Source organism: Cryptomeria japonica, chromosome 3 (assembly GCF_030272615.1).
Source record: "Cryptomeria japonica chromosome 3, Sugi_1.0, whole genome shotgun sequence".
In the NCBI taxonomy this organism is placed as follows: Eukaryota; Viridiplantae; Streptophyta; class Pinopsida; order Cupressales; family Cupressaceae; genus Cryptomeria; species Cryptomeria japonica.
Genome location: NC_081407.1, coordinates 1006024723 through 1006167931, shown reverse-complemented (window position 1 = coordinate 1006167931; position 143209 = coordinate 1006024723). Strand labels below are relative to the sequence as shown.

The window sequence follows — 143209 nt, the reverse complement described above, 5'->3', positions numbered from 1 at the left end:
TCTAGGAAGCCTATAAATACAAGGCTATTTGTAATGTAGGGGGGAGACTTTTTAGAGAGGGAAAAACTCTGTCTAGAGAGGGAAAAACTCTGTCGAAATTCTAGGAGAATCTTGTAATGACATTTTGATTTGCACTATGTATAGAAAGGATTTTGGACTTGTATATTTCCAAAAGGATAATGAAGGATACATCTTAGTTCGTGTGTTCTAAATGTATTCATGTGTTATCATTGCCGATTTCTCGTATGTCAAATTGGTAGTCTTTTTATGCATATGTGATTTGTATAATTGATGTGTTAATGCACAAGCAACCTTTGGTATCTCAGTTTGAATGTGTCGAAGTATCTTATCTCTGCATATGTTGATATTTGTCATTCTTCTTTATCGTCATCTCATGGCTAAGCATATTACTTTATAAACTCCCCTTTGTAATTTGTTGCAGTGTTGAGAAATCTCAGTTGATGGTCATATGTCTATTGTTGGGGTTTCTATCTTTATTTCTCGTTTAAGTTCTATGTTTTATCCTTTATGTATTTTCAAGTTAAAAGTACACGAAAATCCTAAACACCCCTATCATACGAGGGAGTTGCCCCTCTCAAACATAGAGGAAGATCGTGTTTCATAGAATTATCTCTCCAACTGTTGGAACGTTTGTCACTGCTCATAGGGCAAACGGGGTCAGTTTCAGATAAACGACCGCAATGAAAAATTTGTTTACCAACATATACATACATACACATATATACATACATATATATACAGACATACATACATATACATACATATACATACATATATACATATATATACATTTATATATCAAAACCATATACATACACACACACATATTTATATATGTCAATAATTAAACTCCAAAATGAAAGAATATAAGCATGTTATTCCATTTTTTTTCTCATGTAGAAATATATACATCATCTGCACATACAATGCATATAAAACAATCATGAAAATTACATATAATCATTTAAAAGCATTTGAATCATTCTTTCTTTAAATCAATAACATCAATTATGATCAATCAATACGAAATTCATCATTTAAATTTAAACAAACACTCTAATTAAAGTCATTTAAACCATCCATCTTTGCAAGATGCAATCTATGGATTCTAATGTGGTGTGTAAGATTCCATCTCCACACAGAATTTGAAAAGATAAAACAACTCTACCTGAACCACGTTCTCGCCTTCATACTTGTTCACCTATTCCTGCATTAACTTGCACTTGATTGTTCATTAGCAATGACAATCCCAATTTTTTCACAATAAAATAATTTAAATCATTCATTCACATTTAAATTTCTACTTCAATTCAATTCAATTTCAAATTCATTTCAATTTTATTTCAATTTCATTTTCATTTTCCATTTCATCTATATAACATAAAATATAAATAATTTTCCTAATTTAATAATTACAATTAAATATAAATAAAAATGGTACGTGACAAGATCCGGTAAGGGATCTCTCCAACCTTTCCACAACTGCCTGCAATAGATCCGGTAAAATATTACTGCAACACTATGACTGCACTCTACTAAACCAATTGCTTGCAGTAGATCTGATAAAGGATTACTACAACACTATATTTACTCCAACTCTTCTTCATCATCCACACCTTCACTCATGTATCATATTCCACTGCTCACACTCTATACTACTCTTTAACTATGACTGCTCTTCTATCCACAATTCTATCATCCACACACTTCATACCCTGCTACACATACTATACTATTCATTCCATACTACATACACACATCCTCACATCTTCTATGTGTGTGTGTGTGTCTATATATATATATATATATATATATATCAGTAAGCACATACACCAAGATAATATGTTGGTCGAGCACAAGTGATTTACACAATAATACATTGCTCGGATCAACACGTTATCCAAAACATGCCTTGACCAAAAATAGGATAATCAAGTCGTCCTTCTCATATTTTTCCACATGCTTCAATTACTGAAACATACACCTTAATTGCCTAAACAAAACAAGGGTCTACCTAACCCATAAACTTGGACCCACAAGCACAAATTCCAAGAACAACAACTCCAAAACTCCAAGATATAGATACCATAGATTTCAAAACATATCATTATGGAATATAATTATTTAGATAGCAATACAACTGATACAATTGATATAACTGATACCACTGATATCGAAACTAGATATAACTGATACCACTGATACCAGAACTGGATATAACCATGATAAGTAAAATATAAGATTCCAGAGAAGAGGATCTTCCAGAAGTAACTCCAGTAGATCATATGTACCTTATTGCTTCATATCACATACATACATATCTTCCACTGCTGTTGAACTTGCAATGCCAAAATTGCTTTTGGTGCCTTAACAACACACTACATACGGTCCTAACTGGATCACCGGGTCGAACATCAATGACAACATTCACATAAATTTAAACATCTCCCCCTTTGTCATTGATGACAAAACATCTCAAAAGAATAATCCCAAAAACATATCTACATATAACTCCCCCTTATATATATATATACAAGGACAAAGGGTACCTTTGACGAAAAAGAAAGAAAGAAAAATAAATGCGTTCAATAACAAAAAGAGTGTCAAAATTGTATGCCAACCAAAAAGATTCTTAACTGCTTTTCTTTTGAAATATCTTCTTGTATTTCTCATTAAGCTCCCGAAAATGAGAACTTGATGAGAGCCAATTGTGTTCCATTCTATGCTATATTTTGGCCTATTTCATATGCCTTCATAACCATTCCTACATTCAACTTTTGTTCCATTTTCATATAATCTTACCATTTTACGTTGCATATGATTAATTTATATATAAGTGATAATTAATATAGTTTTGGGATAAACATATGAAAATTAATTATTGATTATCTTCACTAATATGCATTGCTATTTTAAGCCTTGGAAAACATAGCTTGCAACATACAAAACTTCCTATCACCTGCAGAAACTTCTTGTCACTTTTTGGTCAGGAACTGCAGTGTATTACTTTGTGACAACAAATTATTTCTATCATCTTTACAACAAATGACATTCGCTTCCAAGTCAAATCATGGAGGATGCATTGCTATCTGCTTGAAGAAATCTGCATTATTGTTGGCTTTCAATCTATTGCCACGTGAGCAGAGAACCAAAACTCTGCGTGTTTTCCATTTGTTTTAGCTATTGTTATAATAGATTAATTTGTTGTTGTAGAGCTTGGCCACCTCAACATTATCATTAGTGCTAGTTGTTGAGGAGGCAACCACTGGGAAATAAATATGTGGTGTATACAAACTCGTGGTGGAGATGCATTTCCAAAACCATGTGGAGAAACCTACCAATCTGTCATTTCTTATTTTTAGTTGTTGTTGCAACAATAACATTACCTGGCCCTCAATCAAGGTCTCACAAAGGCCATTATGTTTTGTAGTTTATTGGCCATGGGCCAACACATTAACTATTTTATATTATATTGTTATTACCAGTTGTACACATGACCTCTATATATATGGTCAACTATAACAACAACAAGGCATATTTTAATATAGATATTGGTGTGAGCAGCGTAGATGATTTATATAGGCAGATTTATGTATGCATACTTAGTAATAGTTTTAGATGAATAACATTATATTATTCTGATCAAAGAAGTTTAGAAAGTTATTCGTGTTCCCTCACTAAGCGTATTAAGGAGGCAGGATCCACTTATCGGGATGTCTGGTGATTTCTATTAGATTAGATGTGTGTTTACTCATGTTCTCTATTAAATATCATTTCTATTTTGTTTGCAAGCATGGTTTATTGTTTATTTCACATGAGATTATTTTCTAGATAAAATGTTCATGCTTTTTATCGCTTTACAATTTCTAGATTAGTTGCTTGGAGCTGTCAGTTTAATTTTTGTTACTACCACAAGAAGTGACAGTTCCTGGTGGCAGAATTATTTTGATTCATTGCAAGTTTTTTCTTTGTAGGTTGCATTTCATCCCCACTCACCTCACTACCTGCAACCCTTGTGCAAATAGTCACGACATCTTTCACAAGCTTACAATCCTCGGATTGACATTTAGACCAAGTTGAACCTATTTTATCTTGAACCCCAGTGTTGGCCTATCAGAACCTTCCAGGACTAAAAAACAAATTTAATGCTAACAAACAAACTTCTTCATTCCACCAACATATCAACAACATGGGAAAAACTACTAGGAAAAGACAGATTCTACTCATTATCAACAACATCACCAAGCAAAACTAAAAAGTGTTCCAGTTTACCTTCAACAATCTCCTTGAATTTCTAGAAAACACTCATATAATCTTGGTTTTGCCTCTATAAAAAATAATAACTTAGACTACAGGGAATTTACCCTTTTCCTTATCTCTCCATCTTTGTCACTTAGAAAACTAAACGTCTTATCGATAGAACTCAATTCTTCTTCAGCTGAATCAAATTTCTCTTTGTTCTTCACCATAACAGTCGACCATTGTAAACAATATCTACAAATTCAGATGACACTATTGGTACAATCTCTCATCTCATTTATACATTTTGATAAAGTTCTTTTAGCATCTTCACATTTCTCCAACATATTTTGCATATCAACTTAAGCTTCTGAATCATCTTTCAGCAATCTCTCATTCTTCCTTGACCATAGGGGATTCTGGATCATCCAACTCAATAACTTCTTTATGTTTCTACTCTTTCTACTTCTTCTTAGGTTTCGGAGAACCAAAGGACACAATTTCCTTTCGCTTCCTCTTTCTGGAGGTTGGACCCTCCTTAGCCAAACCAGTAGTAGGGAATATCAAACTAATACTCAAAATATCCAGAAATTATTTGAAGTAAACATCACAAGCTTATTATTTCTTATCCAAGCCATTAAGATATTGAAAGACCCGTCTAGCAACTGGGACTCGAGATTCCCACAACACACTTTCCTTTGTCAATAAAGATCCCAGACAAAACATAGACAAACATACAAGCAAGATCTGAACCGAAAAGGGTAACCTTGATCTTTAGTCATTCTGATATTCTCTAATATCTGGTTCTTTAATAATTCACACAAATCAAACACAATATCTTCCATAGAATCTTATCCGCAACATACACAACAATAGATGATGTATAACCTTCCCTATTTCTGAAATAGATCTTATATGATATACCATATGCAACATACCTCACAATGAGATTGATGATTTTTTTGATCAATAATGCCCTCTGATCTCCCATCACACTAGTTAGGTTTTCAACCTCCTTATTCTTTATTGTCTTTTTTACTGGTATATTTCCACTGGCACACAGACCGATAACAGTCAAAATAATGTCCTTCGTGATCAGATAGGGTTTATCCAATACGATACAATCATTTTGCACACGACTCAAGATTGACCTGATCAAATCTTCATTATCGAACCACGATAACTCACTCCAAAAATCCATTCCTTTATTACTTTACTCCTTGACCTTCTGCAAAAAATTGCTTCACTCAAACTCCTTTCCATTTTTCTGATCTTTCTGGTGTCAAACTCATCTAGTTGTACCTTTTCAAGAGTCAGAAAAACTTTTCTTTCTTGATTCTTCGACAAGCATCTTTGATTCCATGATTTAAACTTTTGCTCTTCTCTTCAATCTTTAATAGCCGCTCTACTCCTTAAACCCTTTTCTTCGCACAATGATGAAAATGATCTCAAATTCCCAAAGCTAACATACCAATTCTTTCTAGGGTTTTGTTGCCAAAAAATGTCTTGTCGATGATGTCAACACAAACATTGAATTACTGGATTGTATCTCAAACATAATCATGCCGAACCAATAAAATGAACTACCTCATAAGGGGGGATCAATAGATTTTTCTTGAAAACCCCCCTGAGCTAAAGCAGTAAGCTCAATTACTAGAGGAAGAGGTATCAGTACCGAATTCTGGTACACCAGGCTTTCTCTGATTTTTCACCTCCTTCTTTCTTCATGCCATGACTTCCTTCTTCTTTGATTCACTAGCCTTCGTCACATTCTTCTCTATAAACTTTTCCATACCAACTTCATTTATGCATTGATTAGCATAATGTCCAAATTGTTTGCACTTTTAACAATTGATGTTTCTCAGCATTGAATTTGTTGAATTTGTTATAGATATGTACTGATTAGCTTTATGACCATAACCATTGCATATATGACAATGTCCGTGAAAGTTATTATTCATCTTATTCACTCCAACCGGATCATGATTCAGACTCACCACATGATTTCTCTAGAAATTTGCCTTGTGACCAAACTTCTTGCAATTGTAACATCGAATGCTTATTTGCAATCTTATGACCAAATTTATTGCATTGAAAATAATAACCATTAAATGATGGGTACCTTTGTGCATTCGGTTGATGAACCGGTAGTCTTCTTGCAGTAGATCTCTGATTCTTGATTTTGCTTGCATCTTCCGGTTTCTTCTATGCTTCAACTTTGACTTCCTTGCCTTTGTCTTTATCATTCTGATTTGAACATTCACCGGATTGAAATCCTAGTCCTGTCTTGTCTAAATGAGCTTTATGCATGTTAATGAGATCTTCCAACAATTTGCTACTTTCAAGAACTTTACTTTCTACCTTTAGCTTCTTCACTTCTTGTTCCAACCTCTCACATTCTTCGGTCTTCAGGTTAATTGAATCTTTTAGGGATTCTTCTATCTTCTTCATCTCCTCAATCTTTAGCATCAAATATAAAATTTAATTTCATTCGCCCGCTTCAACTAATTATTAACTCTTTATGTCTCAACTTGAATTTATGGATTTGTTCTCTCAGCTTCTACACACATTCATTCGCTACCTTCACATTCTCACATTCCACACTTTCTAGATCTTCAAGAGTTGTCTTCAATTCCTCATCTAGATGATATTCTTTGGTCATACTCACCGGAGCCATGATTCAACCAACAAGGATCTCCCTCAAGAAGTTAAGCTTTCAAGCAAGGGACCAAGCTCTAATACCAATTGTTGAATGGACCAAAATACTAAGAGGGGGGTGAATCAATATTCCTAGACTTATAAAACTTTTACTGCAATATAAACCTTAGCAATTTATCTCATCAACATGAAATAGAAAATGCAAAATAAATAAATAACGTGACCACAAATTAAACAATGGATTTTATATGTTGAAAACCCAAATGGGAAAAACCACAGAGAGGGTTAACTCTCAAGATAATATAACTAGTTATATGGTGTTTACAAAATGGGTGGCTCATTGCTAGATTACAAAGCGATTCACTGTCGGAATGCTCACTGCAATAGAAAGTAAATGAACTGAAGAAAATTCCATCTCCTAATGCATGAGGTCGGTTCCAAGTTGAGCTCGGGTAAAAACTTGCAAAACTCACAACAACTCACAACAGATCCGGTAAGGGATCTCTCCAACCTGTCCACAACTACCTGCAACAGGTCTAGTAATGGATTACTGCAACACTGTGACTGCACTCTGCTAAACCAACTACTTGTAACAGATCCAGTAAAGTATTACTGCAATAGTATCTTCCCTCTAACTCTTCTTCTTCATACACACCTTCGCTCACGTATCGTATTACACTGCTCACACTCTATACTGCTCTTTAACTGCAACTGTTCTTGTGTGCACAATTATGTCATTGACACACTTCATACTTTGCTACACATAATATACTCTTCATTCCATACTACATACACACATCCTCACATCTTCTATATATATATATATATATATATATATATATTCAGTAAGCACATACACCAAGATAATATGTTGGCCAAGCACAAGTGATTTACACATTAATGCATTGCTTGGATCAACACGTTATCCAAAACATGCCTTGACCAAAAATAAGATAATCAAGTCGGCCTTCTCAAATTTTCCACATGTTTCCATCACATTCTTCAATTACTGAAACATACACCTTAATTACCAGAACAAAACAAGGGTCTACCAGACCCATAGACTTGGACCCATAAGCACAAATTCTAAGAACAACAACTCCCAAAATCTAAGATACAGATACCACATATTCTAAAACAAATAATTATGCAATATAATCATTCAAATAGAAATACAACTGATACAAGTGATATAACTGATACCATTGATACCAAAACTAGATATAACCATGATAAGCAAAACATAAGATTTTGGAGAAGATGATCTTCCAGAAGTAACTCCAGTAGATTGTATGTACCTTACTTCTTCATATCACATACATACCTATATTCCACTTGTAGATAGGAAATGTGGAAATCATCAAAGCAATGTAAACATTAGCCTAGTTCAATCACGAAAACTCAATTGCAATGACCAATCCTAATTACATTCAATGAAAACATGAAAACAAGACATTCAAGATTGAAAACTAAGCAAACCAAATGCAGATGTCTCCTTCATGTGGCTCCATTGTCCTTCTTTCTCCTTCAAATAGCTTTGTTTGTGGATCTCACCTACTAGTGCATAAGCATGATGTGAAAGCAAGTAGACAAGACGAGACGACAGGATAAGGGTACTAGAAGCGTGATTGATTCGACCAGGGTCTTTGATTGAAGAAATTCATCCAATTTATAGATAAATTGGAGAAAGGACAAGATTAGAATGAAGATATTTGAAAGGAAATTTCAAATCAAGAATGACAATTATGACAAATTATGACAAATTGACACTTTCTATGCAAGATTGATTGATTGTCAATTATGACAAATTACTATGTCAAAATTGATTGATTGTCAATTATGACAAATTATGACAAAATTGCTATGTCATTCCCATGAAATTAGGAGAAATATAGGAGAAAATTGAAATTAGATGAATTAGAAATTAGGAAATTAGAAATGAGGAAATTAGGAATTAAGTGAATTAATTAACATTTTTTCATTTATTAATTAATTCACAAAGAGGGAGGAATTAATTAACCAATTAAATAAATATTTAATTGTGACAAGAAGACTTAGGATAAATAAATAAATTATTTAACCTAGAGGGGGAAATGACAAACAAGGTTAAATGACTAAATCATGAAACCCTGGAAGATGAATTAGAAATGAAAGGATGACAATTAGGTCTTGTCAAAAGATAATTGATATCGATTTGATCATGATTCTGATTAACAAAGGACCAATACTGATAAGTGATTTGATTGATAAATTCGCCAATTGATGAGAAACAATGACTAATTGATCCAAATTGACATGATTGAGAAGGACGACGATCAATGACAAATTGATCGCAAGACGACAAGATTGAAAATGACAACGATCTATGACAAATCGATCGCAAGACGACAAGATTGATGACAATTTGATCAAAGGACAAGGATCGATGACGAATCGATCACAAGATGACAAGATTGAAAAGAGGACAAAACCCTAATTAGGATTGACGATGTCCAAAATGATGACAAATTAACACGCACATTGATGCGACAGGATAAGATCGATCAAAATCATGACTGAAGATTGTTATCGACAAGACCAAATTTGAAAGCGAGACAAATAAAGAATGCAGAAGAAGGACTCGATGCTCGCAAATGATAAAGACCAAGTGCACGACATAGGAGAAATGTTAATGCAACGCAAAAACCCTAAAATAAGGCAATGCGCCAATGTCAAAATACGACTCTGCAAGCGTTGACCAGTTTTAGACGTCTACACCACTATTGCTCAACTTGCAATACCAAAACTGCTTCTGGTGCCTTAACAACATACCACATCTTGTCCTAACCGGATCACCCAATTTGACATCAATGACAACATTCACACAATCTAACAAAGTTTACTTAGGTTATAAGTTAGTTAGCCTAGGTGTCATTCTAGAAGTTCCTTTTAATGGGGCGATGTCTCATTATTTACCTTTGGTTACTTAGCATTTAATATTTGCATCATGCATTTAATGTTTGTATCAAGGGTAGTTGTCATCCTACCTCATCACCTTTCTTTTATAAGCAAGGTTTCCCATAAACATTTTGTATGTCTATTATAAATATTCAATCAATCTTGCATTGATGAAGCAATCTTTCTTGCCATTATCTCATGTGGAAGTTGTTTCGGTCTTTCAAGGATCTAGGGGGTGTTGTGGAGTCACCTAGTTACTCTAACATGGTGTCAAAGCTCTAGATTTGAATGCTCCTTTGAAGAGAGTTATTTTTTTGTCTTTATACAATGTGTAGTTTGAGACAAAATGACCATCACCATTGTGTTCAAAAGGGTCAAAAACCTCTATTTCATATATGGCACTTTGATTTTGGAGTTCTAAAATATTTTTGTCTATTTTTTAGGGTTTGCAAATTCTACCTGGCTATTTGATCTGTTTGATGTACAAATATGTATGATGTATGGATCCATATGATTGGGTTTGTAGGAAAATGATCCCTTCTCTTACCAAATCCTACTCTCTTTATTGGTTAACCCACTTGTTTTTTGGAATGTGGATATTTTTTTGTTAGCCCAATTCTCTATGTGATCAACCTACAAATATTGTCACTGGCATCTTCATATTAGCCCAAATGTTAAGTGAGGCATATAAAAGAATAGCTTCACTCAATCATTTTTTCCTAGCACTTTTGAGCACCTATATTATATAGTCAAATCATCACTTTCATGAGTATTTCATTATCAAGAGCTAGCAACTACCAAGCATCTACTATCCTTCATACTATCATGATTTTATCAAAGTTAATGTTACAAAATTTGAAAGCAAATCTATTTGAAGCATTCAAGCAAGAATCCCAAGTAACAATGAATCAATCTAAGGTATTCGCGATGGCATTATTGTTTGTCATTTGATATTATGCAAATATCTTAGGCTTCATTTCATGATTTTGCAGATTGAGTTTGGATGTTGCATTGCATTGTTCTTATCTTGTTTGATTCATATTTTCACACATTTTTCTCTTTGTCCATTAATGTCTTGTTCATCCTCTCTATGGTGCCATTTTATTGTTATCCTCTACCTCACAATACCTTCATGTCTACAAAATTCATCAAAAAATATCTATTCTACTCTATTATTTGACCTTAATACTTCTATTTTTATGCATCTATTTTTCAACAAAAAATTAAAATATTTGAATTCGCTAAAAGATTTAGATAAATGCTTTAGAAAATAAATTTAAATAGAACACATGAGTAGATGAAACACAATAATGACTTTGTCAAATTGAAACAACATCCATAAGACCAAAAATACCATTGCGAATAACCTTTAATAATCTCTTTGCTCTAGTCCTACCAAAATTAAAATTTACTTTGTTTTACAAACATAATGCTCACAAAAATCTTAAATCCATATTTTTATCAATTAGCATAGATTGAGCTCTCATCCTATGGTGTAACAGTATCTATCAATCTATTTTTTTAATTGCATATATTGAGTTAGTATAAGTAGATGCATCAAACTTAGACAAAATCCAACATCAAAATCCCTTAGCTATCACCAAATTCCCTGTAGCCCACATGTACCACTTTTGACAAATCTGGTACTCTAACATTATTCATTTTAGAAACTAAAACTAAAATTCATGCTAAATCTAAAGAATGTGCAACACATCTATGAGATATTTTACTCTCCCAATAGTAAATACAAGTTTTGCTTTCCCTTTACTAAAAATCTAATGCACATTATTGTTTCCAAGGATCATCTCACCACCATCATATGCTATGCATGAAGAGACCTGCTTTCTATGAGGATTGATGTAATACACAACACCTATATATATTATCAATGAACCATCTCTAGAAATTTTGGCTAAAATAAATAAAATGTCATTTGTATGATCAAATAATTTATCATTAGAAGATTCATCAAAAACACTTTTTATTTCTACATTCCTTCTTTGCACAACCCTTCTTCCCATAATTTTAACATTTTAGTATAGTCTTACTAGGGGTTTTAGACCTTCCTTCTAAATTAGACTTCTTTATATTCCTGGTGTTCTTACCACAATATCCCTTGGGTGTACCCATACATGTAGCCCATCCTTGGAATCCTAATCCATAGAATTCTACCTCATTTTCTTACTAAGAAAATTAGAAACAAGGGAATCCATTTTAAAATCTATAGTGGAACCACTCAATGCAACAATAAGATTCCCATGATACTCAAGTAAATCATGAAGTAACAAAAAAGTATCCTCCTCTTCTAGTTGAGCATAAATATTACTAGCTAACTCAAAATAAGATTAAAAGCTTTCAAATGCTTGACTACATAGTCTCCATTTTTAAGGAATATAATTTTCTATTTAATTAATTTTTGTTTACCAGAGTCTTTTTTTGATTGATCTCTCTAATTCTTTTCCACAAAAATGCAATAACCTCTTTTGAGACATTTGTATAACAAAATGTGCAAGGCACAACCATATGATTTCCCTTGCATTTTTATCCATCATTATCTAATACCCATTTAAATCATCTGCAAGCTTAGACTGTAATAATATAATTATCCATTCATCTATCTCCTCTAAGGGATCCTTTATTTTTAGCTTTGATAGCTCACACCCAAAGCCATTAAACTTATCAAATTCTAAACATGATGTTATTTCCATGGATTTTCTAACAATACTTAGGTATATAAAGATATTAAAACAATACTCTTGCTACAACCACACAAAATGTGCAATGCTACAAGAAAGGCATCCCCTTTTAAAATTAAATTTCTCTAATAACAAATATTGAAATACAAGGTAAACAACACAACAAGAGTTCTAACAATATAGTGTTTGAATCTAATTAATATGTGATTGAGTCCATAAAATTATAGCAATAACACAATTGAGAAGCAAGTAGAAATTAACAAAATCCTAAAATTATAATAATAAGAATGGAAGAATGTGGACAAAATTTTACAAGAAAAACTCCACCACCAAAGAAACTCAAACTTGTACTAATCCTCAAGTAAATAAGCATATCAATACAATTTGTCCATCCCTCTAGTATGTCATTAACATAACAACATAAATGTGTCTGCAAAGGACCATATGATTCTAATATCACAAGCATTCAATAAATAGGAAAATAGAATCTAGAAACCATAAATGGAAGATGGATCATAGAAAAAATCCAATAACCCTATATTCATGGTCAAGCCTCTATGAGTAGTATGCAACTCATATTACAACCTTCTTATTTGTCATCGATTCTATCATAAAAATGAAATTGGTGAAGATCATAATCCCAAGTTCTCCATGAGGGCATTGATTACCTTTTCATAACACGAAATCTAGACGATCTTCATAGAAATCCCATTTTTGATTATTTCTATGTAATCTCCCCATATAATGTCATAAATTGTAACCCCTTTGAAATTTCACACTAATTTCTAGGCCCTTTCTTTAGTGTGCCTCCTCCTAGCTCTTTCCTAGGCTATTTTTGGCCCTTTCGTTGCCAACTTGTCATCATATGTTCATGAGGTGCTCAAATCATGTGCCTTGAACTTGTGCATTCCACACCTGACTCTGTTCAACCCCTTTCTGGGTAGACTATGACACTAAGCACCATAGTCCTAGTGGACTAGGGTACTAAGCGCCTTATTCCTAGTGGACTAGGACAATAGGTGCCATAGTTTCCCTTAGACAAACCCAACTTTAAACATGTTGGTGTGTCGATTCTTGCACCAATTGTTATCTGGTCCAAATATTTGAAAATGACCATTGGAAGTCAACCTAATTTATGAAATACCTTAGAAACCCTATATAAGAGCATATTTCCTAGTTCATTTTCATCCTACAACTTTGAGAATTATAGAGATCATTCTTAGAGAAAGTATATGAGTGAATATATTTAGATTTAAGCATTATGGAACAAGTTACATAAATCTTCACGCAAGTGTGTCGTTGTGATTGATCTTGTCTTTTTATATCATGTTATTGCATCAATACTTGAGGGTCTTATCCAAAGAGTGTTGCATCGCCAACATTATCAAGTTAGAGGTATAATCTTGTCAATTTAGAATTTTGCTTCAAATTCAACCTTTTCCCTGCAAGGGTAAGCTCTCTTTTTAATCATCATTGTTGTAGTAAAGCTTAACACCTATCCAACTCTTGACTTATGAAAACCTCTATATAGCTCAATACTTCTCTTCTCTTTTCTGTGTGTAGATGATAGATTCAATGAGAGAAGGTAGAAAATCTGAAAAGGACAAATAGAGATACAAAGTTTGGAGATTCAGAATAGGCAAAAAACTCTAGTCATTGTTGATTAGCCATAGTGATTGACACTTTAACTGAAATTTTGGGAAGATGATCTACAGATTATCTTGATCCATATTTTGTGCATCTAAGATGACAAAAACATCCCCTGGACAATGGCACCTATCTATAGTGACTGACACTTTCAACCCCAAATTGCAAACACAAGTTCCTCTTTGTATCACCTCTTTTCAGAACTGGGTTTCTATCTTGCTTTACAGTTTTGTATCTACCTGTTTATTATTATTTTTAATTCAAAATCTCTTTCTTGCATCATTTCTCATTCTATCTTATCTAATCATATCAAACCACAAAAGTGTTGGAACAGGTTTGTCCTTGTGCCAAAAGATCAATCTGTTAACACCCAATACAAATGCCAGAGATAAACGGATCCACAAGAGGCGGTTAGTCCACGTCCCAGACCTAAAGGGGGACGTTGGCAACCTCAACATCACCCTAGGGGATTTGAAAGCACGACCCGAATCCTATACCAATTGTTGGAACATGTTTGTTGTTGTTCCAAAAGATCGACCTATTAACGCTCGATAAAAATTCTAGAGATAAACGAATCCATGGGAGGCGGTTAGTCCATGTCACGAATCCGAAGAGTGACACTTGCCATTAGTCCAACAAAAAGAAGAATAACCAAATCATAGTGCCCAACTCTCTCAGGGGTTTCAAGTTGAGCCTATTGATTATTCTTTGATAAATGTTGGTGTGAATGGGTTTGATTTCTATTTTGCATGTTTAGATTAGTGAGCCCCATTTCCTCTACATTACAACCTCACATGGGTGTCCATCTTTTCTCATTATGTTATGTTTGGATAATATACATTATTTATAATTATACAATAAAATATAATTTGCAAGACTTAAGATTTGTAAGGTGAATGACATACCTAATCCTAACGATAGTAGCAATGATAGTAATATATGGTTGTATACACATATAGTACACATGTATGTCTCAAATTAGTCCACACATTAAAGATATTATAAAAAATACATAAAAGATAATTCAAACTTCCATAATTATTCACTTGTAAGCAATTTGGATGAAAAAAAAGATTAAAGTACCCCAAATATGATGGTGTTGTCAAATGTTATTTATAGTCCCTCTACAAGGAAGTAGTAGATAGAAGCATGAGAAAAGCTAATTTATGGATTGGAAGTTTGTTATGATACCAACCAATAAGGAAACAAGCAAAGTAGTAGTCATAGATCTACATAGAGATTGGTAACAAAAGTCTCTACAAAATTACACTCAAACTTTGATTAACTATGAATGAAAAACTTAAGTACATATAGGCTAAAAGTAGCAAATTTGCAAGATTGAGATTATCCGCAAAAAATCAATGCTCACCAAAATGGTAGAACGTTGAACTACTAGTTAACTTACACTAACCTCGTAACAACCAAAATTCTACCTTTTTACATGAATGCATAAGATGAAATATAAAAATTGTAAATAAGGTAATATGTACTTATTCTAAATTCCTAACATTTTATGTTGTACCATATGAATCCTCATTAACATAGCATTGTAGTAAACAATATTGCAAGAAAGACAAACATCATCATAGGCATGATATATCCAATTAGAGTACAAGACCAACAAACTTGTTTACTTTAAATTTATTCCTTCAAGTCTAAGATTAATTGTTAAGGAGAAGTCTTAGGCCCCATCTATAGTTTGAATCAATCCAAGCTAACATTATCGTCATAAAAGAGCTAAGAAATCCCTAACCTACTTGAATCAACCATGCATACTATCATTGCTATTAAAGAGCAAATCATTCCATAAACTCTCCTTTAATTTATTATTTACTTGCCATATTTCTTATGCAACTCAATTATATTTATATGGATCTTATTAGTGTGCTAATTAATATTCTCCACCCTAGATTCATATAATTTTAGAAGGGTTTGATTTATTTCCCTTAAAAAATATTTTATCAAATAGGAGGTAGGGCTTGCACTCTAAAATGACATCCATTCAAATTTAGGATTTTTGTTTTATACCAACCCATCTCAATTCTAAAGGAAGTTAATCTCAATATTAATTTAAATACGTTTTGGTGAATTGGAAAAGACATTGTCACTTACACCTAAACATTCATAGTAATTGTTAGTATCATATTTAAGACATTCTTAATTTTCAGTACAATTAATACCCAAACCAACTCAACCCAAATCTAATTTTCATGACAAACAACTTTAATTTTCTAAATTCAATTTATTATTTTCTCCAAGATATTTTTAATATGAAAAAAAAAAATTATTTTCCCATATTTATTTCACTACTTATATATTTATTTGGCACTTTTAAAGAAAACAAAACAAACTCTATTAGAAACACATTTTAATCTTAAGATAACTATAGTCCAAAATTTAAATAGCTAAGACTCAATATTGCTTTGTTTGTGCAGCTTCGTATTCTATCACTTTACTAGAATTTCTTAATTTTTATAAAGATGATAATTTTACATCTTTAATTCATCCAACCATAGATGCTAACCATGCATGCAAATGTGTCACAACCTTGCACGTCATCTTGATTTAGCAAAGAAAGCATTAAATACACTTCCATCAATGTACATGAATAGTGCCAGCTAATAGCCTTTATGTGTTGAGTGTAGCATATGCAACCAATGGCATGAAAATGAGGCGCATTGGTCCCCTCCTTCTAAATGAAGTTCAAAGGGCATCAAACAAAAATACTAGCATAATTCTCTACGGAGTCATTAATCTTTAATAATAAGGCTTTATTCTAGAGATCAATTAAGATTAGTAAGCAAACAAAATTTTAAATTAAACCCATTTTAGCTAAGTAAATAGCTAGATATTTGCATTTCAACTATACGTTTTTAAGTTATTTCATTACATTCTTAGTGCTTTCTATGATGATGGGTCAAATGGTGAAGTCTAAAACCTAAAACCAATTGATATATATCATTGGTCCCAATAAGAATATAGTCATTTTTCTTTGTGCTCAAAAAACCTTAAAATTTTAAAATTATTATACTTCTTTTATCCGAGACTACTTTTTCCTATTAAAAATAACAGACTACTTTCCCTTATCCGAGACTCTTGTTTACTCATGCTTCATAAATCAACATTGACACAAAAACTAAAGAATCAACAACTGCATAAATCAGCATGCTACAACTTTTACAAGTTTTCTCCATCCAAACAATCGGTCTCAATTATAACCTAACACTTTAATAAGACAACCATTACATGATTCATATATCAAGTTCTAATCATTTCGTTATCCATCCACAACTGCTCCAACCACCAACCTTGTTTAAAGCGTAAATGTTATCATAGCGTGCCCCATAGTTAAATTATATTATTTAATATACAAATAAAAAATTATTTGTAACAAATTTCATCAAATTAATATTTTATCATTAATGCATCATAGCTTTTTTTAAATAATATTTTATTGTATTTATGATGTACTATGGATATATAAAAAAAAAATCAATATAATTTATACTAAATAATTATCATACAAATTTTAATTTGTAATTAAATGGTTTTTAACAAATTAAGTAGAAAAACAAGGGTTCCAACCTCTTACAGAAGAGTTCATAAGACAAGTCAAAAATGTTGAACAAATCGGAATATTGAGAGAGGGGGGTGAATCATTATTCTACTCAAATTCTAAATCTAAAATAGATAAATATGTTGATCTTACTCTAATCTTAATTATCCTTGAAAACACATAAATGAATTGCATAACACAGCCACGAAAAAGACACCAAAGATTTTTATACGTGGAAAAACCAAGGGAAAAACCATAGAGAGGGTTAACTCTCAAGATAATATAACTAGTAACATAAGGTTACAAAAACAAGTCCACTGTCGAAGGGATCACTATTCAGAGAGCTTATTGCTCAAATAAGATCGATTTACTGTCAGAAAGGCTTACTGCCAAAAGGAGTGAACTGTGAAAGTTGCATCTACACATGCATGAAATCAATTTCAATTAAAGCTCTTACAATAAACTAATTACTTGCAGCAGATCCGGTTAAGAACCTCTGCAAAACGCTTCACCTACTCACTGCAATATACTAACTGTTTGTAGCAGATTTGCTTAAGATCCTCTTCAAAATATTTCACCAAGTCACTGCACCAATCTGCTCATACTGAACCAACACTTCACCTTGATAGACTTATAAAGCATTAAGAGGGGGGAGGGGGGGGGTGAATCAGTGACACCAAAAACAATACTACTTTAAACATTGACCGATAGATATACTTAACAAGTTTACTCACCACTATGCATGCAATCCAAAATGATATTAAAGCATCCACACAGAGTAAAACATCCACCATAACTCAAGTGTTTATACGTGGAAAAAACACGGTGAGATGGGACTCACAAGTTAACTATCTGCAGTAATATGTAGCTGACTGGTTAAGGTCTACAAAAATGCTCTGCTAGGAGCGAATCCTATTAAAGATCCCAAAGCTCTATTAGGAGCTATACCCTGTTAGGAGTAACCTCGGTAGAGGATTTCTAAGTCCAAACTAATGGATCACCTTGTTAAAGGATTTGCACAATGAAGCTTGTTAGAGCTTACCCGGTTAGGGTATTTGACTGTTGTAGTGATGAGAAAACAACAGGTGGTGTGATCTAGAAGTAGCACAACTTGCTTGAATAGATCCTCTTATGCGCACTCAAAACTGCATTACCAACATATTCTACAACTTAACACTTTTGTCTTCGCATCAGATCATCTCATACCATATCTCATCATTTATATAAAATAGTTCTTCTTAATGTCATTAAATAGACATTTAGATTTCATGTCGGCCTTAGAAATTATATCACAATTTCTTAGGTGCAGTGTATCTGGACAATCAAACATAGCCCATTACAAATTACCGCCAAAATTTGTCGGTTAGGATAACTCATCACGACCAGTGATAACTCATCACACAATCAATGAATACCGGTTAGATTTAACCTCTGTCAACATATAAACCGATTGTCCTTCATTGTTCCTTTGATAATCTCCGCTAGATCTTCAAGTTGGTCTCAAGTTATTTCCTGCATATACCGGTTGTCACTATGTACCAGTTTGACACCATCATAAGCAAAACTTCTAATACCCGTAGCAATATAATACAAATAACTTTGAAGTAAGACCGGTAGACAAACATATGTGTGTGTACATGTTCCATCAATGACAACATATGAAGTCATTCATTACAATCATCATCAAGCCAGCACATCTTTGTCACATACCACTTCTCTTCTTCGCTCATGCTCACTTTCTCTTTTGGAATATGTTCAATTACATCCTTCCGCTTTCACACACTTTCACACACTTTCACACCTTTTTTTTTTATATTGATTATAGTAAATAAACGAGAGCACATAGCTTGTGTGTAAAATTGACTGTTACATAAAAAAAGTCATATAAAAAAATAGACTTTTTGGATGTTGTTCATACTACCAGCCTATCAAAGTATAGTTGTCTAGTTACATGTATATATATGACTGACGAGTTACATGTATATATGACTGGTAACATAATTGTTCACAAAGTAAACATAATGCCTCAAAAATATGTAAGGCCAAATTTATATCCACGCAACCCAACCCAGTGGGCCTTCCATCCATACTACTCTCCGGTCATCCCTCAATTTGGCAGAGTATACCATTTTCTCGCGTACCAAGTCACCATTGCCCATTATTTCTTCCATGAGAGTGTCCAAGGCATTGACAAAGGGAGTTCTTTCAGTGTTCATTCTTCCCCAGGTGTAACCATTAGAAAGCTCATAGATGAAGATCCTAGTGTGGCCATCACTCAAGAACCTTCAGAATTTCTCCTTGTTCAGTCTGATCACCATAGTCACCTGTGAGGAGAAAGAGTATTGTGCGAGTCTACGAAAAGACTCGGTAAGGATCCTCTCTCTACCTTGAAACCTTTCTTCATTCCTGATTTTCCATATATACCACTTAATTTCACAAGATAACAGGTTCCAAAAAGAATTACAGTATATTTTAATACCTTTAATATAACCAATAACAATATCAAAAGTGCTAATATGCAATAAAATTGATAAACCATACATTAGCCAGATTTCCTTGACAATGATACAATCAAAGAAAATATGTCTAGTGGTTTTTTTAACTTTGCATATATTACAAGTAACATCTCTATTATGATCAGGTCTGATAGGAAGTTTATCAAGCATTAGCAACCATTTGAATGTCTTCTTTTTGGGAGCCAGTGGACTACTCCAAAGAGTTTTAAACAACTTACCCCATTGCGTGAATGTTAACTCAGAATACCAGCATGAATTAATATGTTTTAGAATACTATCATCGTGCATCAAATATTTATAGACAAAGATTGATTTCAACTTACAAAGCATTGTACCATCAGAACAAGAAAAGGATACAAACTTGTCTTCAATAGTATCACGTCTTTTGGGAAGTTGTAAGGCAACACAAGCATTATACATAATGTTTAAGTCCTCCTATTAGAGGCAGGGAGTTGATACTTACTTGAAAGATCATCCCATGAGATGAGATCACCATTAGAAATTATATCTTTAAAGCAGCAGATGCCTTTGCTGGCCCATCTTTTGGTCGAGCAACCTTGAGTAAGAGCTAGGGGTTTGCCATTGTGGAACAAGTTCCACCAAATTGACCTTTCCCCACACATGAGATCATCCCAACTGATCCCGCAGTTAGTTACACTATGCCTAACACTCTCCCATGCCCTCCATATTGATTTGAACACTGATGAGCCCGCAGTAGAGACAAGGAAATTTCCATCTAAAAGGTCACTAAGTGGAAGAGATTTTCAGGATTTAGCAGACTTAGGAACTCCCAACCTCATGTTGTTCCTAACTAATATCTTCCATGGCTCATTACCATCCAATGTATGGAATATCCACTTTGCAGCAAGTGCAATTCCTTGAACTTCAAGGTCTTTCAGTCCCAGGCCTCCAATCTCCTTATCCATACAACACCATTGCCAATTAACCGAATGTGCCTTTCTATTCCCCTTTCCATTAGACCATAGGAAATTTCTAATGTCTTTTGTAGCACATTGATTTGGTAATTACTGAACATCCACACCGAGACGTAGTAGATATTGTATGAAGAGAGAATTTTTTGACAAACTTGTACTCTCCCTGCTAGTGAGAGGTAGTGGTTGTTCCACTTGGTGAGTTTTCCCTCAATCTTACTTTTAATCCAATTCCACATATCTTTGAGACAGGGAGAGACTGAGAAGGGTATCCCTAGATATCTGACAATCTTGCTAGGTCCTCCCCATTGATACCCATATGGAGAAAGCCAGTTCGAGGGGTGCTCAGACCAACTGAGCAAAGTGGACTTAGTCTAAGAGATTCTTGCCCCAGATGCATCACAAAACATCTTGAGTTTGAAGAATAAGGAGTCCATGTTACTCTCATAGAGCTCAAGAAATAGTATGGTATCATCTGCAAATTGTATGTTAAGCAGATCTGACTTATCAGGCAGAGTAATCCCTTTAACCTTAGGAGAGAGGATGTCATCTCTTAACAAGTAGTAAAGTGCATCTGAGGCAATAACAAAGAGGGTAGTGGAAAGATGGCAACCTTGCTTAATAGACCTATTCAACTGAAAGGCTTGTGAGATGGATCCATTGATTTCAATCTGGGTATGGGCATCCCTGAGGAGGACCTGGACAGATTGGCAAAATGCCTCGAGAAATCCAAATGCTTCAAGCATGATGGTGATGAAGTTCCATTCAACCCTGTCATATGCTTTTTCAAAGTCTAAAAGAAACATGGCTACCTTTTGATCCAAGATTTTGGACCAATCCATAGCCTCCCAACTAGTGATAAGGTTTTCAAGTATGTATATGCCTTTAATGAAACCTGTCTGAGTAGCACAAATGAATCTAGGAAGAATACTTACCAATATGATAGCAAGCATCTTTGCTAGAATGTTATAAGATACATCGAGGAGGGTGATGGGACGCCAGTTTTTTATCAGAGCCCGGTCCCTCTCTTTAGGAAGAAGATTTATAAGGCCTTTGTTGATGTTAGCCCCAAGTGAACCTTGTTTGTAGGCTTCCCTATAGACTTCCAACAAGTCATCTACTATCCATTTAATGTTTGCCTTGTAGAATTCAATGGTGAGCCCATCAGGACCAGGGGCCTTATCATTATGTAGTGAGTTGATGGCTCTCTTAATCTCCTCCACCGTAAAAGGCAGACTGAGGCGCTAGCCTTCTTCGGGAGAAAGGAGCTTGGGAATGAGAGAACGACATTTCTCTCTGGCTAAAAGGGAGGCAAGTGAGTCTTCTCGACGAGTGGTCAATCCTTATCACTTTGCCGATGGGTTCCAAAATCTGAGGAATAAAACTCTAGAGAATGGGAGGCAAGTTTTTAACTTGAATCCAACGCGGACATGAGAGCGCCAAAATTGCCTCATTTATCGCATCAAAAGACCATTTGAGAGCCCTAAAAGTGGTTTTCCCCATGGCCCTGAATTGCTTCTTGAAGACTTCCACCCGAGACTTATTATCATTAAAGAAAATCATAAAAAGACCTTTCTGCATCATTCTGCAGAAAGAAAATTTAAACCCTAATTTATTTATCCAAACATTTTTCATCCAATCATCCAAATTTTTTCTAGTCGGATATTTATCTATGTCAGTAGCCGCAAAAATAATAACAATATCATGTAGTCTAGCTTTTTCCAAATCGATAGCATTGGCCATCGATTTGTTAGGCGAAATGGACAAGGTTGGCAAAGGTGAGGGAGGGTCCTTACCTCATCTTCCTCCTCCGCCATCGTCAATAGACTCGATCACACTTACTGGAATGAATCTCGCCTCATGCGGAACCTGCACAGTCGAGTCGATAATGGCATCACGAAAGGATTTGCCATAAAATCCCTCGACTACGACTTTCGAATCTGACGGCTGGGTCGAATTAATACCCGGACCGCTCAATTCATCACCCATAGGGCCGTATGAACGGAACCTCGACTAGCAAATCTGCCAAAACCAGGCGAAGCAAAGCGCAATAAATGTTGAAAAGAAAGACTAGCATGGAGAGAAAGAAGCCCTTACCACCGTGGAGGAGTCCTTACCACCTCCTCCACACATAGGGGGTAAACCCCATCGTCGAACCTGAACTTGCAGTCCACGTCAGAAACCCTAGGTTGCAGAGCGCCCGTCCCTGTTCCAGCCTTTCACACCTTTTTTTACCTAAACATTGTGTGTGTGTGTGTGTGTGTGTGTGTGTGTGTGTGTGTGTGTGTGTGTGTGTGTATCAAGTCGAAAATATATATCAAGTCGACCTCGGAGATACTTCTCAAAAGAATATTTTAATGATTAGGATACACGCTACAATCACCAAAGCAGAATACCAATACCAGTCTTCAAAGTCAGCCAATCCAAAAATGAACACATCGTCAAAGTACCAAAACAACACGCTACCAGAATGCCGCAATTACCAGAGCACAAAAATGGAACAATCGACCAATCCAAAATACCAGTACAAATTAACTATTCAAATATAAAACATTACTAAACTATTTGTAACACCTATGGTAAAAAGCGTTACTAAACACAATTTCATTGTTCAATCTTATTTAAAATTTTATAGGAAAAGTTTGTAAGAGATACATAGAAATAAATTTCAAATAGAAAATTTGTATTGAATTATGAAGCCTACAACCCAATCAGACGAAAGAATTTCTTCTTCCTTATGTGGCTTCTACGAGTTAAGAAATCGACGTGCAACAGATGGTTTGCTAACTATCTAGAAGTTGAGAATATCGAAGTGGTTCCGGACGATGTGGCAATTCCTCCTTCCCCTGCTTTCCCCCCTACCAATTTGCCAGCTAGCTCTGGAGAAAAGGCTCCACAAGAGCTGGTTAGGAGAGGTCCGGTTGGCTAGAGGGGCTCATCATGGTTTCAAGCTTCCCGCTTCCTTAAGTCTCTCAAGTGTTTATAGTTTGCTTTCGACCTGGACTAGTTAATACTTTTTTAAACATATGACTGTTAAGGAAGTTATTTTGCTCTAAACTATAGTTTTGCTTCTTTTTCCTTTAGCTGGGTCGTTCCTTCGTAAGTCAGACTTAGTATTTTGAACATGTTTATGATTAAGTTTATCATTTTTACTCTGGCAGTATTTACTTATCCTGGATAAATTGTTGGCCTTTGATGTCTGATAGCTTGTTTTAGCTCGTTTCAGTATTTCTGGAGATGGGTTTGTATAAGTAAAATTTCTTATATAAATGTATAGAGGTTTCTGTCTGGTTTTGTCTAAGAAGTGCTTGGCCTTTGCTTTCTTTTAAAAGTTATCGAATGATTCAGTAAGGTGATTGTCCTTATCTGCTTTTGTAAGCTTTTATGGTGATTATGTGAGCTTCTTCCTATAACTCGGCTCTTGGTCTTTAGCTTTTTATGACAAGAGCTTTTATTCTTAACATTTCCTATAGTCTCTGAGGATGTTGCAGATTTATTGTGAAGGTTTGGCACCACTAGTTGTGTGGTTTTTCTAGGCTAACTTCTCGTTAAGTGCTTGTTGTAGGATTAGTCTGGTGGTTTTTATGCAGGTTTGGTCACAATAAGCCTTGCAGGACCTTCCCCTTGAGGTTTATGGTGCTTCATTACTCCTTCGGGGAGTTTCTTGACATTGCTCTCTTATTTAAGCTCTGTAGCGTTTTCTCTGACACTGATCTTGGTCGAAAGATCTTTTGCAGATCATTTGTAACCTGCTTTTGAGGATTTGATTCAGGGTTTCATGGGTGAAGCAATTATCATTTTTTTAGGCTGGAGCAGCTCTTCCAGAACTTCTAAATTTCTAGAATGATATCTCTCTGTCATATAGCTCTGTCGGATGGGATTTTCCCAAGGGCTATTGTATCGGGTTCTCTTTCTTGTTTTTGGGTATTAGTAGATTTTGATCCTCTAAAGGATTTGGGCGAGACCGAAGGTTTTCTTCCTCCATTCTTTCCTATCAGTGCCCACATTGAATGGAGTTTGTAATCATTTTCTTTAATTAATTAAAAAAATTCAGGTTTCGGCCTTTTACCGATCAAAAAATAAATAAAAAAATTGTATTGAATTATTATGTGTTAAATGATATTAGATCAATATTTCATCATTCATTACTTAACTTGGACAATCTAATAAACCTATATTTAATTACATCAAATTTTTATTTCCTTTGTCAACATATAATTTTTATGTTTTACAACTTAACTAAAAAATAGTGCACACATGTTTCTATTCCACAAAAATAGAATATCTTTTATATGAGCATCTATGCTATTTCAATTTAGATACATTACAAAATCGTTGCAATTTTTAAATGATACTAGGTCAATATTTTATCATTGTTACTTAACTTGGACAATCTAATAAACCTATATTTAATTATGATTTTTTTTTCCCTTTGTCTAACATATAATTTTTATTTTTCACAGCTTAACCAAAATATAATGTATACTTATTTGTATCCACCAAAATAAAATATCTTTTATATGAGTGCTTAGATGCTATTACAACTTAAGTAAATTACAAAACTTAAGATTTGTTGCAACGATTATATCTTCATAATATGTAAAAACCCTAAGTCAAAAAAACTTTACTACAATAAATTTCACAAAAATATTATTTTCTTTTCTTTTTTAATAAATAATTGTATAAATACTTTTTATACTTTGTTTTTGAATAAACAAGTTTAGGTGAAAAGACTTAATAGTTATCCAACCTAACTTCACATATCTTAAGTTTCTAAACAGTACATCAAATTTTTACAATTTTTTTGGGTTTCTCTTTATGTGAGTTGGGAACTTAAAGCTATTCTTTTAATTTTTGGGTCATTACAATATTATTTTTTCTTTTTTGAATAAACAATTCTATAAATACTTTGTTTTTGAATAAACAAGCTTAGGTGAAAAGACTTAATAGTCATTTAACCTAACTTCGCATACCCTAAGCTTTCAAACGGTACATCAAATTTTTACAATTTTTAGGAGTTTCTTCATATGAGTTACAAACTTCAAACTATTGTTTCAGTTTTTAGACCATTACAATAACCACATGACAAGTCGTTATGTGCACAAAAGTCCAAAAGTGATCATTTGGAGGTATCACCCAATACCTATTCATAGACACCCCATAACCATGTGCTACAACCACCAAAAATATTGCACTACTTTAATAGATATTCATCTAATAAATACTTTGACCAATATTTATTAACCAATGTTCCAATAACTGTGCTAGAGTCACCAAAAATGTTGCATAACTAATCTAATTAAATATTCAATGGCTAACTACACATACACAAGTGGACGACAATTGGTACAAGTGGACTAATTTATTGGGCTTTCAATTATCAAGTACTAGTAATTGAAGGGTTAGGTATGCACAAGGTCACGAGTTATTGATACGTGGGCAGTTCCTGGATCCTTTCCAAGGTCCGACCTCACAGAAAGGACAAATCAAAACGCTAGAAAGAACAAACAAGTGTTCCCCTTCAAATTAATAAATTAGCTTGAGATAACTTACTATCAAATAAACAACAAAGAAATACGCTTTAAGTATATTATTTACTCAACTTTTTGATTCACTACTACAAAACGTACCAATCTAGAAGATTTAAAAAAGAGCAATTACTAGAGAAGCGACATCCAATTGTCATATAATTTCAGCAAGCATTTAGCTACTCTTAACACGCAATCATTTATTGCATTCGCTGAATAAGTTAATTTCAGGCATTGCTGGTGTGTGGGTGTCCTACACCTGAAGTAAATCTCCAGATGATAATTCCACACATTCCCTAGCTTCAATTTTGGTTAATCAAATTTCTTCGAGTTTGTACATAAACTGTATAAATATTTTCATGAAACCAGTAGTTCAACTCAAAGGGAACGATCCATTACTACTATACTCATGGTTCACACCAGTAACCAGCTGATGGATTTACTTACATCATTTTATCAATTTTTCGCACATCAAATCCCTTTGACTAAAATGTAGATCGAACATATAATATATAAGCATCCAATTTCCTGATTCCTTTGATGATATGGTCTCAGTCATAAACAATCCAGAAGTTCAATAAACAAGTCACCATCTTAGAGGCATGACCCACATCTCCAATATGCTGTGTTTCTTCTTATGGATGCACAAAATGAAACAAGAAGATGTTCACTTGATCCTGTGATTTCCTAAGACTTAAAAAACAACTGTATCAAGCATGGTGCCTAGGGTTTGAACTATATTTGAAGACATCAAATTTGCAACGTGCTCCTCTAGATGTTTTTTGGCATCTTGTCTGCCAACATTCGCAATAGCAAGTTTTTCAGGAGGCAGCTGGTCCTCTTCTTGTACGGCTTTGTTATACTTGACTGCGAGGTCAAGCATTTCCTGCATATATTGTTCACAATATTTAGAATGAGATAGTAAAGGTACATATATAGATGAGAACATACTTATGGAACGAAAGAAATTTTCTGTACACATGATTCCACACCTGAACTGTTTGTTCATTTGTTTTGGCATGACAATCAAAGCGTTGGAGGGTCAGACCATCAGTCCATTTCTTCTTGTGTAAGTTGAGAAGCATCTTTTCTTCAAGTTCATTTTTCCGATAATTAATAGCAATAGAATAATAATGTCGGTTCAAACCATGGATCAGTGCCTGTACAGACATAACGAGGAAGAAGAGCAAATTTCAAAACTGATGCAATAACTTAAGTCCAGATTATCTCTTACAACATAGAACTGGCCACTAGACTCTTACCTGGATGGATGGCTTATTCAAATGCCCTAGATTGGAAGTTGTTTGCCGAGGCTCCTGGCCAAGCATCATAGTTTGAGGATTGATCAGGCGGAACGCATCAATTACAACTTTCCCCTTAACACTTTGAATAGGATCGACCACCACAGCAACTGCCCGCTGGTTAAGTGCCTCAAAACTCTACAAGAGTGCCTTACAATGTTCAGTACCTCCCACAAAAAGTGCAGCGGGAGAAATTTGCAAATCTATAGAACATAAATCTTTGAACAGGTTTCTCATAATCTCAAGCATATCTTAACTGAGATAACCTTCACATATCTAACTAAAGATGTGTAACCTATGGTTTGTTTTGTGCACCTTAAAATGTTGAAGACAATATATTTAATCTCAATTCTGAGCTACAAATTTGCAAATGCTCGACTCAACTTGAGAGGCTGCAGTTAACATCTAAATCTTAGCAGTGAGATACATCATTTTCAGTGAATGGTTGCAATATGGCAAGTGCCATATGTTTCATGCTCATTGAAAAATATGATGTACTATCATAACTACCTAAAAGAAGAAGAACACGCAAAGGGTGGAATTCAATAATGAAATGAAACAGAAGAGCAATGGTAATAACCTGTTGTGTATTGATATCAACGCCTGAAAGCCAGCATCCAAAACCAGGATGAGAGTGGTACCATCCTACAACCATCTCTGGCCTACAATCACAAATAGACCAGATCAAACTTTCATCTAATAGAATTCAAATGTCCAAAAAGAAGCTTTCGGCATAGGAAAAACATATGAGATGCATAAAACAACATGACCTAAAACATGAATGTTACATCACTCCAGACTTCATCAAACCATAAAATCAAGACCACATTTGCAATGTTGTCAGCATCAGTCACAAAAGTCGCCATTGCCCATGCAAACTTTCTATTGAGTATGAATTGTACAAGCATTCTAATCAATCAAAACCAAGCAATGATACACCTAGTTTACATTGGTTTCAACTTTCAATCTCTGAAAAAAAGATAAACCTAGCTTCCATAACCTGAAATATAAAAACTGTATGATTTCATACATATAAAGCATACTGTAAAAAATGGCAAATTTAAATAACAAATTCAGATATTAATATGAAACTCAGTTCCCAATATTAAGAATCTACTCCAACATAAATTACTGCAAGTCGATTCCATAATTCAGACAACACACAAACAAGTGCGTGCCATAATTCAGACGACATACATAACATCATTGGATGGGACTTGTATATACACTGAAAAAACCCTTCCGAGATGTCAAAATATATCACCTAAATTCTACAAGTTATGTAAAAGAGAAAAAATCAAAGAACAGGAAGTTTTCATATCTCAAAAATGTGAAAACTCTCGTGTCTCAAGTAGACAACAGCACTCCACACCTGTTGGCACCAGCACCTTCCCCTCCCCCTCCTATCTCCAAAGTATATACAACAAGTACCAGAAGGCAGGCAATCCAAAGGATGGAGTAGAGATTACTTGTTGAAGGATCGAGTGAAGGCTTAATAAAAAATTTGACAAAAATTTGTGAACTTCGTATGGGTGTGTGAAGAGTTGTTAGCAGCAAATTAGGATTCGGAAATGGCAGGTAGTGATACAGAAAATAGGCTCCTTGGCTTTGGCTTTAGCTTTGGTTAACCAGTGCTTAAAAATGGTAGCTTGGGAATTTCAATGGCTCCAAATGTTGCAGAAATAATTCAGATGATCTAACTGGTTTTGCAGCATCAAAACCAAGAGCCAATACTATGTAAGTTTGATACTGCTATCTGCAGGGAGGATGATAGTGAACTGCCTTCTAAGTTGCTGTAAAGAGTAAGAGCTCTAATGCACAATCCACAACTAGTTCCTGGCAGATTTCTATACCTCCCTGCTCGGTTAACAGGATACAAGCATGGTACACAGGTTCACAGATATTTTTTGGCAACCCCTTATTCATTTAGCTTGGGTACATCTGTATATAAAATAAAATAAAAGAGTAAACAAATTTTAAAAAATCAACCATAAAATCAATTGTTATATGAATAAAATAAAATAAAAAATGGAAAAACACTACCAATAACTGATACTTCAAAATATTAATTGATTCTTGATGTATGATAATCACACAGGTTTAAAAATTCTATTAAAGATAGCAAAAAAGTTGATAGTCATTCTCAAATTGAGAACAATGTGAATAAATCATCAAATTGCTGGTCATTGATAGCCTCCAAGCAGCAATTGATTCTTCAGAACCAGATGCAGTAGGACTAGCAACAATTTTATTACTTGTGTGATTTTTATTTGTTATTTTATTTTTTTAAATCATCTTTTTTGTGCTTTTATTATCTCTGTCCTACCTGGACCAATACCCTGTTTCGATCATGACAATCAAGTACCTTGGATGATAGAAGTGCCCAGCAAGTAACTAACGACTGCCAGTACCAAAAACATACCAATTTGCTCATACAATCCACCCAAGAACAAATACCTTAAAAGTTAAAACCAATTATCATAAACTAGTTGCTCAAAGAAATAGAGACACATACTCAAGTAGCCAATGAACAACATAAATGATAAATGTCTATTCCTTCATTATGAGTTTCCTAATACGAACTAGGAGTCCTCTGAAATTAGCCTGACAGAGCTCCACAGGTCTCACACTGAAACTGAAAAACACTGTAAGCTGTAGGAGTGAGCTAGGAAGGCCTGTGTGAACATGCCTAAGCCTCCATAGGAATAGCATCTGACGTGTTATATGCACAAATCAGCCTCAACTGAATAGTGGTGTGTACCCCCTCTTCCACCCCTTCAAAATGACTAAGAGCACACCTAAAATAAGCATGTGCTCACTTGCAAGTGGATGTGTTCACACGTGCAAGTTGATATGTACATACTCAAATTAAGGTTGGGCAACACAATTAAAAGTTTACAACTAAGAGCACGCCCAAAATAAGCATGTGCTCACTTGCAAGTGGATGTGTTCAAACGTGCAAGTTGATATGTGCGTACTCAAACTAAGGTTGGGTGACCCAAGCTAACGCTAACAATTACAATGGTTAAGCTTCCTAATTAAATATAACATGGTTTTGACCCAACATCTCCTCTTAAGATTAACTTGGGGAATGTGAATCCCCCAAAAGAATGAGAGAGGTAGTCACCCCAACAAAGAAAAGAGAGAAAGGGTTGGATTAGGTAGCTCCGCCCAGGGAACAACCTCTAGAACTCCTAATAATCTACCCCAGAACTAGATGAAGATAGACAATACTGGATGATGATGAAGGTCCACTTGAATAGAACATTTCTTCACTTACGAAAAGATATAGATGAAGGTGCACATAGAAAGTCTTCCCACTCCACAAAAAGATACAAAGGGAAGAAACAGAAAAGCATCTAGAACTGGTTCAAGTTTCTTTGAATATGTTGGCAAAGATTTCTTGAACACAAGCTCTCGAAAAGCTGCCATCAAGGAGGAACTAGCAAATGGAGGCAGGCAATCCACAAAAGGAACGTCCATCACAATATAAGAGTCTGTGCCCTCAATGTATCCAGTGAAAGAGAAGAACCCACAAAGCAAGGTGGATCACACAGAGAAGTAATTGATAAAAGAACCCCAAAATCATTCACATGGAAACTCTAATCAAACAAAAGAACAATGTCCTCCCAAAAGGAAGGACAATCACCAAGACAGGCACAAATGTTGAAAAGGTGGTTTTCTAGACATGTATGAACTCGCTAAGAAGAGTCATCAGAAACATTTGAAGAAGCCATGATCATTGTATAAGGAGGAGAATCACAATAGTTGTTATATCAATTGGTACAATATCAACCACAAGAACATCACCAATAGATGGAGATTCAAGTGGATCTCCAAACAAATGCCTAATTATGGTCGAAGCATTCTAAGGGCACTCGGTGTGCTCTATGCAATGTAATATGTCCTTGGAAATAGTACAGCATATTAATCTGTAAACTACATCATTGTTGTGGTACCATGCAACTTTCTGCAGTGAAACATTTGGCCTAAGAACAAGTTCTAGAAGATAGGGTAGGAGATCAATCCTACTCTGCAATAATTGTTCTTAATCCCTCCTTTCCCCACTCACAGTTTGGTGATTCAAAATGTGATAATAAAGTGTTGGAGTTGCAACTGAGAAATATAATGAAAATTTCCCGACCCCTCCACACCAAAAGAAACACATGGAACTTTATGTTAATTCATTAATACACAAACCACATGAAATATTTTAGCACTTTATAGAATAGCATGTTCTCAAATCAGCTGCTTATAAAAATATAATAGTTTTAATCTTGGATTTTGCAGTTTGAAAATAAGAGGAATCTGTAAGTACATTTCTCAGGTACAATGAGAACGAAACAAGAGCACCACAGCAAAGTACACAAAGCATCATGTACTTTCAAACAAAACAACACTTAAAAAGGAGTTTGTATCTACAAGTATGGAGCTCTCAACGTTCTTGAAACACAAGAACAACTCAATAACTGAATGATAAAACAACAATTTCCAGTAACATGAAGCACAACTACCAAAAACCAAATTTGCCACTGTGTAGCCTTCCAAAAATAGCTTGAAAAAAAATTTGTTGAACCTTAATTGGAGTCTGATTGAGGGAAGGCCTTTCAAAGTTCAAGTGTCAAAACAGACTATGAAACCCCACATGCAAGGATCCTCAAGTAGGCAATGTCATCATGTTGATGTAAGCTTGTGACTACGCAATGTGGTGCTGACATGGAAGATGACTAGGCAGATGAATGGGTGTTATCATGTGGCAACAGGTGATGTGGAATAGGAAACAGAAAATGCCAATGCGTTTGCCTATGAATGATAGATGTTGAGTGATAGTGTGGTAGGCATGGCAAATGATCAGGGCTAAATAAATTAAGTCAACACTGAACATTGCTTTCTATTATTATTTTTTCATTTCCACCCTATTGCCTCAAATTGTGTCATACAACTCTGCTTGGAAAGAAAAGTAGGGCATCTAAGAAAGATATACAAGCAAAAGATCTGATAGACACTCTTGGGGTTTTTGGCTACTCCATACATAATGGTAAGCTCAGATTTGCTCAAAGAAGCTTTGAAATGAAGTTACCTATAAACAAGTCGCAAATGACTTTGGATGTTCAATTTGAATAAACTAGAAGCCAAAAGCAACTTTCTCAAGTCCTTTATACAATTAAAGTTGCTCTAACATTCACCTAGAAAAACATACATGCAAGAAGTCACTTTCAAACAACCAATATCATGTCCCGTCTAAATTAGGTCGGCCTCCAATGCTTCATCAATAAAGATGTTTTTAACACCACAATAATATTTATATATTTTAATGAGTATTTAAGTACAAAACATAATTAATAAAATATAATAGTGTTTAAATTCAAATTTGAATTTGGACGCGCAAATTAAGACCCTGGGGTATTATTTTCCATCCAACTATAGAACCAGATCTGGGCACTGTTGTGACCTTTCACACATCACCCGGTGGGATCAAGTCAGGAGGTCCTATTTCAAGTCCGAGTCCATGATCAGGTGTCAAGACTTGAGATTAAAGGGTGAATTGTAGAAGACTCGCATAAACTTGTCAAAATTGTTAAAATGTTGTCATTATTGTCATCAAAGTTGTCAAAATGCAAGATGATGTAAAGATTATTGTGAATATGTAGTGGAGGAGTAGAAGGTGTATTGATCATTTTGAGGGTGGAATTGCAAAGTCCCCTTGCGATTTTGCCCAAATAATACAAAATGTATCCCCAATGTTGCCTTGCAAAGATTGCTAAGTGTGTGAACTGATGAATTCATGCGCGAGCCCTTGAAAGTTCCACTTTTATGCGTGAGCCCTTGAGAGTTCCACTTTTATACATGGATACGTGAAAAGTCTTAAATCTTACATGGAGGTAGGAAAATTCTGAAATCTTACATGATCAATGCAAAATCCCGATTTCATGCTTGACGCCTTAAACCCTCCAAAACCCCTTGGGCTAATGCCTTGTATGCTTTTAAGAAATCATTTGAGTTAAGGGTCAAAATCTTCAAAGCAAGACAATGAAATGATTAAGCTTAGCATTTAATGATCTATACATGAACACTGCTCAAATCTGCTCTTGGTAGTTTATACACAAGAACTTGAGATATCTGCTCTTCATGATCTACATAGTCACTCTCAAAATCCACTCTTTAATGCTTAAGGTATTCACTAGTGCTTTGTCTATACACGGGCAATGCTAATTTCCGCCCTTGGAAACCTCTACAGGAGCACTTTCAGATTTCACCTTTGGCAATTCATACACAACCATGTGCTATCTCTGCAAAAATACATGATCAATGGTTATCAAATCAAGAAGAGATAGAATGGTAATTGATATATAGTTTAAGTCGACTGCCTGATAGTGAAATGTTGTGAATTGCAAAGATCTTTGTGTAAGGCTTTACAACTTGCAAGACAAAACTAAGAAGTAGGCTAAGTATAGCATTTGAATTTTTACATGAATATGCCCAGACTCCAAAATCTTACATAGAAGCTTGGCAGAACCGAAATCTTACATGACCCCTTGTAATCTCCGCAATGTTACATGACATAGCAAGAGACCCACAATCTTACACGGCCAATTGAAACTTCTGCAATCATACACGTCCATGTGCAATAAAGAAATTGTGCATGATGTGGTGAAATTTCCGAAATGGGAGGAGATGTATGCTTGTTTATTCAAATCGGCTAAGGGGAAGAGGAGATAAAGGTGTAAGAGTTAAAATCCAAATGTATCCATTCCCTATTGGGCCGACTTGCCTTATTTCCCATCAAAACGTGAAAAATCCAAAGAAAAAAAAATATAAAAAATCCAAACAAGATAAGGCCGACCTCCTTGTAAGTTGATGACAAAATATATAAAGGAAATATGAAAAGTATCCAATAAATCATTCTTTCAAATAAAAAACAAATCAATTTAATTCAAGGAGCAGAGCAGACCTAGTGAAAAGCAGAGGTGAAGGCAGAAATCTCACATAGGCATATGAAATGTCAGATTTTATACATGATGATGCCCAAATCCCGAATTCAAACATGGTCAACCTAAAAACCCGAAATAATACATGAATGTCCTTAAATCCCGAATTTGTGCAAGGAGGCCCTTAAATTCTGCCCAGCATTGCATAACAAAGTCTGATTTCGCACAGCAGAGCAGAGCAGATTGCAAATATTACCTACAGCAATAAAAGAAGGGTCAGATCTGAGTAGGGTGATTTCAAGGCATACGTTTCAAGCAAGGGATGCAAATTAAAGGGTGAAATCGGATTGCAAAGGAAGCAGGGATATGAAGAGAAAATAAATATTGCAACCTGAATACGAGAAATCGGATTTTAGCATCGGACCTGAAACTTCATTTTTCCAAATGAAAGATGACACTTCCAGTTTGAAATAAAGTTCATTCCAAAGGGTTTTGAGAAATTTTGATGATATTTTGCAAAGATTATCACGAAACCTTAAGTTCTTCAAAATGAAATTAGAATAATGATCTTCTTGTATTTCATCCTAGAGGATTCTATAACTAACTTGGGAATTTATTTATAATTGTAATTCAGCGAACCTTTTCTTCTTGCAGGTGGTGATTGTATGATGTAACAACATGCAATGGAGAAGGATTTCATAACAGAGCAAGCTCAAGATAGCAAGGATTACTTTACATGAAGAAGAATACTACAACATGAAGGAAGCAAATGCAGATGTTACAGCAAGAAGAAGGCCGCGTGGGTGAGAAACAAGTAAAATCTATACATAAGCATGTGAGAAACCCGAAAATCAATACCCGACAAGGTGAAAATTTTAGAAATGAACAGTGGAGAAGGGTGACTTTAAGGCAGATTAGAATGGAAAATTAAAAGCACACAGAGCAGGCCACCTAAAAGAAGCAATCAAATCACAGCAGAAACCAAGTGCAATCAGGTTGCAAAGAGAATCGAATGCAGTAGGGGAAGAATGCGGATGGTTGTGAAGCGGATTTACAAGTCATTGGTAATGCTGTTAAAATCTTCATTCAAGAAGTCAAGTCATAGCAAGGAGGAACATCATAACATGATGCAAGAATCAACAATGCACTGAGGAGGTCGAGATTCACAAGCACGAATGAAGAATGAAAGATGGAGAAGAAAGAAACAATGTGAAGACAAGATTAAGCTCAAGACATGAAGAAGACCTCACAATGATGATGAGGGAATTTTACAACAATCTTGAATTTCCAAAGTTCAGAAATTCAAGATCAAGGTCAATACAACAAGAGAAGGACATTGTAAATGTGGATGCAAGGAGTGCACTTGCAACAACCACATATGTAGATCATGCATCAACATCATGAAGACAAGACAAGAAGAAGATGAATAGTAAGGAATGCATTGCTCAAGTAGATAGTTTCAGAAGAGTTACTCAAAGTTAGAAGATGATACAATTTGGGAATATGACCCATCACAATCAATCAAAAGCCGCATGATGATGTTGAGTATCAAGAGATATTGCTTGTGACGAGATACCAAGTCTACATGACATGCATGTAGCTAAGGTGGCGACAACTCAACTTCATCCACCAATCAAGTCAAAGCATCCAAATGCATTGAACCTGACTCATCAACAAACTACACATGTGGATGACACTGAATTCAATGTACCTAACCTTATTTCCTATTGGTCCTTCACCTAGAAAGACATGTAATCAAAGCAATGTAATGATCTTATTGGTCAGGAGGGAGTTAATTGTAACTAACCCTAATCAGGGTTTTATTGTTAAATCTTGGCTGTTGACATCAAATCAATTAGAGCCATTCATTTGTAATTGAAGAGCTCTAAAAGGGCACAACCTTCTCATTTGTAAAAGTTGAGTTAATAATCGAAGAATAGTTAATTAAGTAGTAGGGTAATAGGAGAAAACAAAAATTGTTGCCAAGGTTTGATGGAATAAACATGCTATTTTCATTGAAGATATGGTGAATTTTTGTGTGTTATTTCAGCATGTAGCATGTTTTCCTACTTCTCAAGTTTCAGTTAAAGTTCATTGATCTTAATGGAGAAATGCAATGACATTTGATAATTTCCTTGGTTCATACTTTTTGTGGTTTGCAGAATATAAGCTATAGTGCAAAGTTAGCCTGAACCTCATTATTGCAATAGTTCAATTGTGAATGTTTCATTTGGATTGCACCAGCATTGGGTATTTGAATGAATGGTTTGCAATATGAAAATCCTTCATTTCCTTGGGAGATTGCACCAGCGTTGTGTAGTTGTTGTTATCATAGCGAAACAAAGCTCGAATTGAAGGAGTTTGTCTATCAAAACATTATCTATTATTATCATTGTCCTTAGGTGTTAGCATAGATTAGTCTCTCTAAACCATTTCCCTTTTGCCTTTTGTTTGAAATTGAGTTAATGCAGGAAGAAAGCATCACTAAATTGCTACATCAGATGATCACATTCTAGCTGCGATTCATAAACGTAAGTCCCTTTGTAATACCAGCATATCACATCATTTCAACTAAGTTTATCCATGCGCAAAGTCAAGACCTGACTAAAGAAACCTTGGAGTCACCTCGTTTGATTACATAGTCTAGCATTTGAGGAGTCCTTGTTCAAGAGAGGATAGAATACTTAGTATTTTATTCTATGATCGAAGTGCATAAAAAACATATCAACAGGCACCATTTGAGAATATGTTTCTTTTATAACCTAAGTTACTGGTAAGGTTTGGGTTTGAGAATTCGATTCACCAGTTTGAATTATGAATTTATAAAAAACAGCAAAACCTAAAATACTAATAATGCATCAAAATATATCAATGAATTATGAATTTATTAAAAAACTTTTAAGTTTAAAATTAATAAATGGAATGCTCACGTTAATTATTATCAATAAACTTTAAAACATATGTTATTGTTTCACACGCATGTGCGAAACTCCCCCTTTGACCTATGCAAAACTCCTCATGTGCGATTTGGAACCCAAAAGCTTTGCTGACACACGATTGCAAATGCCTTGACTGCCACCGTATTGATGACTGCTCACTCGAACCTGCAGTGAACCCAGATGCAGACCCAGCTTGAACCTGGACCCGCATCCAGGCTGCAGGTGTGCTGGCATAGTCTGATCACCACCCTTATTTATATTTTGTCATCCAGTCACAGGTCTTCATTGACAGCTGTAAAGAGCACTCACTTGGAAATCAGACACAGAGCTCAAAAAATCGAGCGAAATAGATGAATGAAGAGATGCGACAAGGTAAGGAATCATGAGCAAGAAGAGATTCACACTCATCGCAGGTGATATGAAATCTCCTGAAGCTACAAACATTAACACTGCAAATGATGTGTGTATGGCTTGCGGCTTAGGGGGAGAATCGTGTGTGCTGGCAGCGGTTTATTTCCTACCTGTTTTTCATCCGTTGTGAAGTTCAGTTGTTTCATTGTATTTGCAACTCCTCTTGATGTCGGTAGTGTAACTGTCGATTATTCTTTAGCGCGTGGCTTTCTATCTTCCACCGTTGAGAGCTATGTTGTGTCGTGCTTCTTTTATTCAAGGATCAGCTATGTGTCTCGGGAGTGTGAAGTTTAAAGTTTTCAATATATATTTACGTGATCATTTTTGAGGTAGAAGGTTTTGGTTTTTGTTGCTGGTTGATATCTTCATCTGCGACCTTGCATCTTCATCAGATATTCTGGTTCTTCTCCTTGTATTCGATTGGTGTTTTATCAGTTCATATTGCAGAAAGGATATGTGTCGGATGTATGGTAGAAGCCTTCACTCATTCTGAGATGTTATTGGCTTATGTGTTCATTGTTAAAGTGTTAACAATCTTATTTAGTTCATTGCTTGTTAAGCTTGAAAGCATTGTATCAGATTTGTGCCTATAATAAAGTTCGATATTGGTGTGGCTGGGGTTTTCACCCTCAGGTGGAGGGTTTTCCCAGGATAAATTTTGTGTATTTTGTTCCTTTGAGAATTTTTTGTCTTTGATTTCTGAGTTTTAATCATTCTAGTTCTAATTTTCAAATGGTATCAAAGCGGGTCCAAAGAAAAGATCCAGAACCAGATCGGTTAGTCTTGAAATATCCGTTGCTTAGCTTGTTTATTTCGGGTTCCTACAATGGTCAATGGACTCAAAGTTGAAGACAGGTTGGATGGTGCATCTAATTATACCTCATGGAAATTCAGAGTCCTTATTGTGCTTGAAGAGAATGATCTTCTCAACTTCATGAAGTCTATTGTGTTGACGTGGCTAAAATCGTATTGCTACAAGTCTATCCGACCAACGCAGAATAGACTGTTTTCGTTGAGTATTATGTCCTCTCTTGTGTAAGGAATCCCTAATGTTGTTTTAGTTGATCAAAGGAGACAACCTCAAGGTTCCAAATATCAAGTCATAACTGCGGCATAGCTCAACGGTTGATGTGTTTTGCTGGGAGCACAAGGGGCCTTACGTTTACAACAAGTTGGTCAGCATCTGATTCTCGAATTGGGAAATAAAAGCAAAAGAGAAGGGTTTTGGGATCCTAAGGACAACGATAAGAATGACTAGTGTAGCAGGTAGACAGATTTCCATAAACAGATTCTTGTTTTGCCAAAGACACCCTCACAACTAGACAAGAACAACGCAATCTCCAAGGGATGAAGGATTTTCAGACCAGAGACACTAATTTAGGCACCCAATTCTGGCGCAGCCTAAGACGAACACCTGCAGTTGAACTAAGCACAGTTTGGATTCAAACTAACCATGCACGATGACCTACAATCAGCAAGCCCCCAATGGTATGAACCTGAAATGCATCAAATACCCTCCACATTTTGCCATTGAAATCAATGAACTCTAATTCTAACTAGCTGAAACAAACCATGCAAACAGAAAAAAACCAAGATGATAAACACCAAATCAATGTCCGTGTATTGATTTCAGCTGCCATTACAACAATTTCTGCAGCATTTCTATGCTACTCCTAATCTGAAAACTGCTGAAACCTATCTAACTTCTAATTCCTAGAAATCTAATTATCTAAAAAAAAACTTCTAACTATCTAACCCTTTATAATGAGAGGCATCCTGCCTTTTATAGGTTTTACAAATTGAACTAGAGGTCGGGATTGACTACATCCAACAATCTTGATCTGCCTTCTAGACCTTGGCAGCTTTAACCCATGCCCATTTAATCCTCAGTTATCCCCCAACCACATTCTCAATTGCCGACCACTATTTGACATCAATTCAGGTCTATCCGGTAGTAGGAAATGACTAACCTATGTCCCCTCACTCTGAATTCATTAGACGGGGCCCACAGGCAGTTCTTTACATTAAACAAATTCAGTTTTTTAACCTGATTTCCTGGAATTACTTCCAGCTGTGTATTTCTGACTTTGCACGTTTTGAGTGTTCTTTTATCTTCAGTCTTGCTGGGACTTCAACTTACGGTTTAGGTGGTGGCGTGTTTTCCCGTGCTTCGCCACTTCGACCTTGCGCCCTACAGAACGTTCCTCATTCTTGCTTCTTGGCGTTGCTCGCAATCGTGTCTCCAATTTGCGCTTCAAGTTGACGCTCTAGCTTTTCTCAATGTCGTCCTGCAAACAATGAATTCCACTTTTAATAGTCCTTTTGAAAAATTAAATAAATTAATTTAACAATCATATTAAACTTTATCTTTAAATGCCCCTCTTCTCCAATATGAAGTTCGGTCCTTTCTCTTGATTCGCTCTCTCAGATGAAATTCGAGCCTTATACATGTTTTGAGCGATTTTGGCTTTCCATTTTAACACCACCTTTTACTTCTGAAATTAGCACCCTTGGATCAAAACGCGCGATTTAACCTTTTAATCACCCGAGTCTTGGAATTTCGGGTATAGTGGAGGTTTTGAGAGATTTACCTTTTCAAGTTATAATCCTTTGTTTGGCAAATTCGGACTTTCTCACCAAAATGTGAGACGTTTACTTCTAGTTAGAAAGCCTTTGTTTCAATTTTCAAGCTTGAGAGGCCTTTTGTGAGACTTTCCTTTTCACCTTTTGGACGCCTTGCTTTGATTTTCGGGTTGTTTAGATGAAATGGGAGATGATCTTTTTAGTCTCAATGCCTTTGTTTGCCAAATTTGAGAGATTTAGTTTTAAGTTTAAATGTCCTCCTTTCATCACTTCAGGTGAAATAGGTGAAATTCAAGATTTATTTTAAATTACAATGCTTGCTCATTGCGAATTTCGAGCTGTAGAGGCCTTTTGCAAGATTTCAACTTTCAAGTTAAAGGCTCTCCTTTTGAATTTTGGGCCTAAGGGGCCTTTTGAGAGATTTTAATTTAAATGTTTATGACTCTTTGTTTGCTAATTTTGGGTATTTCGTTCTAAACGTGAGATTTTGTCTTTAAGTGAAATGTCTTCCTTTGAAATATCGGGCGCCTAGAGTGAAACGATAGATTTAGACATGTTATTTAAAATGCCCCTCCTTAGATTTCGGGTATTCCAACCCATTTGCGCAATTTTTATTCTCTCTTTTAACGGACCCCCCTTAAAACTCGGACATTACATTAATGAATTTAGGACTCTTAAACAAAAAAGAGCTAACTTTTTAATATTGACTTATGCGATTTTCCCTTTAGTGACTTTCGGGCCAATTGAGGAAGATGTGCGATTTTTTCGTTTTATGCAAACTTAAATATCCTCCATGAAATCGCGCGATTTTGTTTTATTGAGGGAATTCGGCCGTTCGGGTTGAAATGTGCAATTTCACCCTTGTTCCCTTGGTTTGAAACTCGGTATTTTAAAAACACACGACATGCCTTATGAAATTCAGGATTTTTGCCCCAAAGATGCGATTTTTAGATCTTACAAATTCAGTTTCTTGTCTTGAAATGCGTAACTTGGGGTTTTGCAAGTGACCTCAGGTTCTTGCTTGCCTTTTCTACTAAACATGAATTTCAAGCTTTGCAATAAGAATGTGTGATTTTCATCGTTTGCCCTCTCTACTTACCAAACTCGGACCCTTGGGAAAGAATGCGAGTTCGGGGTTTATCGAGATTTTATGGGTTAAATGAGCAAATTTCCAAGGCAAATGCTCAATCTTGTTCATTATGTGCTCTCCAAAATTTTCAAATTTGGTTTGCTACTCTCCCTTTTTATTGCCTATTACACAAAAACGGGGGGCCCTGACTAATACAGGGTGTGTTGTGCAGAGCACAACAAATGGCAACTCGACTGGGAAATGTTCCTGAACATTTCAAGGATGACTATCCGGATTGAACCTCAAAATCTTTGGTATATACCCCACAAAACAACCCAAATGACAAAAGACGGGTTCAAAGCAAAAATGAGGTCGCAAACTGAATCGAGTCACCAACTTTGAAAATCAAGTGTGCACAGTGAAGTTCATTCCAGCTTAAAGAAAGTTGGGATATCATCATTCAGTCAAGACAAGCTACGTGGGGTGAATCTAACTTCGAAAGCAACCTGGATATTGCCTCGCTGCCAGCAAGCATCTATAGCCCCGACGAGGTTATCGCCTGTAAGCTCACAAAGATTGCTCTGTTTTCGATAGATTTCGTTTTCAATACCGGCAGAGGTGTTTGCATTCCCAAAGCCAAGCAATTTGATATTTCTTTGCTTTTCAATTTCTTTTCTTTTGATTTTTCTTTTATTTTCACTTTCACTTTTTCACATTGGCTAGTAAGCAATGAAACCTACGCGGGATTGAGCGTTACAGTGGTCGCTGAAGCAGATCTTCAGATTTTCACTTGCAAAGACTTCCCATTGACAAAACAACAAACAAGTGATATTAAGTGTTAAACGTGTGGTGATCGCAGTTTTGGTGACAAAACGTAGTAAGCAACTAGACTTTTAGAATGACCAAGCCTTAAACCAAATGAACTGACTATGGGGGCAACCATCAATTAGGTGCTCTACTAAAGTCGGCATCCAAGAAATAAGCCGGAAAAACTTCCTGATTTCACACACCAAAGTTAAGCAAAGCGAACATACCCCTACAAAAATGATAGGGAGACAACCCCTTCCAAAAGGACACCTACACTATGACAAAGCAAACTAACTATAGCAGAAAACAAGAAATCGTAGCTAAAAACATAAAGAAAACTACCCTAAAACGGAAAACAAAAACCTAAACTAACTATGTACATGAAGAACCGACTGTACAAAATATGGATTGTACGCATGCATTCCTGACCCAAGATGATTCTTTAGCACGTGCAGCAGTAACAGGATAGCAGGAACAGTTCTCAATTTAGCTAGTTTGTCTTTGTATTCTGAAAAGAAAATTTTTAGTTGGCCACTCTCGGGTTTAACCAGGACATCGGGCAGTATTATCAGTTGGGGAAGTTCATTAGGTCCGTGGTTAATCCATTTACAGGTTGCTTTCCCAAAATATTCAAAAATAAATTGAAAATTTTCAAATTAACAACAAAAAGGGAAGAAACAACCTGGTGGGATTCTGAGTCATGCGGGGTGTCGTGCAATAGATCTTCAACAGCTTTAGGAGGTCGCAATTGGAGGTGCAGCATCCCGCTTGCGTCCGGCGTGTGCAAATCAATATCAAATTCTACATCAGGTTGCACGGGTTGAAAAGCAGTCTCGAATTTGGACTCAAGAAAGTGGAATGTATCATCCATCGATGCATCTTCAGGTTGCATGAACCATGCAGTCTTATGTGTTTCTGTCAGCATATCCTCAAATAGCAGGGACTCTTCGATAGCTTGGTCCTCAAAAATGTCTTCAACTGGCTCCTCGACTGCATCCTCCATTGGTGGGGGTGCTACAAACTGCTTTTTAGCATTGGGTTGATCTACGAAGTGCACTTAATTGTCATCTTCAGCCCTAGCTTCATCAGGCACAAGGACAACAAAATCATTCGCTGCCATAATCTGATTGGCAGGTTCATCTTGGTCAGCACTTGACAACTCCATCTTAACATCGTCGAAAGGTGTGGTGCTGCATTGATTTTGTCTCCTTTTGTACTCGTCTACAGCAAGGTAGGCACTCCACACTTTGTTGGTGATGGATTCCTCTGATGCTTCGAGCAGTCCGTACTGGGCTTTGACTTGATTGACTACTTCCATGCATAGCGAGCAGGTGAGTTCTGAATGTGGGGTGCGATGAATTCTGCACCACCAAGGTGACAGCACACTCTCCAAGCACAACTCTTCATTGAGACCAAACTAGTTCTCAATCCAGTCCTTAAATCGTGTAAACTCCTCGATGCTTGACAAAGGACTAGGGATATCCGGTTGTATGAACTCCTCTGACTTGGGCATATCCCAAAAGAATATCTACCCTTGCAATGCTAACTTGACTCTTGACAGAAATGTCAAGCAGCTCAACTCTTCGTGCTCCGTTGTGCCATGAATTCTACAGTGGCCCGCAAATGCAAACTCGGATAGCTGCCTGGGATATAGCTGTAGACTCGGCCTTTGCTAGAATTGGAAAATGTCGAACTGCGGACAATCTTGATGAAGTGGCTGATACGACATTTTGACTCATAAATCTTTATGGTATTTTCAGATTTTCTATTTTTGGGGGGTTTTCTAGTTTAACAGGGATCTTGCATATCCCGAATATGACATTCAAAGGGTACAATAGACTAACTTGTTGCAAGGAAGTTGACAAGGCCCTCCTTCAAGCGCCAATTTTGTTGACGTGGCTAAAATCGTGTTGCTACAACTCTATCCGGCCAATGCAGAATAGAATGTTCTCATTGAGTATTTTGTCCTCTCTTGTGTAAGGAATAACTAATGCTGTTTTAGTTGATCAAAGGGGACAACCTCAAGGTTCCAAATGTCAGGTCATGACTTTAGGATAGCTCAACAGTTGATGTGTTTTGTTGGGAGCACAAGGGGCCTTATGTTTACAACAAGTTGGTCAGCATCTGATTCTCGAACTGGGAAATAAAAGCAAAAGGGAAGGGTTTTGGGATCCTAACGACAGCGATAAGAATGACTAGAGTAGCGGGTAGACAGATTTCCATAAACAGATTCTTGTTTCACCAGAGACACCCTCACAACTAGACAAGAACAGTGCAATCTCCAAGGGATGAAGGATTTTCAGACCAGAGACACTCATTTAAGCACCCAATTCTGGTGCAGCCTAAGACAAACACCTACAATTGAACTAAGCACAGTTTGGGTTCAGACTAACCATGCACGGTGACCAACAATAAGTAGGCCCCCAATGGTATGAACTTGAAATGCATCAAATACCCTCTAAATTTTGCCATTGAAATCATTGAACTCTAATTCTAACTAGCTAAAAGAAACCATGCAAACAAAATAAAACCAAGATGATAAACACCAAATCAATGTCCATATATTGATTTCAAGTGCCATTACAACAATTTCTGCAGCATTTCTATGCTACTCCTAATCTGAAAACTGTTGAAACCTATCTAGCTTCTAACTCCTAGAAATCTAATTATTTAAAAAAAAACTTCTAACTATCTAACCCTTAACTATGAGAGGCATCCTGCCTTTTATAGATTTTACAAAGTGAACCAGAGGTCAGGATTGACTACATCCAACAGTCCTGATCTGCCTTCTAGAACTTGGCAACTTTAACCCATGCCCATTTAATCCCAAGTTATCCCCCCAACCACATTCTCAACTGCAGACCACTATTTGACATCAATTCAGGTCTATCCAATAGTTGAAAATAACTGACCTGTGTCCCCACTTTGAATTCATTAGATGGGGCCCACAAGCAGTTCTTTACATTAAACAAATTCAGTTTTTAAACTAGTTTTCTGGAATTACTTCCACCTGTGTATTTCTGACTTTGCACATTTTGAGTGTTCTTTTATCTTCAGTCTTGTTGGGACTTCAACTTACAGTTCAAGTGGTGGCACGTTTCCTTGTGCTTCGCCACTTCGACCTTGCGCCCTGCAGCACGTTCCTCATTCTTGCTTCCTAGCGTCCCTTGCGATCGCGTCTCCAATTTGAGCTTCAGGTTGACGCTCTAGCTTTTCTCGATGTTGTCTTGCAAACAATGAATTCCACTTTTAATAATCCTTTTGAAAAATTAAATAAATTAATTTAACAATCATATTAAATTTTATCTTTAAATGCCCCTCTTCTCCAATATGAAGTTCGGTCCTTGCTCTTGATTCGCTCTCCCAAACGAAATTCAAGCCTTCTACATGTTTTGAGCGATTTTGGCTTTCCATTTTAACACCACCTTTTACTTATGAAATTCGCACCCTTGGATCAAAACGCGCGATTTAACCTTTTAATCACCCGAGTCTTGGAATTTCGGGTATAGTGGAGGTTTTGAGAGATTTACCTTTTCAAGTTATAATCCTTTGTTTGGCAAATTCGGACTTTCTCACCAAAATGTGAGATGTTTGCTCTAGTTAGAAAGCCTCTGTTTCAATTTTCAGGCATGAGAGGCCTTTTGTGAGACTTTCCTTTTCACCTTTTGGACGCCTTGCTTTGATTTTCGGGCTGTTTAGGTGAAATGGGAGATGATCTTTTTAGTCTCAATGCCTCCGTTTGCCAAATTTGGACCTTTTTGCAAATTTGAGAGATTTAGTTTTAAGTTTAAATGTCCTCCTTTCATTACTTCGGGCGAAATAGGTGAAATTCAAGATTTATTTTAAATTACAATGTTTGCTCATTGCGAATTTCGAGCCATAGAGGCCTTTTGCAAGATTCCGACTTTCAAGTTAAAGGCTCTCCTTTTGACTTTCAGGCCTAAGGGGCCTTTTGAGAGATTTTAATTTAAATGTTTAGGACTCTTTGTTTGCTAATTTCGGGTATTTCATTCTAAACGTGAGATTTTGTCTTTAAGTGAAATGTCTTCCTTTGAAATATTGAGCGCCTAGAGTGAAACGAGAGATTTAGACATGTTATTTAAAATGCCCCTCATTAGATTTCAGGTATTCCAACCCATTTGCACAATTTTTATTCTGTCTTTTAATGGACCCCCCTTAAAACTCGAACATTACATTAATGAATTTCAGACTCTTAAATAAAAAACAGTGAACTTTTTAATATTTTGACTTATGCGATTTTCCCTTTGGTGACTTTCGGGCCAATTGAGGAAGATGTGCGATTTATTCGTTTTATGCAAACTTCGGCATCCTCCATGAAATCGCGCGATTTTGTTTTGCTGAGGGAATTCGGTCGTTCGGTTTGACATGCGCGATTTCACCCTTGTTCCCTTGGTCTGAAACTCGGCATTTTAAAAACATGCAACCTGCCTTATGAAATTTGGGATTTTTGCCCCAAAGATGCGATTTTTAGATCTTACAAATTCAGTTTCTTGTCTTGAAATGAGCGACTTAGGGTTTTGCAGGCGACTTTGGGTTCTTGCTTGCCTTTTCTACTAAAAATGAATTTCAGGCTTTGCAATAAGAATGTGTGATTTTCATTGTTTGCCCTCTCTGCTTACCAAACTCGGACCCTTGGGAAAGAATGCGAGTCGGGGTTAATTGGGATTTTTGGGGTTAAATGAGCGAATTTCCAAGGCAAATGCTCGATCTTGTTCATTATGTGCTCTCCAAAAATTTTGAATTTGGTTTGCTACTCTCCCTTTTTATTGCTTATTACATAAAAACGAGGGCCCCTATCTAATACGGGGTGTGTTGTGCAGCGCACAACATGTTGTAGATGAACCTTCTGATGACTCTGAGAAAGCACAATGGAGAAAGAATAATTTCATGCCAAGAAAGATACTAATTGATTCTATTAAGGATCATCTAGTACCTGTCATATCCAAGTTGAATTCAGCCAAAGAGATGTTTAAGTGCCTTCAAAGTTTGTATGAATTCAACAGCACGAGTACAGCTCTAGCCTTGAGACGTCAACTCCTTCATATTAAAATGGCTAGAGGTGAATCTATTGTTTCCTTCTTTATGAAGATTACAAAATTGAAGGATCAGCTCAATGCTATTGGAGATTCTATTGAGGATAAAGTCCTGGTTATGCTGGCCATGAATGGCCTTCCTCACTCTTGGGATTCTATTCAGAGGGTTTCTTATTTATTTCTGCTCTTTCAAGTAATGTTCCCTCTGATAGTACTACTTGGCTGATTGACAGTGGAGCTTCTCGCCATATTACTAGATATCATGAACATCTCTCTAATCTGATTGAAAAGGATTCTCATTTGCATGTTATCATTGGTGATGATGCTTGTTATTCTATAAAAGGAGCTGGAACCACATCCTTTCATTTAGATTCAAGAATTCCTCTTCATCTAAGTGATGTGCTATTTGTTCCTGGAATCAAGAGAAATCTGATTTATATTTCTGCATTGGAAGATAAAGGATATCAAGTTGCATTTGTTGAAGGCAAAGTTCTTGTATGGAAGAAGAACACTAGAAATAAGACAGCTCGTGAAATTGGTGTTCGTCATGAGAGTCTAATATAGACTTTCAACTCGTCCTATTCATGCCTTAGCACATGATTCCATGACTTCTAATGAGTTGTGGCATAAAAGATTTGCTCATCTAAATTTCAGAACTCTTTCCTCCATGGAGAAGATGTTCATTGGTCTTCCTAAGCTCAATCAAGATCATGATGGTGTCTGCAAAAGATGTGCTCTAGGTAAGAACATTAAAAGTCCTTTTCACTCTAGTGAAAGTAGAGCAAAGAAATTCTAGAGCTGATTCATCCTGACTTGTTTGGTCCTATGTTTGTTGCTTCTTTAAGTGGTTTTTGGTACTATGTTACTTTCATTGATGACTTCTCTCGTAAGACATGGATTTATTATCTGAAATCTAAAGAATTTGATGAAGTGTTGTCTAGATTCAAAAAGTTCAAAGCTCAAGTAGAGAATTTGTCTGATAAGAGGATCAAAGTTTTAAGATCTGACAATGGGGGTGAATATACTTCTGGTTTGTTTCAAAATTTCTGTATTGAAGCTGGGATTAAGAGGGAGTTTTGTGTCCCTTATAATCTTCAACAAAATGGTATTGCTGAAAGAAAAAACAGGTCTATTGTTGAGGCAGTGAAAGCCATGATCCATGATCAAGGCCTTCAAATCTTTCTTTGGGCAGAAGCTTGCAGGACAGTTGTTTATGTTCAGAATCGTAGTCCACATCAAATTCTAGACAATATGACTCCTGAAGAAGCATTCATAAGTACTAAACCAAAAGTTAGTCATCTCAGAATTTTTGGGTATCCAATTTACATTCATGTACCTAAAGATAAAAGATCTAAGTTAGAACCTTCAGGTAAGAAGGGATTTTTTGTTGGTTACAGTGAATCCTCCAAAGCTTACAGAGTCAACAGTCCAGGACAAAAACAGATTGAAATCAACAGAGATGTTTCATTTGAAGAAGATGTAGCTTGCAAAAGATCTAAAGGGACTTCTACAGAAATTGATAGAGAAGATCATGAGATTTCTCAAGATATGGATATTGCTGCCCCTGATTCCCCTTCTGAGATTCAGAGGGAGACTCTTGAATTAGAAGATCCTATTGATCCTATTGAACCTATAGATACCTCTGCTGAACCAAGTAATGTTTCATGTGACAAGAAGAGACCCTTGTGGGCCAGGCATACTATGCAAGAGGCTGAAAAATATTCAGCCCCTCGTGTTACTTTCAGAGAAAGTAAGAAACCTCATAAGTTTGCAGGATATGTTGCTTTAATGAGTCATATTATTGAATCTGAGTCTTCAAGTTTTGAAGTGGCTTCAAAACAGCAATTATGGAGAGATGCAATGTTGGAAGAATATCAATCTATCATCAAGAATGACGTTTGAGATATAGTTCCTAGACCTCAAGGTAAATCTGTTGTTTCTTGTAAGTGGTCGTTCAAAATTAAACATGCAGCTGATGGAAGTGTTGAAAAACATAAAGCAAGATTCGTAGCTAGAGAGTTTTCTCAAAAGGAAGGTATAGACTATGAGGAGACTTTTGCTCCTGTAGCTCGGTACACTTCAATCAGAACTAACATTGCTATTGCAGCAACTAAAGGATGGAAACTTCATCAGATGGATGTAAAGACAACATTCTTGAATGGTGTAATTGAAGAAAAGGTATTTATTGGGCAGCCAGATGGTTTTGTGATTCATGAGAAAGAATCACATGTATGTAGATTGAAAAGGGCTTAGTATGGCCTTAAGCAAGCTCCATGTGCATGGTTTGAAAGAATTGATCATTATTTACTGAGCTTGGGTTTCCTCAAAAATGGTGCAAATCCAAATATCTACTTCAAGGTAATTGATGATAAAGCATTAATTTTAGTTCTTTATGTTGATGATTTATTTCTTACTGGAGAGGATGATCTTATTTCTAAATGTAAGGAAGAGTTAGCTTCGGAATTTGAGATGAAAGATCTTGGTCTTATGCATTACTTTCTTCGTTTAGAAGTGTGGCAAAGATCAAATGAGGTTAACCTGAGTCAAGGGAAATATGCCATTGACATTTTTAAAAGATTTGGTATGTTAGATTGCAAGTCTATGGCAACTCCCATGGAAGCAAATCTAAAAAAGTTAAATGAGGTTGCAGCTAGTTCAGATTTAATTGATCGCACTATGTATAGACAATTGATTGGATCATTGATGTATTTAGTCAATACAAGGCCTGATATATGTTATGCTGTTAACACTCTCAGTCAGTTCATGTGTGAGCCTAAACAGATTCATTCTGTTGCAGCTAAAAATATATTGAGATACGTATGTGGTACAGTGGGATATGGTCTGAAATATACCTCTTGTGAAGGTCTGAACTTGCAAGGTTTTTCTGATTCAGATTGGGCAGGGTGTGTGCCTGACAGGAAGAGCACTTCCAGTTGTTGTTTCAGCTTAGGTTCAGCTATGATTTCCTGGTGCAGTAGGAAGCAATCATTTGTGGCTCAAAGTACAGCAGAAGCTGAATATGATGCAGCTTGTGTAGCAGCACGAGAAGCAATGTGGCTTCGAAAGCTTCTTGCAGGTGGGCAGCCTTTGGAACCAATTGTGATTCTTTGTGACAATCAAAGTTGTGTAAAGCTTTCGGTTAATCCTGTCTTTCATGATAGATCCAAGCATGTGGAGATCAAGTATCATTATTTAAGAGATATGCTTTCAAAGCAATTGAGCTCAAGTACATTTGCACAAATGAGTAGACAGCTAACATTCTCACCAAGCCACTTCCTAGAGTGAAGTTTTCTTATTTTAGAGATAAGCTTGGCATTGTGGATAATGATGCTCTTGTTGAGAGGGAGTCTCAGCTTCAATGATTCTCATTTTATGTTGTAATGCATTTTTCTCTCTGATGGAGAAATTTGAGTTGAAAGCCCTTGTAATGCATTTTTCTCTGTGACGGAGAAGTTTGAGGTGAAAGCCCTTGTTGCTCTTTCCACTCATGGGAGCAGCCATAGTGCATGTCATGTTGAGAGACTCCATGACAACATCACGTTGAGTGACTATGTGATGAGAGCTTGTGTTTATTTCACTCATGGGAGTAGCCATGGTCAACATCATGTTGAGTGAATCCATGATGCTATCACGTTGAGAGAATCCGTGATTAAATTTTGCTATTTACACATATGGGCGTAGCCATTGTGTTTGTCATGTTGAGAGACTCCATGACTTGAAAATCAGTAAATGATATCTCCTTTGCTAAGAGGGAGTGTTAATGTTTGTAGCTTCAGGAGACTTCATATCACCTGCGATGAGTGCGAATCTCTCCTTTGCTAAGAGGGAGTGTTAATGTTTGTAGCTTCAGGAGACTTCATATCACCTGCGATGAGTGCGAATCTCTTTTTGTTGATGATTCCTTACCTTGTTGCATCTCTTCATTTGTCTATTTCACTCGATTTTTTGAGGTCTCTGTTCGTTGTAATTTATTTCTTCACTTCAAGGAATGTTGTAGGTGTATCGGTTTTTTATGATAACCGTCACCGCTCGTGTGTATGGCTTGCCGCTTCGTGGGAGCATCGTGTGTGCTGGCAGCAGTTTATTTCCTACCTGTTTTTCATCCGTTGTGAAGTTCAGCTGTTTCATCGTAATTGCAACTCCTCTTGATGTCGGTAGTGTAACTGCCGATTATTCTTTAGCGTGTGGCTTTCCGTCTTCCACCGTTGAGAGTTATGTTGTGTCGTGCTTCTTCTATTCGAGGATCAGCTATGTGTCTCGGGAGTGTGAAGTTTAAGGTTTTCAATATATATTTACATGATCATTTTTTAGGTAGGAGTTTTTGTTTTTGTTGCTGGTCGATATCTTCATCTGCGACCTTGCATCTTCATCAGATATTCTGGTTCTTCTCCTTGTATTCGATTGGTGTTTTATCAGTTCATATTGCAGAAAGGATATGTGCCGGATGTATGGTAGAAGCATTCACTCATTCTGAGATGTTATTGGCTTATGTGTTGATTGTTAAAGTGTTAACAATCTTATTTAGTTCATTGCTTGTTAAGCATGAAAGCATTGTATCAGATTTGTGCCTATAATAAAGTTTGATTTTGGTGTGGCTGGGTTTTTCACCCTCAGGTGGAGGGTTTTCCTAGGATAAATTTTGTGTATTTTGTTCCTTTGAGAATTTTTTGTCTCTGATTTCTGAGTTTTAATCTTAACATGCAGGTCATCCAACTGCCTCCCAAGAGCACCTAAAAGCAACTACCACCTACAGTGAATCAGTAACCCTTCAATCAAGTTCCCAGACTTAAGGATTATCACTAAATCAGATCGAGGATGATGGACAACTTCAATCAGGCATCAAGCACTTACAAATCAGGAACCACCATCAGCTGGGATCTTAGGGCTTGAGAGACGCCTCATACCACAAGGTCTAAGTTTTGACAGTAATTTCCAGACTTGGTGGAGATAGCTCCTGTGGTCATCCAACCAATCAGCAGTCAGACAAGGATCTTCCAGTCAGCCAGCATTAGGCAAGTCACAGACGTAACTGCAGGTACCAGTTGCTCACATCAACAAGCTGGATCATTATTACGACTTTCCAATTGAGGAGACTATTCAAAAACCATTTTGTAAGATTGTTTCTGATTCAGCTCTCATACTATTCAACAGCCATTTTGTAAAATTTGCATTTGATTTGGATTTCATAATCTTATCAGAAAATTAATCAACCATCCTCTGAAAATACTGCAGTGTATGGTCTGTGGATTTCTGTTTAACTTGTTCTACAGTTTCTGAAGCAAACTAAGTGTTCTGTTACTTAAGCTAAGCACTGGTGTTATAAAGTTTTATCTTGAACTGGTGAGACAGACAAAAAAAACCCTAGGAACACTACACCCAAATACCCAAAAAAAAACTTCTATGGAATGGAATGAAACTAACCTAAGTGCAAACTTGCTCTAATACCATGTTGGATTTGCTCTTTGTAAATTCTACCCTGAAAGAAATGCCTTTGAACTAATTACATTGAACCATGGGGACACGTCCCACCCCCACAGACTGCCACCTCCGTCGGTAGGCTGGGGACATCGATGTCCCCGAAACTCCCAAGAGTCCCCTAACCATCTTGAGGACACCTAGGAATCTACCATGGCCCCCAATTAGAAACTCCAACTGAAAACAAAAAAAGGTGATAAATTTGTGAAAATGACATTCGTAATGGATGTTTGTGAGGTTTTGGAGGCCTTATTTGTGCTTGCTGGTGGGGGCTCCACCCCTTGACCCCACCATGTATTGCGACAAGGAGCCGGCCAAGGGCACTGCCACCGGAACCCACAAGGAGCGCTGCCCCTCAACCATGCTAGGGGCTCCACCCCAAGACCCCGGCAAGCGATCCTTCCCCTTGACCCCATTGGGGGATCTACCCAAAACCCCCACAAGGGGCATTGTTCCTTGACCCTGAACCTCCACCCACCATTGTTATTGTTAATGCAATCATTGTCTTGTTTTTATGTTTATTAGTTTAAACTTCACTTAGTATGCCAAAGTTTCATTTGCAATTCTTATACTTATTCTTTGTTTGCTCCCAAAGTTCCAAAACTCTACCCACCATTGTCAATGTCCAAATTTCAATATAATCATTGTCATGTTTTTAATGTTTATTAGTTTAAACTTTACATAGAATGCCAAAGTTTCATTTGCAATTCTTATACTTGGTCATATTTTTATAGCCAAGTTTTCAAGTACTATATGCATTTGCACCGCCAACCTCCCCTCCCCCACCCCGTTGTACCCAAACTTAAGCCATTGGTCCTCAAAACCCATCCCCCCATTAAGAAACTCCATGGAACTATGACTTATTATCATTATCTAGTTGCCCATAGAAAGAACGGCATAAACTCAAATATACAATGAACAAGATATTGGCTATTTAACTCATTGTGTTTCTCATATAAACTAGAAGGAGCCTCAAATTATGTTAAGCAAAGTTCTACAAGGCTTAGACTAAAACTCAAATAAATTGCCCCTATTTATAACAATAGAGACAAGCTTGGAAAGGGCAATATGAACACACTTAAGCTTCCACAAGAATAGTATCTGAAATGTGCCAAATGCACACATCGGTGTCCATCTGAATAGTGGTGCGACCCATAGATGGCACACTCGCAGAGTACTCGGCGAGTTTCAAAAACTCGCCGAGTTTTTGAGCTCTGCGAGTTTTTCCGACTTTAACTCGCAGCAAAAACTCGCCAAGTAATCGCCGAGTTTTTTGCAAAAACTCGGCGAGTTTCTTTAAAAAACTCAGCTAGACTAAAAAAAGAGGCCCAAACATGTCAAAAAATTATCAATTTTTGTTTTTTCAGGTCAGTTTCATTCTCTTCATCAGAATATACACATGAAATATAACATTTAAGTATAAGTGGCATTTCAATATGTCTTTTTCCTTTCTTATACTTTATAACACCCGACGCCTTTATAAAATAATAAAAGTATTTTTGGCCTCGCGGGGTGCTGCCCCTCGACCCCACCCTGTATCGCGACAGGGAGCGCGCAAGGGGCGCTGCCCCCAAACCCCCATCAAAAAAAATAGGGGGAAACTGCACTAATGGAAGTAGGGAAAATTTAACCTCAGAGTCTGATTAGGCTCCATATAACAACATAATTAGCATTGAAGAAATCTTGGTATTATACATTTTAGAGTTGAAAGTTTGAAACTATCAATATGAATGATGAAATTTCAAATATTGGGCATTTGTAGATCTCCACCAAGATCTAGACCTATCTCTCTACCCCTCTTTTTCTCACCCTCAGAACTGGGAAGAGGAAGAGGAAAAGTAAATAGTTTTAGCTAGAGCTGGAAAGAGGAAGTTGTAATTGTAATTTGTAATGATGTATTTACTTTTGGTTTTACAAAAACTATTTACTATTTTGCTTCCAGCTATCAGCATTCCTCATGAGGATGCGATTTTGTAGACACTTTGCATTTAAATATATCTAGAATCAGCTTGTTTCTTTTGTGTTATCATTTATTGACTCATTGGATGCATCTTCTCATTGGATTTTGCAAAAAAAATGCATTTTTTATTAAAATTAAGTGTGGTTTTACGTTGCTGAGTTTTTCCCGAGTTTTTGCCGAGTTTTTTTCTCAGGGGCTTGGTGAGTCGAGCCGAGTCGCGAGTAGTTCAACTATGGTGGTGCCTACCTCTAGTAGGTTGACTAAGGGCGCACCCAATATGGACATGCTCATTTGCAAGTTGACATGTGCATAATCAAACTACAGTTGAGTTTATTCACTCAAGTTGATTAAACTCAACATTATTTTAAACTGATAGGATGGATGTGCAAGCCTCTATGGTAGCATGAAAAAATATAGCACACCCGAGTGGTAATGGTGCTATGACCCCTTTCCAATATGTTTCCATGATAATCCGTAAGCCCATTTCCTGTGGGCTCAACAAAATAATACTATGGAAATGATTTATAACCATAAGTGAGTTATGCTTTTTATTTCCTCATCAAGTGGCCACTTGAAGTGTTTTTATAAAGTGGACAACTAGGGTGGGGGTCTTTGTAATTAAAACAAATCTTTTATTAATCCTCCTAAGTGGGTGTTGGAAGAGGACCTTGAGAATTTGAAAAGATTTCTTTTTGGACGGAAAGGTTGCATACCCAAGTGTCTATATAAGCAAGGCTAACCAAAGGATGTAAGCTTGTTTATTATCTCAATCCCTCATATAGATTGGACAAACTATTCATCTATCACTGGAGACTGGAAGACAAAAACCCCTTGATTTCCATCAACAAATTGTTCTCTGAAAAGGATTGTTCTCTGCAGGAGTTTGTACGAGGCAAACAAAAGACATTGAAGGAGGCAAACCTAACATTATTGAAAAATAGCTGAATGCTTTATTCAACAATATACAACCGTATATACTATATATAGAGTTTACAAGATGATGTTCTATAAAAAGAACAAATCGTTTAAGTGAATAACTAAAACGCTAAATAGCTTCAAATACTAAATAAAGCTTAAAAAGCTAAATAATAAAGAAGCAATAGTTTCACTTAACGAACTAAAAAGCTAAAAAGTTAATTGACCATTTATTAAAGAATATGTATAACTAATTAAAATATAATTAAATATTCTAATACCCTCCCTTAATGGTTGTATATTCAACAATATACAACGGTATATACTATATATAGAGTTTACAAGACGATGTTCTATAAAAAGAACAAATCGTTTAAGTGAATAACTAAAACGCTAAATAGCTTCAAATACTAAATAAAGCTTAAAAAGCTAAATAATAAAGAAGCAATAGTTTCACTTAACGAACTAAAAAGCTAAAAAGTTAATTGACCATTTATTAAAGAATATGTATAACTAATTAAAATATAATTAAATATTCTAATACCCTCCCTTAATGGTCGTTCTATCTACTACACCAAGTTGCCCTCTAAATTTGACAAACTTTGTCGGGCTCAAAGACTTGGTGAGGATATATGCAGTCTGATCTTCTGTTGTAATGTACTACAATATCATTGATCCATCTTCAACATGCTTGCGGATGAAATGACAATGTAGTTCCACATGCCTGGTCCGCTGATGGAAGACTAGATTTTTGGCTAATTTCAAAACCTCTTGATTATCACAAAACAAGGGAGTAGGTCCTAATTGAGACATTTGCATGTCTGCAAGCATCCTACGTAGCCAAATTGCCTCACATGCTGCCTTAACAGTTCCCCGATACTCTGCTTTAGTCGAAGAAAGAGTTAGCCTATTGCTTCTTATTGGTCCATGTGACTGCACCTGTGCTCAAGCTGAAAACATACCCAAAAGTTGACTTTCTATCATCAACACAACCTGCCCAATTTGAGTTTGTAAAACCTATCAGCCGAGGATCTTTGCTTTTGTTGTACAAAATGCCAAAATCATGAGTGCCCTTCACATACCTTAGCACACGCTTTGTTGCAACCCAATGATCAGCTTTTGGGGCTGACATGAAGCGAGAAATATAGCTCACAGTGGCGGTGTGATAGATGAGGCTGCCCACTAGTTCCCTGAATGAAGATTCATCTACTACAGGTGAATTTGTTTTGGCCATAGAGTGCTTTGACTAGTCTACATACCTAGTGTTCTTTACCGGCAACCTTGAAACCTGGAGGTTGCATCACGTAGACTTCTTCCTACAAATCACTATTGAGGAAAGCACTCTTGACATTCATTTGATGGAATTTCCATCCAAACTGAGCTGAGAGAGCGAGGACAAGCCGAACAGTACTCATCTTGGTTGTGAGAGCAAATGTCTCCTCATAGTTGAAGCCCTCCTTCTGTGAAAACCATTTTGCCACTGATGCAGTACCAAAACTCCTTCCCTTCAATCTTACAAAATTAGTGACACAAGCTACCCTTACAGAGACTCTCTGCCACAACATAAACAATCAGATTTCAACAAAACCTAAGCTTATGTACCCTCTCACCCCTCTTGGGTCCTCACACCAGGTTTCAAGGTGTTATGACAATCAAGTCAGGGAGAGACAGTCAAATTTTTGTTAGAACTGCAAAACCTTTTACCAGTTAAGTATTCCAATCATCGGCAATAGAAGGTAACACATTGCACGTTTCAATTCATACAATAATGTGCAAATACAGTAAATAGGGCAAACTACAGAAACAGGGTGGAAACAAGCTTGCAATTTGGTGCCAACGACTTCAAATTTGAAAAAAACAGTTACAAAATTACATAGCAAAATTCTCCCAGTTCTCCCCCTTTCTTCCTTTCTCCTGTTCTCTACCTGTTGCTCATACAATTTATACCAAATTTGAATTTTCCCGCGGTGACCATTGGACTGCATGACTGTTCAAATTCCACATTTGATAAATCGTTGTCGAACACAGGTGTCGGAATAGCAATGTCGATCTGCTAAATCAACATTGGGTACGATGTCGGAATAGCAATGCCGATCATGACTTTTTGATCACTCATCGGAATAAATCTTCAAGGCGGAGTAACAATTTCATGTAATTCCGACAGAACAACCTACCCCGATATCACTCATTTCGGTATAGCTTATGCCGAACGAAACATTTGAAGGTCTATCGGTATAACCCATCGAAGTCAGCTGAACAACATTTTGTAATCCCGATAGTGTAAACTATCCCGATGACAACCATATCCGGTTAACTGTTTTGATGACAACTTTTCACCACAATGATGCTCTATTGGGTTAACTATCTCGATGCCAATATCTTATTGGAATAACTATTCAAAATCGGCAGAACAAAATTTTGCAAATCCGATAGCATAAACTATCCTAATAACCACAATGATACCCTATCGGGTTACCCTATCCCGATAACAGTAATCACAATTTTTTACCCCAATGACATCTTATCAATATAACTTATCCCGATGACAAAAAATGACAACTTTTTGAGCAACTTTACAAATTTGAAAATCATGACTCCAATTTTGACAAATAGACCCAAAAACATGAAATAACATTACAAATGGTCTCAACGGACCTTATTGAATCAAAAATAGTCCTAACCCTAACTCCTAAGACTCAAAACACCAAATTGACAAATTGACTAGACCTTAGGTGCTCCTACACCAGCTACTAACCGAGCCTTGTACTTATCAAGGGTTCCATCAGCTTTATACTTGACTTTAAACACCCATTTGCAGCCAATGGGCTTCTAACATGGTGGAAGATCTGACAATACCCATGTTATTTTTCAAAAGACTATGTTGCTCAGCTGCCATAGCATGTTCCCACTCTGTTACACCTTTAGCCTTTGTATATGTCTGAGGCTCAAAAATACCATATAGATGGAATACTCACAGAGTACTCGGCGAGTTTTTTTTCTCTGCGAGTATTTACGACTTTAACTCGCACAAAAACTCGGTAAGTCTTTGAAAAAAAACTCGCCTGCATAAAAAAAAGGCCCAAACATGTCAAAAAATTATTATCTCTCTTTTTTTTTCGAGTCACTCTCGTTCTCTTCATTAGAATATATACATGAAATATAACATTCTTATACTTTAAGTTATATTTCATGAATATATTATGTCTATATTGGCAGGATGTTTGAGAGTGGTTTCAAATCTATAGGAGTTATAATGCAAATTCTAGGTTTTAGAAGATCTTTTAAATTTTTAAACTTAGTCAAATTTCCATAACCAATAGGCTCCTATCAGCATAAGTCACATTTCATTATGTCTTTTTCCTTTCTTATACTTTTAAGTTATATTTCATGTATATATTGGCAGGATGTTTGAGAGTGGTTTCAGATCTGTAGGAGTTATAATGCAAATTCTAGGTTTTAGAAGATCTTTTAATTTTCAGACAATCAAATTTCAGTAATCAGTAGGCTCCTATCAGTATTCTCTCGCTCTCTCTACCTCACTCACTTTATCTGCCCCGAATTCTAGACCTATCTATTTTCATATCACTCTTCCTCCATCTCCTCTCTCTACCACTCTCTATCTCACTCTCTCCTCTCTCCCCCAAGATCTAGACCTATCTCTCTCACCCTCAAACCCCTACAAGGGGTGCTACGCTCAACCTCATTTTGGCGAGGTGGAGGAGGCACATCGAACTCCTAGGACTAGACCCTCTAGTTCTATCTCTCCCCTATTTTTCACTAGAGCTAAGAAGAGGAAGATGTAAAATGTTTTGATGTGGTATTTACTTTTAGTTTTAGAAAAACAATTTGCTATTTCATTTTGTTTCAGTCTATCAACCACCAGCATTCCATAAGAGGATGCCATTTTGTACCCAATTTGTGTTTAAATCGATCAAATATATCTAGACTCAACTTGTTTTCTTTGTGTTCTCATTTATTGACTCATTAGATGCATCTCCTCACTAAATTTTGCAAAAAAATGCATTTCTTATTAAATTTAAGCAATTTTTTAAGTTGTCGAGTTTTTTTTCAGGCCTTGGCGAGTAGTTCAACTATGGCTGGCCATAAGAGCAAAATTAACTATGCTTTGCTTATTCTTGCCTCTAGCTGATCTACCCTCAATGAGCTCATCATCATGAAGATCACCAATGGTCTTGGTCCACCACTTAGGTCAGAGAGTAGAAGTACCAACATCTGTTGCAAGATGAAGAAGATTACCTGGAATATCTAGAGCAAGCTCATCTAGATGTGGATCCGAATGGACCTAAGGAAAGTCAGGTGGCGCAATGTCGTGCCTGGGAGACCCCACAACTGTAGAGTCAACTAAATCCCTCCCATCAAATGGAGCTAAGGGAAGGCAAACACCCATACTTGTAGCCTTTGGAGGCTCATCCTCAATGCTTAAAACAAGAGAAGAAGGATGAAAAGGCCCTCGTTCTTCATCAGATACTACATTTCAACTGAATATGAAACGATCAGTGTCTACATCAATCAACCGATATGCCTTATGGTTGTCACTGTAGCCTGTGAACATTAATTTTTGACTTTTGGAATCCAGTTTGGTGCGCTTGGCATTTGGAATCCAAACATACGTTGTAGAGCCAAAAACTTTCAAATGATTGGTTTTGGGCTTCCTGCCAGACCAAGCTTACTCTGAACTCATCTTCTTAATGGTCTTTGTGGGAGACCGGTTCACAAGATAGACTACAATGAAGACCACTTCCGCCCAAAACTGCTTAGGAACATTTCTATGCTCCAACATAGACCAAGCCATCTCAATGACTATAAGGTTCCTGCACTCAACAACACTCTTCTACTGAGGGGTGTAAGGTGTGGTAAGTTGATGCTTAATGCCATGTGATGCACAAAAGTTGGTGAACTCTGTAGGCCAAAAATCCCCTCCATTATCGAACTCAAGAGTGACTATCTGATAGCCAAACTCTTTTTCCAGTAAGGCCTTAAACTTTTGAAACATGCTAAAGACCTCTGATTTCTGCTAGAGAAAATACACCCACATGTGTCTACTGAAATCATCACAAACAATAAAAAATACCTGCATCCAGTGATTGATGGAGTGTTCATGGGACCACAGATATCCGCATGAACAAGCTGCATGCTTTCCAGCTTGACAAGCTCCGCAAATTCCATGATTCTGAGTTTGAATCTCAAGTATTCCTACAACTAGATCCTCCTGAACCAACTGAGAAAAATAGTGAACATTCAGGTGCCCATATCGTTGATGCTAAAGAGTGTTGATGGAAGTACTCCTAGCTGCCATGGTGAGCTCCTGAGAACTACTAGAATCAACAAGTCTATAAAGGCCATGATCCTCAATGCCAACAGCAACTGTAGTGCGAGTCTCCCTGTCAACAATGTTGCACTTGTGCAAGCCAAAGATGACATCTAGTTGTGGAGAAAGCTCCATAATCTGACTTACTGACTGTAGATTGAGCTTCATACCAGGTACAAAGTATACATTGAGGAATATCAAATCCCTCCCACTAGATGACATCTGAACGTTGCCCTTGCCGACAACAGTATACTCTTCGCCTCCTTCAAAGATCACAAAAGCAGTGAAAGGCATGTACTCTGTAAACCAATCCCGACGATGTGTGAAATGTCGAGAGGCTCCAGAGTCAATGTACCAGGCTGATGATTGTACATCATCACATGGGCTTTGGGTCATGAATGCATGGAAGGCAGATTCTTTCTGATCAGGATGCATGGCAGAATTAGCTTTCTACTTGAACCCTCCCTGTTTGGATTGTTGGGATGCTATCAACTTCCTGCAATCTTTCACCAAATGGCCAAACTGATGACAGTAATTACACTGTAAGCTCTTCTTCGAAGACTTCTAAGATTGACCTTGACCTTGTCCTTTCTATTGGAAGGACGGAGCTTTACCTTTGTACTTATTTGAGGCTATGGCTGTGACAGCCTGTTCAATGGACGAACTAGCACTGCTTCCAAACTACTGGTTCCATCAATCCTATTGTAGAAGCTTGGTGCAAAGATCAGGAAACTTCTGATCAACACTAGTAGAAGTGATATTTAGTGTATCAATGAAATGCTTGTAGGATCTGGGAAGGCTTTTCAGCGTGATCACTACCATATCCTCTTTAGCCATGGTGCGGCCAATAGCTTGCAACTGGTCATGGATGTTCTTGATCTTCGAAATATGTGCCTGGATAGATGTCTTGTCATCCATCATGAAAGGAAACAGCATATTCTTCAGAAAAAAAAGCTCAGCTCTTGTCGGACCTTTCATGAAGATCCCTCAACAGTTTCCCGATCTCTTTCGTTGTTTTACTTGAAGGCACCTGAGGGAGTTGGTCATCTGTGACTGATAACTTGATGAGCATGACAGCCTCTCCACTGCGCTCATCAAATTTATCCTAGTCTGGACTTGCTGCTGGAGGTCGAGTAGCCTTGCCCAAAACAATCTGATCAAGGCAACGGTACTCAAAAATGGTAAGCATGTAGTTGTGGCCGTTCAACTTTTGACTATGTTCCAACATGATGTTGGTCAAAGATGCCATAACAAAAACCGAGGTTAAACGAGGTCAACCTAGTTAAGGCACAAGACAGAAGAATCTGATTAAAAAATCAGAATATAAGCAGCTGCAAAAAAAGATTTTGAAACCTTGGAGCAAAATTAAATCCTAATGCGCAAATTTTGTGGTTTGCTAAAAAACCCAGAAATTTAAATTTTGAAATTTGCTGAAGACTTAGAAATTTGTCTGCAAACCCTGGATCGCAGAGAAATAATCAGCCAAAAAAAAAAAAAAAAACTGGCACAAATCCCGAGGTAGTAAATTTTTGACACAAATCCCAAGGTGTGAGATTCTAGAAAACCCGAACCAATCTGCAGAAAAGAAAGTGATTTTTTTGAAAATAAATCATAAAAATAATCTGCAGAAATAACCCTAGCAGCGTCTTCAGAAAGTATGCAGAAATAACCACAAACCCTAGGTCGCCAACACAGGAAAAATCGGCACTAAACTCAGAAACAGCCAAAATAAAAAGATCCGTCGAATTTTTATGAGCCGTAAATCGCTTGCAAGGAATTGCAGTGCCAAAACGCAGCAAAAAGCCTGTGAAATCGCAGGATTTAAAAGAAGAACTTTGTTGCCGCCGCGACGCCAGAAAAATGCCCAAAATTTTCAACTCAGCAAAGGGGTGAATGCAGGATTTTAAACTATTATAGAAAAAATCCTTGTGAAATATGCATTTTAACCTGCCCCTACACGTTTTAACTCACATTTTCACCTGCCCTGACACATTTTAACCCACATTGGCATGTTTTAATCCCACGTTGTGATATTTTACCTCGGAATCACATGAGACCCAATGAGTTTTCGTCTTAAATCCAGCAATTTTCCCTCTCAAACTCATCTGCAGAGACTCACGAGTTAAACTTGAGAATACACGCCCAGCTGAAAAAACTTCAAGTGCTTGGCAACTTGACAAGAACTCGCAGGGTTTTCTGTCCATGCTTTAATGAATGTGTTGTTTCTCAAAGAGCAAACATATACAAGGATGAATATGCAACGTGATACATAATCCTCAAATGAATATCAAACCCAGAACAATGAAAACCACAAATTGCATACATTGATGCAATATAACTGCTAGAATGAATTCCATCAACAAAAAAAGAGCTCTCATTACAAGACATTATTGAGGGAACTGAAACATGTTACTCTCGTTTTGTCACTTTTTGCATCAACATACCATCAAAGATTTTGAAAATACTGCCTTTATTGTATCTCCTAAATGGCATGAATCACAAATAGAATGCACTATTATAATCTTTTGTGGGACTGCAGACCTTCAAACACAAACAACAAAACTAAATTCCAAAGATAGAATATACCATTCAAAAAATGTTCTCAGTTTCTGCACTGAACACTGAACAGGCTTCTATCAATGACAGCTTATTTTTTTATTACCCTGCAGAGAATGAAATAAGAAAGCAATAAATGCAAATAATTTCCTCCCTTTAGGAGAGTCCACGTTTCATGGATGGGTTTTGAATTGTGTATTCCTCTTAAAAACTCCCTCAGCAAAATTTATCTTATATTACAGGGCTCAACCGTATGATAGAATCTCAAAAACTTGGAAAACATTAGATTCTTAAAATGGCTGAAGAGCTAAAATAGATGTCTAGGCTTACGAGAAGTAAAAGATTCTTAAGAATGAGAGGTTTGGGATATGGGTCTAATATCCATAGCTCCAGAAAGAAAATACCTGCCAGTCTGTTTAAGCATGTCAAGCATGTTGGTCTGAAAAACGTGATCAACGGCTTCTACACTGACTCCAGTACCACTCTGGGGCATGGCAAAAACATCCACAACACGAACAGTGTACTCATCAACAAACTCACCAAGCATCAATCCCATAACCTCCATTGGAACTCCAGCTCTACCTGATTTTGTAAAGACCATGTAAAAACATCAATATGGGCACCAAGCACTTGGTTTATAATACCCCTATGCTAAACATTAGCCAATGAAACATTGTAACATAATTTTAAGTAGAAAAAGGTATGTTTACCTTGTTCCGTATCAATTTATTAATTACTGTATTTCATGATCTCACTGTACTAACTAATAAATTATATGTCATTTATAATGCCTGAATTTCAAAAACCTTAAATATTGAAAGAGATAAAAAATATATATGTATTGAAGTGCATAGTGGTGTGTGTGTGTATTAAAAAAAAATTGTGCTCCGAAATAAAATAAAATAAATGGGAAAAAAACCAGTACCGTGCTTGAGCATTTTAAGCAAGGCGAGTGATGAAATGTAGACCTGCTCGGATGAATCAAGCATTGGGCCATCGGTAGCAGGTGGTCCCATGCCACCCGCCCCTGAAAAAATCCTCTGTAATCTCTCCATTGTCTTGTGGAGTCTTCCTCTTGTGAGCAACAACTGAAACTAGCAGGAACCGGATTGAAAAACCTGTTTGTGTGAAAACATAAGCAGTCACATCAAATGATGCCAAATTTAAAGGAAGACAAGCTTTTGGCATCTTTATAAGGAGGCTACCTATACAAAAAGTAGATGTTGTAGTACAGATTGGGTAAGGATAGAACTAATCTCTTATTCTTATATACTTAGATTTAAGCAAGGGAATCTGAGCAGTGAAAATAACAACTCTAGAGATCTTCAATACATAACCTATATAAAGTTAAACATTATAAACAAAAAATCACAAATTTGTTATGGTGAGCAGCAGATTGTGTGCCAAATTTTGAAGCATTCTTCAATATTTCTTGCACTGTACAATGAAATTATCAAACCCAAATTTGTTAAAACCAAAGCAGGTGGATAAGTGTACTTTAGATTAGTCACTTTAGTCGATCACATGCAAACATAGAGTTACAAGCATATTTATTAAATATAACATAATTTTAGACATAATGTTAGACTACACTATGTACATGTAGTCATTCATTGCTTATGTTAATGATGTAATTACATCAGTTGTGTCTAAAAGAGTAACTTACAATGCAAATGATAACCACTGATGTATCATTTCCACTCAATGACTGAAATATAAGCATGCACGCATTCCATTATCCCAAACTCTGCATTATTCTTCCACCAGTAATACAACGTAGTAGACTCATTAATGTAAATATAGCCCTCCAGCATGATAATAAGTAACAAAGATTGGAAAATCTATGATTGAAGTGGAAAACGACTGAACACGTGTATACACTAAAATTCTTCTTTATAGAGGGGCACTTAATGCCTAGAAAACCTCAAAGTCTTAAGGTCCAATAATTTGACATTTTATACACTAAATTTAATACAAGAACATAATAATGGTCCTTGAACATTTACTTCACAAGATTGCAATTATTTTTACACATGGCCAATTGTCAAATGTTTCTCTCTCACACAATACTACTGAGCAAGGAGTGATAGTTTCACTATCTGACACATGCAGGCCTTGACTGATTATGATTGATTCGTATAACAGTATATAACCTTCTATCTGATCTTTGGTGCTCACAATGTCATGTCCCCTCAATTTTTGTGTACTACTGTATCTTCAAAATGAATCATAATAATATTTACTGTATCCTCAAAATGAATTACAATAATATGTATTAATTATTAACTTACAAATAATAATAAAATATTATTGATCATCAATTATCTTAAATGGAAATATTTATTTAACAGATTATCATTAATTTACAAATAATAATGAAATGTTATTAGTTATTAAATATATGTGAGTAGACATTAACAAAACAATATTAATAATGATATTAATAATAAGATCAGCGCTAGTAAGGTAGCGCTTCAGATTTAATACGGATGATGGAAAGCGGTGACTTTCCAAGGAGTCACCGCCTTCCAAAACTTTCCCAACAGCTACGTCTCCTTGCTGCAGCAATCGAAGGGGATAAATACGAGGCTTGGGTGATTGGAGGAGACACGAAGGCAAAAAAGAAAAAGACAAAACCTCTGCTCTGCATTCACCCCAATTCCGGTAAGGCTATCTACACTCAAACTCCCTCAGCATTAAGAGATAGATTCTGAATAAGAAATGTGTTCTGACGTAATTAAATTATCATTCCTATTAAGCATTAATATATATATATATAGGTGTTCATTCAAAAATATATAAGTTCCAGTAAAGATTAACCCTGTGATAATTTAGTGAATAATAGGTTCAATTAACATTTACTACTATATAAAGATCAACTGATTAATATCGAATTCAGTATTCAGATAAATAATTGATAAGATAATAATACACTGGGAAGCATGCACAAACTGAATAATATCACATATTCAAATAACTGAGTATTTGACAGCAGTGGATAAAATAAATGCTGGTTACTAACTGGTAAACAATCTGAATATTAGATAAGATCTAAACAATCATAACAGTTCCTTTATTAAAAAATATAATAATCTGGAAATTAAAGTATTCCAATAGGGGGAACTGCTGATCAAGGGCACCTTATAATAGGGGGAACTGCTGTACAAGGGCACCCTATGCAATAGGGGGAACTGCTGTACAAGGGCCCCCTATATAATAAGGGGAACTGCTGTACAAGGGCACCCCATATGGATACTTCAAGGGGAACTGCTGTGTTGAGGCACCCTACTAAAACTCAAATTAGACATCACTACCTTCACTTTTTATGTTTATTAAATATTCACAAGAACTTTCTTTTATTATGAACAGCTAACAATGTATCAAACCCCTTACATAATCCTTCTTTAATATAATTTGCAGCATCTTTTGACTGTGTTTTTGCAGGTTCTTTGATAACAGCAGAAGATTAAAATACCCTTCCTGACCCCTACCTTAGATCTGAGACCAATAACTGAGATATTACAGAGCCATTAACTTAGGGACATTACACACAACAGCATTCTGGCAAGACCACGCAACTCGACAAAGGTCCTCTGGTGTTCAAGAATTTCATGTAGGCTCATCTGAGATTCCATATTAGTTATTACCTATTAGCTGTCTGGACTCTGAATATATTCATGCAGGTTGCCATAGCAAGAGTCTTGATTAAATATTGGTAAATCAAGACAATCAAGGATTATGCGGAATATGATAATCATTTGTCTATAAATACTTTCAATTTGCAAGTCATATGATAGGCTTTAATAGACAACATGGTCCTTCACTCTACCGCTTAATACTCATGTTGTGCAAGTATAGACATATATAGTGGCAAAACTTTAAATTCTGTCCAACTCCATCCCTGGCTGCTCGTTCAAATAGTTTTTCATGCAACCCATGCAAAAAGACTGACTCGTGACCTAAATAAAGTTGTAAAAAATTTTAGATTAAATAACAGTAAGCCTGATAGCTTCCAATGCTCTCTCACATTTAGCATTCTCTGGACATTGAGAATTACACAGCTCACTTCAGACACCTAATATGTCTAATGTAAGGCTAAACAACCATTAACAATTAGCAAAGGTTACATAGAAAAATCTCAAAGATAACCAGAAAGAATCCAGTAAAATAAAATGAGATACCTCATCCCACTGCAAATTTTAAGATCCATCACAACTCGACAAAGATAAGACAAGTGTTGGTTGGATTATTGCGTTGATATCAAAAGGCAAGTCCATAATCAGGAAATGGCTAAATTATTGAGAAATTGTTGTACAAGGAAGGAGAAAAATGGAACCAATTAAATGATTGACTTGGCATCTCCAGTAGGTTTGTGCCTACGAATTGTGGATCGGTGTCTCCAATAGGTACTGCAGTGCCTACGAATTGTGGGGATTGGTGTCTCCAATAGGTTGGTGCCAACAAATTGAGGGGATTGGTGTCTCCTGTGGGTTGGTGCCTACAAAGTTTTGTAAGAGAAGTTTTATATAAGCAATATTTTGCCATGGTTTTCTCCCATACGGGTTTCCTCGTAAATCGTGTGTTCCACTTGTGTTGTGTAATTGTTGAATCTTATGTGAATGATATTGTGCAATTGATGTTATTGTGAATCTGTGATTGTTAAGTTGGAAAAGTGAAAGATTAGATTATATCATACTGATTCACCACTCCCCTCCAGTATAATAATATGCTCATCATATTGTTCAATTGGGCCTGCAGCTGACACACTCCAAGAGTCATCAAAAAGATTTGAAGTGTCAATCTTGATGTTTCAGCACCCATAAGATGTGATTACTTGTGGTATTTTGGGATTGTGGGCTGAAAGCCATAGAGTTAGGCTTACTCATATATTTAACCCAGGTGCAATGGTGAGCTAGGGCAAAGGCTAAGCAGTCAAATATAAGCCAAAGATCTCAACTACAATGCAAAATGTCTTAATATCCTTAGAGATTCTACCAAGGTCAAGGGCATAAATTTACTTCATCAAAAAGAAAGCAGAGGGCAATGCCTTCAATCATGTCATCTCAAATATGTCTAATGTTAACTAGATAGAACTTGAAATATAGAATATTTTATGAAAAACAGAAAGAAAATAGCATTAATAAGGAATATAGTAATGTACTAAGCACATTGGAATATATTAAACAAATCCAAGCACAAATTATTTTTTATCCATGATATTTTCAAATGTAATCTATTTTTTCACTTAAGTGAACATTCAAGACCATAAAACCTAAACAGTGATCACAGATACAGCTTTTTGTATTAAAATGAAGTAAATGAGATGCTAAATTGTTTGATTTCATCACTAGCTTAACCATTACTTAGTTTCTATCAAGCTTGTTTTGTTTGGTCAATATATTGACCATGCCCATTACTTTGAGTTTTGACTAAATCTCTTTCATAAATTTGTAAATATAGCATAGCAGCAAAAATCAATCTCAGGGATGAATGAGCAAACCATAAGATAAAGATTTTTTTTCAAAAAATTGCAACAAAATGAAGTTGTAGGGTCACAAAAACAAAACAAGAAATCAATAGTATAAAAATAACAGCTCAAATCAGTCAAAATCATAAGTTTAACAATTTGAAGCAAATTATTGGTACTGTGATAAATCATGAAAAAATCAGTTTAACCAGTTTTTGGTCAATTTCAGATTGTAAGATTTTGCTTCTTTGGATAAAATTAAAAACATAATATATCTATGAGATACAATATTTGCTCATGCACCAAACAGACAACACTGACTGCAGAATCTCAAGACATTATATCACTGCATGCACAGTCATAGCAAATATGTTGCAGTTGTACCATTCAAATTGAACTGAATAAAAAGGTTAAAGAGTGGAATTCTGTAATAACCATGTAGAACTAGACCCTAGTAGTGCTTCACTACAAATAGGTAGCATATAGTTATGACTACTTATGGATTATGAGAACCAACTCCTATATTTACAAACCTGAAATCTGGGGATGCACAAAATTCGTGACAAGGTCAAACCTAAAGTGACAATCAAATATAATGAGAACACAAGAAAAGCAAGAGAAAGTGCAATATGTGTATTTTTTGTATTAACCAATAAAAACCACAGAAGTGTACTATATGAATGACAAAAAGAAATATAAGCAAATGCTAAAACAATTTATGTATCAGAATAAATCAGCTTTAAATGCAACACTGCTTCATCCAAAATGCCTCGCTTATAATGTTATGCCATAGTTTTCTTCCCTTGAGCACAAACCACCAAGGCAAATGTGTAACTGCAAAAATATAGATGAGATGGAACGAAATATTTATTAACAACCATGAGAGAACTAAAGGATCTATGTAACGAAAGACATGCAATCTATAGAGAAAAATAAGAATGATACTCAAATATGAGAGAATAGAATGGAAACTATGTGTGACAAATGGGTGGGCAGGGCCTCTTATAAATAATCATCATAATACCATCCTAGGCATTAGAACCTTTTTGATTGCCACATATTCCACTGTTCAATATTAAATTAAGATTATATAAAGGACCTGATAAGATGGCTAGACATTCAATCTAAATTACTACTTGGAAGGTCTCAAGTAAGATAAAATTCAATTTGGAGAAATCTCCCCCTCAAAGCTAAGGGAATCACTTCAGAAAGCCAAAGCACATCGCAACTAAACTACATATTTCCATCCTCAATGTACTTTATGATAAAATGATTGTTGACTTTAATATGTTTCATTCATTGTCTCTCTACTAGATTATGACCAATAGCTATAGCCCCTTGACTGGTATCAATCCCGGTTGCTTCATTATTGTATCAAAACAGAAACATATGAAATCAGCAAAAAAGAAGTCATTCTCATAACAGGTGTAAATTTGTGCCAAATATATTTTTGTCTCATTAAAAAACACATCTCTTTGAATGAGAAGCTCCCTATTTACTAGATCCCAATGCCTGTGTGATCTTTGATCTTCAAAATACCACCATTGTGATACATTTGTGTCTCTAGATAAAGTTTCTTCATTTTTTCCTCTAGTCTTCTAAAACTATCTCCTCATAGTGACCACAAAAGGCGATTGGCCGTCAATCCTAAGTGTTTTATCCTCATTATTAGAAAAGATGAATGAACTTCATGTAAAAGAAGTCATTGACAGCATGTGTATTTTTGCGTTTCATGTAATTTTGTCTCCTCAAAAGTCAGATCTCTTCATAAGAGAAGTTTCTAACTTACTAAATACCAATGTTTGTTGTCTTTTGATCTTCAAAATAACCTGCCCCCATTCACTTGTGACTCTTTAGATCAAGTTTCTTCATTTTTTCACCTAAAATATGAGCCCATACCATGCTTCCAAAGACCATAAAGTGGATAGCAGTGGGTTTTCATCTCCCTCACTTTTCAAATGGAGGAACAACAAAGACAACACTATTTCAGAACAAGTTTATGTAACATCCCCACATCAAGCACTTTCGGACTGGGCATTATAAGGATAAAAATATTAATAAAAATACGATATTGAAAAGAAATAATGGGCAAGGTAGGGAGAGAATGAGTCTAATGATCTCCTACAGCTCGTATTAACTAGGCATGGGTGCCTTGGTATACAGTATGGACCTCCATTAATGTAATTAATGAAGGGTATGGTGCAAGAAGGGATAAGGGAAGAGAAATGTCATCTTGCGGACAACAAAGGGGAATCATATTAGACTTAGAAAGGCTGTTCCACAAAGGAATGACACCATTTGAAAAATTGGCAGTCATTAAGGAAAGGGAATAGCATTTGATTCCACAAAGAATTTGTGCCACTTGCTGAGGACGCAATAAAAGAAAGTTAATTTCATGGAGAACAAGACTCAGTTATGTAAAACTTGACTCCTGTAAAACTCCAATTTAGCCTTTGGCATAATGAGAGCAACCCAATCCATAAAGGAGAACAAAAAAAAGACCTACCAGGGCAGAATAGTTTATTCTCGTTGATATAACACAGGTAAGATCACATTACTGTGTGACTAATATGTCCTGTAAAGTAAGAAAGAAGTGACACCCTGATTTACATTGATATCACTATGAAAATGATTTTGTGGCATCGAAAATCTTGTAAAGACATTTTTGTATACACTCCCATTAAGGGGAAACACAAATTCTTAAATAGGAAGAGAATGGCTAAATGGTCTCCACCTCCAAGGGGATTATCAAAAATGAATTTTAATAGAGCTTCCAGAGGCAAATCAGGCAAGGCAAATGCTTATTTAATCCACAATGATAAAAATGACTTCATTGGGGCCACAATCTCCCATTTGGACTTTGGCACCAATAATGAAGGAGAACTCCTTGCACTAATCAAATGACTAAAATTAGAATGCTCCCTCAATAATCTAAAAATCATTATTCAATATGATTACCAATTAACCATCAATGTAAATGGCTAAGGGGAATCCTCTAAGGATTTATATAACATTCTCGAGGAAGCGTAAAGGCTAGCTTCTTTCTTTCCTCCATAAACTACATTCCTTGCTATAGGGGAGTGAATATAACAACATACTTATTGGTTGACATTGGTTAGAAACAAAGAAATTTGACTGTTTCTAATGCCTCAGTGGATGATTGGAGGGAAGTGACTATAATATTATAATACTTATTCTAGTCTCTATCACTCTTTAAGGAGTTGATGCCTTCTCCATCATATTCCTTTGTTTAAAAAATTAGAGTTTAAAAATTTTTATAGTTTAAAAATTTGGAGTTTAAAAATTTTTTTTAGAGTTAAAAAATTTTAAAGTTTAAAAATTTTGAGTTTAAAAATTTTTAGAGTTGAAAAATTTTTAGTTTAAAAATCTGAGTTTAAAAATTTTTAGTTTATAGAGTTTAAAAATTTTGAGTTTAAAAATTTAGAGGTTGGACAAGTTATTACCACTAATTCAGGGCTTTGTCATATTTGAGAGTTGACAGCAGTAGGGACAATGAGTGCTGAGAATTATCACTGAGGGAAGTTTAAAAGGATGGTGGGAGTGAGGAGAATCCAGGAAAAGAAAGGTGAGGTGTAGCTCAATGGGCATCACTTGGCCAAGCATCTGCAGTTAATATATGCCATGATAGATATGTCAAACATGTAAAGGATAGAGTATTTAGGAGGAAAAACTGGGGATTCCTAGCCAAGGATTGATAAGAACAAATTCCTCCAAAATACTCTTTCTGTATGCACTGTTGTGAAATTAGCAGCCAAAGTTAACAACAGATATTTCTGTATGGACTACATACAGTTGATATCATGCTTCAAAAGGTATTTCTGGCTGACTAAAAGGATTTAATCATCGTATGGGAGGCAGCGCCTCCCCATAACAGCTATTCTGGTGTGGGCAAGGCCGTGGAAAGTGTGGTGGATGGTGCTCGTAAGGTGTCAACTGCACTGGATTTCATTGTTAGAGTTTGTACAGCTAAACAAAGCTTAAAGGCATACAAGAAGATTTTATTTTTTTCAAGTTTTCACTAAATCCAAGTGTACAGATGTTAATAGGGTGGCAAACTGCTTGTTAGCAATCACCCAGGGCCGGTATTTCAACAATTGCACAGATCGGATTCTGAGGGGGCTAAGCAGGGCAGTGTCTACCACACTGCAACTGCTGCAACATCCTCTCAAAGTGAAAATAGAATTTGGAAGAAGTCCTACAAGTCCTTTCTACTCTATTGCCTGGAATATCAACTCCATGCTTTCCATTCAGGATGATATGCCAGAATGGAAAAAGCAACAAGCGGCCTTCCTTGCTGAACTCAAGGGCAAGAAGCCTCAACCTGATTTCCACTTGATTGCTAATTCACTGTACCGAGGAAGGAATAGCAGAGGCGGCCGTGGCAAAGGCAGAGGGAGAGATACAAAAGGTGTAAGAGACAGCTTGTGGAGAACTTATTATTGCTTAAAACGAGTTAGTAGTAATTCTCAAAGATAAATTTAGCAGCTGCTCCTGACACAAGCTTGGGATGGGAAGCTCCAGCTGATCAGGATGAAAATGTCTGAGTTACCACTTTTGTTGTGTTTGTTTTGCACATAGTAGCATTACACTCTAAAATATAACTTAATCCTAAGTAACTGCAACCATCCATATTTGCTCGGCTATTTCGTGAGATTTTCAAAACAGTAGTTCTGAAATTATTTAATGTATGCCTACCCTTATTTGGCTCGTTTTAAACTTGATGCAGAAAAATAAAAGCACCAGAACATTCAAAAAAATTAGTTTTGGCATTTAAATTTTTCTTTTATAAGTTTCATTTTAATTAGAATTATTTTTAAGTTGAAATTTTAAACGATACTGATGGTTTTTCTATTAATCTATGTTACCAGGTACTAGCTGGTAAAGCCCAGGTCCTGGTACGAGTCGGTATCGTCTGGGTACGGCCAGGTTACTGCCTGGGCGCCCAGGATCACTATGGGTCCTTCTCCAGCGAACCCGGGCAAAACGACCCATAGTGAACCTGGGCGCCCAGGCAGTACCAAGGGCCGTACCCAGGCATAGATTGATACATCAAAAGCTCAATTCACACTTCATAATTTTGAATATGCCATTTCCTTTATCCATCCAGTTCCAGCTGTATCATAACTTTGTGTCAGAATATGCCAGCAAGCAAGCAATTAAATATCATTTCACTTGCATTTGTGAGCTGTAACTGTGCACGCGGGGTTAGTAAACTTTGTATCAGCATTACTGAGCTTGATTTCAGATGATTTGCATAATGCATATGTAGCAGCTGTTTGTTTATGTTTTGTGAAATCACTTTCCTTGTATTGTTAATGATTTGGCATTTTGTCAAATGTTAAATGAAATTGAACTAGCTTTTGTGTTAGTTTTCGTGATCAGATTAACAATAATGAGCAGGAAATAATAATGCACAGTCACAAGAATCAAAGTACACAAATAGAAAGGGCACACAACACAAGTCTACCCTAGGAAAACCTCCCTCTTGGAGGAAAAACCCAGCAACAACAGATCCTCAGATCTGATTATTCATTATGAATAAAATTGCAGTCTTACAACACTTATCTCAGGCTGAATACATGTGCAGATATCTTCAGCTTCAAATGACCTTTTTGTAGTCAGCATAACCGTGCCTTCTTCAGCATGAACAATAGACTTAAGTTCGCATCAATTAGAACAGAGTCGCATCCATAGATAAGGTATCTTCACACCAAAGGAGAGCAGATATATTTCGCACTGTTATTGCAGATCTGATTCGCACATATAGTAATTGTATCAAGATGCATTCTATGTAGCTTTTATATATGAGGATTGGTGCCTTATTGGGTCGGCCCAATAAGGCACTTTTTGGCGCTAAAGACTTTGTACTTTTCCCACGTTATATGTGCAAGATAGGGTCGGCCCTATATCTCACTCCACGATTTATTTAGGTTCAGCCCTATCCTGGGCGCTAAGGTAGATGCTACAATCTCACACGTTTGACCTTGCATGGCGTGTGGAAGAGAAAGGGCCCAGCCCTATCCTAATTTGTGCACATAGATAGGGCCCAGCCCTATGTGCCCTTTCACATAAATACGTTAGATGGAGATAGGGCCCAGCCCTATTTACACGCCTCCTTAATGAAGAAGGGCCCAGCCCTGTAAGGATTCGGATGATGCCTTAAGGCAATCCGAATCCTTTTTATTTTCCTATCCTAGTTACACAAAAAACAAACAAAAAATTTGCACATGATACAGCTAATGGGAGTGACAATTCTGTTGATTGTGATTCAAATGAAATTGAACCGAATGTTGATATTAACCTTGATGCTTCTGATGAAGAAGAATATAGAAATTAAATATCAATTGTAATTTAAATTTTCATTGTCTAATGACATTTTGAGACTCAAGTATTTTTATTTTTGCTAATTAAGATTATGAGGTATTAAATATTCTATTTTTTGGCAATTATGAGCATCAATGTTCATATATTTTTATTTTTTAGCATTCTATACACACACACACACACATATATATATATCCTGTGAGATTTTGCCAAGATCAAGAGCTCAATGAAATGTACAAAATAGAGACACAATATAGGATAAGAATAAGCTGTATTCTCATCAATAGAAAATGATCAATAAATCAAATTATTACATACAATGTAGATGAGCCTGTTTATATAGGCAAGGCTAGGGATATGTGAACACACAAACATGACATGTGGCTCAATAAGAAACAAGGGTAGGTAGAAAATAGGTGTGGGTAGGTAGGAGAAATAATATAATAGTCCACATGAGGTGGATCACCCACTGAATGTGGAATGTAACAACAAGATCAACACCATAAAAGGTGGAATTTCTCCTACACACACTATCCCAATGTGGCACAAACACCCAAGTGTCTCATACCCAAACTACTATGAAATGCATTTCCTAAGTAAACTTAAGTGTAATAATATCCAAGATGAATAATTATTTACACCAACACCCCCCCTTAAGTGCAACTTAGGGGAATGCACTTAAGTGTACAATGCAACTAAGCAATGCAAGATGGGTCCCGGCTACTAGGCCATGTTAGGTACCCATGTACAAATGCAAATGCATGAAAACCAATGCAATGAAATCTCTCACAAAGCGGGGAAAGAGAGAAAAACCCAATGGGAAAAAACCCTCCCCCAAAAGAGAGATGAAAACTAGATACAAAGAACTCTCATAGAAGTATGTGAAGAACAAAACCCCATGTGAGGAAAAAGTCCCCCCATATGAGAGAAGAAGAGAAGCTAGGAAGCCACCCCTCAATGTGGAATCTGCACCAATGATAGAAGCTCAATGTATGAAGAAACTGCTCCACGAACGTTGAACAACATTCCTCCCCTTAGGAAGAAACAAAACCAAAGGTGTATCCATGAAGTATCCCCAATTATGAAGGGAAGATGTATGAAAAAAATTCATGATGAATGGAATCTCTGAAAACTGCTCAAGAGTCCCCATGTCGATGCTGAAAGATACCCCCTCCAAAGGTGGTAAACTGTGCCACACTGCTGAAAAAGGCACTCCAAGATCTAGTGGAGATGGATGTAGAACATGTCCCAAAGACTCACATGTCTCCTCAAAAGATAAAGAGACCTCCTCCAACTGTTGTACATAAGTATCCACAATCATGTCAATCTCAAAAGAATGATCATGTAGAGAATGAACAAGAGGGTTAGAGTGTGCCCTCGCAACAATCAAAGAAGGATCATCACAGAGAAGAGAAGATGAATGTCATCAATGATGTCTCCCAAATCTGCAATGTAGGTTCTACAAACAAACCTGCAATGTCTGTCAAGTAATCATCCCATGAATCTGAAGCTGGAAGACAATGAATATCTTGCTGCACTGAATCACATGAAGGCAAAATTGTCGCACTATCCGCATCATCAGGTGCAATAGGTGATGTGATATCAATATGAGGAGATGAAATACAAGGGTCAAGAACGGGGTCAAATGTGAGAACCCCCATGTTCAAGTGCCCAAAGTTCTCCTCAAAATCTGAACCATCACAAGAAGTGTGATCATCATGTGTAGAATCATCAAATGTGAAATCATCATCATCAACAAAATCCGAAAAGGAGTATAACCGAGATGCATGATCAACCACCCCAGTCGCAATGATAGCTCTAGTCTCCAAGTCTCTAATGAAAACTAACTCAGGTGTGAACTCCACAACTCTCTTAGTTGCGCCATGTGTGATTTGATAGATGGAAAGGAGATTGTTTGTCAAGTGGGGTACACACAACACATCATTGAAGGAGTTTTCCCCAATGTCAATAGATCCTTTCCCAATCACATCCATGTATGTATGATTGCCCATCAAAATTTGCGGTATGGTGCAAGGCTCAAATGTAGAGAACATAGACTGCGAAGATGCCATATGATGAGAAGCCCCTGAATCTAGAAGCCATCTCTCTGAATCATGACTGATAGTAGCACATAGAGCTTTTCCTTTTCTTGTCCCAAAAGAGTGAGTCTTCCCACTTGTAGAAGCCATGAATGCTTGCTCTTTTCCTTTTGAATGAGAGGAAGTGGAAGTTGATGAATCATCCTTCTTGTAGACATTAGGAAAATCAATGTTACGCTTTTTGATGATATGTGTGAACTCATCAATCTTCTTAGAATGGCAACGACACTCCTCATGACCAAACTTTTTACAATAGGCACACATAGGTTTCTCCCTCTTTGGTGAATTATCCCTCTTGGAAGAGGATGTATCTCCTTGTTGTGGAGAGGATGATGCTTTGTCCTTAGGCTTTGATTGCCATTTCTTCTTGTTTGAGTTATCCTTTCCTTGATTTCCTTTGTTCCCTTGATTTGCCACTAATGCTTGAGACTTAGAAGCCTTAAGAATGCCCATGCTTATCAACTTAGTTTGTTCCATCATCAACATTTCATTGAAAGCATCAAATGTAGGCATTGTGTAGCTTGAACCCATTGTCATCCTATGGCTTTGGAAACTAGAAACAAATGCTGCATATTTTTGTGGAAGCTTGCCTATCAAGTTGAAGATCAATTGAGTATCCTTCTTATCAATGCCACAATCTTTGAGTTGTGCCCTCAACTCATTTGCCTTAGTGACATAATCTTGTATAGTATCAAAGTTCTTGGGATCCAACATGGTGAGATCACTATCAATCTGATATCCCCTAATCTCATCAACTTGACCATACAAGTCTTGAAACTTTTGCCAAGCATCCTTGATTAGAGTACACTTCTCAATATGAAAAATGAGATCCTTTGATACATACTTTCTTAAGGTACCAATTGCCATGATATTTTTAGTGAGCCAATCCAAGTGACCAACTCGATCAACCTTAGGATCAGCAGGAGCAACAATAGTTCCATCAATGTAATGAGTGAGTCCTTTTTCCATAAGTTTACTCCATGCATCAATTTTCCAAGTAGCATAATTATGAGGAGTTGAGAGAGGAAACTTAAAAGAACCCATTGCAGCAAAAAGAAAGGAACACAAGAGCACAAAAGCACAAGAGACACCCCCCCAAATTCACTCAATCAAGTACCCCCCCAAAAATGATGATTTTGGCACTTTATATGTAGTGCGTGTACAATAGGCCACTTGCAAACAATGGCAAGGTGGACTTCTGATTTTGTTTTACAACTGCCCCAATAGGTTGAGAACTACAAAGCAAAAGATAAGAAAGATAGATCTATGCAACACAAATGCCAAATTGGCCAAATAAGACCATATGATGAAAGTACAATTTCTACCCACAATTGTTGTAAACCGATAGCATATTCTGAGAGTAGACAAAAAATAAGGCACTTTCAAAAAAAGCGACACCTGAAAAGGAGTTCGTATGAGCCCAAACAGAGTCCTGGAAGTTGCAGAAACAAGGATTGGACAGGTATAGTCACCAAAAACTAAGAATTCTGAAAAATCTGTCCATCACAATTAGAAAATAATTCCACCACATGAAAGTACACGAAATTGTAGCACATTTCAAAAAAAATTGCACCAAAAAAAGAGCAAAAATGAGCAAGTTATGGCCATTTGAAGTTGAACTACAAAATCAAAAAGCTCAATGAGAGGGGCCTGCAAAATTTTTGAAAAATGATGACGTCAGTGAACTGCGGGGTTAAATTTGACGGCCGTATGACCGTCGCGAAAACTTCACGGCTAACTGGGCGCTAACGTGGCGCGATCTGATTGGCCGAAAATATGACTGGGTGGATAACGTGTCAGATGATGAGGTGTCCATAGGCCAGTGGCCTCCTGCCACGTGGCGGTTGTGGATTCACCGAGTTAGGCTGGTGGAAGTCTGCGTAGCAAAGGAGGTGGCAGGTCCACCTGGGCGATGGCGATAGTGCAGGGCCCACCGAAGGACCAATGGGAGTTGTCAGCGGCAGGTTTCGCCGCCAGCGGCGAGGTTGGCAGGGCCGGTGGGGCTAGCTAAGGCGGCGCGGGGCCGGCGGGGCCGGCGCGGCAGGGAGGCGTGGCTGCGGCGGGGCGGCTGCCAGGCAACGCTACCGGGGGAGTTGCGGGAGGTCTGCTGCGGCTGCAGCGGGGTGGAGTCGCCGGGCCGACGGAAGGAGTTATCCCCGGTGCTTGCTGGCGGAGGGTTACCGGTGGTGGTGAAGCCTACGCAGGGCTGCCGGTGGTGGCTGGTGGCGCCGGAGGAAGATGTGCCGCCGAGGAGTTGAGGACCTACAAGGGTTACAGGGGGGGTCTTCGGACCCCCAAAAAAAATTTGAATTTTTTTTTTGAAATTAATTTTTCCGAAAATTTTATTTAATTTTTTTTTTTCCGAAAAAAATTTTGACGAAATTTTTTTTCTCCGAAATTTTTTTTTTTTTTCAATTTTTCAGAATAAACTAAAAAAAATTCGAAATTCGTACAATAATAGCAAAATTGGCGAAAAAAATTCTCACCAAAATAGGCCGACTTTATAACCAAAATTCATGGAAACGGCCACCTGGACGCAATGGCGAGGTTGGATCTGGTCTAGGACGCCTCCAAAAGATGCTGCTCCTCAGATCTGCCTCTTGACGTCACAATAATGCCTCTTCAAGACGAATCAATGACGCTCTAATGGCTCTGATACCATGTGAGATTTTGCCAAGATCAAGAGCTCAATGAAATGTACAAAATAGAGACACAATATAGGACAAAAATAAACTATATTCTCATCAATAGAAAATGATCAATAAATCAAATTATTACATACAATGTAAATGAGCCTGCTTATATAGGCAAGGCTAGGGATATGTGAGCACACAAACATGACATGTGGCTCAATAAGAAACAAGGGTAGGTAGGAAATAGGTGTGGGTAGGTAGGAGAAATAATATAATAGTCCACATGAGGTGGATCACCCACTGAATGTGGAGTGTAACAACAAGATCAACACCATAAAAGGTGGAATTTCTCCTACACACTATCCCAATGTGGCACAAACACCCAAGTGTCTCATACCCAAACTACTATGAAATGCATTTCCTAAGTAAAATTAAGCAAGTGTAATAATATCCAAGATGAATAATTATTTACACCAACATATCCCATACTAGTACCCGTGGTTAAAAAAAATTGTTGTAACAGCTTTTGGTTCCCATACTCGCACCCATACCAGCAACTTAGCTATTAATTTATACCTTATTAGGAACTATCATAAATAACATGCCTAAAAAGGAGTGTGAAATAAGAAGATGCCTATTTTGCAACAAGGGAGTGGTGGAGACAAAATGGCACAACATTATGGAATGCTCAGACTACAGAGACATACATATGAAATATGAAGACAACCTGCGAGTGGACAATCTAAAAGCCTTGTTTAGGGAGGCAAGGCTCGGCAAAACTGTAAACATTTTGATCAAGATGCACAGTAGAAGATTTGACATCAAAAAGGGATTGCATACTTCAAAAGGTTTTGGGGCCCTTGTGTTTCAATGTTGGGTTTGCATGTTGCTCTTAATCCCATAGACTGCTCGGTCTCATGGACATTATTAAAATCTTTCATTCATTCATTCAGATTGGACTACCACGGAAATAGTAGGCTATGCTCCATGAAGTAAGACATACAATTTTAAGACCACAGCTTTGTACTTTAACATAAATTCTCTTAGGTGAAAGTAAAATATTTTCTTTTTTTAAATCCCTCCTATTTCTTAAGAGTTATAATATTTTAAAGTACCATGCATATCTTTAATTTCTCTGCACTATATTCAACATAATAATAACAAAATCAATTTTTTCTCTACTCTTGTTCTAATCTTTTACAGTTTCCCAAGTTTTTGCCAAGGTTTTCCTGTCTCGTTAATCAAAAATAGACATTTTTGTATAAAGTGAGTGCAGTAGCCCAGCCCCACTCAATACAAGCATCTAGTCGTACCACATCAGGCATGTTAAATTTATGATCAGATTTAGAACACTGCAGATATGAGACAATTCACACAAGTTTACACAGCATATACCCTGGGAAAACCTTCCAACTTGAAGGTGAAAAACTCAGCAACAAATGTCTTTTATTATATTCAACAAAACAGCAAGTTGTATTTACAAAATTGCTTCACTCCTTGAAGCTAGATGATTGGAAACAATCCACCATAGATGATATACGATCTACAATGTGAATCGGACTTCCTTAGATAATCCATGAACTGTTGTAGATGATCTTCGATCTGCAGCTAGGTGCGAACTCCTGTGAGAATTATACGATCTGTTGAGTGTGTATTCGAATGCCAAGGGGAAGATAATTGATCTCCCTTTATACCCGTGCAAGGTGACTCTCCATGAGGAGTCGGCAATCTGGAATAAGACATCTCTTCGTTTAGGGCAATGTAACCTTTCATTAATGGTGGTGGACTTTGCCAAAAGTCAGCCCCCTTTATAAGTATATTTATATTGCAAACAAATAAAGAATCGCACCACTTGGATAATCATCAATAGACTCCAAATATGTAAGGCCTGTTGATTTTAGACTTTCAGATTTAAACTATACTCAGAAAACTAAAGTTATTTAATAAATCAATATATTTGTTGTTTAATTTAATTACTTTCAGACTTGGACATAAACATAAATTGAGCAAAATGAACACGACACACAAATACCCTGGGAAAACCTCCTAGGAGGAAAAACCCAGCCAACAGATCCTCAGATCTGACTATGAATTATATCCAATTGTAACAGTACATTACTTAGTTGGTAGCTTTGATGTGGCACACCAATTTGTCTAAGCCTTTCACATAGCAATACACCTCTTGAATCTGTTTTGCATATAACAGGAAGATGACCTTCAGATGAACAGATCTGGAAATTGTCTTTGGCTTCACATATGTCTTGCAATTTGCATCTTCTATTGAAGTTCACCCTTGTATTAACAATCACCTCAATGCACACTTCCTTCACTTCGCATTTAGAATTCTTTCTTTCTGATTTTCGCATTTGCAGAATGATTATCGCATGTGATGTAATTGTATATTAATGAGGTCAAGTAGTTGTTTATTTATATGAGGCAAGAGGACCTATTTGAGGTCGGCTTGGTGCTGATCCTTTTTATTTATTTTATTACTTTATAGGGTCAGCCCTATTAGAGGGAACACATTTCCCTTTTGAGTGGAGTGTGTCTTTTAGTTATAGGGTCGGCCCTATTAGAGGGAACACGTTTCCCTTTAGTGTGGCGTGTGATAGGGGAGAGAAGGGCCCAGCCCTTGGCGGATTACAATGTTGCCTTAAGGCAACTGGAATCTACATTCTACCTAGTTACAATCAACAAGGCTGAAGGCCAATTACATATTTGGTGGAATCGTCCCTCAAGGAGACTCCCGCAGATACATACGACAACACTCCTTAGATATGGAGGACTCCTTGCTCATATTTGTGTCATGGAATGACATCCACCATGGCTACCCCCAGTGGGTGGAACAGAATTCATCACGGAGGCACTCAACGTGATGACATCCATCATGGCTACACCCATGAATGGAAATAAATATGAACACAAGTGCCCATCAAGGAGTCACTCAACATGATGTCGTCATCTCATCATGACAGTCACCATGGCTACTCCCAAAGGGTGATCAAACACAAGTGATGTTGTCATGGAGTCTCTCAACATGACATCCATCTTGGCTACTCCCACAGGGTGGAAAAAGGACTTTCACCTCAAACTTCTCTCTCACAGAGAAGAGTACATTAACAAGGGCTTGCACCTCAAACTTCTCTCTCACAGAGAAGAATGCATTACCAAGGGCTTGCACCTCAAACTTCTCTCTCACAGAGAAGAATGCATTAAAGTACATCTCAAGAAATCACTGATGTTGAGACTCTCTCGACAAGGGCTTCATTCTCCACAACTCCAAGCTTGTCTCGAAAATGCACAAACTTCACTCTGGCAAGAGACTTGGTGGGAATATCGGTCGTCTGATCATCAGTGCTAATGTACCTCAGCTGAATAGCATTCCTTTGCACCATATCTCTAATATAGTGATATTTGATCTCTACAAGCTTTGTTTTGTCATGAAACACAGGATTGACAGAAAGTTTCACACAGCTTTGGTTATCACAATGAATAACTGTAGGCTCCAACGATTGTCCAAACAATCCTGCAAGGAGCTTCCAAAGCCACACCACTTCGCGAGTTGCCACACATGCTGCAATGTATTCTGCCTCTATGGTGCTCAATGACACTGAAGACTGCTTCCTACTACACCAAGAAATCATAGCAGATCCCAAATTGAAGCAACAACCAGAGGTGCTCTTTCGATCAGTAACACTCCCTGCCCAATCAGAATTAGAATAGCCTTGCAGATTCGGGTCCACACTGGAAGAATATTTCAAGCCATATCCAACTGTGCCATGCAAGTACCTCAAGATATGCTTGCTTGCATCTAGATGTATCTGCCTTGGTTCACACATGAACTGACTAAGTGCACTCACTGCGTAGCAAATATCCGGTCTAGTGTTAACTAGATCCATCAAAGATCCAATCAACTGTCTGTATATAGTAGGATCCACAAGATCTGAACTAGCTGCAGATTCACTCAATTTCTTCAAGTTAGTTTCCAACTTTCCATCGATGTAGACATAGACTTGCAATCTAACATTCCAAATCTCTTTAAGATGTCAATGGTGTATTTTCCTTGACTCGAGATGATCTCATTAGGCCTCTACCACACTTCCAATCCTAAGAAAAAATGCATAAGTCCTAGGTCCATCTCAAATTCTGAAGTCAACTCCTTCTTGCATCTAAAGATGAGATGTTCTTCTCCAGTAAGAAATAAGTCATCAACATAGAGAACCAAGATTAAAGCTTCACCATTGACTACCTTGAAGTAAAGATTTGGATAAACATCATTCTTGCAGAACCCCAATCTCATCAAGTATCAGTCAATCCTTTCATACCATGCACGAGGAGCCTGCTTAAGACCATATAATGTTTTCTTTAATTTGCATACATGAGACTCTTTCCCATGAATCACGAAGCCTTCAGGTTGCTCAATGTAGACCTCTTCTTCAATTACGCCATTGAGAAAAGGTGTCTTCACATCAATCTGATGTAGCTTCCATCCCTTAGTTGTTGCAATGGCAATGATGGTCCTGATGGAAGTATAGCAAGCAATTGGAGCAAATGCTTTTTCATAGTCTATTCCTTCTTTTTGAGAGAAAACATGTGCCACAAATCTAGCCTTGTACTTATCAATGCTTCCATCAGCTACATACTTAATCTTGAATAGCCACTTGGAGATACAACTGACTTTCCTTCAGGTCTAGGTACAATATCCCAAACATCATTCTTAATAATGGATTGATATTCTTCATCCACAGCATCTTTCCATACTTGCTGATTTGAGGCTTCCTCAACACTAGAAGGTTCAGTCTCAATAAGATTACACATCAATGCAACATAGCTGGAGAATCTCTGTGGTCTTCTACTTTCTCTGAATGTGCCTCTAGGGGCCGCGAACTTTTCTGCCTCCTGCATAGTGTTCCTTGCCCAAAGAGGTCTCTTTCAATTCACAATAATATCTCTAGGCCCATCAGTAGGATCCAAGGGTTCAATTGGATCAATAGTCTCTACTGGTTTAGTGGACTCCCTCTAAATCTCCGGAGTAAGATCAATGTCCATGTCTTGAGGAGTCTCTTGATCTTCATCATCTATCTCCATGCATGAACCTTTAGATTTTCTAAATGCAACATCTTCTTCAAAGGTGATGTCTCTGCTAACCTCTATATGCTTCTGACCTGGAATGTAGATTCTATAGGCTTTAGAAGTTTCACTGTAGCCCACAAATATCCCTTTCTTGCTAGAAGGATCCAGCTTAGTTCAATTATCTTTAGGTACATAAACATACACTGGACAGCCAAAGATTCTCAAGTGACTGACTTCAGGCTTCACACCTGTAAAGGCTTCTTCTGGAGTCATATTCTGCAGTATCCGATGAGGACTTTTGTTCTAAACATATACTATTGTCCTGGATGCTTCGACCCAAAGAAATGTTTGAAGGTCTTGATCATGGATCATGGCTTTTGCAACTTCAACAATGGATCTGTTCTTTCTTTCTGCAACCCCATTTTGTTGTGGGTTGTAAGGGACACAAAACTCCCTCTTAATTCCTACCTCAATACAAAAATCATGAAAGCTACCAAAGGTGTATTCACCTCAATTATCAGACCTTAAAACTTTAATTCTTTTCCCAGACAAGTTTTCTACTTGGGCCTTAAACTCTTTAAATCTACCTAGGACTTCATCAGATTCTTTAGTCCTCAAAAAATAAATCCAAGTTTTCCTAGAGAAATCATCTATGAAAATTACATAATAAAAAAATCCACTTAGGGATGCCATAGACATTGGACCACATAAATCAGAATGTACAAGATCTAATATTTTTTTTGACCTACTTTCACTGCTATGAAATGGACTCTTAGTATTTTTACCCATAGCACAACCTTTACAAGTACCGTCATGTACATGACTAAGTTTAGGAATACCTTCAACCATCTTTTCCAATGATGGAAAAGCCCTGTAATGTAGATGACCAAGTCATCTATGCCATAGTTCGCTGGAACTAGAAGAGTCATGTAGAAGAGCTTAAACTGGACGAATGGAAAGCTTGTACAAACTCTCATGTCGATTCACGATCACACGAGCAATCATGATGCTGGAGTTCTTTGGCCATGCAAGAACTCTCCCTTTTGAAAATGCTACTTGATAACCTTTGTCCTCCAAGGCTGAAATAGATACAAGATTCCTCTTGTTCCTGGCATGAACAAGACATCACTTAGATGAAGGGGAATGCCAGATTCTAGATGGAGAGAAGTGGTACCAAATCCTTTCACGAAATAGCATGCATCATCTCCAATGATCACTTGAAGGCTAGTCTCCCTTTCCATCAAATCTGAAAGATGTTCTCAATAGCATGTGATGTGACGAGAAACTCCACTATCAATCAACCAGGTGTCACTATCCGTGGGAACATTACTTGATAAGGCGGATATGAAGAGGAATCCATTAGAGTTGTCTCCAACTTCCTTTTGAGTTGAGACTTCATTAATGTTTACCACTTGTTGCTTTGGCCTTGTTAAACAATCTCTTGCATAGTGACCAAACTTGTCACATCTAAAGCACTAAATGTGGGAATCTTTCTTCTTCTTCTTTGAATCAGGTGCAGAATTTAATCTTTGATCTCTATTCCTCTTGAAGTTGCCTTTTGTCCAATTTCTTCCTTTCTTCTTAGTAGATTGAGTGGCTAGAACATGAGTGTCTTCATTTTGAGAGCCTTTGCCATTTCCCCTTGCAGCCAACCTAGATTCTTCTTGGATGCAATCAGCACGAAGACGATCAAACTTGGGCAACTTGGATCTCCCACTGATACTTTGAATAAATGGCTCCCAAGAATGAGGAAGGCCATTTAATGCCCAACATGACAAGATCTTTATCCACAACTTGATCTCCAATGGCGCTTAGTTGATCTCTCAGCTCTGAGATCTTCATGAAAAATGATATGACTGTTTCTTCTTTTGCCATCTTGACTTGATGAAGTTGTTGTCTCAATGCAAGAGTCCTACTTGTGTTGTTGATCTCATATAGACCTTCCAAGGTTTTGAACATGTCTCTTGCAGTTGTCATCTTAGAAATGAGAGGCACTAAGTGATCCTTCACGGAGTCAATCAAGTTCTTCTTCACTTTTATGGAATTCTTCTTGAATTGAAGTTTCTCCGCTTGATCTTTTGGCTCAGATAAATCTTTTTCTTCCACAAACTGAAGAAGATCATTTTCTTCAAGTGCAATAAGAACTCTAAACTTCCACGAAGTGAAGTTTGAAGCACCTTCAAGTCTATCTTCGACCTTGAGACCGTTCACCATTTTTCGAGGCTTTGATATTGCTCCTTGAAGGTCAGAGATGAAAGAGAACTTCGCTGCTATAAGGAAATCTGATCACTATCTTCTCAAACCCACTCTGATACCATGTTAAATTTATGATCAGATTTCTAACAATGCAGATATGAGACAATTAACACAAGTTTACACAGCATATACCCTGGGAAAACCTTCCAACTTGAAGGTGAAAAACCCAGCAACAAATGTCTTTTATTATATTCAACAAAATAGCAAGTTGTATTTACAAAATTGCTTCACTCCTTGAAGCTAGATGATTGGAAACAATCCACCATAGATGATATATGATCTGCAATGTGAATCGGACTTCCTTAGATAATCCACGAACTGCTGTAGATGATCTTCGATCTGCAGATAGGTGCGAACTCCTGTGAAAATTCTACGATCTGCTGAGTGTGTATTCGAATGCAAATGGGAAGATAATTGATCTCCCTTTATACCCATGCAAGGTGACTCTCCATGAGGAGTCGGCTCCCTTAGGAATAAGACATCTCTTCATTTAGGGCAATGTAACCTTTCATTTAGGGTGGCGGACTTTGCCAAAAGTCGGCCCCCTTTATAACTATATTTATTTTGCAAACAAATGAAGAATCGCACCACTTGGATAATTATCGATAGACTCCAAATATGTAAGGCTGAAGGCCAATTACATATTTGGTGGAATTGTCCCTCAAGGAGACTCCCGCAAATACATACGACAACAAGGCAAGACGCACAATGAAAATAACAACTTATAGTTTACTTCACTTTAACTTTCTCAATTTCTCATCAACAGTAATAGTGGAATAATGGGCCATAAACATTCAGGAAGAGTTTTATTTTTCTACCCACTTACATATCTGTGGCTTAAGGATAGTCCCATATAATTTGGTAAAAGGATTGTAACCATGATTACTCCATCGCCGCTTATATTATTTAATTCGCCACCTTCATGATTAGGTGGAAGCCAGGGTAAAGCAATTAATTTTTTGAAGTTCCCTTGGGAATCATTCAGTGGCTGCTATTTCTTTCAATCGTTTGAACCACCACCCGCGAGAAGAGATAGTCATGTTAGAAGCTCTACTTTCGTCTTCGTACTTGCAGAACTCACATGCACATCCAAATTATTATCACCCAATTAAAAACTTTTCAAACGTAGCTGTCTCCATAACATTTTAGGATCTGTTCGATCACGAATAACCAACCCTTTACATTTTCTTGTCAAATTCGATTTTAGTCATAAATTGAAGTTTTATGTACCCTTCATCCAATATAACCATCCACAGAAGTTGCTGCTGGCACTTTTCCAAAAACCAGCTGTTAAATGGCCTCTAGTTAGAAATTTTTTTAAAATAATTCAGATATAACCTCTGGTTTCTATATCGAAATATCTGTTAACGTTCTGCCTCTTTGCTCTGTTGGTATCCTCCTTTCCAAGCTTTGGTCAATTTAAGAAATCCTCACATTGCATATCAATGACACGGAAACTAAACTAACCCATTAGAAATTATGTAACGCTAAAACCTATCAGTGAACAGAGAGCCGAAAGTTTCAATGTAAATGAAAACCCAGAAAAAAAATATCTCGATCATCTATACCCTCAAGAATAAACAGCTAAAGAAAAAAATGCCTCTTAGGCATATCTGAATCCTTTTTGCTTTTAAAACCTTAAATGAACCATTCATCATTATTTTTAGCCTTGTGATTTTCGCAAATACAATCAAATAACAACAACAAAAACAAGCACAGACATTTATATCCGGCGATACATTAACAAAATTACATTCGACCAGCATATACTTAAAAGATGTGTAGCCTGCAAATTGAATTAGCCAGATTAAGATTAAAATACCTAGGAAGACTTGTAAATCCCGCCTGTGAATTCTCCTTTAATTTCAACTGGCAAGCAACGAGAATGGGGATTCCCGACTAGATTTGCAATCCACGCTCACAGAACAAACTCTAAATTAAAGGGTTTGGACTTCTATGGTTGATGCCCACCTAAAACTAGGCAGAGCAGTTTGACAATAAAGACTGTGTTTCGACAATATAGTTTGATGCCGAATTTTTAAGCATTGGCATGTGCTTGCTTATAGTTTGCACCACAAGCAATGTCAATGCGCTGCTAATTCGGTCTAAGATTGTAAATTTCGAGCCCATGAAGTTAAAACTAGATTACTGTGAGGGTTTAATTACCCTACTTGGATTCATTTAGGCTATAGTGAAATAAATGCAATCAACTTAAGGAAATTTAGTGCTATACTCTTACAAATCTTTGTAATTAAATTTGAGAAATGTGGGTATAATTTTATTTATTAGAAATTTGCTCCCTCTCTCGTTATAAAGTCTAATGTTAATATAGAAATTAATTATAATGATCAAGCAAGCAATTCAACTTAATTATTGTAGACAAGAGAAGTTTGAAGGTTATTAAAATGTATTTGAAGCATCTTTCATTGTTTTTTACAAGATTTTATGAGAGAAAGTCTACATTACATTGCATGAGATCCAAGCAAGGATTTTGTGCATAAGATAGTCATTTTAGTTTATATTATTTATTTTCTCTTTTTTCTTAAGATTATGAACTCTTTATCATCATCGCCATAGCTATTGTGGAGGTGAGAACACCAACATGGGAAGTAAATAAATGACAAACAATTCCAAACTTCACAAACCCCAAAATGTTAGAACTATAGCACCCAACACTAGTATTCTCTTGATTTTGGTTGAGTTTTTTAGGGCAACATAATAATAGTGCAAAGTCATGTCACACTTTTATAAAAGAAACAATTAGCATAGATCCAAATTTTTAACTTGAATTGCAAGAAAGTAACATATAAGTTTTGGATTTTGAAAGGATGTAAACTAATGAAATGTATATTTTTTAGTGTACTTTACGTTTTTTATTTTTTAAAAAAAATTAAAAAATTATTTGAATATATTTTTTTATAAATTAAACACTATGATTTAGTTGTTGATAAAATGCTAAAAAATGAAGTTTCATGGGGTCACTCTTTATATAGTAAATTTTATCTTTTTTGCTTCAATTCTTTTTGTGTATTTATAAATTAAAACTTTAGTGCATGGATACATTTTTCCCCATTTTGATAAATATATTTTTAAATAAATCTGAAAACTTGTGTGCACTTAAAATACATCTCTTTCCATGGAAAATCACCTTTTAGTTTAATATTTGCTCTTGTGAATGATTCAGTCTGACATATCTAGGTATTGCCTGTGTCGGTTCTAGATCAGGTTCTTCATCTTCTTCCTCACTGTCATCGCTTACCGGTTGAGCATCCAATTTTGCATTTGTCGGTTCTTCATTACTCTTTGCCTCTGGTTCAATGATCACAAAATTTTCCTCGTTATCATCCTTTTCAGGTTCTGATCTGCTTGTACCTTCAGACTTATCAGATAGATCATCAACTTTACATTAGCACTTTCAACAATTTTCCTAGTTCTCTTATTGTAACAGTTATATGCCTTACTCTTAGAAGAGTAACTAAGAAAAATTCCCTCATCAGATTTTGCATCAAATTTCTCAGTGTAGTTATCTCTCTTAATAAAACATTGACTTCCAAAAATTTTGAAATAACCTACACAAGGAGTTTTTCCATACCATAGCTCATATGGTGGCTCATTGTTACCCCTCTTTGCCAGTACCCGGTTTAAAGTGTATACAACAGTATTGACCACTTCTCTCCAAAACATTTTGGATACATTACCCTGCAATAACATGGTTCTTGCAGCTTCTATTATTGTTTTGTTCGTCCTTTCTGCTATGCCATTATGTTGTGGTGTCCTCGGAGCAGACATCTGTCTCTTTATACCCTATTCATCACAATACTTAACAAATTCATCAGATGTGAATTCACCTCCTCGGTCTGATCTTAAACATTTCAAGTTCTTACTAGTTTCCTTCTCAGCCAAAGATTTATATGATTTAAATTTACTAAATGCTTCTGATTTTTCTCTCAAAAATGTCACCCACATCATTTTAGAATAGTCATCGGTGAAAATCATGAAATACCTATCACCGTAATAACTCTTTGTTCTCATGGGGCCACATAGATCAGTATGTACCAAATCTAAAATATTCTCAGAATTACAATTCTTGCTCTTGAAATAAATAGAGGTCATCTTACTGATTTGACAATCTTTGCATATCACACTATCTGGTTTGACAAGTTAAGGTAATCATCTTACAACACTTGACTTGCTTATCTTAACTAAATTATCAAAATTAACATGACAACATATTTTATGCCATAACCAGTTGTCTTCCATTCTTGCAACCAGACGATTATTAATATTACTATTCAAATGGAATAAGTTACCTCTAATTTGCTTCCCGGTAGCAATCAGTTCACCATTACCTCCAAGATTTCTACAGACTCCACTTTTAAACTCAAGCAAATAATCTTTATCATTGAGCTGACCAACACTTAAAAGATTATGTTTAAGACCATCAACCCAAAACACATCATCGGCATTACTCTTCCCATTTAGAGAGATTGAACCTTTACCTTTCACTATGCAAGGAGAGTTATTTCCAAATCTAACAACACCTCCATCAAATTCATTAAGGGTTATGAACTTACTTTTATCTCTGGTCATGTGGTGTGAGCAACCACTGTCTATAATCCATTCATCACTATTCTCCATATGAGACACTAGTGCCTTTTCATTTGGCAGTTCCTCCTTCGCAGCTGCAAACACAATTTCTTCATTGTCATCTTCATCTTCAGACTCCTCATCGGTCACACCTTCATCTATTGCAACATAACAATGTTTCTTGCCCTTTCCTTTGAATCTTCTAAAATTCTCTTTCTTATCGGTGTTAGGGCAGTTAGCAACAATATGACCAATTTTACTACAAGAGATGTTAAATTCTGTGAGAAGCAAGAATTGAGCCAGGATCTGATGTCGGTCATAGATCACATGCAACTCCAAGCAACGGATGATCGAAGATCAAAATAGCTGAATGAAGATAAATCTGATATGAGAGAAAAATAGAGATAAAGAAGAGAATTTAGAGAAGACTCTCACCGAGCTATCACTTCACTTGTGAAGGTGAGAGTATATTGCTTATTATATAGAAAAATAATAGCATATACAACCAAGAGGTGCATTAACTCCCACCTCCATAAAAAGTGGGAGGTTTTACCTACTACCCCATAAAAGGTGGGAGGTTTTTACCTACTTGGTAAATGCCAAAACATGTGGCATAACCTCCTTACATGAAAACAAAAAAGGAGTTATAAGAGGTGGCACATAAGGCCAAAAGAGGGTGAGAAACCCAACTACCCCATAACCCACTTAGGAAATGACAAAATAGTGGTTATGAGAGGTGGCACAACAAGCCAAAAGAGGGTGTGTAACTCAACTACCCATGTGAGGTGGAGAGTTACACATGTAGCTAATGTATTCCGCCACGTGTCCTCATATTAACCACACCTAATAACCTAAGCAAGCTTAATAATATATGTGTAGGAAAAATAAATACCCCCTAACATAAGGAAAATAAAAAAACCTGCACTAACACCCCCCCTTAAGCGTACCTTAGGTGGGTGAAAAGATGGGTCCCGGCAAATGAGGCCATGTTAGGTACCCATGTACATAAATATCCCCCCCAAAAGAAGAAGACACCCCCCCCCATAAGAGGAATAGACCCCCCTAAATAGAGAGAGAAAGAATGAAGGACTAAGAAGCCCCTCCTGAAGTAGACACCTTTTGCATCCCAAGCAAAGATCGCAAATGAAGGAACTTGCTTTCAGTGAAAGGTTTGGTGAAGATGTCCGCAGTTTGCTCCGATGTAGAACAATACTTAAGATCAATGATGCCTTCCTGAATGAGCTCCCGAATATAGTGCATATGTATCTCAATGTGTTTCATCCTCTGATGATGAACTGGATTTCTTGAGATCTGTATAGCACTCTGATTATCACAAAAGATGATGGTAGGCTTTCTGACTGGAATACCAAACTCAGTAAGAATATTTTGAAGCCAAATAGCCTCAGTGGTGGCATTGACTGCCCCTCGATACTCGGCCTCTGTCGATGAAAGAGCAATTGCAGACTGCTTCTTGCTCGACCAACAAACTGGACCAGAACCAAGTGAGAAGCAATACCCAGAAGTAGACTTGCGATCCTGAGAATCACCTGCCCAATCTGAATCCGTATATCCTACCAAGTCAATATCCACACCTGCTACATACTGAATTCCATAATTGTGAGTACCCTGAATGTAGTGGAGGATTCGCTTAGCTGCTTTCCAATGCAACTCATGTGGCTCTTGCATGAATCTAGAGACCATGCCCACAGCATAAGAAATGTCGGGTCTCGTATGAGTCAAATAAATGAGGCTTCCAACAAGCTGTCGATATAAAGTGCCATCAACCAAGGGTGAAGAGCACTTAGCCTCAAGTTTGACCCCTGACAAAAATGGAGTAGGTGCAGGCTTACAATCAGCCATGTGAAATCTGGAGAGCATATCAAGTGCATACTTGGGTTGTCCAAGGAAGATTCCTGAAGATGATTGAGTGATCTCAATTCCCAAGAAGTAATGTAGAAGACCCAAGTCTGACATCAAAAATCTATCATGTAGAGCAATTTTCACTGCTTTGATGGTGGATGAGTGACTCCCTGTGAGTAACAAGTCATCAACATAGAGAACCAAAAATGTGAGAGTTTCATCCTGTTGCAGAATGTATACATTCGGATCAGAATGGCACCGAGTGAAACCAACTGTCAAAAGGAATGAGTCCATCTTGGCATACCAAGCTCGAGGAGCTTGTTTGAGGCCATAGAGAGACTTTCGAAGTCGACACACAAGTGAAGGATCCTGAACAAACCCCTATGGTTGCTCCATGTAGATTTCCTCCTGAAGGTCACCATGAAGAAATGCACTCTTCACATCCATCTGATGAACTTCCCAACGATGGGTTGCAGCTATAGCAAGAACAAGTCGGATGGAATTCATCTTAGCAACTGGAGCAAAAGTCTCAGAGTAATCAACCCCTGGAACTTGGGAAAAACCTTTTGCTACCAAGCGAGCCTTATACTTATCAACCAACCCATCCGCTGCAAATTTTGTTCGATAGATCCACTCGCATCGAACAAGTTTCCTTCCCTTAGGAAGAGGAACTAAATCCCATGTGTGATTCCTTTCCAAGGAATTGAACTCTTCTTGCATTGCAGCATCCCACTCAGGAACACCTGAAGCTTCTCGAAAAGACTGTGGATCAGAAGCTGAAGCAATGAAGAGATGTGGAGCTTGCTGAAATTGTGACCTTGTTCTTCTAGTATCTAATGGATCACCAAGCCAATCTCCTGCTAACTCAAGTGTTTGTCGAGCCCAAAGAGGCACTGAGGCTGGAGAGTCTGGGGGAGAATCATCAGCCTCTGAATGATGACTATGAGAGGAATGTGAATCCTCATCATCACTGTCACCATCTGAAGTAGAGGAAGAAGACTCCTCATCAAGATTAGGAGGATTAAGATCCTCTGAAGAACTGTCATCATAATGCAATTTCTCCAATGTGATAGTGGATGGAGAGGTGGTATGAGAAGAACTAGAAGAACTCTCCTCAAAACGAACACTCCTCTCAATGAACAACTCATGAGTAGTGGGATGGAGAAGCCTATACCCTTTGACATCATCTGGATATCCAACAAATATGCAAGGCTTACTCTGCGGATCCATAGCCTTGTGTTTTTTAGCTGGAATGTGGGCCCATGCAAGAGAACCAAACACTCTAAAGTGTTTAACTGTGGGTTTTCGACCAGTCCAAGCTTGAAAGGGAGTTACCCCCTTCACAGCTTTATGAGGAACTCGATTCTAGATGTAACACACACAGTTGATGGCCTCTGCCCAATACTGAGGTGCCAAAGGCTTGGAGTGAATCATACAATTAGCCATCTCCTTCAAGGACCTATTTTTTCATTCTGCTACACCATTTTGTTGAGGACTGTATGGAACTGTGTGCTGCATGTTGATACCTTCTGAAGCACAAAACTGTTCAAACTGATTATTAACATATTCACCCCCATTATCTGTATGCAGAATCTTGATGAACTTCCCAGATTGTTTCTCTGCAAAAGCTTTGAAATCTAGAAAATTTTCAAAGACTTCAGACTTTTGTTTGAGAAAGTAAACCCATGTATATCTGGAAAAGTCATCAATAAATGGCAAGACATATCTAGCCTTGCTAAAGGATAGTTGTGGAAATGGTCCTGCCAAGTCACTATGTACCAACTCCAATAGTTGTGTAGCTCTCCAAGCTTTACCTTTATCATACTTCTCCTCTGGATGCTTACCAAGAATGCACCCCTGGCAAACTCCATCAGAAAATCGAATAGAAGGCAACCCTGAAACCATTTCTTGTTGACTAAGTTGTTGCAAGTAACGGTAGTTCAAGTGGCCAAACCGTTGATGCCACAAACAACTCACCTCATCTGCATGAGTGAGTAAAACTGTCGAAGGAGAGTCAGGAACAAAGTGAGAAAACTGATATAATCTAGAATGATGATCTGCTTTTCCCACAGCAACAGTAGACCCATTATGCATTTTGCTGATTACCACTGCATCTGATGTGAACTCAACTCGCTTGCCAAAACCAGTGTGAGTGATCTGATAAACAGATAGGAGATTAGTTGATAAAGATGGAACACAAAGGACATCTTGAAATGTTCCTTCACCCACATCAACAGACCCTCTCCCATGCACTTCAATAGGAGTGTCATCACCCATTAAGATGGAAGGCATAGAACATGGCTCTAAAGATGTGAAATCATCTTCTGAAGAAGCCATGTGGTGTGAAGCACCTGAGTCAATTATCCAAGAATTTGGTTGTGAAGCAATAGAAACTAGGGCCTTACCCTTTCCTTTCCCCTTACTCTTATCTATGTCCTTAGAAGATCCTTCTGATGAACTCTGTTTGACTGAATCAGGAACCTTGATATTATTCTTTTCAAGAAGATTTGAAAGGCAATCAATTTGTTTCTTTAAACACTTATGTTCATCATGACCAGGCCTCTTACAATAAGAACACTTGACCTTCTCCTTCTTAGGTTGTTCACCTTTTGATGAAGAGGTCTCATTGTCTGCTTTTGAAGTAGCAGATTTCTGATCTTTCTTCTTCTCTCCTTGGTTCTTTTGTTTCTTATCTTGCTTACTAGACCCTTTATGTTCTTTTGTGCCTTGATTTACAACTAAGGCATGTGACTTAGAGGGCTTTATTGTACCCATTTGAACCAATTTGTCCTGCTCCCTAGTGAGTTCTGCAGCAAAATCATCTAAAGAAGGCATTTTGAATGTGGTACCTAGGGCACATTTGGTAGCATAGAATGTAGAAACAAACACTGAATAGTTAGGACCAAGCTTAGAAAGAATACTCAAGATCAGTTGCTTATCATCTTTCTTAGTTCCACACTGTTCCAACTGCAATCTTATAGACTTAAGTTTAGTGAAGAAGTCTTGTATAGTATCAAAATTGGTTGGATTCAACCCTATGAGTTCATTCTCCAATTGATGACCTCTTAGTTCATCCTGCTTACCAAAGAGGTTTCCCAAAGTAGTCCATACTGTATTTGGTGTAGTAGCAGATTCAATGTGAAAAAGAAGGTCAGGAGAGACTGACATGCACAATGTACCAAAAGCTTCATCACATTTATTAAACCATTTAATCTTTTCTGCAGCATCTTGAGGTTCAGTTTCAAGTCCCATAGTAACACGATGATATCCATGTCTTTTCAGATATATTATCATCTTAGATTTCCATTCAAAGTAATTATATGGTGTTAAAAGTGGAACTGTAGATGCATCCATGATAGCAGAAAAGAAGATTGCAAAGAGTCAAGAAGAGTGCAAGAAAGAAGACACAAGAGACACCCCCCCTTTTCACTAGTCTTTGAAATCACCCCCCCCCAAATATTACAAGGTTGGCACTTTATAATTAGTGCATTTACAAGGCTTTTATCAGATTACAATGCTTTCTAAGGCTTTAATGGCCAAAATAGAAAGTTTAAATACATATAAATTTAACACAAAATCTGAAAAAATTAGCCTTATTGCTGCTCAATGTATCTTAATACCTTTCCAACAACTATTCGTTTTTGTAAAATAGAGTTGTGAGAAGAAAGATATGATCTATAGAAGGAAAAAAAACATGCAGCTGATTCAACCTGCAATATCTAACAAAGAAGGGTAGAATATTTCAATAAGACCTGCAATTATGAAGAGTGCTCATTTCCAGCTTTCCATCAAGTACTCTGATTTTTTTATTTTTTTTATTGTGTTCTCCAAACTCTGAATTTGGTGAAATAAAAGTCACTTATGATTTTCACAAGCCTTCTGGACACTCTGGAAATGCTAAAGAAGCCTCCAATATTACCAAAAATGCTGCAATCACCCAGATCTCAAAGAACACATATATAAAACCAGATTTAACTAGAAGCTTATTTTCCTTAAAACTGTTCTGATTCTCCAGATCACACGAAAATGCAGGAGAAGAGCATACTTAGTTTTTAAGAAAAATATTAGCTATCTAACAATCTCAAATCTCTCAAATAAATTAGAAAAGCAATGAGCTATACCAGACAACACGACTCTGATACCATGTTAAATTCTGTGAGAAGCAAGAATTGAGCCAAGATCTGATGTCGGTCATAGATCACATGCAACTCCAAGCAACGGATGATCGAAGATCAAAATAGCTGAATGAAGATAAATCTGATATGAGAGAAAAATAGAGATAAAGAAGAGAATTTAGAGAAGACTCTCACCGAGCTATCACTTCACTTGTGAAGGTGAGAGTATAATGCTTATTATATAGAAAAATAATAGCATATACAACCAAGAGGTGCATTAACTCCCACCTCCATAAAAAGTGGGAGGTTTTACCTACTACCCCATAAAAGGTGGGAGGTTTTTACCTACTTGGTAAATGCCAAAACATGTGGCATAACCTCCTTACATGAAAACAAAAAAGGAGTTATAAGAGGTGGCACATAAGGCCAAAAGAGGGTGAGAAACCCAACTACCCCATAACCCACTTAGGAAATGACAAAATAGTGGTTATGAGAGGTGGCACAACAAGCCAAAAGAGGGTGTGTAACTCAACTACCCATGTGAGGTGGAGAGTTACACATGTAGCTAATGTATTCTGCCACGTGTCCTCATATTAACCACACCTAATAACCTAAGCAAGCTTAATAATATATGTGTAGGAAAAATAAATACCCCCTAACATAAGGAAAATAAAAAAACCTACACTAACAAGAGAAACACTTCAAAGGTAGCTTTCCTTTATACTTACCGGTGCCTCTTGGAAATCTCTTTGCTAACAATGTCTCAAGTTCCATCACTTGATCTTCATTATCTTCATTTCCCTGATTACTTCCTTGACTTGTCCTGCACTCATGATTTTGACATATATATTTTCCTTTTGTAGCAGATGAACCGGTAATAGAAGCTTTAAAGGCAGATTTAGTAGCCTTTGTCACACTATTGTCAAAACTATTTAACTCAAAAGTTGTAATCTTACCAATCAATGAATCAACAGTTACCTTATCCTTTGAAATAGATCTAAGATCTTGGATTGTCGATACTCTTATAGCATATTGAGGTTGAAGAGTTCTAAGCATTTTACTTACTATTGCATCATCTTCTATTTTACCTCTAGCACTCTTTATGCCGCCAACAACTTCTTTGATTCTCTGACCATACTGTGCAATATTTTCTCCTTCAAGCATTCTCATGTCATTGAACTTTCCTCTCAAGTTTTCCTCTTTGGCTCTTAGAACATGCTCATCTCCTCCATAGATTGTCTCTAAATTTTCCCAAACCTCGCCTACAGTTTCCAATCCTTGAACATCAATATATTTTGAATCAGATAAAGTACTTACAATAGCTTCTAGGGCTTGCATGTTATCTTGTTGATCTCTGAGTTCATCCGGTGTCAAGGGAGTAGTAGTAGGAGCAACATATGTTATTTCAACTTTCTTCCAATATTGTGCACCAAGACCTTTGATGTAGATCTTCATTTTGTCTTTCCAGATCTTGTAGTTATCCTTGTTGAACTTGGGACCCTCTTTCTTCATCATCTTGACTTCCTCAGAATCTTTCCCTCAAGCGGTTAGGCTTTTTGCACACAGAGGACCAAAGCTCTGATACCAATTGTTAATCCTATGAGGATCCGATTAATACTGAAAGGGGACGGGGGTGAATCAGTATTAAGACCAATTGAAAATTTAAACTAAAAAAAAAACTTATCTCATATCTAAAACCATTTAACAAATATATCAACTTCTTTAATCAGATCTAAGAACCTCTTTATCATATTTGCTTAACACATTAATCAAATTATTTACCACATCAATTAGTACTTTCACCACTTAAGCATCCATATAAACTTGATCATTAACCTCATCAATCAGATAAAATACTTTCTCTACCAATTCTTATCAGTATCGGTAACCTCTGATAAACTTCTGATAAAGCATCATAGTCGGTGTCTCAGAAATAATGTATGAAATAAAACATAAACAAGAACATCGCATGAAAAAGATTCCACACATGAACACCATAATTTTTTGATGTGGAAACCCAAATAGGGAAAAACCACGGTGGGAGTTCGCACCCACAAATATTTGTACTCTTTTTAAGTATGCCCTGTTAGGAGCTTACAATACACCCTGTTAAGAGCAGACCCTATTAGGAGTCATCTGATTAAGAGATTTGCCTAGCAGCTCGGTTAGGAGCTTGATGATCTATTAGGATCAACCCTGTGAGAGGATTTAACACTCTTTTGAGAGCTGCCCTGTTAGAGGAATTAAATGTTTAAGGCTTGTTAGGACCTACCCGGTTAAGGGATTTAACCTGATGCAACTGTTAGGGAACAATAGTGAAAGAATGATTTGTCACTTTCACTTCTTTTCTTTCTTGATTAGATCTAGTTATGCACAACACTCTCTAACGGATCTCACACTTCACTTGGACAGCTCAACATATTCTCTAAGACCACCAACATCATTAACATCAACTATGTCTTCCTAAATATCCATCTCAACTAGGTCGGCCACTAAACCCTAATTACATCATGAATTTATAATACAATCATAAGAGATCATCACAAATCGATATACAAATCATTACAACAAATTACAATTCAATATTAACCATTGGTTGATCGTAACCCATCATGAAAATCTGATCTGTAACAAAGCCAAAACCTTAAAACACTCTACTAAGTGTTTCGCTAATTCCCAAGAAATTATTCCTTGAATCACACCAAAATAGTAATTAAATCATTCACGCAGGTTGTGTCATGTTACCACTTTCATGTAGACTTGTCGTCGATCACCGTCATAACAAAAATCATTACTGGTTTGATGATTTCTTCACCGGTCTTAAACCCTACTAAAACCTTAGCAAAACTTCATCAGAATTTTGAAACACACCTTCTGGTAAACTTCACAAGTTCTGGTTCCGGTCATGTTACCCTGTTATTTTGTTGATAGTTAAAGTCTTTGTCTTGAGCAAAATAAAGTGTCATTAATGTTGCCTCCCCCATTCGGCTTGATCCGTACTTGGCTATGTACCTTTTTCTTTATGATTCACTTTTTTTGTCTTAATGAACCCGTATGTTGAACCTGCGTCTTGGTTCAAGGTTCAACCGGTGCTTTTGTGTGTGTCACAACTTTGTTTTGTTGTTAAGTGTGTGAGCGTCAATGTGCTAAGTCAGCTTTGTACTTGAACCTTTGAACCATTCTTAATGTGGTTCAAGGTTCAAAGTCCAAGGTCCTCCTTTATGTTTGTCAAAGTCTTCACTCATTCCCAGTTTAGTTGTGTTGAGTCGTAAGGTGGCAGTCCTTTTGTTCTCTCATGCTGAACTTGAACCATTGAACTTCTTGATAAATGGTTCACGGTTCAAAAGTTCATTTCAAGTTGGCTCTGAAGACATTAATAAAGCAAAGGTGGCGCGACAAAAGGAATATTATGAGCATATCGTGTTTTAAATTTCTAATTATGGAAAGAAATCATGAAAACTCAAGTCGTTTGTGTGGAGCTTATATGTAATAAAGAAAGTTGTCTGAATCCCATCAAATCATGAGTTATCTCACACGCTTGAATGAATTGTTATGAGGCGTGCGTAGGTATTATTTAGTTTTTCCACCACTTAATATGTAAGTTCTCAAATTGTGAAATTAGTAGTTGTTATTGTTGGAGAAGTAAGGCATCGAAGGTAATTTTAGCTCCATACTTCTGAGGGTTACACAGATTGAAGGTGGCAACAGGTGAGTTTTGATAATTTCTTCTTCGCTATGTTACTAGCTCAGAAAATCGGTATAGTAAAATTCTTTGTTTTGGAATAGAATCATGTCCTTCCTATAAATTATTTGATGAATGAAAAAGTAGCCATCATGAGGCTGACTCTTCCAAAGCTTGGTCGCACATCATGCTTAGTCAGTGCACTTCCAGAACTGGGTGACACTTCTTTAGCCCAAGCCGACTTAGGAATTTTTTTGGAAAGAGCTAGAAACCTCGAGGCTAACTCAATGATGGAAAGAATTGTTAAAAGTGGCTTGATTGAAGTTGATGCATTCCCAACTGCCAACCCTTTCCTAGAATTGGTGATAGCATGTATGAATAGGTACGATGCCGATAACAGGTGCATTAGGACCAGTAGTGGTGAATTGTTAGTAAAAATCAACAAGGAAATAGTGATGGGTGCAATTGGAATTCCTCATGAGGAGTTGTATGAAGATTGGTCCATTGGTACTTCATACGCATTCTTCTCTGAGAAGAAAAGCACCTACACGAGCATCATTGCCAGGAATTGGCTCCTAAAAGTTCAGAAAGGGGGTTCCCAATTACCCAAACCTCTTACAAGAGAGCATTTCATAATGGAGGTGCGGGATATTGTGATTTTGTTAAACGGACTCAAAGGGAATTCACATGCTTTCTACTGGGAGGACTAGATGTGTTTTTACATTCAGGTATTGTTGGCTGGTGAAAAATATCTTGATTGGGCACAAGTTATTGTTGAAAGGCTTCATGAGGGTTTGAGTAATTTTGTTGGAATGTCTAGTTTTTACATGTCTTCAAATCTATTTTATATTCTAGCTTGTACCAGAGAGTGGCAAGGGTTACATCATGAGCCTTGGGTGGATGGCATGAAGGTTTACAATTATTATCCACACCTACAACAACAAAGATATGTCGAAAATGTTACAAGATGGAATGATGTTTTCGCAGGCAAACTTGTCTTTGAACTGCAGGGAGACACAAACAAAAGAATGTCATCTGAAGCCATGGAGCTAGTCAGCATATATGGAAGCTATTTTATCTAATTTCCCAGATTTACCTACATCAGAGTAGGGGGATTTGAAGGTGAACCATTCAAATTGTTCAGGTTCCACAAGGCCAAAAGTTGGAGAAGTTCAAACCAAGAGGTCAAAGAAATCCCCATTGAGCTCCTCAGTAGTTCGATTCACTCGTTCTAGGAGCAGAAGGAGAAACAAGGAACCAACAACAGACCAGATTGTTGTGGACCTAGATTCGAGTGAGGAAACCCAAGTGGCCATGGATGAGCAAGTGTCAAACAATCCTTCAGTTTAGGATGTAGATGGAGAGAAAGAATCTAAAGAAAATCCAAACCTAATGAGCACCATGACCGTTGTTGATCTACCTGATTATCAGACACCTCTGCCCAAATAATCTTCCAATGTTTCTCGATGGCTTGGAGCTTCTATTGGCAAGAAACACAGTATGGTTCCTATTACCATTCCCATGGAAGATATGGTTATTAAGTGTCCTGGGAAAATATCCAAACCCAAAAAGCTTAAAACAAAAGCTTTTATGGAGGCCCGAATTTTTTTGAATTGGATTAGCAGACTTAGTTTTCTTTTGGAATTTTTAGTGAAGACATTTTAACTGTGAATGAAATGATATATTTTGCACAACCTTCAAATCTGTGTGTTTGAATGAAAGAACAAATCTCTGTTGGGATATATGTTTGTGTGCAAAATATTTTACTTCTTTGATTATCCGTTTATTATAAGTGTGAATTCATTTGATAAATGAAATTAGTTGTTTGTTATTTTTTTGGATGTTCTGATCCCCCTTGTCCTTTGAGGCATGAGTGAGTCTCGATCAGAGTCCATAATACATTGAGCACACTTTGTAAAATTAGTTTTATAAGAGTGAAATATTTGAAGTTCAAGTTTGTGGGCTTTACATTATGAATAATTATTTCGTAGCATTCGTATTGTGTTGACAAATGGATGTGAAAAGCCTTTCTTGCTTTATAGTTAAAAGTGCATTTATTTGTGATTACTTTGCATAAAAATTTATTGAATATCATACGGGGAGCTGCACTCTAATGACGAGGGTAAACTAGTAATTGGTCACCCAACTATTGGTTTCTTTTGCTTTTCAGCAGGGTATGCATGAGTCATTATAAAAAAAATTAGAGAAAGGCAAATTTGTTAACCAACAGGTCAGATACACCTTTCCATGATACAAGTTTACCATCCAAACCGCAAATCACCAAACATCATTGATCGTCTGATTCGATCAAAACAACTCTGCTTTACTAGTTAAAGTTCTATTTCACAGACTTTAGTTCTCTGTGGGTAAACCCTGTCTTTCGGTGAACCAAATCACTTAGATGACAAAACAAAACATCAGAAACATCATTTGACATCAGTTGCCATCTATGACAACACAAATAACTGATCATGTCATCTAATCATAGAATCTCAATCTCTTCATCACAAATAGACTCATATCCTTTACCGGTGTCATCATTAGTCTTCAACTGCATCACCTCATCTGCATCAGTTATGCCAAATGCCAACAATAAATCTAATTAAATTCTTGATCTTATTCATACCGATATGTGTGGACCGGAAAGGACTAAAAGTTTTCAAGGTGACATATACTTTATGTTACTTATTGATGATTATTTTAGAATGATGTGGGTAGTAGTTTTGAAAGAAAAATATGAAGCTTTTGAGAAATTCAAAATCTTTAAAGTTATGGTTGATACTGAGACAGGACTGAAGATAAAGTGTTTGATATCAGATCAAGGCGGTGAGTTTACATCTAGTGAATTCAACAAATTTTGTGAGAAGAATGGAATCAGAAGACAACTTTCTGCACCTAGGACTCCACAACAGAATGGATTGGTGGAAAGGAAGAACAAAACCATATTGGATGCGGCAAGGACTATGATGATAGAAGCTAAATTGTCTAATATTTATTGGAGGGAAGCTATCAATACAATTGTATACACTTTCCACAGAGTACACATAAAAGATGATACTGGTAAGACTCCTTATGAATTATGGTTTGGTCATACTCCTACTGTCAGATATTTCAAAATTTTTGGAAGTAAATATTACATTAGAAGAGATGATGCATTGGGAAAATTTGATCCTAGAAGTGGTGAAGGAATATTTTTGGGTTATTATACCAAGAGCAAAGCATGTAGATGTTATAAAAAAATATTGAATAGGATAACAAAGAGCATAAATGTCAAAGTGGATGAGCATGACAGTAATCAGATCAGATCATATGACTGTAGATCGGAAGATGGATTTATCAGACCTTAACTGGTAATGCATGAAGCTGCTCAGAACAGTGAACCTGTCACTCTGGTAACATCAGAAAACTCAACTGTGACAGAGGAACAACATAAAGAGTTAGTAAGTAAAGAAAATTCAAAGACTCACTGGTATGTGAAACTAAATCATTCTGAAGATCAAATTATTGGAGATAAAAGAAAAGGTGAGATGACTAGGAGAAGGCTAGCTACTGAAGAGGTATGTTTGATTTCTCAAATTGAACCAGAATCATTTATTGAAGCAAGTAAAGATGAAAATTAGATAAAAGCAACGGAAGAAGAATTAGATCATATTGAAAATAATAAGACATGGGAACTAGTTCCTGGACCTAAAGACAAGAACATTATTGGAACTAAATGGGTTTACAAGAATAAATTGAATGAGGAAGGTCAAATTGTGAGGAACAAGGCTAGATTGGTTTGCAAAGGTTATTCATAGGAAGAAGGAGTTGATTATGGTGAGACTTATGCCCCGGTTGCAAGAATTGAAGCAGTAAGACTTTTTCTTGCTTATGCTACACACAAGAACTACAAGGTATATTAGATGGATGTCAAATGCGCATTTCTGAATGGAGATCTTGAAGAGAAATTCTACATTGAGAAACTTGATGGATTTTATTTATCAGAAGACAAGGACATGGTTTTTAGATTGAAGAAAGCTTTATATGGACTAAAACAAGCCCCTAGGGCATGGTATGCTAGATTGGACAAATATATTTCTAAGCTTGGTTTTAGCAAAGGTAATGTTGATAGTAACCTTTATTACAAAATTGAGCATGATGACATACTGATAATTGAAGTCTTTGTGGATGATATCATTTTTGGAGGAGAAGATAGTCTATGCATGAAATTTGCTGATGATATGAAGAATGAATTTGAAACGTCTATGATTGGTGAGATGAAATTTTTCTTAGGTTTGCAAATTACTCAAACTGATAAAGGTATTTTTATTTGTCAAACTAAGTACGTGAAGGGGTTACTTAAGAAATTTGGACTTGAGAATTCCAAACATGTCGGTACTCCTATGATAACCGGTTGCAAATTGTCAAAGGATGATGAATCCCCTAAATTGATCCAAGTAGATACAAATCAATGATTGGTGGATTGTTGTACTTAAATCAGACTAGACCTGATATTATGAATGTTGTTTGTATTGCCTCTAGATTTTAGTCAGATCCTAGAGATACTCATGGTATTGTTGTTAAGAGGATATTCAGGTATTTGGTAGGTACAACAGACCTTGGGTTATGGTATCCAAAGAATGATGAGTTCAGATTATGTGCATGTATAGATTCTGATTGGGCATGAGATGTGGATGATAGGAAGAGAACTACCGGTGGTGCATTCTATCTTGGGAAGAAGTTGGTTTCATGGCTTAGCAAGAAACAATCATGTACTTCATTATCTACTGCCGAAGCAACATATGTAGCTACTGCTACCAACTGTACTCAGATTTTGTGGATGAAATAAATGTTAAAAGATATAAGGGTAAGTTATGATGAGCCTATTTTTATTCACTGTGATAATACTGCTACTATTGATATGTCAAAGAATCTGGTATTTCATTCCAATCAAAACACATTTCTATAAGGTACAATTTCTTGAAGGAAAAGGTGGAAGCAAAGGAAGTTAGATTGGTTTAATCTGCCTACTAAGGAACAAATTATAGATATTCTAACTAAACCATTGCCTAAAGATACTTTTGAATATCTCAAAGATCAGTTGGGGGTTACCAACCCTCCAGAAGAGACTTAGAGATGCAGGAATGCATCAATCCGGTAAGCTTATCAGATATTTTATTTGATTTGGGTTGATGAGATGATGCTACTACTCATGGGGAGTAGTCAATTGTTTGGTTCAATATTTTTGATCTGGTATCCATCCTTTGGCATTGATGTCAAAGGGGGAGACGTGGTATTCATGTGAAAATCAGTCATATCTTTAAGGGAGATTGTTGGCATTCCTCGGCACTTGGATGTTTTTCACATTTAGTGTTGTCATCAATGTCAAAGGGGGAGATTATTGGCAATATGCTAGATTTGGTTAAGTGTTGTCATTGATGTCAACACTATATCCTAGTTGGGCCTATCCTGATTAGTCTTGGTGATCATCTTGGTTTTGGCTATGATTCTAATCCAGTATGATCAGATCTTTGGAATCAGTTTTGGATCCTTACTCTGGATGGTTATATGCTTGATATATTATGTTGGTTCATGATTTGGTGCTTTGGTTGTTATCGCTTTTGGTATTTACCGGTACTGGCTAGCTTCTAGCTTTCCCGGTTGGCTTTACCGTTAAGTGATATTTGGTGTTTTGGTCAGACGATCTTGGTCCGGCTTATGGAATCGGTTTATAACATTCTAAAGGTGATTCTTGATCATATTTAGAGTGTTTGGTGACTTTGCATTGGCTGGTGTGTTGTTATGGTAGTCCTATTTGGATCCGGTTAGACTTTCTGTGTTACTTCACTTAGGGTTTCTACCGGTTGGTGAAGCATGTTGGATTTTGGTCTCAGCGGAATTTCCGGTGGGTGGAATTGTTTGGTTACTTGATTTAGAGCCATGCTATGTAATTTAAATCATAATATTGGTATGATGATACCATGTAATATAATTTTTGTTATTATTGGCTTATGGGTTTAGGGTTTAGTCGACCTTGTCAATAAGGTTGAAGATCTGTATTTATAGTTGACTTATTCATGAAATTTGGATATCGATGGGATGGATGATCATGTCTGCATTATCAGAGGAAGGTTTATGTGTGAACAAGTGATGTATCATTCGATAAAGGTTTTTGTATTGTAGGGCAAACATATGTGCTTAATCGGAACTGTATCAAGCATTAGGAGATGCTACTTCCACAATCCATTCTTTCTGAATTGTAGTTCGATGTTTTTGTAAGTCAGCGAGACTTCTTTTTATGATGAGCAGTGCACTCTAGGTCGTTGGCCTTTCTGCAAGTGCAGACCCCATTATAATTGTTCACAATACTGCTGCAAAGTATTCATCTGATTATGGGTAGGGTTTCCCACCGTGTTTTTTCCCTTTATCGGGTTTTCCACATAAAAATATTGGCGGTGTGTACTGAGCTTTCACGTTTTATGCATCATTGTGTTGGTTCTTTTATGCTCTGGTTTAATGGTTTTGATATGCATTAAGTTCTAATTTCTGATGGTAAACTAGTTCACCCCCTCCCCCCCTCTCAGTTTACTCCCGGTATCAGATATGTCTAATAGATGATAGGTAGAAGGAACAACTCGCATGCCATGAATCCATGGTATTTCCAAAAGAATGTTATAAGATAAATTTAAATCTAGAACCCGACACAATGTATCTTTTTTCATAGGTCCTATTTTGATTGATAACGCCATAGTCCCTTTAGAAGAATGATCTTCCTCATAATAAGATTTGATAGTTATTTTCTTCTTTGGATCCACTAAATTTTCTAAATATCCCAAAGCCTTTATTAAACTTAATGCATAAATGTTCAAGCCAGCTCCACCATCTATGAGTACGTGTTTGATACGAGTTTTATGAATGGTGACTTCAATATGTAGGGGAGCATTATGAGGGTGTTGCAAGGATGCATCATCGTTTTCAGAAAAGGATAAGCAACATGGGGTTATGAGGTGTCCCACCATGTTTTGGAATTGTATATGGTGAAAATGGATAACAATAATATTGAAAGACTAAACGAATTCAACCACAAAACCCTAACCTAACAACAACAAAGATCCACCATAACATATGAAGATTACCTAAGACAATGAAAATCAAATGAAATCACAAAGATTATACCATCACATGTCCAATAGGGTTTGGATCTCCATTCTTCTTATCTCCATTGATCTTGCTTGATATATTTTCTCTCAGATTTTATATGTGCACAAGAGCTCAACAAAGAACGGAAATGTGGTTGCAAGTAGGCTTGATTGCATATGCAAGTTCGAAAGCGTAGTCGGGTCAAGTAATCATCGGGGCTGAATGCATAGTGAGGGTTTGATAATGAAGGAAGCATCTCCTTATATAGAAGACACTATATGAAATGGATGGATAAGATTGAGAGGTGTAAAAGAGGTCGACTATGATTAGAGGGTGGGTAGAGAAAATAAGAAAATAATAAGAGGGTAGGTAGTGTAGGAATTAAGAGATGAATGACATGTGTCATGGGTAGAAAAGGTTAATGAATTAATTAAATAAATAAAGATTTATTTAATTAATAGAAGAAGTGGGATCAATTAAATAAATAAGATATTTATTTAATTTAAGAAAAGGATAATTTAAATAAATAAATGAATTTATTTAAATGAGAAATAAGGCTAGAAGAGGATAAATGAATTAATTAAATAAATAAAGATTTATTTAATTAATAGAAGAGATAGGCTAAAATAATTAAATAAATAAAATATTTATTTAATTAGACTGGACAATTTTAGGTGTCTACAGGAATTAATCCACATCCAGGTCTTTTGAGACCATTGTTTCTGCTAGAGATTTTTCCAATACTTCCTTATGCATAGGTAAAACTTTTAGGAGCCCCAAAATTGAAATTTGAGCGAATATCTTTTGTAATTGTTCCAATAAGTTCTATTGGCTTGAAGTGGATGTTGATTCATTTTTTATACCCAGAAATGTAACCTTCCCTTTGCTTCTTGTAATGACATTGATTGTTTCCAAAGGTGTTTTGTCTTTGACAATGATGACATTTACCACATCATCATATGTGTAAGTATAATTTACCTTAGCTTTTCCCTTGTCATCTTTTGGGTTGAATTGTTCACCTTTTTCATAATTTGGGAGTGGAGTTTTGAATGCTAGATGTGATTCATTCATTTTATGACCATCCACTGTGATAGTTCCATTATCGATTAAATCTTGAATGAGGTGCTTCAATCTTTGGCAATCATTGGTTTGGTGTCCTTTGTTTCGATGATAATTGCAAAAATGATTGTCATTCCACCAACTTGGTTTGACTTGAGGCTCATAATTTCTTGCTTCTGGTAAGGTAATCAGTTTATTCGCAAGAAGAGTCTTCAAAGCTGATTCCAATGGTTCACCAATGTTTGTGAATTTCCCGTGAGGATTGGAGAAGAAAGACTTGGATTTATTGTTCTCTTGATTGTTGTTATTTGGTACTTGACTTGATAAGTTGAAGATCGGTTGTTGTTTTGTAGCATTTTTATTGTCATATACTCATTGTTAACATTCCTATTCTTTGACCAAAAATTGGGTTTGTCATTGTTATTGTTACCATTGTTGTTGTTGTTATTGTTGTAATTGTTGTTGTAGGAACTATTGTAGAGTTTTAACTCTCCTTTTTTTACCATTGCATCCTCTATCTTTAGACCATTTTCAATCATTTTAGCAAAAGAAGGAGGACATTGCATTTTAGGAAGGTAACTCATTTAACTGATAAGGTTGTCAATGAATATATCCATTTTCTCTTGAACGGGTACATCTCTTGGATATCTATTGAACATTCATTTCGATCGTTGTAAAAAGATCGTGAAAGGTTCACCATTCTTTTGCTTGATGTTTCATAGATCTAGCATTGTTATCTCATGCCTTATGTTGTAGGAATATTGTGAGATAAATTTGTTCATCAGTTCTTCAAAAGATTTAATCTCAGATGGTAGTCTTGAGAACCATTCCATTGATTATCTGCTTAAGCTTCTAGGAGATAGACGCATTAAGTAAGTTTCATTGTGTGCAAAATCCATACTCATGGTGCAAAATTCCCTAATGCGATCTCAAGGATAATATTTCCCATCATATTTATCATATTTAGGGATTTCACAATGTTGTGGGAATGGTATCATGTTTAAATTCTTGTCAAAAGGATATGGAAAGATGTCCTCCAATGAATATTTCTTAGATTTTGTTCCATTCTGCATATCATGTATTTGTTGTTGCAAGGTTTGCATTTGTTGAGCGAGAATTAACAAAGGATTATCAACATAGGTTCTTTTGTCACCACACTCTCTTCTTGTTTCATCCCGGTTTCTTGCATCGTCGTGGTATTTTCTTGTTTTATCTCCTCTTGTTTCCTCATGATTTACTCGATTTACATCCTCATTATTGAGTTCATCAATGTTTTGATTGTTACTTGTTCCTGCATCTTGTTTCAAACCTTCTGCATTCAAATCTTGTGGCAATTTAGCTCTTGAATTTGCCAACATTAGGATGTACTTTTCCTTTTGTTTTTCAATAACTTTTCCATTAGTTTGTCAAATTTATAATCTTATTCAAGGTCTCTAATGGTGTTATTTACTGCTTCTTCATCAACATCTGTGTATTCAAATTGATGAAACATTGGATTTTCCTCTTCCATTTGTTTTTGTTGTCTTCTGAATTGCTCGTATTGAGCTCTACTCCAAACTGACATGTGATTGATTTGAACTTCCCAAGTTTTTTATTTTCAAAATGCAACTCAAAAGGTAATCACTGGTTTAGGAAGATAAGATTTGTTGATTTTACCACCGTTATTAGTGCATTATGATAAGACATCTTTTTGTTGAAAGGCACGTGCTTGCAAAAGTTCTTCGTCAAACTCTATTTCGTAACCATGTAAATAGTGACGAAAATAGGGTAGGAATGTTCTATGTTTCAGAAAGATTTTGTGATTGATATATAAGAATTTCCTCTTCTTCAAGATAGCCTTCCAACTTGGTTTTCTCTTCTCAAGGCAATACCTAAAAGTCATATAAGCATCTAATTATTTTCAAGTTGTTTGATTCCAATGTGAGTGCAATCTTGATTTTGATAAAACCTAGGTTCAAAGAGGAACGATATATCCAAGATAATGAACAAAGGTTGATATATCATGTTAAAAAATTGATAATGATGTTGATTTGAAATTAAGATGGTTGAATCACTAGCTTGTTGGATGTTTTATGCTTATGAAAACTTTCGGAATAAAAATCCTATTTGATCGATAACTTAATAGTTTGACTAGCTTGAAAACCTGTGATAGTTGAAGACAAATCTACTCGAAAAAGGGTATCTGAAGATGATGTTGAAATTTTGGTCTGATATGTGGAAATGCTCATTGTTTCAAATGTGAAAACAAATGTGCTAACCTTTTACTCAAAATCGTTAACCTGTGCAGCAAATGTGCTGCTCTGCATTGTAAACATGTTAAACTAAGGTGCAAAAGCGATGTTTTAGTTGTAAAAGCGTTGTTTTGTTGAGCAAATGCATGATTTAAAGGTCAAAAGCTTTGTACTGTTGATCAAAAGCATTGTTCTGTGCAACAAATGCGTGATTCTGACTATGCTTAAATAATTTATCAGTTTTCCAGCAAGTTGTCGAACTTTTACTCATTTCCGGATGATGATTTTTTTAAAAAGTTTTTGACCATTTTGAGAACATTTTGCAAACACAAAAGACACAATGTTTAGAAATAAAAGAGCACAAGCAAGCACAAGTCTTATGGTAGGCTGAGACAATAATTATTGAATCTCGCATAAGGTTTCCCCTGAGGCTACACTATTCAAAGTAGATATTTAGGTGCTTGACCCCATTGGCTCCACCCTTGACACTCACTTCCATGGGGCAACCATGCACCAGTTTCCATGAAAACTCCCCATGGCAAACTTCACATCTCTACTAAGAACCGTATGTGTGTGAGTCACTTCAGAGGTCCGACCTCTTGCGCCAACAATTAGAAGGATTTTGATAGCTAATACAAATGGTTTTTAGTAAGGGCTTATGGTCATGTGGCCATACATGCGGCACTCTACACTCTATAAATACATAAGGTTTCCAGCCTATAGAGGTTACTCTCCATAGGGTTTATGGGGAAACACAGTGTTGGTATGAATGAATCTGCACATGTTGTCCATGAATTTTGTCATAGACACAATTTATTTAGAGTGGATCGAAAGGACTCGATATTATCCCTTTCCACTTGGGTCGTTCGCCTCTCACTGCCACCCTCAAGGTAGCTCGGGAAGGCAGGCCCTCTAAAGGTAAAACATGAAAAATGAAAGCAGGTCTAGTTTTTTTATCACCATATTAGGGTGAGAGCATAATCACCTACTACTTTCAAACTAGCATGATAGACAATGGTTCTTTTACCCTTTAGATTACCTATGTGCGACTACCTTACTGAAAACACATGATGCAAGTTGCATGCTATTCATTTACCTCTTAGTTAAGCTAGGTGAAACATGTACGATTTTTTTACTTCCCAAAGTACTCTAGTTAAACTAAGTGAGGAAATGCATGGAAAATTGCTCAAAATAAACCCTGCATGCACACAAGTCAGTATTTTTCCGAAATCTGGTCTTGGACGGTTGAACCTGCAAAAGTATGTTAGTTGAACGATTGTAAAATTTTAATTTTTTTTTTTGCAGATTGATAGAATAAAAGCACTAAAACAAAAAATGCGTGATTTTAAACTATAAGAGCGCTATTATACATAATAAATACGCTACCCTACATCACAAATGCGTTATTCTATTGCTTAAATGCATGATTTCAACTATAAAAGAGCTAACCTATTTATCATATGTGTTAACCAAAGCAGTAAAAGCACTGTCATGTTAAGTAAATGCGCTGCCAGATTGCACATAAGCGTGAAACTGGCTTACAAATGTGTTAAATTTATTTCTACGAGAATATGATAGGATATTAGAAGGATATGTGCGAGGCTTGAGCCCCACGCTGGGCGCCAAAAAATGTATCCACTTAAGTTTCACCTCAAAGATTAAACCTGCAAACTCATTAGTCTATCATGCAAATATAACTCAAGCTTCAACCAATGAAACAACATGAAATGAAAAGCAAATGAAATTGTTATACCTTCATGATTTATGTCTCATTATGTCCTAACCCCATTGTTCTTGGTTGTAGATGATTTTTCTCTCAGACAAGCACTGGTAGCTTCCAAGATGGCAAGTGTGGAATGGACTGATAATTGATATGATATACAAAACTAAACTAATGATAATGATTTATGTTAAATTGCTCAAAAATAACTAAAAATGCTAAGCAAATGAACTCACGGATGCAAAGATAAAGACTCCTAGAATGATTGTAAGATTAGCTATTAGTTTTTAAAATGGCTTAGGAAACCTCTATTTATAGATTTTTTAGTGCATAAGCTTAGGTGGTAGAGATCAACGATCATGATTAAATCTTGCAATTTGGATGGCTATGAGCAAGAGGTTGATATGTGAGAGGGAAAGGTGGAAGATGTTCCTCCTACACCTATAGAATGGAGGAAAAGGTGGAAGGAGAAGCCCAGTGTCATTCCTCTCACCTTGACTAAGAATGAAGACTGAGAAAATATATGATAGTTGGAGAAGATTTAGGGATAAGAGGGCAAGTGGACTCAACTTCCTCCAAAGATGTAGGAAGGTTGGAGAGAATATAGGAAGGTTGAGGAATGTGTGTGTACACATTATTTGAAGAATAGAATTAATATTGAAGATAATGATGCATATTAATATTAATATCTTTAGCCATATGATGGATGAGTTGACAAAGAAGAAGTGATGTGGAGATTTGGAAAAGGGAGATTAAATAATTAAGAAATTGTTTAATTGATGAGACTATAAGATAGTGGATAGAAGAATAATTAAACATTAGATATTTAATTAATTGATTAGAAGAAAGGATAAATGAATTAATTAATAAAATGTTTCAATTAAATAAATTAATAGAAGAATATGAAACGAATTAAATAAATTAATCTTTTTAGTTAACTATTTAATAGAAGAATAATTATTAAATAAATATAAAATATTTATTTAAATGCTCATAGCCAATTGAATGTGTATACAATCACAAGTTACATGAACCGCTCACTTAGATCTCGACTAACACAAGGAAACATTTATGCCTTTTAAGGCCGATAGGGCCACATACACGCTAGGTGTGCTAGGTCGACCCTAGAAGGGCTCTGACCTAGCTACATACATCAACACTCCCTCTTAGCTAGGAAGGAGATCTTCTTAAGATCCAAGATACATGGCTGCTCCCATGAAAAATGCAAATGAATACAACCACCATGGCTACTCCCATGGATTATATTCACCATAGCTACTCCCAGAGGGTGAACAAGCACAAGTGCTAAATCATAACATCTACCATGCCTACTCGCAAAGGGTGGGTCCACCATACCTACTCGTAGTGGGTGAAAAAAAACAAGTACATCATGGAATTTCTTCCATCATATCCACCATGCCTACTCACAGAGGGTGGAGGAGGTCTTTCGCCTCAAACTTCTCTTAGAGAAGAGTGCATTACCACCATGCCTACTTGCAGAGGGCAGAACAAAGGCTTTCACCTCAAACTTCTCTCGCAGAGAAGAGCGCATTAACAAGGGATTTCACCTCGAACTTCTCCCTCATAGAGAAGAACTCATTAACAAGGGATTGCACCTCGAATTTCTCCCTCATAAATAAGAACTCATTAATAAGGGATTGCACCTTGAACTTCTCCCTTATAGAGAATAAATCATTAACAAGGGCTTTCACCTCAAAATTCTCCATCACAGAGAAAAATGATTTAACCAATTCTTCATGATGACATGGCTCCCTATGAAGCAAGAATGTCACGCTCCCTCTGAAGCTAAAATGTCAGGCTCCCTCTGAAGTTGAAAAAATGTTAGGGTCCCTTTGAAGCTGAAAAAATGACATTTCCTCCTTTTAGAACAAGAACCCTTCTGAGTTGACATTTGACCTTGGCTCCTCCTGAGGTGTCCCTATGTCAACTTCCACATAAGAAGCTAGAGGAGTAGACCTAGATTTGCACTCTCGAGAAATATGGCCATACTTGTCACACCTAAAATATTGAATGTGAGATAAGTCCTACTTTTTTGGAATAGGATCTGGACCTCTGTCTCTATCCCTCTTTCTTCTTTTGCCTCTTTCCATAGAAGTGTGTGTAGCAAGGACTTGATTTTCCACATCATAATGATTATGCTCAATTCCTCTTGATATCAACCTTGACTCTTCTTAAATACAATCAGCACGAAGGTGATCAAATTTGGGAAATTTGGATCTCCACTTATGCCTTGGATAAATGGATCCCAAGAGTGAGGAAGGCCATTCGAAGCTAGCATGACAATATTCTTGTCCACAACTTCATCTCCAATGGTGATAAGTTGATCTCTCAATTCTGCAATCTTCATGAAGAAGGATATGACTGATTCACCCTTTGGCATCTTTACTTGGTGAAGTTGCTGCCTCAATGCAAGTGCTCTACTTGTATCATTGATCTCATACATCCCTTCCAATGTTTTGAACATATCTCTAGCTGAGGACATCTTGGAGATGACAGGAACAAGATGATCCTTCACAGAGTCAATCAGGATGTTCTTGGCTTTGATTGCATTCTTCTTGAATTGGAGTTTTTGCACTTGATCTTCAAGCTCAGGTTGATCTTTTCCTTCTACAAACTAAAGTAGATCATTCTCTTCAAGTGCAGTAAGAACTCTAACCTCCCACAAGGTGAAGTTCAAAGCTTCGTCAAGTCTATCTTTAACTTTTAAACCGATCACCATGTTCAATGTTGGAAATGGTGAGAAGAAGGTGAAGTGTTGCTAACAATCTGATCACAATCAATTCAAACCAAGCTTTGATACCATGTTGATTTTTTAGATCGGACTATAGAAAATTAGATAAAATAACAAATAACAAAATTAAGCACACAAAGAACACCAATATACCTTGGGAAAACCTCCCTCTTGGAGGTGACAAAACCAACAAAAAATCTTAGATCTTATTATTCAAAAATCAGTAAGAATATTTACGATTTAGGTTCAGCACATGAAGCATTTAACATCAACAACGTCTGCAATATAGGGCGAACACACACATGATGAACTTATCTGCAATGCACAAGATGTTTGTTGCCACAGGGGAGTTCGCTATCACTGCAGGGTGAGTTGCAGACCTTATCTACTATTCACAGTCCTCAATATTATGTTCATTGTCTTCAAGATAATGTTCGTTGTCCTTCAAATGGTGTTCGTTGTCCTTTCAATGGTGTTCATTGTGCTCCCAATGATGATCGTTGACTTAGGAGATAATTCGTTGTTGTCTAAAGTAATTTGTTGAATAGCAGATAGGAATGTAATCGTTGAATTGTATGTCATAATAATGATATTGGCTTTGCATATACATGTGTCGCTCACATCCCAAATAACTTAAGTCGGCCATGTCAACTTTTGCACCAAGAGGAATAGGTCATAATTAAATACAAGTTACATGAATCGCCCACTTAGGGCCCGACTAACACAAGGAAACATTTATGCCTTCTAAGGACGGTAGGGCCACATACACGCTAGGTGTGGTGGTCGGCCCTAGAAGGGCTCCGACCTAGCTACATACATCAACAATAAAACCACTGATGGACTTCCTAGAGATGTGTCCTTCTCCCTAGGGCTTAATTGTGGTCCTTTGTTGAGAAGGATGAGGGCGCCCATGCCTTGGTCTTGGACCAGAGCGCCCAATGCCCTAGTCCCTCTTAATTGGGCCTTATTTTGAAATGGAGAAGGGTCCTATCTCTCTAGTGGGAATTCAATTTTGTGGCTCTACATGATCATTGGAGGTTGGATTTTTTGGTAAATGACCTAGATACCCCTATATAAAGACATTAATCAATTCATTTCAATCTAAGTCTCTATCTCTAGTCAATCCAACATTCTTGCATCCATGAAACATTCATCATCAAGCAATTTCAGAGATCTTCAAGGCTACATATTCTTCATTCAACCATTGTGGAGCAAAATTACATTATTTATATGCAAGCATGTGTGTGTGATTAGGGTTTGGTCATGGTCATGGTCATGCCATTTCATATAACATATGTGATTATATTCAAGAAGAAAAAGCATCATCATCAATAATTGCAGATTTGAGGTATATATTTCCATTATTTATTTCATTATTTTCATTTATTCATTCAAGGTTAATTCCTAAACCGGGGTTTGACTTAGGAAAACCCCCATTCCCAACCAATTTACCTTCTTTTTTGTGTTCATGAACATGTACAAAGCTATAATTTATAGTATCGACATAATTCACAGAGATGAACAGGTTCCCCTTTGGATGGTGAAAAGTTCGAAAGACTGGAGCGACGAACATTCTGGTCCCAACAATTTAGGTCGATCTTTTGGGACCGAATCTGAACATTCACATATTGCTCAGATTCATGTTTGTGGCTCCGTTGGATGACTACAACTCATTGTTTATGCCTGATCTCTTCAACATCCACATATTTACCATAATTTCAATATTTTCACAATTCAACTTAAAAAGAGGGAATTGAGTTCTAACAAGCGAATCTAATTATAATTCTCAGCCCTATCTTTTTGGATTGAGGCTAGATCTATTGGATTCGCCCCTCTTTAATCTAGGCAAAATTAGTGGTTAGGGACTAATTTTCACCATATTACACTATTTAATCCCCTCATTTTCCTTCACAATCCATCCACTTTCATGCAATCACATCATTATAATGCAAGTTTGACTACTTTCATCCATCCATTTTGTATACATTTTAGCTTAGTTTTGCATATCTCATCTTCACGAAGCATTTTCAAGCATCTTTGGAAGCATAGTGTCGAGCGCCACACATTCAAATCGAAAGACAATTAAATCAAGGAAACTGGATTTGCATTTTTATTGCTTTATAATTTGCTTAATTTAGTTTACTTTTTTTTAGTGTCCTAATAATGAGTGTAGGCTTGATAATTGTGTCCTAATCACCTCCAACTTTCAATTATTAATCACCTCCAACTTTCAATTATTAATCATCCTATAGCTAGCTCTAGTCCATCACATTCCACTAATTCCTACTCAACCCCAAACTTTATACACTCAACCCTATACCCTATAGCCTTAACCCTCAACCCTAAACCTTAAACCCTCAACCATTTCCCTCAACCCTAGGTCCTAAAGCCTATATGTGAAACCCTCAAACCTAAAATATACACGCTAAAACCTAAACCCTTAATCCTAAACCCTATATCACAAACCTAGGCCCTAAATTATATAGGTCAAACCCTCAACCCTAAACGCTACACCCTTAACTCTATACCCTCAATCCTAAAACTTATCCTCGATCCCAGGTTCTTAAACCTATAGGATAAACCCTCAACCATCGACACTCAACCCTAAACTCTATCTCTAAACTTTAGGACCTAAAGCCTATATGATAAACTCTCAACCCTACACACTCAAACTTAAAACCTGCACCCTAAAACTAAACCCTAAACCCTAAACCCTATACCCTATACTCTGAACCCTAAACCTTGTCCCCTAACCCTAGGTCCTAAAATCTACACATTAAATCCACAACCCTATAACTCAAACCTAAAGCATATACACTCAACCTTGTACCCTTAACCCTAAACCCCAAATTGTATAATCTTAACCCTAAACCCTATCGCTCAATCATAGGTCCTAAAGCCTATATGCTAAACCCTTAACCCTATATATATTCAACTCAAAAATTTATACCCTTAACCCTAAACCCTTAATCCTAAACCTTATCCCTCAACCCTAAACCCTAAACCTATATGCTATACCTAATCCCTCAACCCTAGGCCCTAAAGCCTAAATGCTAAACCCTCAACCATATACGTAATCAACCCTAAACACTGTACCCTATACCCTATACCATCAACTCTAAATCTTATACCCTAGGACCTAAACCATAGGAATGTATTGGTGAAAAATTAGGGTTTCACCATAGAATGTAGTAAAACCACTAATTTTTGCTTAGGGACCAATACATTAGGGAAAGATAGGAATTTGATAGATCTAGATTCTGATCAGATTCCTGTTTTCCTAGATGGAGTTGTTCTTTCCCTTTAAATTGAATTGATTTAATTAAAGATGCTGAAATTAGGGTAAATTTATGAAAATTGAAGCAATTATTCATGAACAGTGAGCTACAGGCATCAAACAAAGTCATAAACCTGGATCTAAGCAATAGATGAAGATTCAGAACTATTATCAGAAACTCGACCTAAATTTTCAGGATTGTGGTGGTGGTTTCCATGGTCCTTCAAACTTTCCATCATCCAAAAGGGAACCTGTTCGTCTCTATGAATAATGTCATTCTAGAAAATTACAGCTCTGTACCTATTCTTGGACATAGTAGAGAAGGGAAAATAGTTGGGAATAGGGGGTTGCCTTAGGTCAAACCCCAGTTTTGGAATTAACCATGAGATAGATTTGAAATGTAAATGAAGTATTGTAATGGAAATGCTTTCCTTTTGAGGGAAAGGTTGAAAATGTCTAAAACAACAACAATATACCTTTTAATGAAGTTTTGTTCATCTTCAATAGGGATTAGGGTTTCATGTAGATAGTATTCATAAAACATAAAATATTATCATCCTAGATTTTGATTCGTTATCTTGGTCCTCATTTGAATCTTGCACTGTCATTATCATTATTTTTTGCCCTTCATTATCTCACACCTCCAAAATCCCTTCATCATTACATTTTTCCTATGTCAGAGATCAATCTTTAAATCAAATTAATATTTTAACCCAATAAATTGTATCATCAATCAATCTATCCAACAATAATTGAGTCTTGAATCAGTTGCCCGATATAACTAAATCGAGTCAATCAATCCTCCATTTTCGGTCCTTTTGGTTGGTCATCTAATTAAATTAGTTATCCTTTTCATTAAAATCGACTAGCCAATCATTAAATCCTTTCATCCAATTCACCATCCAGTTCATCAAGTCAATTGAATTAGGAATCAATCCTTCTTTCCATATTTGGTCTCATATCCCAAAATTGCAATATAGTCTACAAATTTTTAATGACTTTTATCACTAGCTCTTTGACTATATCGTGTCTAGAGTTCAGTCTTTTACATCATTATGGCCTTATCACCTTGAGTAATAAGTTTGGTTCACATTGATACATCTTGTTGCTTGAATGTATCCTCTTGAGTAACTTTAGTGTCGCATCTCTCAATTAGACTTATCTAACTGCAATTTGAGTACCAATCTTCCAATTAGTCTCTCTTTGGTCTAGTCATTCCCCTCATCCCATCGGTTTCTCATCAATTTGATAGAATCAGTTAACTCCAATCCTCAGCTTTAACATTGCATTTTTATCTGATGCAAGAGCACTAGAGTAGTTCATCCGGTTGGAGCAGGAGCACCAAAGTAGTTCAAATCGGTTGGAGTAGTTAGCAGTAGAGTTTCTTGGAGATCATTGCATTTCTTCATGTTTGAGACTATTACCAGAGGCCTATTTGTCGAGCAGAAGATCTGTAGATTTTAGATTTGCGTTGTAAGGATTTTTTTGTAATCTTGGGTTGCGGTCTAGCATGTGTAGCCGCTGAAGGCATATGTAATTCATTAAATGGTTGTAATGATTGATTTATCTGGTTACCGGTTAGATCATGTGTTACTTCTACTAGTTAGGGTTGCTATTTATCTATTTATTGGTTATATCTTGTGTTGTGTTACCGGTTACCAATATCTTGCATGGTGTTTTGTGTTATAGGATGCAAGGCAGGGATGTCTTTCATTAGATCTCCCTACCTTGACTGCATCAAATGGTATCAGAGCTGGTTTGTGAACCTATTGATCGAAGAAGACCCAGTTATATACCGGTTGGAGGATGTGTTGGTTGTGTACCGGTTGGTTGGAAAGGAAGTTGAGGCAGCTTGTAGACTTGTTCAGATCTCTGAATGTGAGGTAGTACAAGGTTTGCAAGCAAACCGTAGAACCTAGAGTTTGAGCTTGAGGCAGTTAGTGGGTGGAGACTTGAATAGATCGCCAAACTGAGGCAGGTTGTAGGTTGGACCGGTAGATCGCCAAGGAGAGGCAACCGAAATTTGTAGTCAAACCGTCGAACACCTAAGGCAATTGCAAGTACCTACTAATAGATCGCCGAACCAGATGAAGTGATGGGACTCACTTTTCAATTAGCCTCAAGAGTCTGATGTAGGAGCACCAGAGTAGTTCATCCGATTGGAGCAGGAGCACCATATTAGTTCAAACCAGTTGGAGCAGTTAACAATGGGGTTTCTTGGAGATTGTTTCATTTCTTCTAGTTTGAGAATTCAGGGTTGTGGATTTGGATTTATCACCTTGAGTTCGTTGTCTTAATCATATTCAAGATTCATGGCATTTGGATTTGATTTCGGTGAGATATGGATTCCGATATTGGTCTGGTATTGGTGTGTTCTTACCGGTTGGTCTTGCAATGTGTGGAGTGGAGATGAATTGGGTTGCGAGTGGTTTCCATAAGTTGCGGATCGTTGGGAGATGTTGTTTTGGGCCTTGACCGATATTTTTGGAGGACCGCGTGAAGTTCTATGCATTTTGGTGATGTTCTTGGTGATTTGGGACGACATATTATTGTTATATGTTTCATTATGAACCAGTTAGTCTTTGGGCAGCTTGATAGAATTGTTATTCCTTGCGAATGGTATAAATAGGAAGATTGGAGATTCATTTGAGTGACGAAATTCTGAGGAGGAAAAGATCCATAGTAGATGTAGTTTCCAAAGAGATTTCTAGTCCGGGGGGACTGAAGTCTAGAAGGACTGAGGTTTGGATCAGTGCAGAGTAGTGTTGACTGTTATACTGGAGGTTGAACCGATGATTTCTGGTCCAGGGGGGACTAAGGTCTGGATCAGTGCAGAACAACACTAATTGTTACTGGTGGACGTGCCAACGATTTATAGTCCGGGGGAACTAAAGTCCGGAGGGACTGAGGTCTGGATCAGTGCAGAATAATCCAGATTGTTACCGGAGACTGAATTGTTGAGCAGATGATTTGTGGATCATAATTAAAGTTGTAATAATTGTTTTGAATCCTGGGCTACGATCTAGCATGTGTAAAGCCTGAGGGCATATGTAACTCATTAAATGATTGTAATGATTGATTTATGTGGTTATCGATTATATCATGTGTTACTTCTATTGGTTAGGGTTGCTCTCTATCTGTTTACTGGTTATATCTTCTGTTATGTTATCGGTTGCCAGTATCTTGTTGTTAATCTTAGAGGATCCAGTTAATACTAAGAGGGGGGTGAATAAGTATTAACAACAAATTCAAATATGAAATTCAACCTCATAAAACTTTCACCAAATCAAACAATATCCAACAAAACCATTTACCACTACTGGTATCTGCTGATAATCATCTGCTAATTTGATTTATCAAGTCTACACATTAAGTGTTCATTAACCATGCATTAACTGAAAATAAAACATAACAACACATAAAAACATTCACCATATGAACACCATGATTTTCAAGTGGAAACCCAAATAGGGAAAAACCACGGCGGGAATTGGTACCCATAAAAAATGTGCACTCTTTCGGAATGCACCCTGTTAGGAGCCTAGCCCGGTTAAGGGATTTAGATGCCCCATTAGGAGAAGACCCTGTTAGGAGTCACCTGGTTAAGGGATTTAGATGAAGAACCCTGTTAGGAGCTTTGACCTATTAGGATCAACCTCGCAAGAGGATTTAACACTTAGATGTTGAGCTACTCGGTTAAGGGATTTACAATGTAAGGCCTGTTAGGACCTACCAGGTTAAGGGATTTTGACTGTTGCAACTGTTAGCGAAAAAACAATGAATGATCTGGGTATAACACTTGACTGCTTGCTTGATCAGACCCAATTCTGTTCCAAATCTGCTACACTTTGGCAGATCTCTCACACTTTGGTTCGGCTTCAGACTCTTCTCAAAAACCAGCGACACAACAAACATCAACTGTACCGACTTAAATAACCTTTACAACTTAGTCGGTTACAAAACCCTAAGAATTACAACATAGATCATCACAGATCTTTGCAACTCATTACATATCATCAAATGGATCATAACAATCAATTACAAATCAACTATAATCATTGAATGATCACTGCACCTTGATCTAATACACTTTCAAACCCTTAGCTCATTCTGCTAAGCACTTCGCATATTCCAAAGAAATTTGCTCTTTGATCGCGCCAAAACATCATTAAAACACTTCACATGGTTCCAACCACACCATCACCAACATTTGAACATAATGTGATCCACCGCCAAACCCAAAATCATTACTGGTTAAGAGAATTCTTTACCGGTCCTTAAACCCTTCTTAAACCCTAGCAAAAATACAACAGAAATCATAAACATGACTTCTGGTAACCAAAACATGATGTGGTTCCAGTCAGATACATATTACAATTATACAAACTCACATTCCAAACTGAAACACTTCAATCATCACAAATCGCCAGTTCTAATCTAGTAGACCAAAAAGACTAAGATGACAAAATACAACATAGTAAACATCAGTTTCCATCAATGACAACACAAATAACTGATCAAAGTCATCCAATCTTGCAATCTCAATCTCTTCATCACAATGTCATCACAAATAGTTGTTTACTGGTTCAGTCATTATTCTTCATCTGCATCAATTATGCCAATCATGCCAACACTTGCATGGTGTTTTGGGTTATAGGCTGCAAGGCGGGGATGTCCTTCATTAGATCTCCCTACCTTTGCTGCATCATCATCTTATCTTTTCACTTCACAGTTCATGCCCATCACCACTCGATCTCGATCTAGACATGCAATGAAACAACAACCTTCTCAATTCAGAGTAGGATTTTCTAACACACAACAGAATCCTAATGTGGAATCACTCCCATTATGTTAGGAAGAATTCCTATCACTTTTGATCCACTCAATCCGATCGTGTCAGATGAAACTATGGTTAATCAACCCAATGAGACATATGTCCAAGTTAATCTCGTCGATCGGTTCCTCTTGAATTTGGATAATGCTCAAATTGTAGATGAAATCATTGAAAGTCGCAAGAATATCATCTTTGCAAACTTACTCATGATCACCCCACTATTAACAATCACCGCTTATCTATTAACATGCTCATGTCTATTAGAATATGACAAGATACCAATACCCACCACAACAATCAAACTACATCCATTCACATCAAGTGGCATATCAAACACCTAACTATCAATTTTTTATGTCGTTTCCTGATCCATTTATGGTTTATACCAAATAGGAGGAAATGAAGGTAATACTCAAAACCCTGCAAGATAGTAACTCTGAGCAAGTTTTTAAATTTGATGAGATTTGCCCTTATTCTTTTGATAAGTCAATAACGATGATGCCATTTCCTAAGCACTTTGAAATGCAAAATTTTGATAAATACAAGGGGAAGGGTGATCCACGTCATCACATCAAAGAGTTCTACATGGTCTGTCAAGAGAGAGAATATTATGATAACTATCTCATTTGTTTGTTCCCAAAAGTCTCAACAAACCATCTCTAGAATGGCTTTCCAAGTTGCCATTCGGCAAAATCACTACGTTCATAGACTTATCAGAGAGGTTTGTGGTTCATTACCATTATAATATGGAAAATGACATCTCTATGCTTGACCTCTATCAGAATAAACAAAAAGTCTCTTAGATTACATTCAAATATGGAGAGCCCTTGACGACCACCTCCCTTGTACAATGCCCGATACTCAATTGGTCTTGGGTATTCATCAATAATCTCCACCGAAAGCTTGCATATCATATACGATTAAACTACACAAGCACATTCCAAGATATCATGTCCAAGGGACTGTTAGTAGAAAAGGCTTTGATTGACAAAGGAATCATCAAACTCTACAAAGAGTATTCCGACAAGCCAAACAATGACAAACAAAGGTATTTGAACAAGAACAAGAATGTTGTGGGAGATGGGGTCAATGACTTTAAGATGGTTTAAATGATTGCAGTCATAAAGCCACCACCCCTATAGACATATGCCAATCCCCCACATCAATCATACACCAATCCTTCACTGACAATGCATGCCAATTCGCCACCACCGACTTATCATAATCCTCAAGCATAAAATGTGCAGGCCAATCAAACAAACACTATCACAATTGTTTAACCCCCTCCACGACAAATAGCTCATAACAACTCATGACATCAATTCACACCCATGGGGGAACCATTAGATGTGATTTTCAAATGCATGGAGTAACATAATATGGTTGTATATCCACAAACACAACCATTTGACAATTCCAAAACCAAGCCTGATTGGTATAAGGATAATGAATATTATGCTTATCATTGCATTAAGGGTCACAATACGAACAAGTGCACAAATCTCAAACACCTGGTTCAAGACCTAATTGATCAGGGAAAATTGATGTTGACCCCATCATGGGAAAGTCACCCAATGCTAATCTAGGCATGTATAAATATTCTCTTCCCAAGCATCAAGGAGAAGCTAGTATGTCTAACGCTAGTCAGCCCCGTACTACTAGCAATATCAACTACAATAATGTGCCATTCAACTATGGTAGTACGACAGGTTGCATTACCCATGTGGAGGATCATGTCAACATGATTCACATAAGAGGAGTAGATACTAAATGTGCAACAAACACTAGGAGGGCTCGCATGATAGTTCTTGGGGCTGCAACCCCTACCCTCGCTCAAGCACTTGTGTCCATGCAGTGTAACATTCTTGAGCACTTAGGGAAGACCCCCACACAGATCTTAATCCTATATTTTCTTAAAGCTTCACCTACTCTGTTGAAATGTGGCGACTGATCAGCAAAGTACTGTACACTTAGCACGTATCCTCGTCGGGGTCTGGGGGCGGTAGCCCTCGAGAAAGCGGGGGTTCGGGGGCGGCAGCCCCCGAGAAATTTTTTTTTGCCGTTTTTTGTTGATGAAAACCGACATTGTAATAAAACCCTAAAAAAGGCCGACTTTATTTGTTGCCCTAAAAATGCATGTTATAAGCGGCTGGGATGCTTAAGGCATTGTAAGGTTGACGTACTGTTTTTGCTGGATAATAAGAAAGATTGGACGGCTGTGTATGGTGGACGTAACCCATTCTGGGTGAACCACGTTAAATCTCTGTGTTATCTATGTCCTGTTTTATTTCTTTATCTTTTGTATTTAAATCTGCATATAATTGTTAGTTCATATTTGCTTCGGATCTGCTTGAAACCCTAACACTACTCATCAGGAGATCTCTCACCCATACTGTGCAAGAGGCTCGTGTTCCCAGCAACATAGACCCTACACAATTTTAGGCCATGGTAGCATACTTATCTTCCACATACCACCTCATCTTCACCCAGTTCGATGTTATGGTTCCCGATCCTAATAATATTTGTCCACTCAATATCGAGGCCATTTTCAAATTCTACAAGTTAAAGGGAGTCTTGATCGATAATGGTTCTACCCTAAATCTTTACACGTTCAAATTTGTTGTGCAAGTGGGGTACACTATCATGAATATGCATAGTCAATGCATCACCACCAAAGTATATGATGATGTTGAGAGAAGTTTAGTGGGATGATCAATCTCCTTATTTTTGTGGGCCCAGTAACATAGAGCATGTTGTGCCACATCATTGATCTTGACCTACCATTCAATATCCTCCTTGGTTGCCCATGGATCCATGTCATGCAGGTTGTCCCGTCCACTTACCACCAATGCCTCAAATTTCCATATCAAGGTTGTGAAAACACCATTCATGGTGATGCCCAACCATTTGAGTAATGTTGTGCTATTGAGACTTCTTCACCATATTCACACCAATGGCCAGGGATTAAAATTGGAACACCTCATGCCACCTCATCATCCTCATATGTCGACCTTGATTCCATACTCACCACTGCCAAAGAAAAAACTTCCATCTCATCCCCCTTCTCCCAACTTAAGATCAATGACATCAATTGTGGCGAGTATTCTCTACAATGAACTTTCATAGTGGGGGCTATACCCCTAGATCCTCATTCCCATGAGAAATCTACCAAAGAACAAAAGAAGAAAGAACCTATGGTCAGAAAATGTGGCTCCACCACATTCCAATCTCATGGTGAACTCAATCATGATATTATAGAAGGAGGTATCAACCAGTGGATTTTTTGGGATATCCCTGCGGATAATGACACCCGTCTTAATCACTTCAAAGAAAAATATCTCGCTGCCCATAAATTGACTACTAAACAATGAGATTATCAAGGCAGAGGACTGGGGCAAGAGGAATAAGGAATCAAAAGACCTATTGATCTAGCTCCTAATGTTCACCATCAAGGGCTCGGTTTGGACGTCCCTCCCATGAAGACTCAACTTTAGTAGGTGATGAGTGCTCAAAAATAACATTTATAATCATAATTTATACTTTAAAACTATGTATACTTTGTTAATTAATGTGTCTAGCGGTAGATTATATGCATACATTTTTACTTCTTGTGCTCTTATACTTTGCTAATTAGAAGATATATATTAGAAATGGTATTTTGTGTTAAATGTATTACTTTTATGATTAATCAATGGAGAAACAACCGACATTCAAGATCTTTTTGTTATGTTTTGTTCTATTTTCCTGGATATATTTTCAGATATTTTGAAAGTTGTTTCAAGATGTGGAGCCATGGAATTTCTATCCAGCAACGTGGAACACTTGGTCACACTTTTGATCACTCCAACTAGACTATTCAACAGTTCTCTCCAAGTTTACTTTCATTAGCTGTTTATGAAACTTCTAGTTTCATTTGCAGAAATAAATGCATTATAATCAAAGACATTAAGTCTTCTGCAATTTAGTTATTAGTCGTTACTCATCTAGGTGAGTAATGCATCATTTGAATTTGAATAAGGCACGCCTATATATTTCTTATCCCTCTGCAGTTAGTCAATTAGCCAGTCATTAGTTTTTAAAGTTTTACCAATTTTCTTTGTAATTTCAAAACTATGTTTTAGTCCTTGTTGGGAGCCAATTTCAATACAAATTCAAAGTTGATTTGAAATCTTGGTGTTTAAGGATCCCACCAGAGGAAGAGTAGGGCCTGCTCAACCAAAGGGAGGTGATCCTAAATTGTTTCTTTATATCTATTTAGTTGCTTCTTGATTGTTATTAGTTATTTAACTTTCTGCAAGTTCATTTAAAAATTAAAAATCATTTTCAATCAATAGTTTTTATTCATAGATTCTTTTTAGTAGTGTTTAAAGATAGAATCGATTCTCTTATGGATGTTTAGATTTATGTTTCATTTAGCTTAGTTTTGAATTCATTGATCATTAGTTTCTGATTTTATTAGTAAGCGACAATGGTGAAGAAAGTAGTGATTAGACAAAAGCTTTATTGAACTTATTCATGGAATTTATTTTTATTTTGAATGTTCTTTAGAATAGAATCTTGATTTCCTGCAAGCATAATTTAATAGATCTCATTTTTCAACAAAGTAGAATAGAATTTGACTTTATGCATTGTAGATCAGATATAGTTTCATTTATAGCTAGAAGATTCCATGAATTAGTTTTGGTCAAGTTTTGTTTGTATTGCACTAAATAACCAAAGTCTCTCTTAAGGTAGACTTAGCACCTTAAGTTTCAATTCTGCTAGAATAGAGAAGCATCCTTAGTATAGGACTTAGTTTTTAGAAGTTGATCCTGAAAGCTCTTGACAGAGCATGACCGAAGTGTAAGTCAATTTTTTAGTGCAAACCCCCCCAACTTAAATACGTCCTTATCGCATACAACTCTAAGACACACCCCGTTTGATAATGAGAAATTAAATTGTAGAATAAAAAATATCACCCTCATCGCCTTTAGTGGCAATTGTGACATGTGGCGCCTCCCCCACGCTACTTTGAGGATAGGTTTGCCAACTTTTCCTTTTGTTTACCGAAGAAGTCCATGTCAGCTTTCCTAGAGGCATTACCAACTCTGTTGATTTGACAGATTCGTAGGACGCAAACGCGATGCACAAACGTCCATGCGACATGGTACCATCCCAACAACCTGCCAGCCAATAGGTGGTTGTTGGGACGTTACGACCCACACAAGGAAGGAATCGTAACGCCTCCCTGTGTGGCCACCAACATTCAAGCTCGTCCCTTAGCCTATATTGTGGGTTTTGGGACATTTTCAAAGGATCGTTTGGCAGATTGGAGACTTGCTCTTGGAGACACCACCACCATTATTGCAGCATCGTCAAGCTACCAATTTTATTAGGCATTTCAACACTTGCCAAGCACTAGGGGAGTAATCTAACTCTATCTTGCACTTTCAATATCTTATTTATTTTCCAATTACCAAATAGAATTGCATTGTCTTTGTACTTGTCTTTACATTCTTCTTTATCAGCTTCTTCATCATCTTCCTTTCCCATGGCTTTTTGGGTTGTTCATGAAGGTGGAAACACCAAAATGGGGGTTTGACTTAGGCAGACTCCAAAACACAACCCCCAACATTTTCTCTCTTACATGAGTGTAGGCACAACTTTGCAAAGAGGAGATTATCTTGCGAGAGGCTTCATAACATGGACCATTGTGAGATTTCTTTGTCCTCAAGTATTTTCCTTATTTTGTTTCGTAGTCCATGTTTTTCATAATTTCCAATATTTTTTAGTTGTTTTATAAATTCTATCAGCGCTTCTAGGACTTTTTGCTTGGGCTCTACGCTCCGTCCGTATTGGATGATAGCGCGTTGCGCTGGTGTCCCAGCTCTGCGCAGTCGTCCCGAGGACAGAGGCTTTGCAAAGCCATCCAAAGACGCTTCTCGGGTGGCTAACGCTCGTATAAATCTGTTATCCCCTGGCTCATCTTAGCGCAGTTCATAGAGGTAATCAGAAGGTCAATTTGTCCTTGAGGATTCATCATCCTTGAGGTGACAAATTCCCTCCATTACATTTTGGTGAACCCGATGTGAAGGGGGATTCATGTGTGTTTTATTTTTCTAGTATAGCTTAGTTGTTGTATTTCATTTCCTTTTCTAGTTTAGTATAGTTGTTTTACTTTTCATCACACTCATTTAAAAACTTAAAAATTAATTTTTTAAATTTTTTTTAAAGAGAACAAAACAAAAATCTAGAACAACAAACATCTTTTTCCCTCACATTTTTATCTTAAACACATCAAAACAAGACAATCCTACATATTTTTCCAAAGACTTTCATAGGTGTCCCTATTCCGTGATTTGGTTGTTGATCAACTTATGAGCTTCACAACCCAGATTGCGACAAGAGCCGTAGTCGGGAGGTCATCCATGAGGAGCTTCCCTCCTAATCGCTACAGTTCTCCTCTACCCGGTGCCATGCAGGGTGAACAGTCATTCGATCCCAATGAGTTCTTGACCTCTAACAGTCTGAAATCTATTCTAATTGGGGGGCCTTCTTCTTTTAATTTGCAACCTAACTCTCCGAGAAGTTCTACCCCATCTTCTCCTCCTGCTATCAATCACAATTCTGCTATCTCTATTGATTTTGAGCAGACCAATTCTTTAGAGAAGAATCTAAGAGATTTTGAGGGATTCTTGAACTGAGAGAACGTCCTCCCTCGGGTTTGGAATATCGTCAGCACGTTGAGAGACATGTTGATATCCGATAGGATAGGCCCGGAGATATTGAAGGCCCTATCCATGATTGTTAAAAGCCATGTGCCCCTAGCCGGGGTACCCCCTGTGGACACCTAGTTTGATCCATTCAGGTCCCAAGTTGGTGTTAGCATCCCGGGGTTGGGAGACCGCATGGTGGATTCCACCATCCCTAGTATTAGTGCCTCCTCTGTTCCTTTAGGTTACACAAGTATGGATTGTGACTCGATTGCTTTTTCCGCTGATGCCCATATTTTAGTTATCTCTACCAGTACCACGTTAGCTGACATGTCGCCTGGTGGGGGAGGTGGTGCAGATCTACCTCCTCCTCCTCCCCCCACGAACCCGGTTCTGAATACCATATTGTAGAATATAGGCTAGCTTCACTTGTAGCTCACTTCTCTAGCTTCTACTTCCGACCAATCATTTGTACTCACGTACTATAGGAAGAGCCCTTTAGACATCTCTATTCTGAACACCATCCTTCCAACGATCGCCAAGTCATTGAAGTCTGATAGGTTTAGTGGCGATGGTGACCCAAACACTCACATTGATTCATTTATGACCATGTGCAATGACTATCACAATCTGGACTTTGTTCTTCTTAAGCTGTTTGCTCTTTCCCTCAAAGGGACTGCATTGGAGTGGTATAATTCTCTGCCTGACCACTCCATCTGCACCTTTGACCAGCTGATGGATCTCTTTCTCAAGAGGCTTCAGGCTAACATAGGCAATAAGGTCACTATATCTGACTTTGTTCATTGTAAGCAGAAACCAAATGAGAAGGTGATGGATTTTATTTCACGATATCGGGCAATCTCAACTAAGATGTTCTTTGCCTTGTCGGATAATAAATTACAACATATGTTCATAGGCAACCTGCAACCAACATTGAGGGAGAATTTATCCCTGAATCATTATCAGAACTTTGCTAGCATATGCTCTTCCTTGACCGATTACCCACACACAGTGATGCAGTTCAGAGACTCTTCTTCAAACCCTCGTGGTGGGTCCTTTCTTGGAACATCCTCAGATGGGTCTCAGAGGAATAAACCCATGTCTAATGTAGCGACTACTCCTCCGATAGCTGCCTCTCAATCCTTGCAAAACTGAGTCTTCACAAAATTGAACGACTCTTATTTAAGTATCATGCAAGGGTTGTTGTGAGACAACCTTCTCACCCTACCTGAGCCTAAAACCCTGTTAGATACCCAATACTACCCTTGCTGGTTTGATTAGTCGAAGTATTGCCATTATCATCACGTGCCTTGTCACGACTGGTGCAAGAGCACCTAGTTTTGCTTATACTCTCCATTTTTGGTATTTTTCATGATTAAGTGTCTTGTTAGTTTTAAAATGTTGTCATAGGTTGTGTTTAGTCATTTCATAAGTGTTTGATCTCATTTTGTTCTTGAGAGATCAAGTTTTGCATCTTGGGGCTTGAATTGTCAATTTTGTGCTTCTAGGCCAAAAGGGCTAAAAAGTGGAAAATTGCCTTATAGGCTTAGCCATTCTTTGAAAAGAATTGAAAAATGTTTAGAAAGTGTTTTTAATCAGTCTTAGGTGGTTTTGGAGGCTTGGTTGTGTTGGGTTGCTCAAATTGCCACTTGGAGCAACAAAAGTTGTCATTTTAGACACTTTTTTGTAAAAAGAAGACAAAAATGCCTTATGTCTATATAGGACTTGATAACCACCTCAAAATGATATTTATATGCCTCCCTCTTCTTGGTATAGGGTTGGATTCTTTACTTTCTATCAAAATCAATTCAAGAGCAAGCAATTTTCTGGCATTTTCTCATGTTTTGACTCCATTTTCGGACAACAGTCTGTATTGGGGCTCCTCATTTCCGTAGTGTACCTTTTGGGCAGTGATTGTAATGTATATTCAATTCTCTTAATGTAATTAGATTGCATGTTTTGTGTTTGGAAGTTGGTTGTACAAAAAAGTTTTATTTTTGCTCCTTGGCTGCCTTGTCAAGGGTTTTGGCCTCCAAAATGCATCAACTTGTCTAATCCAGGCTTGGGCTCCCATGGATGGACTTAGACAATTTGTATTGCTCACGTACAGTGTAAATAATTCATGTTTTGGTTAGGGTTGTGAAAAAGAAGTGCTTTTGAGCATATGATAGGCAAGTTGGAGATGGATTTGGCTAGCAATGTGAATAAGATCAAACTTGTTTGTGCTCAAAGACCAATTTGAGTGAGAAAAATTGAGGCAGAGGTCTACACTAGTATTCTTGGAGTTGTAGATGTATTTAGAGCTCCAAGCAGTGTGTATTACATCTTGCAAATGTGTGGAGTTGTGGCTGGCAGCAAGTACTGAGTTTTGGGGAATTTCATGTCTTTTGCAACCAAATTTGATAAATGAACATATTCATGCTTGGAATATTATGTCAAGTGTTGACAAAGTGTTTGGATATTGTTACATGCTTTGGTGAAGTTATTTATGAAGTTCTAACCCTTCAAAGTGCAACAAAAGCAGTGACAATACATTTTAACAGTCATTTTGTTGTTGTATGGAAAGTGTTTGATGTAATGTCATGTAGGGTAGTGTTGAGGAAGTGTTATAAATGATGTGGCAGAGGTTCTACAAGAGTTTAGAAGCTTGGTGTGGAGTTTAGAAGAGACTTCCTTTGTTACATGGACAAAACCCTCTCAAAACCCTACTCATTTGCCTAAAAATGTGGACAGTCATTATACCAACTTCTTAGGGGCTAAAACCATGAAAATATTTGAGTTTATACCTTTTTGACACCTTCCAAGTCAATTTTCATTATGGTTATGGTCATCATTTCCCCATGCAATCAAAACTCACTCAATTAGGCCTCCACGGGCTAGTAGCCTTTTAGCCCTGTTTTCACTAAAAGTTGAACCCGATTGCTTCAAGGGTGCTAGAACCCTCAAAACTTTTGAAAGATAGTTGAACACACACAAATGGGCCTAATTCAATCAATTTTGATAGTAAAGACATCATTTTGGGGTGTGGACCTATGGTGGAGGATTTGAGTAACATTGAGGAAGCAAGCTAGAACAAAGTTGCATAACACACAATAGGGTGGTTGTTTGAGGAGAGGTGTGGGTGTTGAAGTTTGATGTTGCCAAACACTAAATGAACACAAAAGAAAATGCATATCTTTGGGTCCACTTGACAAATTAAACCAAATTAGGCTTATTAAGTAACTTCTCACTCAATCTCTCTATCACACTGAGAGATGTTATCGTCTTAGACACATTGTCCAAGACCACATCGACAGTGGGGCTATCAAAGTTGACGCAAGGAAACACAAGTCAAAAAAGTCCGTAGATAAAACCAATAGTGACTTGCAGATCTATACCAACTTGTTTCCTCTGCACTCGACAAATGTGATTTCTACATCTAATACGACCTTGGATGGTGGTCCATATGTCAATATGGTGACCATCACCCCTATTGTCTCCCCCCTGCCTAGAAGGGGAAGGTGTCTGATATTCTTATCTCATTCACACCGCTCGATGCCTCATATTATGGAGAGCATGCTCCTCTCTATATCCCTGCTCGATTGGATGGTCAAAATGCCACAGGTGTGATGGTTGAACCCTCCAATAGAGTTGATGTCATCATGGAGGAGACACTCTTTGTGAATAGATGGAATATGTCGGTCTATGACAAGTGTCACACTACCTTGCAGACCCACCATGGATTCTCTATTATCCCATTGGGCAACATCACCTTGACAGTCATGGTAGGTCCGAAGGCGGTGTCCTCAGTTTTTACTATCATCCCTGAATCTGATCTCTTTCGAGTCAAACTCGAGATCTCGTGGTTGATAGCCATGGAGGCGGTTCCTTCCATGGTTCACAAGTTCTTAAAGTTTCCTCATGAGGGCACAGTGCATGTTGGCCAGGAAACTGGCTATCGACTGTTGATTGCGCATGGGAACTGCTCTTTCCATATCACTTTCGGCCTGCCCCGATTGGGCTCATGCTTCCCCATGGTGACCTTTTATACCATGTGTATTATAAATACAAGACGAGGGAGTCAACTTCTACGTCGGTGTGGCCTGCAGTACCTTTGTCGCCTCCCGCATCAACTTCTGCACCCGAGATCCTGGTCTTGGAACTGGTTGTGCCATATGTCCCTCCATCATAGGGGGTCAAAGATAAACCTGCTCCCGCACCAAGACCTCCTTGTCCACCTACGACCATGCAGACCCCAGTGGTTTCCTTTGTTCCTACGACTACACCTAGTGTGGCCAAAGGAAAGGCACCTTCACTGCTGAAGTCCATGGCCCTCTCACCATTTGAGCTTCCCATCATGGCCGATATCCCTAGGCCATATCATTATGTGAAGGGGAAGTGCTCGTCTCGAGTTCCTTTGTCCCCGCTTCCATCTATATCATAGACCACATCGGCACCTGCTATTCCTCCACTCACTCCTTGAGCGAAGCGAGGTCGGATGCTCGTCACTGTGAATGTAGTGCCCATCCAAGATGTCCCTCATGTTTCATTAGTTAGGCCTCCTCCTGTCCTTGAGCTAATTCTGGAGGCCTCTCCTATGGAACATGATGCTTCTGATCCATCTCAGACCGTGGTTGGTGGTCCCCACCTCCATCAGGACCAGTGTGCACGTGAGCGTAAACACTTTCAATGGGCCCAGGCTCGAGCGCATGACGCTGCCTTACAGTCCACTGGTGCATCCTCCAGTGCTACTGTTTCAGAGCCTGTTCCTTCAGTGCCTCTTGCTTCCACATCAGTTTTGATTTCGCTTCCCGCTGCTCCAAGGACCTTTGATGACCCTCCCTTTAAGTGGGTGCAGGTCTTCATCGTTCCTTCCTTGGAGCCTCCGCTTATCAGTTCTCTACCGGACACTCTTCCCTTGTCCATGCCTTTGGATATGCCGCACACACAGGTGGTCTCGAGCGCAACTTTCACTGCTCCACCTGTTCTACCGCCCCTTCAGCATCATAGTTTTGCTGGGGTCCTTCAGCCTGCTACAGTTGATAGGAGGCCTCACACTCCTATCTTGTGTAAATGCAAGTTTGAGCATGGCCTTGTTTTAGAGTTTCAACGATGCAAGTCTTCACAGGTATGATCTTCATCCCTTCCTTTTCCTGTCTTAGTGCCTCCTAGTTTGCCTGTTTTTGTTTGCATGATTGAGAAGGCCCTGCCTTCTCTTGAGTTTGTCACTGCCCCTCTTCCAGAGAACGACAATCTCGTTCTTGTTCCATCTTCTCCAAGTGAGTCACCCGCTTCCTCCCCAAAGGCCTGCATGTTCAGCTCCTCAGAGGATATTCCGACCTTGTCTACGATCTTCACACAATCATTGACCCTCACCTCCTCCGAGCTTGTAAATGAAGACATTGTTGTTGCTTCATCCCTTGCTCTCGTTGTTGGTGAGGTACTCGATGTGGCCCTTACAATAGTCCCTCTTTGAGCTCGCCCCCACCTTTCCCTATGACCTATATTGGGAGGACAAGGGTCTTCTTGAGGACGATGATCTCTTGCAATACGATCCCCTCCTAAGGGCTGATCATTAGGAATTTTATTTTTCATCTCCATCTGCTTGCATGTGTGTGTGATTGTGTTCCCCCATGCTTGCTTTATCTGTTTGTTCCCTCCCAGAGGACCCAGGTCACTTCATAGGTACTTGGATATGGGAGGTTGATTGTTTTTATCCATTGTGCTCTTCTGAAGGACCTGAGTTATTCTATAGGTTCTTAGATACAGGGGATTTTCTGTCGTGCACATTCCTCTATTTGTTTACCTCCTTCTTCTATTTGTCGTATCTTACTTTTTGACATTTGGGAACGATTCAAAGTGTTGGGGGCATTCTTTGCTTTCTTCCATGTTGACCCGAATTTTTATTTTATCTTTGTCTTCCTGTGCTCTTCTTTAGATCCGAGAAATTTGGCACTATGACAATGCACCCATCTCGCAGTGGTACTCTATGTCTTTTTGACACTGCTTTGGGTTTTGATGTCAAACTATCGGATCCTCCAATCCTCTTGCATTGCATCTTTTGATGTTGTGGACATTTATATGTCACCATCTCTTGGTGGGATTTCACATAAACATCTCTCTATGTTGATGTGCCACAACTTTTCTTCTCCTTAGAATGACATGCTTTCCATCCACATCATTCTAAGGGCGGGGCATCATATCATCATTTGTGAATTTGTGCCTTTATTTTTTATTCTTTTTCATGCACTTGCTTCATCATGTGCGCCTAGGTGGGGGCCAAACCACTTGATCTCGACCTGTTCCAAAGATTGCCTACATGGGGGCTAAACCATCCTTCTAATCTACATCATATTTCTTGCCTTGGTAGAGGCCAATCTACTATGTTCCAATTCCAATTGCCATATCGCATGGCAATCTAGCATGTCGCTACCCATGCCAGCTAACTTATCTGCCCCATCGCATGGTGATCCAACGCCTCGCTACCCATGCCAATATATCATTTTTCCCTATCACATGGTTATCCATATTGTCGTTCCAATTTTCCCTATCATATGGTTATCCATATCAACATTCCAATTCGCCTTATCATATGGTTATCCATATCAACATTCTAATTTTCCCTATCATATGGTTATCCATATCGACATTCCAATTTGCCCTATCATATGGTTATCCATATCAGCGTTCCGATTTGCCCTATCGTATGGTCATCCATACTAGCTTATAACACCCTATCATATGGCTCTCGGCATGGCACATCATGCTAACCATATTGGCGTATCTTGTACCAATGGTGGTCACCCTATCTTGTATCTTTTCGTCATCAGGGACTTTCCTCCACGACGAGGTTCGTTATTGTCGCGCTTTGTTCCAAATTCTTTATCATATCTTATCATCCATCAGGCTGGACTACAGCTAGCGTATTGTCGATGTTCCAAGTACCGATTTCTATTCCAAAATTCTAGCATCATATCGCTGGGGGCAACTTCATCTGATCAACGAGCATCTACTTCCCTATTATGATATTTTCTCCTCTTCACCTTTTCTACCTTTCCTACTTTACCTTTGCATCTCTTAACAGAGACATGCTTGCTAAAGTGGGGGGAAAATGTAGAGTCAAAAATATCGCCCTCATCACCTTTAGTGGCAATTGTGATATGTGGCGCCTCCCCCATGCTGCTTGGAGGACAAGTTCACCAACTTGTCCTTTTGTCCACAGAAGAAGTCCATGTCAGCTTCCCTGGAGGCATTACCAACTCTATCGATCTGATAGATTTGCAAGACGTAGACGCAACACAGAGACGTCTGTGTGATGCGCTACCCTCCCACCAACCTATCGGCCAACAGGTGGCTGTTGGAACGTTACGACCCGTGCCGAGAAGGAATTGTAACGCCTCCCTGCGTGACCACAAACATTCAAACTCATCCCTTAGCCTATATCCTGGTTTTGGGACATTTCCAAAGGATCTTTTGGTAGATTGGAGACTTGCTCTTGGAGATTGAATCTCTTGGAGACACCACCACCATTGTTGCAGCAACGTCAAGCTACCAAGTTTATCAAGCATTCCAACACTTGCCAAGCACTAGGGGAGTAATCTAACTCTATCCTGCACTTTCAATATCTCGTTTGTTTTCCAATTACCAAATAAATTGTATTGTCTTTGTACTTGTCTTTACATTCTTCTTTATCAGCTTCTTCATCATCTTCCTTTCCCATGGCTTTTTGGGTTGTCTATGGAGGTGGAAACACCAAAACAAGGGTCTGACTTAGGCATAATCCAAAGCACAACCCCCTCTCTTGCAATGTGTGTAGGCACAACTTCACAAAGAGGAGATTACCTTGCGAGAGGCTTCATAGCATGAACCGGTTGTGAGATTTCTTTGTCCTCAAGTATTTTCCTTATTCTGTTTCATAATTTGTGTTTTTTAAAATTTCCAATATTGTTTAATTGTTTTATAATTTATGTCAACACGTCCAGAAATTTTTTCTCGAGCTCTGCGCTCCGTCTGTACAGGACAATAACGTGCCGCACTGGTGTCCCAGTTCTGCGCGCTTGTCCCGAGGACAAAGGCTCTATAGAACCGTCCAGAGATGCTTCTCGAGTAGCTGACGCTCCTTGTATAAATCTGTTATCCCCTGGCTCATCTTAACGTTAGTTCGCAAAGGTAATCAGAAGGACAATTTGTCTTTGAGGATTCGTCATCCTTGAGGTGACAAATTCCCTTCATTACATAAATGATGTGAGTTGTGACATCAACGACCTCACCCATCAGTAGGCACTTTCGTAAACAATGAGAACATTTTATTTGATAACAAAGACATACCTGAGGAGGTTGTCAAAAAAGCATACGACGATATAGATAACTCCTCGACCTTTGGCACATCCACCCAATTTTATACATATGTTCTCCTAATTGACCTCCCACTTCTCCATCCCAAACTCATCGATTTGGGCCAAACTGTTGCATAACTCGACACATTCCAAAATGATACATCTCTCCTACAATTCCTGGGGGCAACTGAGTGTGGACCATATTATCATCCAACTTGGAATATATTATATAAGTTGGATCCTCAAGGCTACTTTGGGGAAGAGGGGATCCTTAACCGCAAAAATGAAAAAGAATTAAAAGCCAAGTGTCTACTGGTGAAAAATTTCTAAGGCACCTATAGACCATAAAATAGTAAAAAGAAAGGGTGTATCTTCTGGTGAAAACCTCTTTGAGGTGCCAGAAGATGAGGACTCCCCTCTTCCTCTCATTGACATGCAAATTCTTGATAGATCAACAATCATCGTAGATGAAACAAGAGAAATCAACTTGGGTACTGCAAAAAGTCTGCATATCACTCATGTGTCCACCTCTCTATCTGATGAAGATTTGTAGGTTTTCTCCCATATCCTTCACAAGTGGCCTGTCAAATTCGACCAGTCCTATGCATATATGCCCAAACTCGACTTTGAGGTTGTAGTAAATCTTTTGGCTATTGATTCGAATACCAAACCTGTTAAATAGAAACTCTGAAAGATGCATCCCTAGATTGCATTATTGGTCAAAGAAGAGTTGGAAAAATTACTAGAAGTCAATTTCATCCGGCCAATCGATTACTCAGAATGGATCTCCAACATGGTACCTATTTCCAAACCTAGTGAGGATATTAGAGTGTGTACAAATTTCAAAGACCTCAATAAAGCTTGTCCTAAAGAAAACTTTCCACTTGCCAACATCAATATCCTTGTTGACTTGACAACATGACATGAAATTCTTTCCCTTATGGATGGTTTTTAAAGATATAACTAGATAACAATTACAGAGGAAGACCAACACAAAACAACATTCACAACCCCATGGGGAACATTCTATTACTAGGTTATGCCATTTGGTCTCAAGAGTGCATGTGCTACCTATCAATGCACCATGACAATGATTTTTCATGACCTCATGTATAAGATACTGGAGGATTATGTAGACGACATATTAGTCAAATAAGAAACAAGAGCAAAACACCCATCTATTCTTGAGCAAATATTTGAACGCTTGGATAAGTACAAGTTACGCCTTAATCCTAAAAAGTGTGTGTTTGGAGTTACATCAAGTAAGCTCCTAGGATTTATAGTTTCCAGGCATGGCATAAAGGTTGACCCCAAGAAGGTCAAATAAATCTAAGAAATGCCTCCTTTTAAAACACTAAGGAATTTGCACAGCCTGCAAGCAAAGTTACAATCTATCAAGTGCTTCATTGTTCAACTTGCAGATAAATGCCAACCATTTACTCATCTCCTTAGAAAGGGTTAGTATTTTAGTGGGGTTCTAAATGCCTGCAATAATTTGACAAGATAAAGGAATATATAGTACATCCCCCAGTCCTGATGCCACCTATCCTTGGTTGACCTTTTCTCCTATATATCTCGGTAACTCCAATCGTAGTGGGGGCACTCCTTGCCCGACATGATGATCAGGGGAATGAATGCACCATTTACTATATCAGTCGGACCTTAGTGGGGTATGAGATCAATTACTCGCCTATGGAGAAAGCATGTTTAGCTATTGTCTTTTGTTTGCAAAATCTCTGACACTACATGCTAAGTCACACCATCAAGCTCATTTGCAAGATTGATCCCTTGAAGTACCCGTTATCAAAGACAACCCTTATCGGTCGTATGGCCAAGTGGGTCATGTTGCTTAGCGAGTTTGATATTCAATATGTGGACAAAAGACCATCAAAGGATAGGCTATTGCAGATCAATTGACAGAAACACCCCTGGTCAATGCTTATCCATTGGTCACAATTTTTTTGGATGAATATGTCTACACAATCACGACACAATCCCCCTGGAAGCTTTATTTTGATGGTTCTCATAAACATAAACGATCAAGGACATGTTTCTTATTTGTTATTCCCAAGGGGGATCTCATCCCTAAGTCATTCAAGTTATCCTTCCCATGTACCAATAATATTGCTGAATATGAAGGTCTCATCACCAGTCTAAAAATAGCTATTTAGAGGAATATTGCAAATATCCTTGTTTATGGGGATTCACAATTGGTTATCAGGAAAGTAAATGATTAGTACCAAACTAAGGATGAAACTCTCCTACCTTATAAATGAATGGTCAATGATATCAAACAAAACTTTCAGACCATCATATTTGATCAGATCCCTAGGGCACAAAACAAGGCAACCGATGTAATGGCCACTATCGGTTCTCTTCTCACTATTGAATCGAATAGTCGGGTGAACCCACAATAGTGGGTTACACTTTTTCAAATGAAAGAAATTGACTCTTTGGTCCAAAACTCAATTTTAGCCATGTTCTATCGAAACCTCCTTTCGATCGAATGCAAAAAAGACATTCGATTGAAACCGACTTCCAATCAAAACCAAAAAAGCATAAAATACAAAATTTGCATTAGGGGGTTCGATAGAAAGGGGGTTCGATCGAACCTCCTTTGATAGAACATATGTTCTATCAAAAGTGCTTCCTAGACGCCTCTCCCAAAAACCCTCTTGTTTTCTACAAAAGTCTGGCCTTCGAAGCTCAATTTGGGTGCTCAAATGGATAAATTTTGACAAACCCAAATGCATGTAAGTAGTACTCAAAGCAAGATTTCTGATGATTATTATTTGATTATGTATTGATTTTAATAAGATATATATTTTTTAGATTAACTAAACATAGGTTTCACACCGAAAATCAACCTCTGAGTTTAATGCTTATGGAAAAATAGTAAATGTCACCCAAAAAATTCTGAAAAATATTTACGCACTAGGTATTGAAGTCCTCTTTCCAACAAAAATAAATAAATTATTTTCATTACATATACAACAAGTTATGTAATATCAAATGGACATATTTCAAAATTATAG

At 37.2% G+C, this 143209-nt stretch overlaps 2 protein-coding genes across 2 annotated transcripts; both read right to left on the bottom strand.

Annotated features, from left to right (window-relative positions):
• Nucleotides 1-26910: 26910 nt before the first annotated feature.
• On the bottom strand, nt 26911-90124 carry LOC131036728 (26S proteasome non-ATPase regulatory subunit 14 homolog). The gene is made up of 7 exons (XM_057968696.2): nt 89754-90124; nt 64984-65176; nt 64463-64640; nt 28612-28693; nt 27993-28169; nt 27723-27890; nt 26911-27616 (listed from the first exon to the last, which is right to left on the bottom strand). Exons 2-7 carry the CDS (start codon nt 65111-65113, stop codon nt 27425-27427), a joined length of 927 nt encoding a protein of 308 aa, XP_057824679.1. The 5' UTR covers nt 65114-65176; nt 89754-90124; the 3' UTR covers nt 26911-27424.
• LOC131036730 (uncharacterized) lies at nt 87365-87889 on the bottom strand. The gene has a single exon (XM_057968700.2). It carries the CDS (start codon nt 87887-87889, stop codon nt 87365-87367), a length of 525 nt encoding a protein of 174 aa, XP_057824683.2.
• Nucleotides 90125-143209: the final 53085 nt, after the last annotated feature.

Bases quoted from the DNA above. Each gene is read 5' to 3' on its own strand.
- LOC131036728 (XM_057968696.2), bottom strand. From the start codon at position 65,113: ATGGAGAGATTACAGAGGATTTTTTCAGGGGCGGGTGGCATGGGACCA. The intron at 27,891-27,992 runs GTAAGAGTCTAG...ATGTCTGTACAG, and splicing joins TGAATAAGCCATCCATCCAG to GCACTGATCCATGGTTTGAA. The intron at 27,617-27,722 runs GTGTGGAATCAT...CAATATATGCAG, and splicing joins CAAATGAACAAACAGTTCAG to GAAATGCTTGACCTCGCAGT.
- LOC131036730 (XM_057968700.2), bottom strand. From the start codon at position 87,889: ATGGTGAACGGTCTCAAGGTCGAAGATAGACTTGAAGGTGCTTCAAAC.